The sequence below is a fragment of the Oreochromis aureus genome, linkage group 2 (assembly GCF_013358895.1).
Source record: "Oreochromis aureus strain Israel breed Guangdong linkage group 2, ZZ_aureus, whole genome shotgun sequence".
Classification (NCBI taxonomy): Eukaryota; Metazoa; Chordata; class Actinopteri; order Cichliformes; family Cichlidae; genus Oreochromis; species Oreochromis aureus.
In genome coordinates, this window is record NC_052943.1 from 11,343,923 (window position 1) to 11,486,077 (window position 142,155).

The 142,155-nt window shown below is 37.5% G+C and overlaps 11 protein-coding genes and 1 long non-coding RNA gene across 23 annotated transcripts in view; all 12 read right to left on the reverse strand.

Moving 5' to 3' along the window:
• The window catches only part of LOC120441990, a 5,900-nt gene extending 3,150 nt beyond the window's left edge, over positions 1–2,750 (reverse strand). The window contains exons 1-2 of one of the 3 annotated variants that reach the window (XM_039617686.1): positions 2,658–2,750; positions 2,232–2,421 (exon numbers count right to left, since the gene is read on the reverse strand). In XM_039617686.1, the coding sequence (XP_039473620.1) occupies positions 2,232–2,280 (49 nt within the window). In that variant the 5' untranslated portion in view covers positions 2,281–2,421; positions 2,658–2,750. Of the gene's footprint in view, positions 1–241; positions 271–2,231; positions 2,422–2,657 lie in introns of those variants that run through there. The other 2 variants (XM_039617692.1, XM_039617700.1) reach the window with 2 other exon arrangements.
• Positions 2,751–9,061: 6,311 nt separating this feature from the next.
• LOC120441999 lies at positions 9,062–18,322 on the reverse strand. 5 transcript variants are annotated; one of them, XR_005614445.1, is made up of 7 exons: positions 18,285–18,322; positions 16,084–16,091; positions 14,043–14,123; positions 13,410–13,528; positions 13,184–13,274; positions 11,061–13,100; positions 9,062–10,725 (listed from the first exon to the last, which is right to left on the reverse strand). It is a non-coding gene; the product is annotated as an uncharacterized LOC120441999 (long non-coding RNA). The 5 variants fall into 5 exon arrangements; XR_005614446.1 differs by lacking the exons at positions 16,084–16,091; positions 18,285–18,322 and adding an exon at positions 16,033–16,082; XR_005614449.1 differs by lacking the exons at positions 16,084–16,091; positions 18,285–18,322 and having other exon boundaries at positions 13,414–13,528; positions 14,043–15,277.
• Positions 18,323–47,858: 29,536 nt separating this feature from the next.
• LOC120442004 lies at positions 47,859–51,452 on the reverse strand. The gene is made up of 5 exons (XM_039617711.1): positions 51,381–51,452; positions 50,371–50,628; positions 50,166–50,270; positions 49,936–50,049; positions 47,859–49,502 (listed from the first exon to the last, which is right to left on the reverse strand). Exons 1-5 carry the CDS (start codon positions 51,427–51,429, stop codon positions 49,387–49,389), a joined length of 642 nt encoding a protein of 213 aa, XP_039473645.1. The 5' UTR covers positions 51,430–51,452; the 3' UTR covers positions 47,859–49,386.
• A 3,704-nt stretch (positions 51,453–55,156) lies between these two features.
• LOC120432795 (T-cell surface antigen CD2-like) lies at positions 55,157–57,655 on the reverse strand. Its single transcript, XM_039597996.1, has 4 exons — positions 57,362–57,655; positions 56,952–57,209; positions 56,138–56,260; positions 55,157–55,879 (listed from the first exon to the last, which is right to left on the reverse strand). The coding sequence occupies exons 1-4, from the start codon at positions 57,522–57,524 to the stop codon at positions 55,782–55,784; spliced, it is 642 nt and encodes a 213-aa protein (XP_039453930.1). The 5' UTR covers positions 57,525–57,655; the 3' UTR covers positions 55,157–55,781.
• Positions 57,656–57,958: 303 nt separating this feature from the next.
• LOC120432777 lies at positions 57,959–60,277 on the reverse strand. Its single transcript, XM_039597932.1, has 4 exons — positions 60,159–60,277; positions 59,260–59,726; positions 58,832–59,176; positions 57,959–58,335 (listed from the first exon to the last, which is right to left on the reverse strand). The coding sequence occupies exons 2-4, from the start codon at positions 59,312–59,314 to the stop codon at positions 57,959–57,961; spliced, it is 777 nt and encodes a 258-aa protein (XP_039453866.1). The 5' UTR covers positions 59,315–59,726; positions 60,159–60,277.
• A 2,402-nt stretch (positions 60,278–62,679) lies between these two features.
• LOC116330520 lies at positions 62,680–65,922 on the reverse strand. The gene is made up of 5 exons (XM_031752867.2): positions 65,775–65,922; positions 65,075–65,395; positions 64,453–64,773; positions 63,616–63,936; positions 62,680–63,419 (listed from the first exon to the last, which is right to left on the reverse strand). The coding sequence occupies exons 1-5, from the start codon at positions 65,821–65,823 to the stop codon at positions 63,154–63,156; spliced, it is 1,278 nt and encodes a 425-aa protein (XP_031608727.2). The 5' UTR covers positions 65,824–65,922; the 3' UTR covers positions 62,680–63,153.
• A 2,071-nt stretch (positions 65,923–67,993) lies between these two features.
• Positions 67,994–69,328, reverse strand: LOC120441120 (hepatocyte cell adhesion molecule-like). The gene is made up of 3 exons (XM_039614897.1): positions 69,042–69,328; positions 68,583–68,840; positions 67,994–68,301 (listed from the first exon to the last, which is right to left on the reverse strand). The coding sequence occupies exons 1-3, from the start codon at positions 69,283–69,285 to the stop codon at positions 68,105–68,107; spliced, it is 699 nt and encodes a 232-aa protein (XP_039470831.1). The 5' UTR covers positions 69,286–69,328; the 3' UTR covers positions 67,994–68,104.
• A 3,945-nt stretch (positions 69,329–73,273) lies between these two features.
• On the reverse strand, positions 73,274–76,483 carry LOC120442031 (hepatocyte cell adhesion molecule-like). Its single transcript, XM_039617742.1, has 4 exons — positions 76,167–76,483; positions 75,514–75,771; positions 74,920–75,039; positions 73,274–74,509 (listed from the first exon to the last, which is right to left on the reverse strand). Exons 1-4 carry the CDS (start codon positions 76,405–76,407, stop codon positions 74,349–74,351), a joined length of 780 nt encoding a protein of 259 aa, XP_039473676.1. The 5' UTR covers positions 76,408–76,483; the 3' UTR covers positions 73,274–74,348.
• Positions 76,484–81,979: 5,496 nt separating this feature from the next.
• On the reverse strand, positions 81,980–89,455 carry LOC120442014. 4 transcript variants are annotated; one of them, XM_039617719.1, is made up of 8 exons: positions 89,414–89,455; positions 88,586–88,701; positions 88,135–88,497; positions 86,655–87,017; positions 85,819–86,181; positions 83,901–84,158; positions 83,699–83,824; positions 81,980–83,479 (listed from the first exon to the last, which is right to left on the reverse strand). In XM_039617719.1, the coding sequence occupies exons 2-8, from the start codon at positions 88,638–88,640 to the stop codon at positions 83,298–83,300; spliced, it is 1,710 nt and encodes a 569-aa protein (XP_039473653.1). In that variant the 5' UTR covers positions 88,641–88,701; positions 89,414–89,455; the 3' UTR covers positions 81,980–83,297. The 4 variants fall into 4 exon arrangements, with proteins under 4 accessions (XP_039473653.1, XP_039473659.1, XP_039473656.1 ...); XM_039617725.1 differs by having other exon boundaries at positions 88,586–88,647; positions 89,414–89,450; XM_039617722.1 differs by having other exon boundaries at positions 89,410–89,447.
• A 1,910-nt stretch (positions 89,456–91,365) lies between these two features.
• LOC116330521 lies at positions 91,366–97,746 on the reverse strand. 2 transcript variants are annotated; one of them, XM_039617735.1, is made up of 7 exons: positions 97,733–97,746; positions 97,555–97,631; positions 97,097–97,465; positions 93,981–94,301; positions 93,556–93,813; positions 93,201–93,323; positions 91,366–92,986 (listed from the first exon to the last, which is right to left on the reverse strand). In XM_039617735.1, exons 2-7 carry the CDS (start codon positions 97,607–97,609, stop codon positions 92,742–92,744), a joined length of 1,371 nt encoding a protein of 456 aa, XP_039473669.1. In that variant the 5' UTR covers positions 97,610–97,631; positions 97,733–97,746; the 3' UTR covers positions 91,366–92,741. The 2 variants fall into 2 exon arrangements, with proteins under 2 accessions (XP_039473669.1, XP_031608728.2); XM_031752868.2 differs by having other exon boundaries at positions 97,555–97,737.
• A 6,624-nt stretch (positions 97,747–104,370) lies between these two features.
• LOC120432806 (hepatocyte cell adhesion molecule-like) lies at positions 104,371–109,406 on the reverse strand. The gene is made up of 5 exons (XM_039598015.1): positions 109,342–109,406; positions 106,521–106,841; positions 106,111–106,368; positions 105,738–105,854; positions 104,371–105,447 (listed from the first exon to the last, which is right to left on the reverse strand). The coding sequence occupies exons 1-5, from the start codon at positions 109,388–109,390 to the stop codon at positions 105,248–105,250; spliced, it is 945 nt and encodes a 314-aa protein (XP_039453949.1). The 5' UTR covers positions 109,391–109,406; the 3' UTR covers positions 104,371–105,247.
• Positions 109,407–117,279: 7,873 nt separating this feature from the next.
• On the reverse strand, positions 117,280–128,325 carry LOC116330522 (hepatocyte cell adhesion molecule-like). 2 transcript variants are annotated; one of them, XM_039617754.1, is made up of 9 exons: positions 128,060–128,325; positions 127,684–127,806; positions 127,044–127,235; positions 120,726–120,912; positions 119,388–119,711; positions 118,923–119,180; positions 118,734–118,838; positions 118,466–118,579; positions 117,280–118,084 (listed from the first exon to the last, which is right to left on the reverse strand). In XM_039617754.1, exons 4-9 carry the CDS (start codon positions 120,772–120,774, stop codon positions 117,906–117,908), a joined length of 1,029 nt encoding a protein of 342 aa, XP_039473688.1. In that variant the 5' UTR covers positions 120,775–120,912; positions 127,044–127,235; positions 127,684–127,806; positions 128,060–128,325; the 3' UTR covers positions 117,280–117,905. The 2 variants fall into 2 exon arrangements, with proteins under 2 accessions (XP_039473688.1, XP_031608729.2); XM_031752869.2 differs by having other exon boundaries at positions 128,034–128,107.
• Positions 128,326–142,155: the final 13,830 nt, after the last annotated feature.

Consider the following 142,155-nt stretch of genomic DNA (forward strand, 5'->3'; position numbering starts at 1 on the left):
ATATCTTAACAACTAAATATACCGTATTTTTCAGACCATAAGGCACACTGGATTATAAGGTGCACTGTCCATGAACGGGTCTGTTTTCATTACATAAGGCGCATCAGATAAGCGTCAGATAAGTCAATTTTACTCAACTCATTCTTCTTGCTTCTTCCACTTCCGTACCATTGATTCATGAATGTTGAATCTTCTTGCAGCTGCTCTATTCCTGTGTTGTTGCAGTATATTAATGACTAACCTCGTATTGTGGATGGGTTATATCAGTTGTTCTCCTGACTGAAGTTTGGTCTGTTTATAGCATCCTGCCATGCGATTGCATTTGTCCCTGACCATCGGGAACCCTCACGTTAACTTTTATCGAGTGGAAAAAAGCTAGCATTCATCCTCTAGCTTCACTGTGTTTATGTTACGCTAGCATAGCTGTGTCGCTAGCGATCATGTAGCAAATCATTATATACCAGCTAGCCCAACTTCAGTAACCCTACAAAAGTCACTGCTGTTTAGTTTTCTGTCTTCAGCTATGTTGGAAGTGATAGCAGTCCCTAGTTTTATACTTGAAAGGTTTCACATCATTACTCTTTGTAATAATAGCAGCGACAGGCCTACATCTGTAATTAGAGTCATATGAGACAAACACACTATGAGTTTATAATAGTGTCAAATTAAAGGCTTAAACTTGATAGCTATGTTCATGTTTCGTCTTTTTATTAATGCTATTTGCAATTAATTTTATTTTTTATAAAATTTTTGTCCCTAGTTTTATCCTTTGAATTTTGATTTATTGTATTATTTCATTATTTGATCAATTCATGGAGTCCTTTAGAGCTTTGTATTATTTCACAAATGTTTGTAAAAGTGGGCTGCATGGCTAGGTGCTTGATTTAATATACCTGTGGAAATGTAACTGAAAACACCTGAATTCAAATATTAAGACATGCCTTTGTCTATACATACCGCTTACATAGTGTACATTACAAACGTCACTGCTGTTTAGTTTTCTGTCTTCATTTATGTCAGAAGTGATAGCAGAGCTGTACGTCTTAATTTGATTACGAAATCTGTCAGTCAGAACATGCTATATCAAGTTTAGGTGGAAACTAGCAAGCTAACTCCTCGGTAACTTCTAACTCCATTACATTTAATAAATTCTGTTTTCATGGATGCCTGGATTTTGAACTTAATTGTTACACCTGGTAAAGCAGCAATGCTGATCATTTTATTAAAGATGAAAGAATTTAGAAAGTTTTTAACTCCCAGTGATGCCGCAGTGTTCATTTTACTTTGGGACTTGAAACAGACGGAGTTTTGGACCCAGATAACGCCGTAAGGCTCCTGACTATGTTAGCCATAATGCTCCGACAACAGTGCGGCTTCGTAGCTTACCAAAGTCGTACTAAAAAACTTTTTGACAGATTTTTGAGCATGGATTATCACATAAAATTGGTTCGAGGTCAGTAAGCACAACCAGAATTTATACATAAGGCGCACCGGATTATAAAGCGCACTGCCGATTTTTGAGAAAATGTTACGATTTTAAATGCGCCTTATAGTGCGGAAAATAGAGTACTACTAAAGCAATTTGGTAAGTAAACAGTGTATAATATGTCACCTATGACAACTACAACTACGAAATCATGGCAATAAAATTTTAAATAAACCAAGCTACTTTTTGTACCTTAAGAAATTTTAATTTAAAGTTTTAACATTTAGTTGAAAAAGTAAAGATCCTTAGATGGGGGAAAAAGACAAAAATAGGTATAAAGATTCCATTATGAGGTATTTCCATTTCAACCACAAAAACTAATAAGAGTTTTACAGACAGAAGTTGGTTTTGTGCAGCAAGGATGAAGAAAAACAGCCTAAATTCTACAAAGAAATGCACAGAGTAAACAATTTCTCCATTTATCTGCAGCTATATTTTTTTCCAGTTAAAAAAAAATATGATTCAACACTACTGCATCATACAGCTACTGTAACTGATGAACACATTCATCATGTTGGAAATCTGTATTTGCCAACATGACTACTTTAACTCAGCACTGCTTGTTTTTACCTTAAGTGCATACTATAAATAAGCTGAACTTATAAACAAATAAAAGACAAGCGATCCCTTGGCTGTTTTCAAGTAGTCAAATTTACTAACACATGCTATGGCTTCAAAACACACTGTTGATATATAAGATTTTGACATTATAAAAGTTTTGCATCTAAGAAGCTGAAAAACTCACCATGAGCAACTCCCAGTAGAATAATCATCAATCCAAGCACAGCTTCCATCTTTCCTCACTGTTCAGTGTGTGCTGGTGTAGTTTTTAGCTGTCCGAGTGATTCCTTACATGTGATAAGTGTAAATAGTAATCATCCACAAACATCAGTGGAAATTGTAGCAAAGGAAGCTTTCATTTAATATCCAGGCAACTGTAAATCCAAAGAAAACTTATAATGAATTTTATTTTTGTGTAAATTTATCATAAGTGTAGCTCAACCTTTAAGCTGCAGAACACTAAGGATAATATCAACATCGATTCAGTGACCACACTTCATACCACAGCTGCTGCATATTTCAAACAATTAAATACAGCTCTCCACAGATATAATGCAATAATAGCATCAACAGTAATATAATATAACAATATGATAATAGCATCACCTACACAAACTGTGTTTCTTCTCTTTTCAGCCTATTCAGCAGGCAGCTTTCAGACAAACTCTTCTACTTTACCAAGATGTAAACAGGCACAACCTACACTGACCATGTTTCCTGTTAGTGATCATCTTCATGTAAGAACGTGTAAACACTGACCAGGCAGGATGTGACTAATGTGACTACAATAGAGCTGCAAAGAGAGACAAAAGAAAGAAGTTGCCTATCAATTTAATGAAAAACTGTCAATTCTTCTTACCTGTCAAACCTTGAAACACTTTCACAGGCATTAATGATTGTTGTGTTTTTCAGTGGTTTTGAAATGTACCAAATTTCTGTGTGTCGAGGTCTCATGTTAGGTTTCACCATAAAATGAGACATCACTGTCATTGCACACCAACTGTTACTGTCACTGCACACAGAAAGAAGTGAAACACAAAAAAAGTGTCACCATTCAAACCACAAATATGCATGCAGCTTTTATTACACAGAGCCTGTCAATAACTCCTCTTGGTTATATTCTGCTCCTGCTCAATGTAGACTGATGAGCACATGCTACACAATGCTTTTTGATGTTTTATTTGTTTGCTTTTGATTTTTAATAAAAATAGTTTAGGCAATGTGGGTGTGTTCAAACTAATACTTCTGTATATGATACTGTATGTGGAGGAAAATAGATGCTGAAAGAAGAAAACTAAAGCAGAACATGTGGGTGGAGATTGAAATATAATCTCTGATATTATATATTAGTTGCCTGGGCAGATCAGGAAGACCACAGCTTTTTTTGTCTTCTTTTGTTTGCTCCCTCTAGAGTTCACCATGATAGATTATCTACTTCTACAGGCTTCCTCTTTTCCTCCTGCCTGGCAGCTCGATATTCAGCACCCTCGATTACACCTCTCCAGTATTTAAAAACCTCACCACATGTCTAAACTCTCTCAGACTTGCTTCTCTAACTTTGTCTCCAAAATCCTCAACCTGAGCTGTTCCCTCTGATACTTATTTCGAGTCTTGTACATTCGGGTTACTCCGATCGAAGATCTTAACCTCCAGATCCAAACCGTAAATCATAGCATGTCTCACTACAATCTTGCAGACCTTCACTTTCGCTCTTCTTGCTATCCTTCTGTCACACCTGAAATTCATCTCCACACACTCCACCCTACCTGCACTCAACAAAAACATAGTTAAGCCAAACTTGGTTTGAAATGTAACATTTGATTTTAAAACCTGAACACTGAATTCATAATGGAAACACCATCAGCTCAGTAATTTTTACATAATGGCGCCCTCTAGTGATTACAAATTATACAGCTTTGGACTTCTTTACTGGCCACCTTAATTGCCTTGCTTTATTTTATAAACATGATCCCTGACAAAACATAACAGCTTAACTAAATTGATTTTACATACATATTATCAATTGCATTTGCACAATTCTCACAGCAGAAACATGATTCTCACCACTCTTAATGCAGTTCTGAAATCAGTAACACATTCTCATCATTCTCATCGTTTTCACAAACTACTGTTGTTTCTGCACATACTTCACCACTAAAGATATTTGTTACTGTGTTGATGCATTTCTCACTTGAACATGAGAATGCCTGAAAACTGAAATACATGAAATATTACAGAAAATACATGTAAACCAAAATAAAATCTATTACAGCATTAGAAATGGCCACTTTTGATACTCACTCTCATCTGCCTTAAACCTCCTCCATACATGCTGGTAAAGAACAACACAGATGTGGAACCTTTTGATTTCTGTTTGGTTACCATAGCAGCGAGGTTTGGACTGCTTGAATGACATCCGTGTTAACTGTTTTGCTAAATTTTGTGAAAAATGTTTCAATCCAATGAGAAAGGGTTAAAACATTTCCAAGAGGTGTCTTCTGTACTACTGATATAACGATGATGAAAACTGAGGGATCCCAGCATCTTTAGGCAGGTCAAAGCAATCAAGAAAAACTGCAATAATCAAATTCATTTTTTTTCAAATATGTATGACAGAACAAATACAGAAACACACTGTCAGAGGTCAATCATCTTTCTTCCATATTCTGACGCTTGGTTTGAACTTGACCATTTGTACATGCTAAATGCTTTGACATGCTGTTCATGTAAAGGCTAATTAGATATTTTGATTACTGTAATTAGTACCTAATAAAGAGGTTGCAGAATGTATGTAGTGTAAATTACTGGACTATACAGCAGTTGGTGCTATGTTTTTAGATTAAATATATTTTTGTTGTCTCTTTTCTGATTCATATAGTTTAACAAGTATTATTTTGCTTTTCTTGATTTTGCAACATATCAAAAAAGTGCTTCATGTTTCCTTTTTGTGTCTGAATTGTTTTTACTCTACATTACATCTACATTTTTGCTGTACTCTCTCTAGTCTGTAAGTGTCACGGCTGGAGCAGCAGTCGTGTGGTGTTGTGAGAAAAGGACCCAAAATGCAGGTACTGGCAGGGATGCGAGTGAGCGTTTATTTATAGTGATGGCAAAGTGACAAAAATAGGAAATAAGGAACAGGGAGCTACCAAAACCTAGACTGGGAAAAACTAATGAACAAAACATAAGGACACAGGATGAAACGCAGAAATGACACGAAGAATGTAGAGCAGAGAGACACAGAGATACACCAAGTAACACAGACAAGCCGACAAGGAACACAGGCAGGCACACACTATAAATACACACAAGGTAACGAGGGAATGACACACCAGAGGGGAACACAGCTGAACCTAATTAGACACGACGAGACACAGACCTTCAAAGTAAAACAGGAAATTCACAGACTGTTTTATGGCTTTATGGTTTTTCCTATAATACCTGGTGGGCCGGTCTCTAGTCAAAATGCCTGGGCCGATTTTTTGTCCCAGTCCAGCCCTGCTCCCAGCCCATTGTTCCTTCAGTGGGCTGGTTTCAGTCATTATGCAAATGTACTGTTTATAAGATTGGGGAAACCTGCAGTCAGCTGAGACTGAAGAAGTCACTTGGATGAGTGACGAAACATTTCTCCCTCTGAAAACGCTACGTCCAGATGAACAGAATCAATTTTTGGAGATTTACTTACCAGGATGACTGAGCATACATCAAGACTGTGAGAGATAGCCAGTGATCTCCTGACATGTGCATATTTATGGTAAAGAAAGCTGGTCTTCTAAAAGTATAACTCAGCAATGGCAACTGATCAGGAGGCCAGACACTGAAAAAAAACATCCCCTAAGAGATGATGTAATGGGCTCTCAAACTGATGATTATTCATCTCTCCTCTAGTAACGGTCCACCCCATCCTCTCTTTTGAAATTGTCTCCAGAATGGAATCAATGGCGTGTGCTATCAGCCAGCATGAAAACTGGGATGCACTGTACCAAGATCCACACAACTAACGAGGCTACCACGAAAGTAATTATTAGAATTAGAAACTCAGAAGTTCAAGAAGAAACATGCAGGTAAAAATAAAAAAACAAAACAGAGCAAAAAATATATATATAATGAGTCCTCAAATATGATTATATTTCTGAACTATTTTTAATGTTTTGTTTTTTTAATTTCAAATAAAGCTTAATTTAGCAAAAAAAGAGTTAATTCATGAGTTGAGTTCAGTCTCTCTCTCAAACATGGTGGTAAAAGTTATTTTTCCTCAGTTTTAACACACACGAATTGCTTTCAAATTGCTAAATGTGGAGGCTGTGGTTTGACAAAGTTCATCAAAGAGACCATTCCATTGGTAGGTGGGGTCGTCTTAGCATCATCTTTTTACATTCATTTTAACACTTCCACAAAAATCTTCTTATTCCACTTCATTAAAATAAAACACAGATGGGCTCTAAAACAACTACGTTTTTTAAATTCAAGTTAGACTTAAAGAATGTACTGAACTCATAACGACATAAAAGAAATGTGATGCTTTGTATTGAATTAAGCAACAAAGTTTTACTGAATATAGAGGTCATCTATAAGGAACAGTGACACCTCTGTAAACCAATAGAGGGAAACCTCACACCTCTTCATGCTTTTGTTCACTTCTCAGCCTTCATCAATAAAACAGTTTGTGATCAAAATGGCAGCAAAGGCTTGCTAAAGGTAACTTAGAACTTAAATACAAAACAACAGCAGGCAACTAAATTAAAGCTTCTGCTTTTAATGGTGTGAAAGGTTTCATATCATTAATCTTTGTAATAATAGCAGCGACAGGCCTGCATCTGTAATTAGAGTCATATGAGACAAACACACTCCGAGTTTATGATAGTGTCAAATTAAAGGCTTCAACTTGATAGTTATGTTCATGTTTCATCTTTTTATTACTGCTATTTTGAATTCATTTTATTTTTTATAAAATATTTGTCTTTGTCTAGCCTCCACCTAGTCGCTAGTTTTATACTTTGAATTTTGATTTATTTTATTATTTCATTATTTGATCAATTCATGGAGTCCTTTAGAGCTTTGCGTTATTTCACAAATGTTTGTAAAAGTGGGCTGCATGGCTAGGTGCTTGATTTAATATACCTGTGGCAATGTAACTGATAACACCTGAATTCAAATATTAAGACATGCCTTTGTCTATATATACTCTTTATATAGTGTACATTACCAACGTCACTGCTGTTTACTTTCCTGTCTTCATTTATGTCGGAAGTGATAGCAGAGCTGTACGTCTTAATTTGTTTACGAAATCCTTCAGTCAGAACATGGTATATTATACAGTATTTAGATGGAAACTTGCGAGCTAACTCCTCGGTAATTTCTAACATTAAATTTAATAAATTCCGTTTTCATGGATGCTTGGATGTTAAACTTAATTTTTACACCTGGTAGAGCAGCCACACTGATCATTTTATTACAGATGAAAGAATTTAGACAGTTTTTAACTCTCAGTGATGCCGCAGTGATCGTTTGACTTGGGGACCTGCAGCAGAGTTTGGGCCCAGACACGGCTAATGACGTCAGAATTAAAGACCGGATAGAAACAGTGGGCAGCTATCATAGTGCTTCGTTACAAGTGACATTTAACCTCCTAGGACCTGGCGTACATATATGTGGACATCACATTTTGGGTTGTCTAGACCAAAATACTAAATTTTGCTCTATAAGGGCCTGATATCTACTTACGAGGACATTATACTGCCACTGTTCTATCAAAATTTAAAGCGAATGTCCTCACATGTGGATCTCATTTTTCTCAGAAACAAAAATCAGGTAAAAAAACAAACAAACAAAAAAACATAATTCTTTGTTTTTACATTGATCAGGTCCCAATCAGCCCAAATAGCAAAGAGAATTAAAAATGCATGCCATGAAAGAGTTTGGGTCTTAGGAGGTTAAAGTGTAAATAGTAACTATACCACTATGGAAGAATGTAAACATGATTTATTGAGATAGAGAATTAATAAATCTCTTTGGCGATTAGACTCTGATGACTCATCGTGGCAGAACAGAACCCCAGCAGTGATAGGATTTAGGTCAGGACTGCTCAGAGTCGAGAAGTGGTGGTGGTGAAGATGAAGATGAGGTGTCTGTGAGATGGAGATGGGAAGGAGGTGGCCTGCAAGAATAAGAGTCTGAAAGGGTAAATGATGAAGAGAGCAGATTTAAACTATGCAAAGTGGAGGCTGATTGGCCCAAAGAAGGTGAGCAAGAAGATGATTGGACTAGAGTAAAGACGACAGTATTGAGATCGACAGCGTGGGAAAGCGGCAGTGATGTAGAGAACTGAGAAGCAGGCAGATGAGTCACCTCAGATCTTTCTTAGTGAACTCACTAGACAACTAATAGTATCACCTACACAAACACAGCTTCTGTGTTTCTTCACTATTCAGCCTCTTTTGACGGAGCAGGCAGCTTTTAAGTAAACCTTCTACTTTACTAAGATGCAAACAGGCACAACCTCTGACCATGTTTCTTGTTTTAGTGATCAGCTTCTAAATAAGAATACGTGAACTCAGACCAGGTACGATGTGACTAGAATAAAACTGCAGCATGAGAAGACAGACTGCAGTTATTAATTTAGTAATACTAAAACTCTAAAATTCCTAAACCAATCGTGTAATTTTATTGTCCCACTTATTATGGCTTTTTCAGTGACACTGAATATTTACAGCTAAATTAAATTAACAAGTTAAAGGGGTTTATAAGCACTTTGAAGTTGGTTTAACTCAGACATTACAAAAATAAAGTGTGTAATTAAGCCATAATTGCTTTTAATTTAAGAAATGTAAATGAGTGATTCCTTTAGGCCTTGAAACACCTTCACAGACATTAATGTTTGTTGTGTTGCTCAGTTTTGAAATATTGTCTGACGTTCTGTGTGTTGAGGTTACATGTTAAGCAAAACCGTCATTGTGCACAAGGAAGTGAAGCAATAGTAACTGCCACTATACAAACCACAAGTACACATGCAGGTTTTAAAATAAAGATCCTCACTTTTATTCTTTTATTCAGTTTTGTTATTTTCTTCTGTTTGAGTATATTTAAATCTGGACTGATGAACAGGCTACAGCACATATTTTAATGAATTCATTTTTTTTTTTAATACAAGCAGTTTGTACAATATTTGTCTGTGTTCATGATTACATTTATATACAATACAGCATATAGGAAATAAGACAGTAAAATAAGAGGACAGAAACAGAAGATGAGGTTTAACCCTGAACTCTGATGTTTTATTATAAACTGTCTGGACAGCTCAGGATTACCTCTTCTTCTTCCATCTGATACTTTTAGGGGCCGTCCCAGGTAATCACCACGCTCCATCTTGTGTCTTTCTATCCCTAACATCTTTTCCTATCATATCAGCTCTGTGAACATGTTAGTCCGCAGAGTCTCCAGCCTTACATCATCAACTTGTCCATCAGCACTCCAGACAAGAAGCGGCTCAGAACCAATTACTAAGGAGGAGTAATGGCATATAAATAATGAATTGAGCACTAATGCCAATGCTTAATAGTGTGACATTATTAGAAAGTGCTAATTAAAGGCATCATAAATTAACCATTCAAGCAAGTATCTTTCAGTCATGCATGTCAATCATTGTAAATATGTCTATAATGAGCAAATTCATTGTTTAAATGTTAGTCCATTTTGCAAATATATTGTTACAGTGCAGTAAAGAAGAAGCTCTAACATGCAAATGTAACAAAAAAAAAATCAACTGTGTGATTGTAGAAGCAGAGTTGAACTGCATAACTGTTATTCTGACTTTGAACATTTTCTTGATATTTGTACTGAGGCTGATTGTAAATACACTGGTAACTGTCAAAACATTTAAAGTATGTGTTAAACTATATCCTAGGTTATTGCCAGTGTTGAAAATTTGCCATCCCTAGATCCCAGACTGATGACAATACATTATTAACAATGTTATTACTACTATAACAAGTAGTTTGACAGTATTAAAATCTGTAATACTCTAAGGATTTAATGTGTAATGTTTCTTGAGATGGTCATTTAGTGCTATATAGAAATATTTAACCATATTTTGTATTTAAAAAGGTGAGGAAAGTGTCTTTGTTTACACTGGAAATTATCTGCAACTACAGGAGAAGCTGTTAGCATCTGGATGTTTCATCACTGCCCAAACATTTTTGCATTGAAATTCATGTTATGTTATATTACAGTCATAACCTTTGTTTACAAAAAAACATTCACAGTACTTGCAGTCAAACCTAGCGGTAACCTAATATAGGATACACATATGTCCTGCTGTAATTTGGAAAAACAGTGAAAGTTAGAAAGACAAGATTTTATGAGCTTTGACGATTTGTGTGATGTGACATTACATTATATGAAAGACCTCATCTTGGAGCATCTTGACATCACCTCCTCCCTCGGTGGACCTTCAGTGGTGCAGTCTGTGTAAAAGCATTGATTTCACTGAAATCCCTTGATTTTATGAACCTTGGCAAACAAACAATCATCTCCTGTTGGTTCAGTCTGCCAAGGTCACTTTGAAGAATTGACATGGGCATACTCTGCCTCCACCTCTATCTCCTCTGTTTGCGCAACTTGCCTCCCTTGCTGTTGAGTGAACCTGACATCAGCATACGTTATTGCTTGGTCATGTTCCTCTGCAGAGAAGCAAGAAGAATAAAGTAACATCAGTGAGTTTTTATAAAACTTGATTTCTTAAAGTTTACCATCATTTCTTCTGCAAACTGAAAACGGAAATGGTTTCACTGATTCTGACCAAAATGCACACAAGAAATTGACTTTTAATATTGCTCACTTCGGGCTTTTTATGGCAGAGGTATCAACAAACTCTTGGCAAAGAATCAAAATGGTTTATTTCAAAAACAGCAAAAGCAAAAATTGTTCTATGTAATTATAAAAAGAGCAAAATCCATAAATGAAGAAATGAAAAAATAAAAATTCCAGTTAAGTGAGTAAAAATGATTTTTTTTACCTTCATGTTTTGTAGGTTTGTTGTTTTGTTTTTTTCTCCAAGCAAAGATGACTGCTACACACACAACTAAGAAAATTATCAGTGCTGAGAGAACACCACCCATCAATGGTAAAATTCCTGCTACTGAAATAAATGAAAAAAACAAAAAACAAGTCAACGTGTTGTTATGGCAAAACACATGAGGCAATAGAGACAATGACATCAATCAATCCATCCTGTGTGCCAACACAGCAAGTTTTCATACCTGCAAATAGAAAGTAAATGGAAGCAAAATTGACAATTTTGATTGCTTAGTCCTGACAAGAATGACCGTTTATTTTTTTATTTTATTTTTTAGCATTTTCAGATGTTTAACTAAAACAGGAATTGTGGTTTTCAAGTTACTGTTTGTTGAAGTGCACACTATGCAAACAAGCATTTATTTACTTTTTTTCAAGATGAACATTTAAAAAAATTTGCTGGAAAATCATAAATCTTTCAATCTTTCAAATCTTCACAGAGGACTGTCCATCTCTCTCTCTCTCTCTCTGTCTATACATATCTATCTATCTATCTATCTATCTATCTATATGAAATAATGTCGGAATTTTTGAAAAACTGTTAACTGAATGGAAAGTAGAAAGTATGAAACACATCCTTAGCTGTGCACACCAAGTATCATTTTTTGAGGTGCAGAGTGGTGTGTGGATGCATTTCAATCCAAAACAGATTTTTTGCTAAAATTAACCAAGTAGTTCTAGTACTTAATCCTAACAAAGAAACGTTGAAATGACAACAAAATGTCCAGTGGTCTTTCAGGTTCCTCCTCCTGTAAGATCTAACAACATATATATGTAAAGTTATTCTACACAGAGTTCATTAAAAACACTGTTTTTATAAGCTACTTTCAGCTTTACTGTCACAGTATAAATAATGTTGCAAAAACAATTTGTACTCTCATTGGTACAACTCCTACATTTTTTATTTAACTTTGACTATAATGAAAATTGTACTCTTTGAAAACAATGTAACACAGAAGAGCCTAATGTGAAATGAGCCAATTTATTATGAGCCTGAGGCACCACGTTACAAATAGATAAAATCAGTCAATATCAGTCAGTTGAGATATACACTCTCCATGTTTTTTCAATGATAATCACAGTTAACATTGTGATTGAATTTTAATACTTAACCTCAGTTCAGGTGTCAAAAACTCTTCTTCTTATCATCAAGTCTTTTTCATTCTTTCTGTGAACCACACTGTTAAGAAAAGTGCTATGCAAATACAGTTTATTGTTCCTATTCTTATTATTTGCTAAACCTCTCCATACCACACCACAGCAGATAGAGTTAAAGACCCATGAAAACCACACTTCTGTTAAACCACTGCATATTTCCTATGAAAGAACCATATCTACCACACAGGTTAATGCACTCATTCAGTGCAGCTAATAATAATACTCACTGACCAAGTGGAAAGTTTCAGTGTAGCTTCAAAGTATAAAATTTAAGACTAAATCACTGATAAGAATAATAACCTATTATTGTGATTAACCAGTCATCATCTGCAGGCACAGATCGCGTTTAGCAGAGAGGACCCAAATGCAGAGGCTTAGTGATAGTAACAATAACAAACAAGAAACCATGAACAATTAACTTTAACTTTACAATATAAAATCACGAGTAAGTTTCAAAACATACCTTTAATTTTGCCATCGTCTTTAACATACAGGGTGAAAAGAACGTTTTTCTCGTGGATTCCATTTGAATTAAAAATCTCAACACTGTATTGACCTGAATCATCCCTCCTCAGGTTTGAGATCTTGAGTGTCCCGTTCTTGATTATAAACGTTAGTCTGTTGTTAAATTCCTTGTCTGTCATTGTTATTTTTTCTTTCTTTATATTGAACACAGTTATGTTCCCCTTGGGAAGCACCCTCAAACATTTCAGTTCACGGCCACTAGCATCAGTCATCACTTGGATATACACAGTTCCTTCAAGAAGAGGAGAGCATGCGTTCGTCCTGAGGTCACACGTAGTCTCATCAACTGAAACGTGAGCTGGGAAAAATGCATTCACATGAACATGAGCTGAAGTTATTCACACTACAAATACTAATGCTTCTTTATGAAGACGATCTTACCATGAATTCCCCCTGCCACAAGCACAATGATAAGAAACTGCTCCATGCTCTTCATTAAGCCACGTTGTGATTTTAATCTTTAAAAATGACTCTAGAAAATGATGAACAAAGCTGGGTATAAATCAGTATAAAGAATATACTGTTGTTTACTATTTTAGACAGCATTTTTTAAAAAGTCAGCATACATTTACATACATTTCTTACTTTCCAGTCAGCGTACACTTACATACATTTCTTCCTTTCCTTTCCTTTCCTTGTTTGGTAGAGCTGTATTCCTTAGCACTCTTTACAGGGTGTGCAGGAGGGATGCCTTTTTATGTTTGTAGGTTTGGATGAGTTTCCTTTCTGAAAGAAAAGGAGATAAACAGTATAGAACAAATAAAATGTAAATAACCAAGTAAAAACCAGCTTGTTAAAATTATGCAAATTATTGCCACAACATGGAACTGTGAAGTAATGTTGTCCAGATAATATTAAAACATTGAATCCTCGTATCTATCAAAGCAGGCTGAATTCATTATAAAAATGTAGCTGCACGACTCACAAATAATCAAACTTGCCTACAGTATTTGTGTAAAGAAGACAAATTTAGCTCATCTAAATTTATGCAGCTGTAATGTGCCTTTAATCTTGTATTGTAAATGTAATTAAACTGCCCTCTTCACAAGTTAAAGCAAGCATTACAATTTTGTGATTACTTTTAATTTTTACTTAAAAGTAAGAAGAAGTCTTTTGACTTCATTAAAACATCAAAAACATTTAATTTCTTACTTGCTTCAGTAAACACTTGGAGTGATGCTAAACATTAACAGAAGAAGAATTATCATAAAGGAAATAAAGACATACATGATTCACTTACAATTTAATGGATGCACACAGCAGCACAGGCTGAGGCAGTGACCCACTTACGAGCACTCAACTGGAACTGGGAACAACTCATCTGTGAGAAATGACACCCATGCATGAGTACTTCCTGCATTACAGAGCAGAGATGGAAAATACCACTTTGAGGGAGGTGCAGTGAAACTGTTCAAGTAGTACGGGGCTTTTAAACACACCTTCTTTGAACTAACAGGCCTGTTTTATTTATGTATTTTTTTTTTACATAATTAGTTCAAAATGTATTGAGCTTAGAAATTATGTATACATTTTGTAGGAGCTTCACTATTTTTGTGAAGCTAAGTAAAATTTATTTTCTTACAAGATCACCCTGAATAGGAGTGACAAACATCTAAATGCTCTTTTCTTTTGGCAAGACCCTTTTAATTCTCAAGTCTCTACTTCATAAATGAAATTTTGCCAAGAGGACAATAAAAAAAGTCTCCTGCTAATATTAGGAGGATCAGGAAGCTGAAAATTGTGAAAAAAAATCTTATATTTACACAAACCGAGATCTAGTTCTACAGTTTGAAAATGTGTAAACACAATAGTTAAGAGACAATTTAAATAAGAGAAATTAAGTTTACAATAAATCTCCCATTGAGACATAAATATTCATCATTTACATTAACCTTGTCACTTTTGTCAAGTACACAGAGTGTGATCATGTAAATTAACTGTTTTCTGTGCGATAATAAACACCCATCCTTATAGGCAATCTGGTGCGAGTGTAGTACACCAGTACACCAGTCCCCCAGAAAATTAAAACAAAGTCACACTATTGTAAGGGCAAGAAGTGTGTCATGGACAGAAATAAGTAATGACTAATGTTCTTCGCTAAATACAGAACTTATCTATGCACAGTATCACCTCTGTAAAGCCCTAGCAGGAAACCTCATCTTTCTTCATACTGAAGATATCCCTTGTTCCCTAAAACAATCTGTGATCAAAATGTCAAAAAAGCTTACCAATATAAACTGATAACATTTCAAGGACAATTTACTGAACAACTAAATTAAAGCTCTTGTTTTAATGCTGTCAAAGGTTTCACATCACTGCATGACGCAGGACCTGCTGGCCTACTGCTGGAAATGCAGTAAACAAACACACACACACACACACACATACGTGTTTTCGTGAAATATCAGGACCTATGACAAAAATGTGACAAATGGGAACGTGCCTTTCTGAAGGTCCTAGAGGCATGGGAATCACACAAAGTTTGACCCATGCTTCCAGGAACACGCCCATCTGTTGAGATTTTGGCTAGGGTGAAATTTTGGTCAAACCTGAATTTAATGCTACTTGTGAGGACACTGTCAGGTTTATGTGACTTATGAGTACCATAAGGTCACACACTGATATTTCATGTTTAGGTGAATTGTGAAGCCCATGGAAACACATAATTTTCAAGTATATATGACTTATAAGGACCAGGTAAGGGTAGGTTCTGTATTTTTAAGCTTGGCTCCTTTTGAGATTACAATATAATAGGCATGGATGCACAATAGTAATGCTCACCAGTCGGGTAACTTCTGACAGAAATATCAGACATTTATGTGTTAATAAAACAGTAAATATGAGCTGTGTAGAGACTTAAAAAAGACATAGGTCAAATGTGGTCAGTCTACTTTTTAAGTCTTAATATTGTAATGCATTAATTCATTTTGTAGTGAATGTTCATGTCAATAAAAACGTGGAACATTATCTGCCTTTCTTATCATTTAATTGAAAAAGCACCCAGCATAAACCACAGATTTATGAGTAAGAACAATGCAATACAGAAAACTACAATATTGACATAACTGTGGAAGCAACAAAGTATCTCTCTTGGTTGTTTCTTTTTTTTTTCCTTGCATCTTTCTTTTAATGCAATGATCCTGTTGTGGATGTAGTACTTTATGGCAACCCAGTCTCTGCCTTTACGAGCTGCCGGCTCTGCTTGGAAGCAGCAGTCACATTCCTTTTACCTGGTACTTTGCAGCAACCTTTACTTCATCATTTGTCCACTTGCTTCTCACCTTCCCAGCTGTCATAAATGGAAACAAAAGAAAATATCTTAATGTGAATGCAAGAAAAGATAGAAAATATTCTAGTTTATAGTTTATAATGTGAATACAAAATGTTCTTAAACCTTGCTTTCTACTGGAGCACTTTAAAGGAGCAATGTAACACAAACTAGAGTTGTTGGTTCTACCAATTGAGAAAGGCTACAAAAACACATTCATGTCCTTCACAGCTTAAAACAATATGAGGACAATGTAACACAAAAACACAAAAATATCAAATTTAGTAGGAATAAATATCAAGCTGATGCTTTAAAGGGAAAGTTAGAACTAACAAATGGTACGCCAATTTCTTTCTCCTAAGATCTTCACAAAGAAGTAAAGCTAATGTTGATTTTGGGAAACTTTGACTCAAACTGATTGTTTTAATACAATTAAAGTACATTTCATTTATGCACTAGGCCCATCTGACACATATACTTGATACCAAATACAAAAATATGATGTGTAACCTGTTGGAAGAATGAAGTGGGTAAGTCACTCACCGATTGGTCTGTATGAGGCTGAGACAGGACCTCAGCACTTGGTGTCTGCAACAAAAGACAACAATATAACGTCAGAAACATTCTCTAGTATAAATCCCGACTAGATGATCAACTACAGATCATATTTGTAGCAGTGAACATTATTACAGAAGGATCCGACTTCCTTATACCAGATTCTAAAGAAACTTAACACTGTACAGTTCTGCTACCAACAATATGAGGACAGTGTAACACACACTAGAGTTGTTGGTCCAACCACATGAAGAAGGCAACTGAAACACACTCATGTCCTTCACAGCTTAAAACAATATGAGGACAGTGTAACACACACTACAATCACTGGTCCTACCATATGAGGACTTCTACTTAAACACACTCATGTCCTTCACAGCTTAAAACAATATGAGGACATTGTAACACACACTACAATCACTGGTCCTACCATATGAGGACTTCTTCTTAAACACACTCATGTCCTTCACAGCTTAAAACAATATGAGGACATGACGACTGAACACATGTAGAGTTCATGTTCCTGACTTCTAACTTCTCCTGCTGTTGTCAATAAAAGCTCTAAACCCAACACTGATGTAAAGCCATCTATTTCCCCAGAAATTAAATCATGTAAACTGATCGGCGGGGAGGTTAAATGGACAAAAACGTGTAAAAGGACAAAAATATCAAATGTAGTCAGAATAAAGATCAAGCTGATGCTTTAAGGAAAGTTTGGACTAACAAATGGTATAGACAATTGCTTTCTCCTAATACTAATGTTGATTTTGGGAAACTTTTCCTCAAACTGATTGTATTAAAACAATCAAAGTGCATTTCATTTATGCACTAGGCCCAACTGGCACATATACTTGATACCAAATACAAAAACATGATGTGTAACCTGTTGGAAGAATGAAGTGGGTATGTCACTCACCGATTGGTCTGTATGAGGCTGAGACAGGACCTCAGCACTTGGTGTCTGCAACAAAAGACAACAATATAACGTCAGAAACATTCTCTAGGATAAATCCCGACTAGATAATTAACTACAGATCATATTTGTAGCAGTGAACATTATTACAGAAGGATCTGACTTCCTTATACCAGATTCTAAAGAAACTTAACACTGTACAGTTCTGCTACCAACAATATGAGGACAGTGTAACACACACACTACAATCACTGGTCCTACCATATGAGGACTTCTACTTAAACACACTCATGTCCTTCACAGCTTAAAACAATATGAGGACATGACGACTGAACACATGTAGAGTTCATGTTCCTGACTTCTAACTTCTCCTGCTGTTGTCAATAAAAGCTCTAAACCCAACACTGATGTAAAGCCATCTATTTCCCCAGAAATTAAATCATGTAAACTGATCAGCGGGAGGTTAAATGGACAAAAACGTGTAAAAGGACAAAAATATCAAATGTAGTCAGAATAAAGATCAAGCTGATGCTTAAAGGAAAGTTTGGACTAACAAATGGTATAGACAATTACTTTCTCCTAATGCTAATGTTGATTTTGGTTAACTTTGACTGAAACTGATTGTTTTAATACAATTAAAGTGCATTTCATTTATGCACTAGGCCCATCTGACACATATACTTGATACCAAATACAAAAATATGATGTGTAACCTGTTGGAAGAATGAAGTGGGTAAGTCACTCACCGATTGGTCTGTATGAGGCTGAGACAGGACCTCAGCACTTGGTGTCTGCAACAAAAGACAACAATATAACGTCAGAAACATTCTCTAGTATAAATCCCAACTAGATGATCAACTACAGATCATATTTGTAGCAGTGAACATTATTACAGAAGGATCCGACTTCCTTATACCAGATTCTAAAGAAACTTAACACTGTACAGTTCTGCTACCAACAATATGAGGACAGTGTAACACACACTAAAGTTGTTGGTCCAACCACATGAAGAAGGCAACTGAAACACACTCATGTCCTTCACAGCTTAAAACAATATGAGGACAGTGTAACACACACTACAATCACTGGTCCTACCATATGAGGACTTCTACTTAAACACACTCATGTCCTTCACAGCTTAAAACAATATGAGGACATGACGACTGAACACATGTAGAGTTCATGTTCCTGACTTCTAACTTCTCCTGCTGTTGTCAATAAAAGCTCTAAACCCAACACTGATGTAAAGCCATCTATTTCCCCAGAAATTAAATCATGTAAACTGATCAGCGGGAGGTTAAATGGACAAAAACATGTGTAAAAGGACAAAAATATCAAATGTAGTCAGAATAAAGATCACGCTGATGCTTTAAGGGAAAGTTTGGACTAACAAATGGTATAGACAATTACTTTCTCCTAATGCTAATGTTGATTTTGGTTAACTTTGACTGAAACTGATTGTTTTAATACAATCAAAGTGCATTTCATTTATGCACTAGGCCCAACTGGCACATATACTTGATACCAAATACAAAAACATGATGTGTAACCTGTTGGAAGAATGAAGTGGGTATGTCACTCACCAATTGGTCTGTATGAGGCTGAGACAGGACCTCAGCACTTGGTGTCTGCAACAAAAGACAACAATATAACGTCAGAAACATTCTCTAGGATAAATCCCGACTAGATAATTAACTACAGATCATATTTGTAGCAGTGAACATTATTACAGAAGGATCCGACTTCCTTATACCAGATTCTAAAGAAACTTAACACTGTACAGTTCTGCTACCAACAATATGAGGACAGTGTAACACACACTAGAGTTGTTGGTCCAACCACATGAAGAAGGCAACTGAAACACACTCATGTCCTTCACAGCTTAAAACAATATGAGGACATGACGACTGAACACATGTAGAGTTCATGTTCCTGACTTCTAACTTCTCCTGCTGTTGTCAATAAAAGCTCTAAACCCAACACTGATGTAAAGCCATCTATTTCCCCAGAAATTAAATCATGTAAACTGATCAGCAGGAGGTTAAATGGACAAAAACATGTGTAAAAGGACAAAAATATCAAATGTAGTCAGAATAAAGATCACGCTGATGCTTTAAGGGAAAGTTTGGACTAACAAATGGTATAGACAATTACTTTCTCCTAATGCTAATGTTGATTTTGGTTAACTTTGACTGAAACTGATTGTTTTAATACAATTAAAGTGCATTTCATTTATGCACTAGGCCCATCTGACACATATACTTGATACCAAATACAAAAACATGATGTGTAACCTGTTGGAAGAATGAAGTGGGTAAGTCACTCACCGATTGGTCTGTATGAGGCTGAGACAGGACCTCAGCACTTGGTGTCTGCAACAAAAGACAATATAACGTCAGAAACATTCTCTAGTATAAATCCCGACTAGATGATCAACTACAGATCATATTTGTAGCAGTGAACATTATTCACAGAAGGATCTGACTTCCTTATACCAGATTCTATAGAAACTTAACACTGTACAGTTCTGCTACACACAATATGAGGACAGTGTAACACACACTAGAGTTGTTGGTCCAACCACATGAAGAAGGCAACTGAAACACACTCATGTCCTTCACAGCTTAAAACAATATGAGGACATGACGACTGAACACATGTAGAGTTCATGTTCCTGACTTCTAACTTCTCCTGCTGTTGTCAATAAAAGCTCTAAACCCAACACTGATGTAAAGCCATCTATTTCCCCAGAAATTAAATCATGTAAACTGATCAGCGGGAGGTTAAATGGACAAAAACGTGTAAAGGACAAAAATATCAAATGTAGTCAGAATAAAGATCAAGCTGATGCTTAAAGGAAAGTTTGGACTAACAAATGGTATAGACAATTACTTTCTCCTAATGCTAATGTTGATTTTGGTTAACTTTGACTGAAACTGATTGTTTTAATACAATTAAAGTGCATTTCATTTATGCACTAGGCCCATCTGACACATATACTTGATACCAAATACAAAAATATGATGTGTAACCTGTTGGAAGAATGAAGTGGGTAAGTCACTCACCGATTGGTCTGTATGAGGCTGAGACAGGACCTCAGCACTTGGTGTCTGCAACAAAAGACAACAATATAACGTCAGAAACATTCTCTAGTATAAATCCCAACTAGATGATCAACTACAGATCATATTTGTAGCAGTGAACATTATTACAGAAGGATCCGACTTCCTTATACCAGATTCTAAAGAAACTTAACACTGTACAGTTCTGCTACCAACAATATGAGGACAGTGTAACACACACTAGAGTTGTTGGTCCAACCACATGAAGAAGGCAACTGAAACACACTCATGTCCTTCACAGCTTAAAACAATATGAGGACATGACGACTGAACACATGTAGAGTTCATGTTCCTGACTTCTAACTTCTCCTGCTGTTGTCAATAAAAGCTCTAAACCCAACACTGATGTAAAGCCATCTATTTCCCCAGAAATTAAATCATGTAAACTGATCAGCGGGAGGTTAAATGGACAAAAACATGTGTAAAAGGACAAAAATATCAAATGTAGTCAGAATAAAGATCACGCTGATGCTTTAAGGGAAAGTTTGGACTAACAAATGGTATAGACAATTACTTTCTCCTAATGCTAATGTTGATTTTGGTTAACTTTGACTGAAACTGATTGTTTTAATACAATCAAAGTGCATTTCATTTATGCACTAGGCCCAACTGGCACATATACTTGATACCAAATACAAAAACATGATGTGTAACCTGTTGGAAGAATGAAGTGGGTATGTCACTCACCAATTGGTCTGTATGAGGCTGAGACAGGACCTCAGCACTTGGTGTCTGCAACAAAAGACAACAATATAACGTCAGAAACATTCTCTAGGATAAATCCCGACTAGATAATTAACTACAGATCATATTTGTAGCAGTGAACATTATTACAGAAGGATCCGACTTCCTTATACCAGATTCTAAAGAAACTTAACACTGTACAGTTCTGCTACCAACAATATGAGGACAGTGTAACACACACTAGAGTTGTTGGTCCAACCACATGAAGAAGGCAACTGAAACACACTCATGTCCTTCACAGCTTAAAACAATATGAGGACATGACGACTGAACACATGTAGAGTTCATGTTCCTGACTTCTAACTTCTCCTGCTGTTGTCAATAAAAGCTCTAAACCCAACACTGATGTAAAGCCATCTATTTCCCCAGAAATTAAATCATGTAAACTGATCAGCAGGAGGTTAAATGGACAAAAACATGTGTAAAAGGACAAAAATATCAAATGTAGTCAGAATAAAGATCACGCTGATGCTTAAAGGGAAAGTTTGGACTAACAAATGGTATAGACAATTACTTTCTCCTAATGCTAATGTTGATTTTGGTTAACTTTGACTGAAACTGATTGTTTTAATACAATTAAAGTGCATTTCATTTATGCACTAGGCCCATCTGACACATATACTTGATACCAAATACAAAAACATGATGTGTAACCTGTTGGAAGAATGAAGTGGGTAAGTCACTCACCGATTGGTCTGTATGAGGCTGAGACAGGACCTCAGCACTTGGTGTCTGCAACAAAAGACAACAATATAACGTCAGAAACATTCTCTAGTATAAATCCCGACTAGATGATCAACTACAGATCATATTTGTAGCAGTGAACATTATTACAGAAGGATCCGACTTCCTTATACCAGATTCTAAAGAAACTTAACACTGTACAGTTCTGCTACCAACAATATGAGGACAGTGTAACACACACTAGAGTTGTTGGTCCAACCACATGAGGAAGGCAACTGAAACACACTCATGTCCTTCACAGCTTAAAACAATATGAGGACAGTGTAACACACACTACAATCACTGGTCCTACCATATGAGGACTTCTTCTTAAACACACTCATGTCCTTCACAGCTTAAAACAATATGAGGACATGACGACTGAACACATGTAGAGTTCATGTTCCTGACTTCTAACTTCTTCTGCTGTTGTCAATAAAAGCTCCAAACCCAACACTGATTTAAAGGCATCTATTTCCCCAGAAATTAAATCATGTAAACTGATCAGCGGGAGGTTAAATGGACAAAAACATGTGTAAAAGGACAAAAATATCAAATGTAGTCAGAATAAAGATCACGCTGATGCTTTAAGGGAAAGTTTGGACTAACAAATGGTATAGACAATTACTTTCTCCTAATGCTAATGTTGATTTTGGTTAACTTTGACTGAAACTGATTGTTTTAATACAATTAAAGTGCATTTCATTTATGCACTAGGCCCATCTGACACATATACTTGATACCAAATACAAAAATATGATGTGTAACCTGTTGGAAGAATGAAGTGGGTAAGTCACTCACCGATTGGTCTGTATGAGGCTGAGACAGGACCTCAGCACTTGGTGTCTGCAACAAAAGACAACAATATAACGTCAGAAACATTCTCTAGGATAAATCCCGACTAGATAATTAACTACAGATCATATTTGTAGCAGTGAACATTATTACAGAAGGATCCGACTTCCTTATACCAGATTCTAAAGAAACTTAACACTGTACAGTTCTGCTACCAACAATATGAGGACAGTGTAACACACACTAGAGTTGTTGGTCCAACCACATGAAGAAGGCAACTGAAACACACTCATGTCCTTCACAGCTTAAAACAATATGAGGACATGACGACTGAACACATGTAGAGTTCATGTTCCTGACTTCTAACTTCTCCTGCTGTTGTCAATAAAAGCTCTAAACCCAACACTGATGTAAAGCCATCTATTTCCCAGAAATTAAATCATGTAAACTGATCAGCGGGAGGTTAAATGGACAAAAACATGTGTAAAAGGACAAAAATATCAAATGTAGTCAGAATAAAGATCAAGCTGATGCTTAAAGGGAAAGTTTGGACTAACAAATGGTATAGACAATTACTTTCTCCTAATGCTAATGTTGATTTTGGTTAACTTTGACTGAAACTGATTGTTTTAATACAATTAAAGTGCATTTCATTTATGCACTAGGCCCATCTGACACATATACTTGATACCAAATACAAAAACATGATGTGTAACCTGTTGGAAGAATGAAGTGGGTATGTCACTCACCGATTGGTCTGTATGAGGCTGAGACAGGACCTCAGCACTTGGTGTCTGCAACAAAAGACAACAATATAACGTCAGAAACATTCTCTAGTATAAATCCCGACTAGATGATCAACTACAGATCATATTTGTAGCAGTGAACATTATTACAGAAGGATCCGACTTCCTTATACCAGATTCTAAAGAAACTTAACACTGTACAGTTCTGCTACCAACAATATGAGGACAGTGTAACACACACTAGAGTTGTTGGTCCAACCACATGAGGAAGGCAACTGAAACACACTCATGTCCTTCACAGCTTAAAACAATATGAGGACAGTGTAACACACACTACAATCACTGGTCCTACCATATGAGGACTTCTTCTTAAACACACTCATGTCCTTCACAGCTTAAAACAATATGAGGACATGACGACTGAACACATGTAGAGTTCATGTTCCTGACTTCTAACTTCTCCTGCTGTTGTCAATAAAAGCTCCAAACCCAACACTGATTTAAAGGCATCTATTTCCCCAGAAATTAAATCATGTAAACTGATCAGCGGGAGGTTAAATGGACAAAAACATGTGTAAAAGGACAAAAAATATCAAATGTAGTCAGAATAAAGATCACGCTGATGCTTTACGGGAAAGTTTGGACTAACAAATGGTATAGACAATTACTTTCTCCTAATGCTAATGTTGATTTTGGTTAACTTTGACTGAAACTGATTGTTTTAATACAATTAAAGTGCATTTCATTTATGCACTAGGCCCATCTGACACATATACTTGATACCAAATACAAAAATATGATGTGTAACCTGTTGGAAGAATGAAGTGGGTAAGTATGAGGCTGAGACAGGACCTCAGCACTTGGTGTCTGCAACAAAAGACAACAATATAACGTCAGAAACATTCTCTAGTATAAATCCCGACTAGATAATTAACTACAGATCATATTTGTATCAGTGAACATTATTACAGAAGGATCCGACTTCCTTATACCAGATTCTAAAGAAACTTAACACTGTACAGTTCTGCTACCCACAATATGAGGACAGTGTAACACACACTAGAGTTGTTGATCCAACCACATGAGGAAGGCAACTGAAACACACTCATGTCCTTCACAGCTTAAAACAATATGAGGACAGTGTAACACACACACTACAATCACTGGTCCTACCATATGAGGACTTCTACTTTCCTGTTGGAGGTTGAGACAGGATGGAAGGAGAGCAGGGAAGTAGCTGGCACAAATGATTCTATTGACACAACAGGTCAGTGAGATTAATGAACTGAACACAACAGACTCTTTCAAAATAAAACAGGAAAAATGGCATGAAAATACAAACGTTGTAATATACAACCCTAACATAAACTCCTTAAAACAATGTTAATAACGTTAAGCCAAACTCAACTAACCCGCCACTAAACATAAGAAACTCAAAAACCTTAGAATAACGTCAGAAACGCTGGGCCAGAGACCCAGACCCTATTGGTTTGTGCTAAATACGAAAACATTATTATTAACATTTAAATCCCCAAACATATCTTGTGTTGAAAAAAAAAATGTGTGTTGCAGTTAGCTACACTTAAAAAGAGCTTAGACTGACTGTCTGTGCAGTTGAAGATGCAGAGCACGTGCAAGGCCACAGGTCCCTTTAACTCCAGTGGGAATTTAAAAACAGTTAAATTAAACTTCTAATATCTATTGTTGAAGATAAATCTTAAGTAATTTTTTAGCATTTATCATCATTCATCACACAGTTTGTTCAAATCGATTGTGTATTGTTTTAGTTCCTTTAACTAGCGTTAATTAGCTTGTTAAACATACAACTTTACCTTGCTAAATGTGCGTCGAGTCATGGATATCAAAGGTAAATACATACGTCAAGACAAATCTCTGCTGAGTGCTGAAGGTCCCGGATGTGCAGTTCACTCAGAGCTCCGGCGAGTTTGTATCTTGCCGTGACCAGCAGCTCTTTGGTTGAGGCTTTCGAACAATCAGATGCAGCGTTACTCACTTGTTGTCCAATCACAGACGTCGTTCTATGCTCCACTGACGAAATGCCGCATCCTCTCACCAGCCACGGGCTCTCCTCGTCCATTTAACAACAAAACACAGCAACACTCGCTGTATTTGAGGTAGGAACACTTGAGAAGTGTCACAGTGTTTTGCAAACTGCTGTTACAGTTAATTTCGTTCCGTTAATTTGTTTGGTTCCTATTCTTAAGTAACACTTAAATACACATGTGGTTAGCTTGCTGGTCTAGTTTAAGTTAGCATGGGCATGCTGTTCACTGATGGAGTAATGCCAAAATTGGCCTGATATTGTCAGTGTGTTATCATAAACATGTCCTAATTTGTCATGAAAAGAAGAGCAGTACCCTAGACCCTCAAGTGAAAATACAGATAATAGATAAGCAATTTAAGAAAATAAGTATAATGTGTATAATAAATGATTTTACTGTCACTTTCCTGGGTTTGTTGACCCAGCATTTTAAGTTTTAGTTTGTTTGGATGTCGATGTTTATTTATAAGTTCTTTAGGTTAGCTAAGTTCATTTGTTTATTAGATTACCCTTGTGATGTCTGTTTTATTGTGAAAGTCCTTGTCCTATATGCAGTGAGTCTAGTTTTGTTTCCCTTGTCTTGTTAGGTCTGATTTGTCCCAGCTGTTCCTCATCCCCTCATTGTCTCTCTGTGTACTTACAAGGGCTTGCAAAAGTATTCGTCCCCTTTTCCACATTTTGTCACACATTACTGCCACAAACATGAATCAATTTTAATGGAATCCAATTTCAGCAAAAGGTGGTTCTACAAAGTATTGACTCAGGGGCTGAATAATTACGCACACCCCCCTTTTCAGTTATTTATTTGTAAAAATGTTTGGAATCATGTATGATTTTCATTCCACTTCTCACGTGTAGACCACTTTGTATTGGTCTTTCATGTGCGAGTCCAATAAAATTGATTCATGTTTGTGGCAGTAATGTGACAAAATGTGGAAAAGTTCAAGGGGGCGAATACTTTTGCAAGCCACTGTAAGTCCTGTCCTCATTTGTTCAGTGTCAGGTCATCTGTTGTCTTTGGTGCCACGTTTCCATGTTCCAGGTATGTTTGTATCCATGTCAGGTTTCATGGTTTGTCCCCAGGTTAGGTTATTGTTTAGCTTCACTTCTGCCTTTTGTTTTGTAATCTTTTAATTCAATTAAATTCAATTTTATTTATATAGCACCAAATCACAACAACAATCGCCTCAAGGCGCTTTATATTGTACAGTAGATCGCACAATAATAGATACAGAGGAAAAACCCAACAATCATACGACCACCTATGAGCAAGAACTTTGGCGACAGTGCGAAGGAAAAACTCCCTTTAACAGGAAGAAACCTCCAGCAGAACCAGGCTCAGGGAGGGCGGGGCCATCTGCTGTGATTGGTTGGGGTGAGAGAAGGAAGACAGGATAAAGACATGCTGTGGATTAATAACAAGTATGATTCAGTGCAGAGAGGTCTATTAACACATAGTGAGTGAGAAAGGTGACTGGAAAGGAAAAAACTCAGTGCATCATGGGAATCCCCGCAGCCTCGTTCACTGCAGCACAACTAAGGGAGGATTCAGGGTCACCTGATCCTGCCCTAACTATATGCTTTAGCAAAAAGGAAAGTTTGAAGCCTAATCTTAAAAGTAGAGATAGTGTCTGTCTCCCGAATCCAAACTGGAAGCTGGTTCTGCCTATTTTACCAGCCTTAATAAACAGCTTGCTTTCTGTTAATATTAAAATTTTCTTTCACGTTCCTTTGTGTCTGCATTTTGGGTCCATTCCTCAAATTCATACATGTGTCTAACCGTTTTTCCCCACTCGGCGACACCCGTCGGGGGTCAAACTCTGGTAATTGGTGATTCTGTTCTCAGACATGTGAAGCTAGAGACACCGGCAACCATAGTTAATTGTCTTCCAGGGGCCAGAGCAGGCGACATTGAAGGAAATTTAAAACTGCTGGCTAAGTGTAGTGAAGTAGATTCTGGGGTAGGATTTTACATGATGTCCACAAACGCACCACTAACATCCACACCTTCCCAGTTGACAATTAGCAGGCTTATAAGAAACAGCTGCGCTTCACTACCAGAAGGAGTCATTTGGTAGTCTTGTCCATCCAAGGTGGCTGCGAGCATTAGGCAGTTAAGCGCTGCAGATCTCTCCAGGAAAGTTACTCAGTTTAGTATTGCCCTTTAGAGAGTGGTAAGTGGGACTCTTGTGTTCATCATAACGTGGCATAGTAGGGTGGACTTTGACAACTGTTTCCCTCTTTTGTTGCAGGCTTGCACTATACTACTGCTGTCTTGTCATATGCTGTTTTGTTTGTTACGCAATGCTTTTATAACAAACAGTAATTTGGGGTGTATTTGTTTTATGTAGATCTTTTACTAATCTGTTTAATGTTTTATGCTTTCTTTTATTGCTTTAGTGGAGGTGTGGCTGCTTGTTGAGGGGCTAGGCACGTGAGGTGGAATCCTCCCGATGCATGCGAGTGTACACACCGGGCATAGGTAGATTGCACCGTTTAGTGTGAGTGAGGTCTGCAGTGAAATCACATGGGTGAGTAATTGGTGGCACCCTTGGGCACTCCTCCCTGTAGGTTGCCTCCTCAAGTGGCCGGTCTCCACCATTTTGTTTAGTTGCTCTTTTATCATGTTGTGATTGTTTTAGGGTAGCATCGTGGTAGGGAGTCTGGTCGTTTTAATTAACTATTTTGCCGTCTCAACCCTGCTACCTTAGGTGCCTCTTTGATTTTATAATTCTATGTTTTTAGTAGTTCTTCTTAATAAACCTTGATTTGTAAAATTCACCTGCCTCACCTTTGCCGTTAATAACAAGTCTGTGGGCTTTGGTTGCCAGTGTAACACTTACATTGGCTAGAGATATCTTTCCTGGGTGTAACTCCCTCCCCAGGTGGCGTTGTCAACATCTTAGTTACCGTCCCCGGTTATTCCTCATTCGCGCCACCACATAAGGGTAAACGTAAATTCAGTAAAATCATAATTCACATCGGCAGTAATGACACCCAGTTACGCCAATCGGAGGTCACTGAAATCAATATCGAATCAGTGTGTAACTTTGCCAAAACAATGTTGACTCTGTAGTTTTCTCTGGTCCCCTCCCAATCAGACCAGGAGTGACCTGTTTAGCTGCATTTCTCCTTAAATTGCTGTCTGTGTTGTCCCAGAAATGATGTCGGCTTCATAGATAATTGGCAAAGCTTCTGGAGGAAACCTGGTCTTGTTAGGAGAGACGGCATCCATCCCACTTTGGATGGAGCAGCTCTCATTTCTAGAAATATGGACAAATTTATTAAAGCCCCAAAATATGACTATCCAGAGTTGGGACCAAGAAGCAGAGTTGCAGTCTTACACGCCTCTCTGCAGCTTCTCTCCTCCTACTACCCCCAAAACCCATCTCCACTGAGACCGTGTCAGCTCCCAAACAGACAAAAACAAACTAAAACCAGCAAAAACAATTTAAACATAAAAAAATCAAAAGAAAGAACAATACAGTATCCACATCTGAACCAAAGAGTAAAACATTGTGGATTATTAAATATTAGGGCGCTCTCCTCCAAGTCTGTTAGTACATGACTTAATAATTGATCAACAAATCGATTTACTCTGCCTTACAGAAACCTGGTTGCAGTCGGATGATTATGTTAGTTAAAATGAATCAACACCCCGAGTAATTCTAACTACCAGAAATCGCAAAGCACAGGCGGAGGGGGCGGTGTGGCAGCAATTTTCACACCAGCCTATTAATTAACGAAAGACCAAGACAGACTTTTAATTCATTTGAAAGCCTGATGCTTAGCCTCGTCCACCCCAGCTGTAAAACTCAGAAACCAGTCTTACTTGTTATCATCTATCGTCCACCTGGGCCTTACAGAGTTTCTGTCTGATTTCTCAGACTTTTTATCTGATTTAGTGCTCAGCTCAGATAAAATAATTATTGTGGGTGATTTTAACATCCATGTAGATGCTAAAAATGACAGCCTCAACATGGCATTTAATCTGTTATTAGACTCAATTGGCTTCTCTCAAAATGTAAAAGAACCCACCCACCACTTTTTATCACACTCTAGATCTTGTTTTAACATATGAAATAGAAACTGAACATTTAACAGTGTTTCCTGAAAACCCTCTGCCGTCTGATCATTTCCTGATAACATGTACATTTACAGTAATTGATTACACAGCAGTAAAGGCCCTGGTGTGGTGCCTATGGGTCTAGCTAGGCCCTGGTGCGGTGCAGATGGCCTCAGAAAAGCAGCACAGGCCCTGGTTGAGGCTCAGTTGGTTTATGCTAGCAGCACAGGCCCTGGTGTGGTGCAGACAACTTCTGGTAGTAGCAGAGGAGAAAAACCAAAACAAAAAAAACAACCCAAAATTCAAAGCAGACATTCAACAAGGAGACATGCTGCTGCCCTCTTGGAATTCAGAGTCGAGACTGAGCCTGATGATCATACTGAATCACATGACAGCGGCAGGAATCTCTAAGTTCAACTGCAGATTGCAGATGCAATTATATTAATGCAGATTAATATAAACTCTTCAAGGGTCAAAATCTGCACACACATCATTCTGCTTAGTGAAGGTCAGACAATTTGTGCATTGATTTTGAGAAGTAAGACTCATTAAATAACAGTAATATAATTACACAAATGTTGAAACTTTATATTTTGAGACATTTTGTCAACAACAAAAACCCCAAGATGTGCAGGCACTAATAACTGAATCTAAAGACCTTCATTTTTGTCAAGATTTGCCTGATTTAACTGTTGTTACCCTTGCTTAAGCCCCAAGAAGGGTATAACCTGGGTCAAATGTGTTATTGTGTCTGACACACCTACAAAATGAGGACTCGCAGAGTGACGTCACTATAACCTGGGTCAAATGTGTTATTGTGTCTGACACACCTACAAAATGAGGACTCACAGAGTGACGCCACTGAAAGTGTGTTAAAAGTGTGTTTTGTTCCAAAACTGGCCAGTAGGCGGCGAAACTGAAAGTGAGCAAAAACGCTAAACACACTTAAACACACTTTTTCATAAAATTGTGATATTTCAGGACATTCGAGATTTTTGGTTTGGGAGCATGTTGGGGGCCTCTAGAACACTTTAGAAGGCTCGGAAAAATGAGGACCTCAAAAATGTCCTCATTTTTCCGAGCGTCCTCATTTTGTGAGTGTGTTATCATAAAATTGTCCTCAGATGTCACGAAAACAAGTACACACACACACACACACACACACACACACACACACACACACACACAGATATACCCTCTCTCAATCCATATACCTGTTTCTCTCAAACATACTCATACATCACGTATCCAAAGCCTGGATATTTTGGTTTCAAATGTGTTCATATTTCATATGTTCTGTTGTGTTTTCTTTTGTTGAAGTTTTCAGTGTTGTTGCAGTTTGCATAATAAATGTCCCCATTGATTATCAGATGTTGATTTGAAAATTATTTCACACACAAATTCATACAAATCACTCTTGGGGCTCCCTGGTACTGACACGGCTCCATTAAACTGGCATTTCAAGGGTTAAAATCCTGAAAATAATTGATCATTTGGAAAAGGACTTAAGCTTATTAAGTGATTTATGGAAAAAAGCAAAAGAAATATATTATTATATGAGAATTTCATGGCAGATGTGCATTTTTGTACATGAAGGTGTGCAAAGGGCACAAGGGTAAAAAACTGAACACTGAAGTACTAATAGAATAACGACTAGCTCAGTATTTATTATTATTATTATTTTAATTTTGTATTTAATTATTATTACTTATATGGCACCCTCTAGTGCAGGGGTAGGGAACTCCAGGCCTCGTGAGCCAGTGTCCTGCAGGTTTTAGATCTCATCCTGGGTCAACACACCTGTATCAAATGATTAGTTCACTACCAGGGCTCTGGAGAACTTCAAGACATGTTGAAGAGGTAATTTAGCCATTTGAATCAGCTGTGTTGGATCAAGGACACATCTAAAACTTGCAGGACACCGGCCCTCGAGGCTTGGAGTTCCCTACCCCTGCTCTAGTATTAAAGAATTAAACAGCTTTTTAGACTTTATTAACAGTCAGTTGGATCGTAGTTCCCTTCCTATTATATACTTTCTACACTTTCCACACTTTTCAGACTGAGGTTCAGGCCTCACAGTATTAGAGAAGCCCACCAGTAATGGCTGTCCATGCCAAACTATATTTATATATATTGGACTGATTTTTGTAGTAATATATCATAAAAATAAGAACAATATTTCTTTTATAATCAGAAGGAATTTGGGAAATTACAAATATGAAGCAATTTGTCAGCTTATTTGTTCTGAATTCTTTACAACTTTTCTTCTATGTAACATCTTCACAGTGGTTGGGTAGGTTTGAAATATCTAATCAGTTCATCACTGTCATGTAGTGCTGTGTGGCAGGCAGGATTGGACCCAAACACAGGACTCACAACATGAGTTGGAGCGGTTCTTAGGACTGACTGGTTATTACTGCTGGTTTGTGCCAAACTTTGCAGACCAGCCCCTTAGCTGACCTCTTCCGGGTGCACCAGATCTGCTCTGGTGATGGAGCATTGCAATACAGCATTCAAGCAGGCAAATAAGCCTCTCTCTGGGGAACCCCTGCTCAGGGTTTCCCTCATTTTTCATGCAGACATCAGACAGAGGCCTGGTTGCCATTTTGATCCAGGAGGTAAAGAGATCAACCACACTGTATTCTACATCAGCTGGAAATTGTGAGAGCAAGAGGCCAGGTGCATTACAATAGTAAAGGAGTGCCTGGCCATCTGGTGGGTGGTCAACTCTACCTCTTAGACCGCCCTTTTACCCATTTGTAACACACCGCACTGTATTGGCTCCATCACATGAACGATGACAGCGCCCAAATCACCTATTGGTATTTGGCTCTCTAGTATTTTAAGTTCAATGTGAGCGATAAGCCAGGGGTGCACATGGTCATGACTGATTTCCTCTCTCACTCGCGGGGGGAGGATTAGGGTAGGCTGGATGGCTTATTTACAGAACAAGATCAAAAGTTAATTAAATAATTAACTTATTGACGAAAGCTGAAGGAGTTCACTATTGTGAAAAAGAAGAAGTAAATCATAGTGGGGGGGAAAATGTCTTTGTCCTGCTATCACACTGAATATGGCAAGAAATTAAAATGAGAAAGTGATTTAGGTCCAGTATAACCAAATCCCGTGACTAAACAAACCAACATAAAACATCTTCATCATGTTAGAAGATGTGGCTTCCACAGTAGTATATAGCACATGCAAATAAACAAATGTTTCTTCATGCTCTGCTGAACAACCACTGCATGGACGTGTTTGCATAGATTTGCAGATCTGTTGCACTTGGTCAGAATTCGTCTAGGATAATTTAAAACATTTAAGAAAAGAAAACACATTTAGTACCTAAAAGTAAAACCTAAGAAAGTTCTCTGGAGCAGTCAAAACAGGTGGCCCCAGGAGCCTAAGGCTGGTAATGAAGCACAGTTTATTTCATCTTGAAGCAGATGTGTCATAGTAAGTTAAGAGCACTTGAAGTTCATACAATAGAGGTGCAGTGCCTACATCTGATTTTAGCAAATAAAACAAAAAAAAGCCATAATCAGCGGTTCATATTAAATGCACATCTCTCATGGTCCAGAGTCTGTGGACTCCGTGTTTATGTTTAAGTTTATTAATATTCTGTGGTTTTGTTTATTTTGGGTTGTTTGTTATGATTATCCCTAGTGTTTTGTGCCCTTTGTACTCTCCTGTTCCACGTTTCGCGTTCTTATGTTATGTTTCCCCAGTCTGTGTTAAGTTTGTGTGTGTAGAGTTCAGTCGGTGTGTTTGCTGTTTTATTTTGAAGGTCCGTGTCTCTTGTCAGTGTTTCTAGTTTTGCTTCCCCCGTGTCTCGTTATACCTAATTATTCCCAGCTGTGTCTCCCTCCTGTCTCCGATTCCCTAATTGCCCTGTGTGTATTTAAGCCCTGTGTTTTCTGGTGTGCATTGCTGGTTTGTCTTTGTGGTTCCCCTGCATCTGCCTACGTCTCCCTGCATCGCCGTTTGTGTCTCAAGGTTTCAGGTTTGTTTTATTCTTAGTTTTTCCAGTTTAGGTTTTGTCAGTTCTGTTCTCGCTACCCTCGCCTTTTGTTGTATGTCATCCTCCTCAGTAAAGCTCACTCACATCAGCAGTGCCTGCATCTTAACAATTCCCACATGGCTTGACTCACAAACCGTGACAACATCTGTATCAATATAACCTCCAATATTACAAAGCAGATATTTCTTCAAGGAAATATGCTTAATGTAGCTTGCTGAGAAGACTCGTAGCTCAGCAATACAGCTTCCAGGTACGTGCCTTCATAATAGACCACCAATCCACTCAAATTAATGTTTTGTCACAAATATTTTCAATAAAATGTGTTCTGAATTTGCAAATTGATGTTGATTCATTTCACCAGTCATGACACACTGCTCTCAGCTACATAAGATAAGTTATGTAGTTTATAAGTTAATTTTATCAGTATCAGCAATACTGGACCTGTGTGTACTTGATCCTGGATCATACAAAATGTGGAGGATTGCACAGCACTGCTTAAGACTTAGATTTAGAAAACAGACCTGTGTTAAGCGGTGCATTGTACAACTGTGTACCAACGTAATTTGTATAAAATTAGCAGATCTGCTTCATTTATCATCAGTTCGGCTCCGCTTGTGTATCCCAACAGCAGCTTATTTGATTTGAAATTGTCAGATGCGATTCCAAGAAATAAATGATGGTCAGCAGCTTATCAGTCTTTTTATTTTCATTTTCAAAAACTTAAGAAATCCACTCTCAGTTATACAACGGTTTTACACCTGAAAAGTACACACAAAAAAACAGCACAAAAGAAACACTCAGCATCGTTAAGAGAAGATCAAATCTGTAGTGTCTTTGCGTCAGATATCTTTAGCTAAATGTAGCTTTTTCCCCCTCTCCCTCTTTTTAACCATGGCTGGAAACATGTTATTGATTATAAAAGAACATGACAAAAAAGAAGTTACCATGAGACTCCAGCAACAGTGCAACTACAGCGTCCATGTCTGCACAGTGTTCGGATCAGTCAGCAGCCTTTTCCCTCAAAAACAAAGGTGGGTGTGGTGCTCTGAACGTACTCCAATGTTTTAGTAATCAAGCTCAGGACACTGAGGTTTTCAAGCAGGTTAGAGCTAGACGAGGAGGAGGAACAAGAAAAATAGACATTTGCAAGGATGCCAAGAAAAGGGTATACATTACAGGTAGCAACAGGCCTGTTCTTTCCAGATGGAGGAAACATTCAGGGGCCCTTAAAAGATTTGGACTGTGATCTAAAGGTTTCTCAAGAGATTATACTCAATGATGCATTGACAGTAGGAGTAGCATGTCACAAAACTAAATATCCTTAGGTTCTACCTCACCACAAAGAAAAAAACAAATTGAGAGCCATCAGAGTTGCAGCCCAGGTTTGCATCCATCTTCAGAAAATGAAGAGAGTCCTCAAAACAAAACCACCTCTTTTACTGTCACTACAGTCCAAATATCTGCTCCATTTGAAACAATCAGCCGGGATGTGATATACATTGAAGACACTCCAAACAATAACCTTCCACAATCTTCCATGCAGTCGGTAAGTGCTAACACTTCTCTCAGCAGCATTTTTATATTTATTTTCATATTTTTGTTGTCCCCTTTTCTGAAAGTGAGCCAATAAATCTGGATGACACCCTGATGTTTTTCTCCACAACCGGGTCCATCTACTGAGAGAGTGAGGAGAGTAGTGGTAATGAATGAAAATTGTTGCATGTGAGCCACATGGCCATTTTCTGTTCCTAGATCTAATCTCATTCGATCAGGGCAACCATGTTGAATCATGGCATCCGTGTAGTAGCCAGCAATCCAGCACTGTCCTGAGGTTTCCAATTGTGCTTGTAAAAGCTGCCACCTCTCCCACCTCTGTTTTGTTCTTTCTGCACCAAAGTCTGTTGTTGTCTAAAATCCTTTTGAGAGTACATTTGCTGATAGTAACGCCATGTGATTCAGCTAATAACCCAAGAATTTCCTCATTTGTGAAGGCAGGCTGAAAATACTCAGCAATTTGTGCACTCATGACCGGTATCTGTAATACTGGTAGCTTAGCTGTAGCATTTGTAGCTGAGGGCTTCAGCTTCAGCCACCCTCGATCAGGTACCGACATGGCTCCACTCTGAACTGAAGCTCTGTCAGAGACACATGCCAGACTTTAAAACTTGAGGTAATGGTTTGACGGCTTGTAAAAACTTGCATGAGGTTGTCTTTGAGTAGAAGATGGAGAGGGGGTGACTAGCTGGTTAATTTACATTGGGCAAGGTAGCAATAACGACAGTGACAATTTGTGAAATGAACAGAGGTGACAGTAAGCAGCTTTGGAAGGGTTGATGGATTGAAAGACTGATTAGAGGAAAACCACCTTCTATAATGATAACCCCCAAAACTGGCGGAGAGCATAGTATGATTCCACCCAACCTCATGGAATATGATAAAGCAGTTTGTTTGTTGTCAAAACCGCAAGAGACAGCGGTCTCAAATGACTGTCAAGGAGGGTGGGGTTTCGATTATACTAGTGAAGGCATATGAGAAGTGAAGAGAACCCCTGAAGAATTATGCGCATGGTGCAGTTCAGATTTCTTAAAAGGAGTGATAGAGGACAGAACCTGGCATTCACGAAGGTTCACTGGTGCTTTGCGAAGGCAGGAAAGATGGCAGAGAAACTGCCATCCCGGTCAGATTGTGTTTGGTCTCCCCTGATGGTCACTTCTCAACGCCACAAGCAGCTTGACTTCTTGCCTAGCAGCACGTCCAGCGATTTAGCTGAAAACATCGGAAGATCCGTTTTGTCGGCCATCCAAAGGTTCAGCAGTAGTGGACTCTCAGCAGCTGCAGTCTCCACTTCACAATCGCTGCAGCACATGTCCAGCTAAATCGCTAGACATGCTCGTAGGCAAAAAGTGAAGCAGCTCATGGCAGTGAGAAGTGAGGGGGAGAGCAGACATAATCTGACCCCACTTTTGCATCCCTAACACTAACTCTAACTTTCTCTTCATAATGCTCAACCTGAGCTGTCCTTCTCATATACTCATTTTCAGTTCTTTCCATCCTGGTTACTCCCAGAGGAAATTGAAACATCTTCAGCTCTGAAACCTTTAGCTCTGTGCTTTTTTACAGTGCCACACTCCCTAAACCATACTTCATAGCAGGTCTCACCATCTCATAAAGCTTCCCTTTCAATCTTGCTGCTATCCTTCTGTAACATATCACCCCAGACACTCATCCCCACCCACTTCACCCTGCCACCACTCTTTTCCTCACCTCCTCTCTTCCTAACCTATTTTTTGTCATTTAAATTCATGCACTCTCACTATTCTTGTTGCATTTTTTACCTTTTCATCCATCTCCCTGACATCCACACACATGTATTATGTCTTGTTTCTAATGAATTTCACTCTTATTCTCTCCAGAGCATATCTCCACCACTTCAGACTCTATTCCACTATGTGTTTATACACCAATCTGGATTTAATTATTAGTTATTATTAATCTTTGGCTCTCGTCTACAGTGTCTCTTTGTCCTGTCTTCATCCGCTCCCCCTTGGCTGGTCGCGACAGATGGCCGCCCCTCTCTAGGCCTTGTTCTGTTGGAGGTTTCTTCCTGTTAAAAGGGTCACTCTGTCGCAAAGCACTTGCTCACAGGGGTCATATCATTTCTTTGTATTACTGTAGGGTTTTTACCATACAATATAATGTGGATTGAGGCAACTTTTGTTGTGATGTGGTGCTATATAAATAACACTGAATTGAATTGAATTCCACCTGCTTAATACTCTCACCACAGATTCCAATGTCATCTGCAACCCTCGTAGTCCACAGACATTCTTGCCCGACTTCATCTATCAACCAATCTATCACCACTACAAGCATGGAGGGGTTCAGTCCCCACCTAAAACCCATCTTTCAGTCCTACTGCATACAACAGAACTTCCTTGCTGTCCTCATAAATGTCCCGCACCACCCTTACATATTCTCTGCGACTTTGGACTTTCTCTTTCACTTTCTCTACTTGATAATGAGGGTGAGTAGGCACAATAACACTCACCCCAGGAGCTAGAGGCTGGCCGAGAAAGACCAGAATACCAGGGTCATCTGCAGTGCAAGAGTACTCAAGACCCAAGGCACAGGTCTTGATGACAAATACGTGTCCACCACAGCAGAGGGAAGAGGGATGCCCAGATGAAGCACTCACGGCTAAAGGGTAAGAACATTAGAGAACCAGAGGCAGAGAACCTACCCACCATAAGTTGACCCTCCCGCCATGAGTCAAGAAAAGAGTCCCAACCATACGAGAACTGCCCGACACCTGGCAGCCCCTCCCCCATGCTAAAGGGGTTAGCTACCTCAGACCGCAAACCCCAAAGGAGGAGGTCAACAGAATACCCAGTAGTCACATCCTGGAATCAAGTTCCCACATCCTGGGGAGCAGTAGGGAGGGCTCTCGTTGACCATGTCCCGCAGGGGAGACAAGAGAGAAACTGTTTGGTGAGCAACATCATGTCATCAGTGAGAGTGGTGCATGTGCCCTAAATTCACTGAATTGCCTCAATAGAAACCATCTGTGCTTTCAAGGAAAAAAGAACAGACAGAACAGACCGAAATTTTCATATTCTCTACATTTTTCTACTTTCAATAGATGTATTTTCATCACTTGATCAAGTGTTCCCTTAGTGGCGTTCTGCACCGCAAAGAACTGAAGTAGTCTCCTATTGTAAAAAAAAAAAAAGAAAAAAAAGTACAAAATAACTGTAAAAGCCTATTTTCACAATTGTTGTCAGGAATTCTCACAACAGCTGACTTATAACACTGTTAAAACTAGTGAAAACAAACATGAGAAAGTCATGCAGGTTCAGTATAAGCAAATCCCCAGATAAAACTAAATAAAACATCATGCTCATGTCACAAGATGTGGCTTCCATGGTAGTATATAGTATATGCAAATATCGAAAGTTTCTTCATGCTCTGCTGAACAACCACTGCATGTTTTTGACAAAGAATAATAACAACCATAGAATCATTTATAGAAACACAAGTCATGATCACAGAACATTCCACACAAAACATAACTTGAACAGGCAAATTATCAATAAAGTAAACATTTTTTAACCACTTGTCCTGACAACCCAAGAAAGTGAACATTATTGCCACAAACTGTCACCTTCAAGCATGAGCTGAGAGCTATGTGTCTCTCCTGTGCCTCCACCCAGACCCCCCACACCATTGTTGTCAGGTGTGCTAGGCTATGCAAGAAAGGGTGGAGTTGGCTTAGGTTTCTCATTATTCAGCTTGTTGCTTGTGAAACCTCCAATGGTGAATGTGCTGTGGTTGATAAGTCACTAAATATCTTCCATTACCACGTTCTCTCCATCTTATTCCTGTACAGGTGGTGTGGAGCATCCAATTACGTTGTACATGTACAATGAGAATAAAGGGCTATTCTATTCAATTTTATTGCACTACAAACTTTTGAAAAAACATTTAAAGGAAACAAAGAAAACAAATGAGTACAATACTATTCCTTTCAAAGTAAGTGTCTTAGTAGAGGTTTGCACACTCTGAGTGCTTCTTGTTTCATTTTAAGACCTGAACATTGAAGGCATAACACCAAGACAACTATTGTAAATCTCTCGCCTAATGGCGCCCTCCAGTGATACATATTAATAATGCTGCTGTTACATTTGTTCTTGGCCAGTTAAAGCTTTGTCTGACCATATTCAGTTTAATGTGATTTTATTGACTGCAGTTTTCATTGGACCTCTCAAAGCAATTTATCCACAAAGATCAGGCCCTAAAGGTATTAGAGAAACCCAACAGAAACAGCTATTGATATGAAATTGTGTTTTAGGGTATTTTACACTTGCTGTAATAATAATTAAGATCATCATCCACACTTTCTTGTACTGACCTATTTAACAGGTAACAGTTTTACGGTGGTCATATAAGTTTGAAATCTATTGCAGTTTCTGACCTCATCACAGTATCAGTCCATGTATCCATTTAAAAACAAAGGTTTTGAGATGTTTTGTTTACAAAATTGCTGGTTGAATTTTCAAAACATGGCAAAGCAAGTAGACAGATCTTCTTATAAGCAGAAGCTCTGAAACTGTACAACTTGATAAAATATGGACAGTCACACTGTGCTATTGTTTCACACTCTAAACATCATGCTTCCTGTGTCACAGTGGCCGTATAGCAGGCAGGTTAAGACCCAAAGATAGAAGTTGAACTCAGCTTTATTATTAAACAAACAAAAACTAAAATACATAATACAAAATAATCCAATCAATGTGGAAACTGGAATTAATGAACTAGGCTCACATGGTGGGATACATGGATCGCAGGGCACACAGCATGAGGGACACTGCCTAGAGCAGGGCTGGCCAACTCCAGGCTTCAAGGGCCAGTGTCCTGCAGGTTTTAGATGTGTCCTTGATCCAACACAGCTGACTTAAATGGCTAAATTACCTCCTCAGTATGTCTTGAAGTTCTCCAGGGGCCTGAATTAACTAATCATTTGATTCATGTGTGTTCACACAGGGTGATATCTAAAACCTGCAGGACACCAGCCCTGAGGCCTGGGGTTGGACAACCCTGGCCAAGAGGAAGAACACAACAAAAAACAAAATGAGACTCAGACCATATATGAACATACATTTAGCATAATAAACTTTATTTACAACACAATATTTTGATATAGGATTTTTACACTATTTTGTATACTCTATTTACACATTTATTTATTGTCAATAGCCTGGCAAACTTTAGAGACTCCAGCCATGTTTTTTAAACTTCCTTTTCGTTAGCTTGAAGTACAAATAAGCTGTGAAGGTGGTGAATACATGTTGTCCCAGATGATCGATGCAGGACAGAATATTATCAGTGCTGTTAATTCCAAGCACTTGTAAACAGTCTGACAGTCCTTGAATATACAGGGAGTGCAGAATTATTAGGCAAGTTGTATTTTTGAGGAATAATTTTATTATTGAACAACAACCATGTTCTCAGTGAACCCAAAAAACTCATTAATATCAAAGCTGAATGTTTTTGAAAGTAGTTTTTAGTTTGAGCTATTTTAGGGGGATATCTGTGTGTGCAGGTGACTATTACTGTGCATAATTATTAGGCAACTTAACAAAAACAAATATATACCCATTTCAATTATTTATTTTACCAGTGAAACCAATATAACATCTCCACATTCACAAATATACATTTCTGACATTCAAAAACAAAACAAAAACAAATCAGCGACCAATATAGCCACCTTTCTTTTGCAAGGACACTCAAAAGCCTGCCATCCATGGATTCTGTCAGTGTTTTGATCTGTTCACCATCAACATTGCGTGCAGCAGCAACCACAGCCTCCCAGACACTGTTCAGAGAGGTGTACTGTTTTCCTCCTTGTAAATCTCACATTTGATGATGGACCACAGGTTCTCAATGGGGTTCAGATCAGGTGAACAAGGAGGCCATGTCATTAGTTTTCTTCTTTTATACCCTTTCTTGCCAGCCACGCTGTGGAGTACTTGGACGCGTGTGATGGAGCATTGTCCTGCATGAAAATCATGTTTTTCTTGAAGGATGCAGACTTCTTCCTGTACCACTGCTTGAAGAAGGTGTCTTCCAGAAACTGGCAGTAGGACTGGGAGTTGAGCTTGACTCCATCCTCAACCCGAAAAGGCCCCACAAGCTCATCTTTGATGATACCAGCCCAAACCAGTACTCCACCTCCACCTTCCTGGCGTCTGAGTCGGACTGGAGCTCTCTGCCCTTTACCAATCCAGCCACGGGCCCATCCATCTGGCCCATCAAGACTCACTCTCATTTCATCAGTCCATAAAACCTTAGAAAAATCAGTCTTGAGATATTTCTTGGCCCAGTCTTGACGTTTCAGCTTGTGTGTCTTGTTCAGTGGTGGTCGTCTTTCAGCCTTTCTTACCTTGGCCATGTCTCTGAGTATTGCACACCTTGTGCTTTTGGGCACTCCAGTGATGTTGCAGCTCTGAAATATGGCCAAACTGGTGGCAAGTGGCATCTTGGCAGCTGCACGCTTGACTTTTCTCAGTTCATGGGCAGTTATTTTGCGCCTTGGTTTTTCCACACGCTTCTTGCGACCCTGTTGACTATTTTGAATGAAACGCTTGATTGTTCGATGATCACGCTTCAGAAGCTTTGCAATTTTAAGACTGCTGCATCCCTCTGCAAGATATCTCACTATTTTTGACTTTTCTGAGCCTGTCAAGTCCTTCTTTTGACCCATTTTGCCAAAGGAAAGGAAGTTGCCTAATAATTATGCACACCTGATATAGGGTGTTGATGTCATTAGACCACACCCCTTCTCATTACAGAGATGCACATCACCTAATATGCTTAATTGGTAGTAGGCTTTCGAGCCTATACAGCTTGGAGTAAGACAACATGCATGAAGAGGATGATGTGGACAAAATACTCATTTGCCTAATAATTCTGCACTCCCTGTAATTTAGTACAAACAGCAGTTTCTGGTCGGTTGAGTATTTTTTTTAGTATGTATTATGTGAAAATGAATGTGAGAAATGAAAAGACTACTTACAATCACAACATTTGTTATATCAGTTTCCACAGAAAAAAATGCAGAAAAAACTCAGAGCTTCCCATAGGAATACAGTTTAAGTTGCTAAAAATTAAACCGTGATTAGTGAATAAAAACAATAGCATTTAGAATGACATTTATCTATTTTCACAACCACAGAAAGATGAAAGGTAGCACTATGCACTGCAAGAAGTAGAACTCATTTCAGCCATCAGAGCAGAGTTTCTGGATATTCCTTCATTTGTGGGACAGCAGGGGCTTCCACTTTTTCAATTTTCTTTTTCTTCCAAGCAAAGTAGATGAAAATCCCAATTAAGAAGAAAATTGCCAAGACTGCTCTCGAACCAAATATAAGCAAGGAGTTATCTGTCCAAAGACACAAAAATCTCATTAGGGTTCACTTGTTCTTCGGTGTACAGGGAGTCATTTTATAGAGTAAGTGATATTACTGGCGGATTGAATCCTTACCCAGAGCAGTGTCAGAGACTGTTATAGGGCCTCTGGTTGTGTGCACCCCCACCCCCCTTAATTACTTTAGTAATCCGGGTCACAAGTGACCAGTCGGTTTTAATAGCTCTTAAATAAACATAAGAAACATTTTTCACCACGAAATTCAGTTCAGTCGGTGGGTTTATGGGTCGTTCAGTGGTCATTCAGTGGGCCATTCAGTAGGTCATAAAAGTGGATCTTTCATATTGTCATTTATTGGACAATTCAGGGGGTCAGAGGACAAACGGGGGGGGGGGGGTAAATTCCCATTCATTTCACTTATGATCGGGAACACCACAGATGTAACAAAGTTGATTAAAACACTCAAAATTCAACAAAAGAGGTGGTCATCACTTTTATATGTTCAAGTGCATAGTGTGGAGGATGTCATAAGGACTTGAGGCAATCGGATGTAAAACACAATAATTATGAGTTTTTAAATTTGTAAATTGGTCAGATTTGACCCAAAAACGACAGGAAGGTTTACATAGGGTATTTTTGGCTTCAAGCAGCCACTTTGTCATGTATGTCCCATCAGATAATGTGCAGTTAATGAAAATGAATCCTGAAGAAACAAACAATTTATGACAAATGTAAAGATCATAACTCTTAAGATATTTTTATATCATGTTCTTACTCACCACAGGTAGATATCCTCTCTTCTTTGGAGAGATTGCTGACGTTGTTTTTGACTGAGCAGATCAGATTTCCTGAGACGTGCTGTTTCAGAGTGATGATGTTGCTCTCATTGCTTCCAGGAAGGAGCTCAGCATCTGTCAGTGTGCGTCCATGCAGAGTCCAGCTGTACTGAGGACTGTCCCCTCCCTCAGAGGAGCAGGACACCCTCATCTCTCCCTGGGACAGACACTCAGAGACCAGCAGGACAGAGGACACAGGAGCTGAGAGAAACACACACAGATGAGTTTAGATTTTAAATCAGAATCTCTGTCATTTTTATAGTCTCTAAAAAGAAACAGGGAAAGAACAAAATACATGTACTTGATATTTTGTGATATATTATTTAGTTTGCCAACAGAACAGTTCAGTCCTGTTCATTCTTAATAGAATCTAAGGAAGAGCAAAGTAGCCACAAAATACTTCCATCTCTCCTCACTGTTCAGTGTGTGCTGATACAGTCTTCAGCTATCTGAGTGACTCCTTACACGTGATAAGTGTAAACAGTAATTATCCACAAACAACAGTCTAAATTATACCCCCCAAAAATTTACCCTTAATATCAAAATTCAGGCAATTGTACGTCAAAGTAAAACTTATAATGACTTATATTATTTTTATTTATTTTAAGTATAGCTCAATCTTTAAGCTGCAGAGCGTAACACTAAGGGTGACATCAAAATCGATTCAGTGACCACACTTGATACCACAACTGCTGCACGTTTCAAACAATTAAATACAGCTCTCCTCAAGAGACTCCTAATAGCATCACCTACACCAACATAGCTTCTGTTTGTTTTGTTTTTTTCTCTATTCATCCTCTGTCAACTCAGCAGGCAGCTTTCAGACAAACTCTTCTACTCTACCAAGATGTAAACAGGCACAACCTACACTGACCATGTTTCCTGTAAGTGCTCAGAACGTGTGAACACTGACCAGGCAGCATGTGACTACAATAGAGCTGTGGTGCATTTGACACAGTGGATCATGATTTGTTGATCTCCCGCTTACAGCACTGTGGGGGAATTTCTGGTTTGGCACTTTTGTGGTTAAAGTCGTATCTCTTAAATAGGACCTTTTGTGTTAAGTTGGGGTCGGCTTCATCCTCTGTGGCCCCTCTGCTTTGGGGTGTGCCACAGGGATCTATTCTTGGGCCGTTATTGTTTTCATTGTACCTTTTGCCTCTTGGCGCGATTTTCCGGAAACATGGAGTGCCATTCCATCTATACACAGATGACTGCCAGCTCTACTTACCCTTTAGTCTTTCTGATAGTCTCCCAACTCGACCTCTGCTTGACTGCCTTACTGATGTCAAAGCATGGATGGCAAAAAACTTTTTAAATTTTAATGATCGGAAGACAGAAGCAATTTTATTTGGCCCAAATCGTTCTTCTCATACTCCGGATGTTGATCTTGCCTTTCTTTCCAAGCGTGACTTGCAAAGTGTTATTCATGCCTTTATTACCTCACGTTTAGATTATTGTAATTCTCTTTTAATAGGGGTTGGGCAGGGCACTTTGTCACGCTTGCAATTAGTGCAAAATGCTGCGGCACGATTTTTAACTGGCAGAAGAAAATTTGATCACATCACTCCGATATTGGCCTCTCTACACTGGCTTCCAATTGAATTTAGGATCCGTTTTAAAGTCCTTTTATTGGTTTTTAAATCTCTAAATGGTCTGGCACCTGTTTATTTGGCTGACTTGTTGAAGCCCCACGTCCCCACTCGTTCCCTTCGGTCAGCTGAGCAGTCGCTGCTTTCTGTCCCAAAGTCACGGCGGAAACTTAGAAGAGACAGAGCGTTCTCTGTTGCAGCGCCGATGCTTTGGAATAACCTTCCTCTCCATATTAGACAGGCTACATCAGTGCCAGTTTTTAAGTCTTTATTAAAAACCTATTTTTATTCCTTGGCTTTTAACTCTGTGGGTAACTGATTTTTTATTTTTATTTTTTATTCTTTTATTTTTTATTTATTTTATTTTTTTATTACAATGTGCATATTAGTATTGTACAGCACTTTGCTCTACCAGGTGTGTTTTTAAAGTGCTATATAAATAAATGATGATGATGATGATGATGATGATGATGATGATAGAGCTGCAAAGAGAGACAAAAGAAACAAGTTGCCTATCAATTTAATGATAATAAAACTTTCAAACCAATTCTGTAATTTTACTTTTTGAAATGTGTTCGGTAGCTGTGAGTAAAGGTGTCATGTTATGTTTCACCATAAAAAGAGAGATCACTGTCACTGCACACAGAAAGAAGTGAAACACAAAAAGGGTCACCATTCAAACCACAAGTATGCATGCAGCTTTTATCACACAGAGTCTCTCAATAATTCTTGGTTTTCTGCTCCTGCTTTATGTTTAAAATGTAGACTGATGAGCACAGGCCGTAGAACACTTTTTTAATGTTTTATTTGTTTGCTTTTCATTTTTAATAAAAATAGTTTAGGCAATGTGGGCGTGTTTAAACTATTACATTGAAAAGAAATGGTGAATTAAGAAAACCAAAACAGAATATGTGGTTGGAGATTGAAATATAATCTCTGATATCATAGATTAGTTGCCTGTGCAGATCAGGAAAACCACAACTTTTTCATCTTCTTTTGTTTGCTTCTTCGCCATCTTCATTCTCTGCAGAGCTTTTTAAAACCTGAACACTGAATTCATAATGTAAACACTATCAGTTCAGTAGTTTTTACATAATGGCGCCCTGTAGTGATTAAGAATTATACAGCTTCCAAGCATTTTTGCATTGATGTTTACAGGGATATCATAAAAATAATGCTTTCCTATATTCTGTCATCTATCTAATAGAAACGTTATTATTCTGTTACAGGTTGCTGTAAACACGGCCCCTGACACAAGTGATCTGTGTTTGACATATTACCATGTTTGACAATGTAAAGATTTTACACCTTCATGATGCAACGTTCACCATTTATCCAGGTTTATGACTGGCACCAGCCACCCCAACCCTAACCTGCCTGTGGGATGTGTGTGTGAACTTCCCCATCAAGCAAACAGAAACTAAACAAAGGCAGGTCACAGAGTAAGTCAGGTCATGTCCGCAGTTCTTATCACTTACTTTTTCCTTTCCCTCACATCATCTTAAGTAACAAATACAATGCATCGCATTATTACATTAAGCTAGTCAGGTAAGTTCAGTTAAACTAATATTTAGATGTTCTTTAGTGTTGTTGTCAGATCTGTGTTTTACTCACAGACTTATAAAAACTTTTGCATATAATTTATTTACTTTGACTGATGCAAACAGATCCAGAAAAAATATGTTTGTTTTAAATAAATATTTAAATTCTTTTTGTTTTTGTTTTGCTTTGTTCTGAAGCAACTGTGGACCACCAACTGATGGGCAGCAGCTCAGAAATATTTAGATACCAGATGTTAAAGGATCAATTGAAAGTATTCACTGGGAGAAACAATACAGTTCTTCTTAATATGATAAAAACTGAGCACTCTTTATTCCCAACAATACAAATTTAGGATCAACTGAAAATACCACGTTGGAATATTAACAGTCATGATTCGCTGTGTGGCAGCAGAATAAACACCCAAAAGCAGGACTCGAAAGACGGAGGAATGAACTGAAAGAGGCAGCTTTATTGTGCTGTACAAACTCGGATGTCAAAACGCAGGGAAACAGAACATAAAACTGGAAATGGGAGACAGAAGGGAAACACAGCTGGTACTAATTACACAGACGAGACGGGGAACAGAGGTTGAACATAGAGCAGAATTGTCAAAATAAAACAGGAAGTACACAACAGACATAGAGACCCACACTAGATACTGAACAGAGAGAACACTGAGTACAGGGACAGGAGTGACATGAGACTCGACTGACTGGGGAACAAGACAAACACGAGGACAGAACTAAACCTACACTAAACATGGGGGCACCAGAACAAAACCTAAAAACTAGAATTAACAGAGCAAAGAAGGACTAGAGTGCTTAAACAGAAACCAAAACACTAGTAATCATAAACCATGAAGTCACAGATTAATAACATTAATAATAAAACAAATCCAAACTCTGGGTCACAGTCATGGTTTGGCCTCCCCAAAACTTGCAAGTCACCATTATTGAAGCAGCGTGAGATCATCTTGACAGAACAGCAGAAATCACAGCCAACATCCAAAGAAGAGCGTCAAATGTCCTTGAAGAACCCTGGAGAACTATTCCTGAAAGCTACTTAAAGAAATTACAAGAAAGTTTACCTAACAGAGTTCAGACTGTGTTGAAGAATAAAGGTGGTCATATCTGATATTAAGCTGCTAGAATTGTACAAAAAAAGAGACAGAGAGAACGGGGGAGGGATTCAATAAAGATTTTTCAATCCAGAGTATATTATTTGATATATTCTACAAATGCACAAATGTTACAGTGTAGCTGTACATAAGGAAAAATATATCAAAGCCTGTATTTTCACATAACAGAAGAAGCTTTATTTACTTTGTGATATTTTTGTAAAGTTCTCTTTAAGAACACTATTTACACATTAATTCCTAAAATCTATATGCTCTATATCAGGTTAACAGTTTAATTTTTATCCAATATATAAATATGCCACAGATGTTTTCTGATGACAAGCAGAAAAAAGGAGAGACTACACCACTCTAACCATGCTGACTTTCTTTATGTCTAGTTTTTCATCTTCAGCTTCAACATGACTGTAGAAGCAGAGTTAAGCTGTGTAAATTTTATTTTGAGTTTATGTATTTTGTTGATATTTGAATTGAGACTGAGCTTGTAATACAGTGTCAAAGATCTTCTTACCTAAAGGGTTATGTGGTAAACTGGCTCTGAGCTAATTGAAAATACAATTAAGTTGACAAGATGCTGATCATGTAACTTTCCTAAGTGACAGAATATAATCAATATTGTTATTATTATCTCTATAATAAACAGTCAAATCTGACAGTCTGACATTCAAATATATAATACTGTCAGGTTTTATTGTGTAATGTTTCTTGAGATGACATACGTTATGAATTAATGTTACATAAATTTGAACTAAACTGTTGTAAACATACCACAGCAGATTTGATGATTCATACATGAACATGCTTTTCAGCATACTTTATTGACACTTTTACTCTCTCACGGTTGCTGTCACAAACACACGGCTGCAGCTCTACAGCTGCCAGCCACACACATCACCACCAACAGCAATGACAACAGTTAGAACACAGACTTTAAGCTGGTGAAGGGTGATTGCGGATGCTGTTCAGGTGCTCCCTCCCCTGCAGTGACACCGCTTACCACGGCCCACCACAACCGTACTTAAATAAGTTAGGAAATTACTTTTGTTTTGACTGTAAAATTTATTGTGCAGATATCAAAGAAAAAATACAACCACAAACCTTTAATATAATGTGTTCTCTTCTTCTGTGGCTGAAAAGTCAGCTGTGGGCATTCGGATCTTTCATCAATGACCAAAAGTTTTTCTGCACTGAACTTTTTACAAAATGTAATGATTTAAATTATTTTAAATGTAATTATTTAAAAATAGTGTGGAAAACAGTCACAGTAGTAGTGTAACAGTAAATGTAGAGGTTCCCTAACAACAGAACCATTTTGTACAATACAGTGAAAATAAGATAAATTAATAAATCAATAAGTGTGATCCTTGATGGTTTATATTTGTCTGATGGGAAATCACATTAACTGAAAGACCTCTAGGCATCTTGGCATCACCTCCTCCCTCCATGGACCTTGAGTGATGCAGTCTATGTAAAAGTAGTGACCGCTTAAATTACCGTACGTTTTTTGGATGTTAGCATACACAAAACCATCTCCTATTGTTTCAGTCTGGCAAGTTCATTTTGAAGACTTGATTAACTCCAGCTCTGCTATTTTCTCCCTTTGCTTCACCTGCCACAACACCAACATCAGCATAGACTTCTTGGCCATCTCCATTTTCTGCAGAGCAGCAAATAGAGTCAGTGAATGATTAAAGGAATATTTTCATGTTCTATGAAACTTAACGCTGTTTGCTAAGAGTCAAAAAAATGTCACTGTCAGAAAAAGTTAGTTTTACCACAAAGATGCCGATAATGCAAAATGATTCACATTTTACATAAATAAATAAATAAAACATGACTTTTAACGTTCTTTTGTGAGCTTTAAGCTTTACAAAGCTGGGTAAAATTGCTTTCCAAGACTTTGTGTTAAAGGTAGCTGGTTAACAATACTTGCATATTTAACTAACACATATCAGATATCAATAAACTCTTAGCAAGAATTAAAAAAAAACATTTTAAAAGTGCTCAATTATTCTGTATATCTTCTTAAAAAAATGCAAAAAAGGAGCGATCTGAGTAATGGGAAAAAGAAAAAAAAAGATGTTTGTTACCGTTTTGTTTTAAGCGTTTGTCGTTTTGCTTTTTCTCTGAGCAGATGATCGCTGCACTCACAGCTATGAAAATTACCAGAGCTGAGAGACCACCACCAATCAATGACATATTGCCTGTTTCAAAGATAAAAGACAACGAAAGATGAAAAAACTGATTTCATTAGATCTAGTTAGTTTTCACTTACTAATCCACCATGATTCATCACTGATGGCAGTTTCTTTTTCCTTACCCACAGAACTTTGCGCTGGTTCAGTACACACAGTGTTATTAGTTTTATGCACACACTCTGATATCTGTGTCCCGCTGACTGAAGTGCAGTTAATGAAAATAAAGCCTATGAGCAAAAAAACCCACATAATTTGTTAAAGATGTACAAAGTGAGCATATCAATTGCTGAGTGATTATCAGATATTATTTACAAAGACCTCACTCACCACAAGTAGATATCCTCTCTTTATTGAAGACATTACTGATGTTGTTGCTGACTGAGCAGGCCAGATATCCTGACACGTGCTGTTTCAGTGTGATGATGTTACTCTCATTATTTCCAGAAAGGATCTCAGCATCTGTCAGTGTGCGTCCATCCAGAGTCCAGCTGTAGTGAGGACTGTCCCCTCCCTCAGAGGAGCAGGACACCCTCATCTCTCCCTGGGACAGACACTCAGAGACCAGCAGGACAGAGGACACAGAAGCTGAGAGAAACACACAGATCAATTCTCATACTATGACAGGATTTTGGTCAGTCTTTATAGTCTCCAATGAATAACTGGGAAAGCAAAACAATATATGTATCTGAAAATTGTCCACAGGAACTTGTGGATTTTAGTTTGTAGTCCCTGCAGGAAGGACTGTGGTTACATTTTCTGATGATTGTCTGTTTAAGTCCAAACAATGTAAAGCTTTTATTTGTGAACAGATACGTATTATACAGGTCTGTGACTGAAACATAGTTTGGGGTAAGTTAGCAGCTCTAGTTTCCTTGTGCAGATATTTATCAAGATGAAAATTTACAAAACATAGCTGGAAAATTGCAATTTTTCAAATGACAATACGAATGTCTGAATTGTATTTAGCTGCTGTTGCTTTTAGACTCTGCAGCTGTGCATGTTGCCTTACTGTCACACCATCATCAAATGTTTTAAGTAGCCTGTACTTTTCTATAAGAAAAAAAGTAAAAATATTTGGTGTGAAATAGAACAGTTGTTTAATGAGGTAATCTGTCACAGTTGTATTTACTTATATGTGTTTACTGGATATTCAATGATCTCAGAATGGCACGTTAATGTTTAAAGAAAAGCAGGCCAAGTAAGCTGGAAAAATTTGTCTTTTGTTGTTGTTGTTGTTTTTGTTCCAAACTTATTTTATGGACTGTACTAGATTCCGTGGCTGCAAAACATCTTATTGTTATAAGATTAAGTATTAATGAAGAAGTTTTGTAGCTCACCACGAGAAACTCCGAACAACATCAACAACAGTCCAGCTACAGCTTCCATGTCTGCTCAGTGTTCAGCCTGTGTTGATCCAGTCTGCAGCTTTCAAAGTTTTTTCCTCGAAAACAGGCGTGTGTGTGCTGGTCTGAACAGGCTCCAGTGTGCCCTGTTAGCGATTAGCCTCAGAGGAGAATTCGTGAAAACTTTGGTGTCAGGTTTCATTGATGTTGTACTTAACAACTTCTTTTCTTTTTTTTTCCTTTTTATTTGCCCCGCAAATTACAAATAAATATGGACATATGGGGGGAAAAGATTGCTGAATTATTTATAAAGGTTTTATTTTCACTTCATATCACTGGTTGCACTGGATTACTTTTTGATAATCAACACATTTTTAAATAGTGTGACTTTATTTCTGCACTGAGGCAACATGGTTACGCAACTTATTTATAACTGACTGCATTCATGTTATGTTTTCGCTTTCTGTTCATGACATTGAAAATACTTGTTTGAAACCAAAAGTATTTTATGTTCAATATCAGAAGTACTTTTATTAGTATTATTATTATCATTATTATTATTAGGAGTAGTAGTAGTACTAGTAGTATCCATGTTTTGCTTCTAAGTTACAAAAAAGAAAGGTTCAAACTCCATAGCAGTTGGTGGCAGTAATGTACAATGGGGCATATGTGGGTAGCATGGTGCCTGGGTGGGCAGGTCCCATGCTGTACATTAGTGTGAAATGTGGGGCACATCTGAGGGCCTCATGTAGGGCAGCCCACACTTAGGCCATGTCCACCCTAATACGTTTTCGTTTGAAAATGCATCTTTTTCTCTCCGTTTTGGCCTTCCGTCCAAACTGAGACGGCGTTTTCGGTCAAGGAAAACAGAGCGTTTTGAAAACGCTCTCCAAAGCGGATACATTTTAAAACGCCGTTTTCGCGTCACAGTGTTGACAGCAAACCCGGAGCCTTTTCGAAAACACACATTTTAGTCATGTGATCTAGTCATGTGACCAGCAGTTGTTTTGTTTGCGCTCAATTTTGATAGCCCTACTGTCATACTACTATAGGCCCACAATTGGCCCCACTGTGGAACCCTCTCTGCTTAGTATGGGCAGCCCACACTATGTGCTGCCCAACTGGGGCCCATGTTTCTTCATAATTCAGGAAAAAAATGCTGAATTAGTTCAAGTTTTGCTTCTGTCTGTGACAGATACTGTAAGACCCATAGCAACCCTACAGACTCCATCACAAACACAGTTTTCCTCTTTACATGCACTGCACATGCAAACAGTGTCTCATTATTCCTTCTGTTTTCTGAGCACTGCAGACCTGCAGAGAGAGACAGAGCAGCCTCTCCTGACTCTGATAACTTCTCCAGCTGGGTGTCAAAGAAACCCTTTATAAATCATCCAACAAGTCAAAAGAAAGCAGCAGGACTCCTACCATGTCTGAGGACCAAGGTGAACCCAAATGCAGCGCTCTCAGTAGAAGTTCAGCAGCTTTGTTTAGAGGTATTGAGTTCACAGGAATAAAACAGATTATTTCTCCATCAGAAACCAGGCAAACAGGTAAGCCCACAGATTTTCCTTTCCACATCATTCAAACAGTCTCTCCAACCTTTCCACACCAGGATCTCTTTCCAAAGGTGGAAACTGTGAGTAACCAAGCACAGGTGGCAAACACAAAACAAGTAAACTAAGCATGAGGAGCTGAACTACACTATAACATGGTTAGTGCAACAATATGGGTTGCTATGGCCAGCAGACAACAAAAAATTGAGGAGTGAGGAGTTGGTCAGCAAACTGGATTTGGTTTCTAAATACTTCTGAGGTGCTGTCCATAATTTGAATGTCTACAGTGCCTCCCAAAGCTCTATGATACTGACCTCCCTCCTGTCTGCCATCACAATTTTAACAACTTGAAATTGTTTCCATTTGTCCTTTTTCCTCCGATTTTTTTAAGGACGCACTGCACAATGGTGACAGAGTGGTGCAGTGAATAGCACCTTTGCTTCACAGTAAGAAGGTCCTGAGAGCCCAGTCCGGTCCAAAGACATGAACAGGGTTAAGTTACTTGGTGATTCTAAATTGCCCACAACTAAATACCCAAAAGCACTTGGAGTCAGCACGGTGTAATTTGTCAGCAAATGCATCTGCAACTCTGGCACTATATCCATAGAAAAGTGTTGGAAAGAAACCACGCTGCTAATTTCTGTACCTTAAGAAAATGTATAGTTAGTGGGGATATTTTAAAGATGTTTAAAGCAGATTTTTAGTTGAAAAGTTAAATCTTTACATGAAAAAATGGAAATAGGTGTAAAGAAGGAATTGAAACAAAGATCATTGTGCAGGCAGGAAGTTGGTTTTCTGTAGTAAGATTGAACTGAAATAGCCTAAACCATTGAAAAACAATGCACAAACTAGAAATCTCTCCTTTTTCATATCACAAAAAAACAGAAAGTAACAAACATGTTCAAATTTTCAGCTGACTTTATTTAAAGAAAAAAAAATAGATCCCATGACTGTTTTCAAGTAGTCAAATTAACTCTCTGAAAAAAAAGACCATAACACAGACTGCTGATATATAACATGTAAATATATATTAATGATATGCCACGTGTAAAAAGCCGAAAAAAGCATGAATGAAAGTCTGAAAAGGAGAATGATGAAGTGTGCAATGTACACTGATTAGCCCAAAGAAGTTGAGTAAGAGGATGATTGGACTAAGTAAAGATGACAGTATTGAGACTGACAGCGTGGAAAAGTGGCGGCGATGTAGAGAACAGAAAAGCAGGCAGATGTGTGACTACAGATCTTCCCCAGTGAACTCACACATAAGCTTCATTAAAATCTATTTAGTGTATCTATTTAGTATCACGGTTTCTACGGGTTTCAAATAATTAAACCCAGTTCACCACAAAAGACAACTAATAGTATCACCTACACAAACACGGCTTCTGTGTTTCTTCACTATTCAGCCTCTTTTGATTGAGCAGGCAGCTTTTAAGCAAACCTTCTACTTCACTAAGATGCAAACAGGCACAACCTCTGACCATGTTTCCTGTTTTAGTGATCAGCTTCTAAATAAGAATACGTGAACTCAGACCAGGTACGATGTGACTAGAATACAACTGCAGAGACTGAGAAGACAGACTGAAGTTATTAATTTAGTAATACTAAAACTCTAAAACTCCTAAACCAATTATGTAATTTTATTCAAGATTCAATTCAGGATTCAAGATCATTTTATTTGTCACGTACATAGTTATACAAGTATAATACGTAATGAAATGTGACCTGATACGCTCCTCGACTGTGCAAAATAGAGAGAGAAAAACATTATATACCGTAAGTAAATAGATATATACAAAGAGGATATTATGTGCAATATTGTCCAACTTATTACACTTTTTCATTGACACTTAATATTTACAACTAAGTTAAATTAACAAGTTAAAGGAGTTTTTAAGCACTTTGAAGTTGGTTTGCACAAACATTACAAAAATAAAGTGTATAAATAACAGATTCCTTCAAACCTTGAAACACCTTCACAGACATAATGCTTGTTGTTTTGCTCAGTTTTGAAGTGTTGTCTGAAGTTCTGTTCATTGATGTTATATGTCAGGTAAAACCGTCATTGTGCACAGAAGGAAGTGAAGCAATAGTAACTGCTGCTACACAAACCACAAGTACACATGCAGGTTTGAAAATGAAGAGCCTCATTTTTATTCTTTTATTCATTTTTGTTATATTCTACTGTGTCACTATATTTAAATCTGGACTGATGAACACAGACTGCAGCACATTTTTTAGTGAATTCAATTTTAATAAAAGCAGTTTGTACAATGTTTGTAACCTGTGTTCATGATTACAATTATATACAATACAGTATATGGAGAAAATGAGACACTAAAATCAGGAGGCAGATTTAGAGGTTTAACCTCTGATGTTTTATTATGAACTGTCTGGACAGGTCAGGAATACCTCTTCGTCTTCCATCTGATATTTTTAGGGGCCGTCCCAGCAGTCCGTCTTCCTATCCCTAGTATCCTCTCCTATCATATCAGCTCTCTGCATGTCCAACATGACAACCATTTTGTCTCCAAACTGCTCAACCTGAGCTGTGCCTCTAATATACTAATTTCTACTCTTGTCCATCCTGGTTACTCCCAATGAAAGGGAACTAACATTATAAAAGAAACCATGAACTAAAAATATAGATATATAGATGACACTCAAAGGTAAACAGAAGGTAGAATATGAACAAAAGATTATTGAGCTTGAACACCAAACTCACCATTACCCACAATGAACCTAAAGCCCCATTGAACAAAATTAATTTAAAAATGAGTAAAACCCCAAAACATCATCAAACTCACAACCCTGGGTAAATGATGTGGGTGACTTGGGATTACTCTGGCTCCACCTCCATCTCCCCTCTTTGGACAACTTGCTTTCCTTGCTGTTGTGTGAGACTGACATCAGTAAACATTATTGCCTGGTCATCTTCTTCCTCGGCAGAGAAGCAAGAAGAATAAATTAACATTAGTGAGTCATTAAAATAATCGTTTGAGGTCTAAACAGAAGTTTACCATCATTTCTTCAGCAGACTGAAAATTGTGAAATGATTTCACTGATTCTGACCAAAATGCACACAAGAATATCACTTCTGGCTTTTCGGGCAAATAATCAAAATTGTTTATTTAAAAAACAGCAAACAGAAAAATTGTTCTGTGTAATTATAAAAAGACCAAAGATTTTTTTTACCTTCCTGTTTTGTAGGTTTGTTTTTTTGTTTTTTTCTCCGAGAACAGATGACTGCTACAGCCACAACTAAGAAAATTATCAGTGCTGAGAGAACACCTCCCATCAGTGGTAAAATTCCTGCTCCTGAAATAAATGAAATTAAAAAACAAAAAAACCAAGTCAACATCTGTTTTTATGGCAAAACACAAGGAGACAATAGAGACAATTACATCAATAAATTCACTTCATTAAAGTTTTAATTTATTAATGTGCCATCAGTCATTATTAGTGTCCAACTGATTAATGTGCAATCAATGAAAATGAAGCTTATAGCCAACAGATAGATGATTTATGAAAGGTGTACAAAGTGTCCATTATGTTCACTAACCTCCCAAGGGCAAGTCAGAGCAGAGACATATTCACACTACACTTTGCTCAGTGCATTGATCAACAATGTATAGCTGTTAGGTTGCAGAGTAAATATACAGAGTCATATATGATAGCATTTGCTCGGTGACATTATTGTTATACTTTTCATTTAGATAATTTATGGAATACTTTAATAATTTAGGATTAATAAAAAACATGAAAAAAGATTATTTATTTCTGCAGAGATCACTACTAAATGACAGGAATGTGTCCTTGTTTAGATCTTTCAGTAGGTCGACTTCAGCTCTGGGTACCTTGTATAGCAGAGTGCAGTACAAATATCTAAAAAAGACCAGTTTCTGTCTTTTGTTAAGCTCTCGAGACTACTACCAGCTGGATGACTGGGAACCTACACTGACTTAATTGCTGATTCAGATTAGATATTATTTACAAAGACCTCACTCACCACAGGTAGATATCCTCTCTTCTTTGGAGACATCACTGACGTTGTTCCTGACAGAGCAGACCAGACGTCCTGAGATGTGCTGTTTCAGAGTGATGATGTTAGTCTCATTATTTACAGAAAGGAGCTCAGCATCTGTCAGTTTGCGTCCATCCAGAGTCCAGCTGTACTGAGGACTGTCCCCTCCCTCAGAGGAGCAGGACACCCTCATCTCTCCCTGGGACAGACACTCAGAGACCAGCAGGACAGAGGACACAGGAGCTGAGAGAAACACACACAGATGAGCTTAGATTTTAAATCAGAATCTCTGGCATTTTTTATAGTCTCTAAAAAGAAACAGGGAAAGAACAAAATACATGTCCTTGATATTTTGTGATATATTATTTAGTTTGCCAACAGAACAGAAAAAATACCTTGAATAAACAACTGTAAAATACGCTCGTCTGATCTTCTTCCATCTGAATCAAAGGTTTGAAGGGTATAATTATCACTGTCACTCCTGCTCAAGTTATTGATCCTAAATGTCCCATTACTGAGAAAAAGATATCTATGTTCTGTGGTTTTAAAACTGATCATATTCTTTTTCACATTAAATATTTTTAATGAATCCTTCAACAATTGGTATTCAAGTATTTCTGAGATGCTGCCCAGATGGATGTCCAAAGTTCCTCCCAAAGCTCTGTAGCACTTAGTTCCATCCTTGCTGCCATCACAGTAAGTTCCCATACCTGCCAATGCAAAGTAAACGGAAGCAAAATTGACACAATTTTGAGTCTTTAGTCCCTACAAGAACTACAGTTTTTGTTTTCCATTAGCATTTGCACATATTTAACAAAAACAGAAATTGTGGTTTTCTGGTTACTGTTTGCTGAAGTGCACACTATGCAATCAAACATTTATGAGAGGACCCAAGTGCAGAGGCTTGGCGATAGCAACAATAACAAACAAGAAATCATGAACAATTAACTTTAACTTTACAATAACTTCAAAAATATACAATAAAGAATAAGTTACAATAACTTGCCTTCAACTTTTCCATTGTCTTTAACATCAAGGGTGAAATGAATGTTTTTCTCTTGGACTCCATTTGAATTAAAGACCTCAATGCTGTATCGACCTGAATCATTCCTCCTCACGTTTGTGATCTTGAGTGTCCCATTCTTGATTATAAATGTTAGTCTGTTGTTAAATTCCTTGTCTGTCATTATTTTTTCTTTCTTTATATTAAACACAGTTGTGTTCCCCTTGGGAAGCACCTTCAAACACTTCATTTCACGGCCACTAGCATCAGTCATCACTTGGATATACACAGTTCCTTCAAGAAAAGGAGAGCATGGGCATGTGTTCGTCCTGAGGTCACATGTAGTCTCATCAACTGGAACCAGAGCTGGAAAAGATGCATTTAATAGAACATGAGATGAAATTATTCAGACAACAAATGGAAATGATTGGCTTCGTTCCTGGCAAATTTTCTACTATAATAGTTCTTCTTCACTGCCTAAAGTACTCATTTAGTGCAGCTAACACTAATCAGTGACCACGTTTAAAATGTCAGTGTCCCTGTAAACTTTAAAGTTAAAGATTAAATAATGAATATGGATACCAGCCCATGTGTGGTGAAAAGAACTGGAAATACCAATAGATAGACAAATTCTATATCAAGAAATATCCCATTTGTTCTCTTCAAGAACTTGGAAAAATTAAGCAACATGAAACATTTGCATCTGTCTGTGTAGTTTTTTTTTGTTTTCATCTTATACCCTTTGTTGCACAGGCGTTGTGTACTGTGTTTTTCAGTTTTACTCCAACATGATGGTTATATTTCTGATTAACTTTATAATAACTTCAAAAATATACAATAAAGAATAAGTTATAAAACTTGCCTTTAACATCCAGGGTGAAATGAATGTTTTTCTCTTGGACTCCATTTGAATTAAAGACCTCAATGCTGTATTGACCTGAATCATTCCTCCTCACGTTTGTGATCTTGAGTGTCCCGTTCTTGATTAGAAACTGTAGTCTGTTGTTAAATTCCTTGTCTGTTGTTATTTTTTCTTTCTTTATATTGAACACAGTTATGTTCCCCTTGGGAAGCACCTTCAAACACTTCATTTCACGGCCACTAGCATCAGTCATCACTTGGATATACACAGTTCCTTTAAGAAGAGGAGCGCATGGGCATGTGTTCTTGGTAAGATCACATGTAGTCTCATCAACTGAAAAGTGAGCTGGGAAAGATGCATTCACATGAACATGAGCTGAAATTATTCACACTACAAATACTAATACTTCTTTATGAAGACGATCTTACCATGAATTCCCCCCGCCACAAGCACAATGATAAGAAACTGCTCCATGCTCTTCATTAAGCCACGTTGTGATTTTATTCTTTAAAAATGACTCTAGAAAATGATGAACAAAGCTGAGTGTAAATCAGTATAACATATATACTGTTTACTGTTTTAGACAGTATTTTTCAGCATACATTTACATACATATCTTACTTTTCTATCTCTGCTCTAATTACATCAGCAAAACTGAGTCTCTAGACAACGCTGTAGGGTGACACTTTCACAGCATATCAATGCAAGTATAAAAGTATTTGTCACGTATTCTTGACATATCCTTTTGAGAACAAACAGGCAACATGTGCGGTGACAAGTTAATTCACAAATAGTTCAGAACTTCCTGTGGGGAGAGCTGTACTGCTTAGCACTCTTTACAGGGTGTGCAGGAGGGATGCCTTTTTATGTTTGTAGGTTTGGATGAGTTTTCTTTCTGAAAGGAAAGGAGATAAACAGTATAGAACAAATAAAATGTAAATAACCAAGGAAAAAACAGCTTGTTAAAATGCTGCAAATCATTGCCACAACATGAAACTTTGAAGTAATGTTTTCCAGAAAATATTAAAACATAGAATCCTCATATCTGTTAAAGCAGGCTGAATTCAATATGAAAATGTAGCTGCACGACTCACAAGTAACCAAACTTGCCTACAGTATTTGTGTAAGAAGACAAATGTAGGTAATCTAAATGTATGCATCTGTAATATGCCTTGAATCTTGTATTGTAAATGTAATTAAATTAAAAATTGCAGACAAGTTAAAGCAAACATTACAATTTTGTAATTACTTTTAATTTTTAATTGAAAAATAGGTAGAATATTTTGTGCTTTATTAAAAAAATAAAAGCATTTAATTTCTTACTTACGTCAGTAAACAGCATGAGTGATGGTGAAACATTAACAGTAGAAGAATTACCATCAAGGAAATAAGGATAAACATGATTCACTTCCAAATTAATGAATGCCCACATCAGCACAGGCTGAAGCAGTAACCCACTTACGAGCACTCAACTGGAACCGGGCACAACTCATCTGTGAGAAAAGACACCCATGCATGGGTACTTCCTGCATTACAGAGCAGAGATGGAAGCTAGCACTGTGAGAGAGGTGCAGTGAAACTGTTCGAGTGGTACAGGGCTACTTTGAACTAACAGACCAGTCATATATATATATACATATATACATATATATATTCAGGCTGTGGCATCAGGGGGGCTGCCAAAAACAGTTTATCTCCCCTATTTTAGTAGGATGCTGTGACCCAGTGAGAGAGCTGTGTGGTGTACTGAGCTACAAGAGGCAGGTGGCAAGCTGTTTGTAAATAAACATTTACGAATATTTCAATGGAAAGTGCTGCAATTAAAATTTACCAGAGAATAGGTGAGGGAGAAAGGTGGCAACAAAGTTAGAAAAAGACCATGGGCAACTATCCCAAAGGAATGAATGAAAAAGAGAGAAAAGACCCATCCAAGAAGGAGAGAGCTGTAAGCAGTGGAGGTTGTTGAACTTCATGTTCTTAAATTCAGTCTGACATTCAAACACTTTGCTCATTTACAGGTAAACTAGTTGACATGGTGAAACTGCTATATATATGATGACATTGCTGCTTATACTGCACCTTAGAGCATATATAACTTGTATACAACTGTATATATCTGTGTAACTTTAAAATAAAAGATAAAAGTAATTTTAATGTAAAAATCTACATACTGCTAATGGAGAGATGCCAAACTGTCCTTCATTGTTCTTGTAGTTGTTCATGCTAGTAATAGCAGCTTCCTGTGACTGCGAAGGTTTGCTGGCACTGCTGGTGCAGCAGCAGCTGTAGCCATGATAGCTAGCATGTCGGTTAATTTGACACCTTTTGATGCATTTATTTCTAGTTTTTTTTACTCTAACTTTCTTAGCTTTTCAGCTCGACTTTTTCACTTTTGTTTATCCATCTTTATTCACTACTCCTACCACACTGAACTGTGTTCAGCATAGTGCATGAATGTACACGGAAGGGACTGGTTACATTAGGATATTTGATTGGGTATTGCATTTGCTCATGAAAATAATGCAAAGCAGCCCTTAATGACAGCTGTAGCCTGTATAATTACATCAACGCAGAGAAAAAATTATTGACCCATCAGCCCATAAGTGCATCGGCCCACCTGGAAAATGCCTGATATGCCTGTCATGGTCCTGGATCTTTGACCCAGGGTTTGAGGTTTGTTTGACGTTATTCATTAATGGAACTATGAGATACGTATGTTTAGTTTTTGAGGGACTTCGAGTTTTGCATACTTATGTTTCAGGTTTTCAGTTTGCTTTTATGTCTGTTCTCTTTCTCATGTCCAGTCTGTCTTTGTCTCGTCTGTGTTATATCTTCAGCGTCTCCTGTTTGTTTGATCTCCCTGTGTTTTGTCTACTTGTCTCCATGTTTGTTTATTCCCTTGACTAATGGGTGGGGACATGGGACAAAAAATCCTTCTTTGCCTTATTTGGCAAATAACAAACTGATGTCTCAGATTTATATCCAAATTTGTCAGATACGGATCAAGCATAACATTCAATTTCTGTTCAGAAAAGTAAATAAGGGCAATTTGCATCTGAAAACAGCAAGCAAATAATTTTTTCTTTAACTCTGTTTATGTATGAGTGTTTGTGCAAGTGTGTCTAAGTAGTGAAAGCCACATTTTCAGTGGGTTTCCAGGTAGATGGTCGGGTATTTCCACTGGACAAAAATGGAATATAATGGTTTGACACAAATGACACAGAAACATTCAAGATTATTTACTATCATCATCTCAGTTCAGCAAATCAGACTGAGTGCAGTAAAACACAGATTCCTGTTGCATGTGGAAATGCTTTTTAAAATTTCCATATGAAAAAGAATTGGCATCAGCAAACTTAAAATATGGAACTGTAATTTGGTAGTTGCTATATGTTATCACATAACAACCTGTTAAACTTGTTATAGAAAATACAAAAAATGATTAAAACCTAATATAACACAATAACAAGCTTAAAGCGTGTAGCTGCATGTGGTGCAGAGGATGTTGAGCATCCATGTATTATCCACAGCCGCAATCCTCTGACGGAGGAATCAAAACAGTGTGCTGATTCAAACTGAAACCAAAAAGTTTGAGTACATTGAAAAGTAGGTACTGCCCAAAGATCTCCTTCCAGTGATGTGAGGTCTAGCAGGCATGTGCTCAAAAAATATAGTTAAGAGGTATTTTTATCTTTAAAGAAGCAGCAGTGCTGCCTAATGTTTTCTGTGGCTAATCGACTCATATAAAGTCCCAGGTGTGAGAAATGCTACATGTGAAAGATATGTTGAAATGCTGGTGTATAATCTGGCCTAAATCTACTGTCAGAAAGACTGAAGCAATCCAGGAGTTCAATTAACTGTCTTTAATAAATTCATACAGAAAAAAAAGAATAGCATTGTGTCTCTGTTGCTTGCCAGCCTTAATTCGAATTTTGTGCAGATAGGAGTGAACGTATGTATGTGATAATTTGCGTGTGATTTTCTGAGACACAAACAGATAATTCTGTAATTAGTAAAGTTATAAATACTGGCATGAATAATGACAATACCACCTTCTGCTGGGGTAGGACACTCGGCACAAGGCACAAGCAATATCTCACAATGTCTACAAGAGGTCTTACACGTGAGGTCAAAATTAGCAACAGTTTTGGAGCAGAACAGTCCTTTTACTTATTCTTAATACAGGCTGTAGCACTTGGGCACCTTGTGTAGCAGAGTGAAGTACAAGTATCTCTAGCTCTCAAGACTACGATGACCTGGATTGCTGTGAAACTTCAGTGACTGAATTGCTGATTCATTATTAGACACTGCTTACAATGTTCTCACTCAGCACAGGCAGGTATCTCCTGTTCTTTGGAGACACTATTGACGTTGTTCTTGACTGAGCAGACCAGACGTCCGGAGACGTGCTGTTTCAGAGTGATGATGTTAGTCTCATTGTTTCCAGGAAGGAGCTCAGCATCTGTCAGTGTGCGTCCATCCAGAGTCCAGCTGTACTGAGGACTGTCCCCTCTCTCAGAGGAGCAGGACACCCTCCTCTCTCCCTGGGACAGACACTCAGAGACCAGCAGGACAGAGGACACAGGAGCTGAGAGAAACACACACAGATGAGTTTAGATTTAAAACCAGAATTGTGAAAATTCTTTACAGTCTCAAATGAAGAACAGGGAAAGCACAAAATACATGTATCTGAACATTTTTTATATTTATTGTATAGATCAGCAAAACATTGTTAAATTTATATCTATTAATAGCTTAATTGAGAAGAAAAGGAAAGAAATTACCTTGAATAAACAACTGTAAACTCTGCTCGCCTGATGATCTGCCATCTGAATCAAAGGTTATAAGGCTATAATTACCACTGTCTGTCCTGCTTAGATCACTGATTCTAAATGTTCCATTACTGGGTAAGATTAGAGATTTGTGTGCTATGGTATTATAAATAGCCTTATTCCCTCTCACATCTAGTATTTTTAATGAATCCTTTAACAAGTAGTATCTAGCTATTTCAGAGGTGCTGTTCAGTAGCTGGATGTTCACAGTTCCTCCCAAAGCTCCATAACACTGAGCTCCATCCTGTCTGCCATCACAGTGAGTTTCCACACCTGCAAAGAAAAAAATAGACAAACGCAAAACTGTCAAACTTTTGAGTATTAAGTTACTACCAGAAAGACTGCAGTAGCATATGCAAATGTTTACAATGAACAGAAATTTGTAAGCTTCATGATTATTTTAATATGGTTCCCACAGGTGGGCACAAATTAGTCACTGAATTCCATCAAGAGAAATAGTGGTTTTGTGGCTACTGTCGTTTTGTTTTAGTAGTGGTTTGTTGTTTACTCAGGCCTGCTGGAAATGAAAAACAGAATATTTATCTAACTGTTATGCAAAACCTCAATTTTATGCTGTTCTTAGGGTCTAAAAAACTGACTTTCGCAAGCTACTCTCATGTGGTAGTTATTCATTGAAAATGAATGCAGGAAGTGAAAATGGAGGAAATTTTAACCCACAAAGAAAAGGTTTGAGTAGTCCTGAAACAGGGAACAGTTGAGCAAAAATGCTGCAAATCTTATCAACGTATGTAAATTGGCAGCATCATTTCCCAACAGGGAAAATTTTACCTTGAATAAACAAATGTAGAGTCCAAGCATCTGATGTCCTTCCATCTGAATCAAAGGTTTGAAGGGTATATTTACCAATGTCTGTCCTACTCAGGCCATTGATCCTAAATGTCCCATTGCTGGGAAAAATGAGATATCTATGTGCAATGGTATTAGAAATAACCTTATCCCCTTTCACATCTAGTATTTTTAATGAATTCTTTAACAGTTGGTATCGAGGTATTTCTGAGGTGTTGTCCATCAGCTTGATGTCCACAGTTTCCCCCAAAGCTCCATAACACTGAGCTCCATCCTGTCTGCCATCACAGTAAGTTTCCACACCTACAAAGAAAAACAAAAAAAGTAAACAATATATTCATTTTTTTTTAAAATTTAACATATCATTTAACGAGTTCACCTCTCATAGCTGTATTTTTTCAGCCCCATATTAGTTAAATGGTTAAGAAAATAAAATATAAACTAAGATAAAATGCATTTGCTATTATTGTATTCAAATTCATTTTTATAGTCTCTAAAGAAGAACAGAGAAAGCAGAAAATGCCAGATTTATATGGATATAAACATTACCAAAAAAATCTTACATTTATATAAAGTAGCAGCTTTATTTACCAAAAAAAATTACCTTGAGTAAACAAATATAGAGTCCGCTCGCCTGATTTTCTTCCATCTGAATCAAAGGTTTCCAGGGTATATTTACCAATGTCATTCCTACTCAGGTCATTGATCCTAAATGTTCCATTACTGGGAAAAATGAGAGACCTACTCTCTATGGCATTAGAAAAAACTGTATTATTTCTCGCTGCTAGTATTTTTAATGAATCCTTTAACAACTGGTATCTAGGTATTTCAGAAGTGCTATTCATCAGCTGAATGTCCACAGTTCCTCCCAAAGGTACATAACACTGAGCTCCATCCTGTCTGCCATCACAGTGAGTTTCCACACCTGCGAAAAAAAAGTGAACAAATAAACAAAGGCAAAATCAAACCCAGATGGTAAAATGAGTGACTGAATTTAATTTAGTCAAAATGTAAATGACGACAGGGTACATATTTAATGAGTTCATATGTCATAGCTATATTTACGCATTTTCATGTCAAAATGATCTCAGAATGTGTCATTAATCTTCAAGGAAATATAAGCAATGGAAGTAAAAATCATTTAAAATAAAATCTTAAATGTTAAAATAAAACTCTTAAACTGCAGTTCAACAAATCCTTTGATGAATTCAGCTTAATTTTATTGACCGTGCTAGGCAGCAAAACCTACTTTTTATTATAAAATTAAGCATTAATGAAGAAGAACAAAAAGTTTAGTAGCTCACCATAAGAGACTCCGAGTAACATAAATAACAGTCCAATGACAGTTTCCATGTCTGCTCACTGCACAGCCCCTTATGATCAGTCAGCAACTTTTCCCTCAATAACAGACGTGTGTGCTGCTCTACACGCTGCTGTCAGCTTGTACTTCACTTTTCATACGCTGAGAGGATGAAAGGAAGTGACATCATATTTTATCCCCGTTTTGCTATCAAGAAAAGAAAAAAAAAACATTGTCAATATAAGGTCTTCAAAAGCGACATCTAGTGGTCGAATAAATGTGTGAGCAGTGAAATTAACCCTTTTTTGGTATTCAGGTCTGACCTGTTTCAAATTTTTTAAGTATAATTTTTTTCTTCCTAAAAATCTTATTGGTAATGTTTATTTTTGCAACATTGTGTATATTACCAAAAGTAGTCACTCACTCATCCAAATCATTGAATCCATGTATTCCGATCACTTCCATGGTTACAGGCTTGTAAAATCAAGCACTGCGGCATGCAGGAGGCCGTGATAGGACGCCACCTGTGGAACAAGTCCAGTCATGAAATTTCCTTGCAGCTAATTATTCCACAGTCAGCTGTTACTGTTCAGCCTCTGGTGATCCACTCAGCAGCTTTAAAACTTTTTCCAAAAAAAACATGTGTGTGTGTCCTGCTTTGAACAGACTGGGGTGTGTTGTGTTGGCAATTAGAGGAGAATGTGTCAACATGCTGTGCAGTTTATTTGAGGATGTATTTATATTTTCATATGCTGAGAGGAAGAAAGGAAGTGACATCAGTTTTTCTTCATCTTTTACCCTTTAAGACAGAAACATTAATCATTTAAATGTTAAGTCTAAAAAAGGAAAATACATTTTCAGATTATGCCAAACCAAACAGGTCTTGTCAGATAGCATGTTGGACATTAACTATCCATGCACAGCATTGTAAACAATATTCACTAATTGATAGGGGGTCATTTCAGATGTCTAATACTCAAGGTTTAAACATTCAAATCTCAAAAATCTGTTTTTTGCAATAAAGGCTTATAATCCACGAAAACAATTCATGCAAATTAATAAATACAGTTCTTATTATTTCATTTTATAACTTGAACATTAAAGGAATAACACAATAACCATCAACCATAGAAGGGCTCCCTCTAGTGGTACAAAATAATAATACTGCTTCAAATTTTTCATTGACGGGTTACACTGGCCATATTCAGTTCAATTTGTTTTTATTCAGTAATTATTATTATTTTAATTTCATCACACCACCTAAAATTACTTTAGACATCAAGGTCAAATCCTCACAGTATTAGAGAAAGTATTAGAGAAATAATACTTATAATATTCTGTTATTAATTCTATCTGGTGATGACACATGTTAACAGTTTGTCAGCTGTCTCCTTGTCTCTTCTCAACTTCTTGTACTGACCTGTTTATTGCTGATGGCTTCACTGAGGTCAGACGTATTTGAAGTGTGTTTTTAATCGTATTCAGATGTCATCAGCGTCAATTCATGCATCAGTTCCTCTTAAAGAAATAATTTCTTTAAATGGTAATTGAATGCAAGACACCTAATAGTTGAGTAGAACTGAAAAAAACCTTTCTGAAATAAACTTGCAAAAAGCAGCTGGATGCTCCAGTACTTATGACTGATGTTTTTCTAAATGTACCCCTCTTTCCCCTCATCGTTCAATGCTGTTCCTTTTGAATCAAAAGTTTGAAGGTTATATTTACCATTGAACAGTGGTAAATATAACAGCAGCACAGTGCAGCAAACATGCATAATATCAAACGAGTCCACAACTGCTCATGTACCCTGGGTTGCTCAGACCCAGGTCCCTGACAAGCTATTGTATGAATATCTACTAAATTTAAAACAACATACTTTATTAACATAAACTTTACAACATTGTATTTTGATATAGGATTTTTACACCAGTAATATGACACCATTCACACATTTATGTATTGTCAATGTACTTGCACAAAATTCTCCAGACATGTGTCCTCAATGGAGGACAGAATATTATCATAGTTAATATCATTAATACAAGCTGTTTAAAAGCGCTCATACACAATTTACTAACAGCAGTGAGTTACTTATTTTTAATTCCCACTTTTGCCTTTACAAAACACAGTGAAAAGCGAATGAACCAGGCTGCTCCACTTAAAATCACCATCAGAATTTCCACACAATACAAAATGCATAAAACATCCAAAGCTTCTAATGGGAATCCAGTATAAGCTGTGTAAATGTAAAATATGATTAATGAATAAAAACATATGCTATATGTTATTTTCACACCCACAGAGATGTGAAATTTCAGCAGATGAAAGATGACACTATGTGTTGGTGCAAGAAGTAGAGTTTCTCCTTTCAACCATCAAAACAGAGTTTTCTGGATATTCCGTCGTTTGCGAGAGAGCAGAGGCTTCATCTTTTTCAGTTCTCTTTTTCTTCCAAGCAAAGTAAATGGAAATCCCAGTTAATAAGAGAATTACCGCGACTGCTCGCAAACCACATATAAGCAAGAAGTTATCTGTTCAAAGACACAAAAATTACAAGTTAAGATAGAGCTGTGACAGTTTTTCATGAATTTACCATTCTGGGGTAAAGGGAGAATTTTAGTTTTAGTGACTCTAGTAGGGTCTATTGTTGGTTTAATTTACATTTTGATATTCATGTCCCTGATAAGGGACACATAATAGATAAGATAAGGATCAGTTATTAATAAAATGTAGCATGTGAGCAAGCAGATGATTTACGACAAATTTAAAGAATGATCAGTTCAGACACTTTTTACATCATCTTCTCACTCACCACAGGTAGATATTTTCTCTTCTTTGAAGGCATTACTGACGTTGTTCCTGACTGAGCAGACCAGACGTCCTGAGACGTGCTGTTTCAGTGTGATGATGTTACTCTCATTATTTCCAGAAAGGAGCTCAGCATCTGTCAGTGTGCGTCCATCCAGAGTCCAGCTGTACTGAGGACTGTCCCCTCCCTCAGAGGAGCAGGACACCCTCATCTCTCCCTGGGACAGACACTCAGAGACCAGCAGGACGGAGGACACAGGAGCTGAGAGAAACACACACAGATGAGTTTAGATTTTAAGATCTTGGTCATTGTTTAAAATCTCTGATCAAGAACAGGAAAAGTATAAAATACATCAAATTGTGTAAGATATAGATATAAAATACCAAAATAATATTACATTTATATCTATGTCATAACTTCCCAATAGGGGAAAATAACAATGATAATAATAAAGATATTTACCATGAATTAACAGCCGTAAGGTCCGCTCGTTTGATGCCGTTCCTTTTGAATCAAAGGTTTGAAGGCTGTAATTACCACTGTCATTCCTGCTCATATCACTGATCCTAAATGTCCCATTGCTGGGAAAAATGAGAGATCTGTGTTCTATGGTATTAGAAAAAAACTTAAATGTCCTTCTCACGTCTAGTATTTTTAATGAATCCTTTAACAAGAAGTATCTGGGTATTTCTGAGGTGTTTTCCATAAATTGTATGTCCACAGTTCCTCCCAAAGCTCCATAACACTGAGCTCCATCCTGTTGGCCATCACAGTAAGTTTCCACACCTGCAAAGTTTTAAATGTAAAAGAAAAAAATTTAAAAGCTTTTACGATATAAATATTTACAAATATTGTAGAAAGAGCAAATTAATGATAAGAGCACTTTTACGTTTATTTTGTTATTCAGCCTCACCATGAGAAACGCCCAGCATCACCATCAATCCAAGCACAGCCTCCATCTCTCCTCACTGTTCACTGTGGCTGCAGCTGTCAGAGTGATTCATGACATGTGAAAAATAGTGGAAAGGTCTTCATCAGGGATGCCAAACTTGTTCTGTTCCGGCACATACCACTTTGATCTTAAGTGGGCCAGACCAGTAAAACTTCCCTGTCAGTGTCTAAGGAGCTTGGAAAGAAAGACAAAAATAAAGAGTCTGGACTTCTTTAAGTTGCTTGAAGACGTTTTACCTCTCATCCGAGAAGCTTCTTCAGTCACTTCTTGAGTCGATAGGGTGGGACTTGCTTCTTCTAGCTCCACCCTATCATGTGATTTCCTGAGGTCAGATGGCCCAGAATGTGAGTGGGCGTTAAGGGGCCTGGGAAGCGATCTCAAAAAATGCCCACTCACATCCTGGGCCATCTGGCCTCAGGAAATAACATGATAGGGTGGGGCTAGGTTTCACAATGAACTCACCCAAAACCTTGGCTGATTGCGACCCACACCCACTTTTACACCTTGGATCGTGTGATTAGGTAGAGGATCATTAGGGGGTCCATTGTCCCTCTTGGGGGGACACTCCCACAGGGCTTAAATTACTGTGTAAAATTAGCGAAAATGTTCTAATTTCACAGACTGTCCTGTAACTATAAAAAGATGAATTTATTGAAGGATCCACTTTAAAAAGAAAAACAAACCAACCCCAAAATCGATAAATTTCTACCGTAAATACTGAAAAGCACGAATGTGTCTGTCATTTATCTCTTACTTAACTACTTTGATGTAGTTTGAATGGCCATAAGGACAGGTCTTTTCCTGTAAAACTTAGAAAATACAGTTTAAAGTCCAAAATCGGACTCACATTTACCAAAGCTGTTCAGTCGGCGATATTGAAGCCTGTGCTAGTCCAGTACCCATGATCTACAGGTTTTGAGAAGTGGCTGTCTGGACATTACTTTTAGTGTTGTTGCATGACAGGACATGTGCAGAACAAAAACCGCATTATACTGCCAACACAACTTTGACTCTTTCCAGAAAACTGCACTAACAGCATCCTAATGCAAAGCTAGAAAAGAACCTTCATCAGGTAACAGTAATGAGCAGTTGGATTTGAAGCACTGGTTCACCAGCTAACCCTGTTCATGTTTCTACAGTCAAGTCACCGAGGTGATCACTTTAAAGTCTCTTTGAGTTCGTTTTCAACGTTTTTCTCAGCTTTTTTTTCTCAGCTTTTTTTTCTCAGCTTTGTGTTTATGTATGAAACACCAGGTATCGAAATGTATTCAGTAACTGTTCTTAATGCCACACCTGCTGCAGGTTTTAAAAAAGTAAACACAGCTCACCTTAAGAGTTTCCTATAGCATCACCTACTGAAACTGCTTCTATGTTTCTTTATTATTCAGCTTCTCTCGACTCAGCAGGCAACTTTCAGACAAGCTTACTTTACTTTACCAAGATGCAAGCAGGCCCAGCCTACACTGACCACGTTTCCTGTGGTAAATACAGACCATCCAGGATGCAACTGCTTCACAGTTTTTCAATCTTAACTACTGAACACAGTTGTCATTGGTTTCCATTGATCACAACAGGCAGGATGTTGCTATAATAGAACTGCAGAGAGAGAAGAGAGAGAAGTTGTGTATCAGTTTAGTGACACTAAAACTCCCAAACCAGTCATTTTATTGTCCAACTAATTAGTTGACTTTAATATTTACATTTAAATAAAATTAACAAAAAAAAGAGGTTTACGAACACTTTGATGCCAGTTTAATACAGACATGACAGTCATTATAATGTATAATTAAGCTATAAATATTTTATTTGATTCATTAAAATAACATATTACTTGCTCAAAACACATTCACAGACATTCATGATTGTTGTGTTGCTCAGTGAGTTTTAAAAGTTCTATGTGTCAAGCTCACATGTTAGGCTTCAACATAAAAGGAAAGATTGTCACTGTAACTACAAGGAAATGACGCGGCAGTAAGGGTCATTACACAAACCACAAGTGCTGATGCAGCTTTTAGCATGAAGAGTGTCTCTGTTGTTTTTCTTGGTTATATTTTGACCCTTCCCTATTATTAGCAGTCCACAGTATGTTGTATTCATGCCCATGACAGTCTTACTGCTCTAGAAACCATTACAGCAGTATAACAGGGGTATATTCTCTCACATGTACTCACCTGTTACTTTTCCTTCTCCATAACCAACACTGGTACCAAAAAGAAAAGAAAAAAACAACTTCATGATCTCCCTGCCATGGCTCCCAGGTATCATTGATCTCCATTTTGCAGTTTCTTCCTTGCTCTGTTGCATCTATCCTGCTGTGCTGAACCCATTGTGTTGGCCTCCTGTATCCATTTTTTCATGATAGGATAATGAGACTGTCTGCTTTACTATCAATATCAATAGTAGGCTTAGAGAATATATTCACCACTGTCTATCATGCTCACTTTACTAATCCTAAATGCTCAACACAGAGTAGTTATTAGCCTGTGGAGCCAAAGATTATTGAAAGAGATGTATGATTTGCAATTATAAGGATAGCTCATGGAAACCTTTGGGTTTTTTTTATTTAAACAATGACACAACAAGTCAAATGAAATGAAAAAAATATTGCGTAATTCATCATCTTAAAAGATACATTTTCTGTTACAAACCATCTTGGCTAGCACGTGTGACGTACATGAGTTAATGTGCACAGTGAAGAAACTTTTAATAACTACTTCATCTAATTCGCAAAGACTGCTTTGATGATGAAGAGAGGAACTTTTGTCTGACTTAATAAAACAGGCAAGTTAAACAGGTGCAGACTCCACCAGCATTTTCAGATTAGCATCTATGAGAAATCACTTGGTTCACTGACTCCACTAAATTTAACTGCATTTTTGCGAACCACCGCCTTAATGTTTCATTAATATTTTATTTAATATTTTCTTCACCTGTGCTTGCCTTTCTCTAAAAGTAACTGCTTGCTACTGCATAGAGACGACTGAGAAGCACAGTCCAGGGTATTACTGAAAATCTTCCATTTATTTGACCTGTGTCTGCTATCAATTACTTGTTAATTTTACCATTAAAAAAAATACAGACAGTTTAAAACCTTACTCAAAAACTCATCAAATATGTTTGCAAAGAGAAATGTTGTTAAATGAAGAAAATCAATTCACCAAGCTCCCCACGGTGTATAATGTTGTTTCTGTGGCAGTGATGGTTCTAACAGTCCCAGGTTGGCTGTGTTCACACTGGCAGGTCGTTCATTTGTGTGTTTTTGGCACACAAAGTCAACCCAAATCAGCTGCAGATTTTCTGTGGCACAACGCTGAGTATCAGCTAGCATCATCAAAGGTTCATTTGCATCTGCTGAAAGGCTTTTTGCGCTGCAGTCGACTGCCTCAGTTAAAGGCAGTTTGTCTGGGACAGGATCAGACATTTCACAAAGTGAATGAGGCATCCCCAAAAGTCAAGGACAAATTAGCAGCTCAAGTACATACAAATACAAATCTTGCACAATTAATAACAAATAAATATTTTCCAATATGAAACTACCAATAAATTACCAGGAGCACATTTAGAAGTAATCCTGAAAATGTATAATTATATGCATGCATATAAATGCTTTTCATAAACACTAAAGAAAGAAAAGAAAAAAAAGAAGAAAAAAAAGAAAAAAAAGAAGAAAAAAAAGACACAACAAGTCAAAGAGATTAAAGTATAAAATATTTAATAACTTTAAAGCTTTGTTCGTCAGTAACGCTGATACAATGAGGAGAAGAAACAGATTCCAAAGAGATGAATAACAAAATTATTAACGACATCATTCAGTCATCTCAAAGTTTCTCTTAGACATGCATGCCAGTATTTGTAAATATTTCTGTAAATTACCAAATGCATAAAAATACATTTTACACATATATAAATATATTTTCAAAATCTATGATAGCCAAATCTATGAAAATCTGGTAATCTTAAACAAAAAAAGAATAATCTCACTGTCTCCAAATTTATGTCTAAATGTGCATTTTGTTGTTTATCTAATATTTACATTGAATAAAAAAACAAGAACATAATTATAGAAGCAGATTTGAGCTAATTAAATGTTATCTTGACTCTGAAGATCTTCTTGATATTTGCGCTGAAGCTTATTGTCAATTTCCTGGCAAGTATAAACATATTCAAAGCATTTATAGTTTGTTGTAAGTAAAAATAAGCTGCCACTGTGTTGAACATGTGCCCATAGATCCATAGATCCAAAACTGATGCTTCTTATTATCACTATAAAAAGTAGTTAGCAGTGCACAAATCTATAATACTCTAAGGTTTTACTGTGGGATGTTTCATGAGATGTTATGATTGATTGTTATGATGTTATGAGTACTGCTCAGTAGTGATGAAACCAAATAACACAATGTTTTTGATTATTCTATAAAAATAATAATTCTATAACAGAAGCTGGCATCTGGATGTTATATCACTGCCCAGAGTACTGGTTGCACTGCAGTCATGCAAAAGTTTAATCTGATAATTGAATTCCACAATTACAAAGTCAAAAACTAGTCAATTTCAAATTAAAAGAAAGTTCCCATTACAATCATAATCTTTGTTCCATTAGAGCTTCAACAAAATAAGTTGTGTAATTAAACACAAAGGGAATCTAAGACTGGAGGCATTGATGCCCTGTGGTAATTTGGAACTCGAAGTAATGAAAATCAATATTCATGAGCTCTGATGATTAGTCTGATGTGAAATCACATTAAATGAAAAACCTTTAGGTATCTTTCCATCACCTTCTCCCTCCATGGACTTACAGTGTTGCAGCCCACCTAAACTCAGCAATCACTTAAATCACCTTTATGGACTGTTGCATACAAACAGTCACCTCCTGTTGGTTTGCTGTGCCTAGATCGCTTTTTAGTCTTGACTTGGGCGTGTTGTACCGCCACCTCCACCTTCACTACAGCTCTTCGCTCCACTTGGTTGTCTTCTTCCTCTGCAGAGTAACAAGAAGATAAAATAAAACTCAGTAAGCCATTAATACAATAGTTTGACTTATGAAGATTGACAGGAGTTAAAAAGAAACAGAAAATGATAAACATTTTTAATGTCATTTCAGATTCTGAGCAAAATTCACACACAAGCTGACTTAAAATTGTTTTGTTTTTTTGTGAGTTCAGATGACTTTGCTATCAACATGATCAGAATCAACCTTTTGGGATTTACTTACCTGAATAACTGAGCATGCATCAAGACATTCGTTATCAACATTTAAGAAAGTAAAAGAGTTTTGTTTTTTTTAAAGCAAGAGAAATTATCATTCTTTATATATTTAAATGTATTATCAGTTTATAAAAAGAGCAAAAAAACAATCTGAGTGCAGTGAGCACAACAAAAGTTTTGTACCTTTTTGTTTTACAGATTTGTTGTTTTGTTTTTTCTTCTGGAAACAGATGACTGCTATACCCACAACTAAGAAAATCACCAGTACTGAGAGGACACCAACCATCAATAGTAAAATTACTGCTGCAAAAATAAATGACATAAAAACAAATAAGTCAATAAACACATATTTTTTTCTGAAAAAGACAAAAAAGAAAATAAGCATCAATGAATCCACCTCAAAAAAGTCCATTTTTATTTGCTAAAGTACCAGTCATCATTGCTGACATTTCGATTTCATGATATTAGTTTGGTTAAGATAACTAGTTATTGTAAATTGCCCATAGGTGTGAGTGGGAATGGTTGTTTGTCTCTCTGTGTTAGCCCTACGTCAGGCTGGGGACCTGTCAAAGGTGTAGCCTGCCTCTTGCCCTAAGATAGCTGAGATAGACTCCAGCCCTCTCCACGACCCTGATAAGCGGAAGAGAATGGATCGATATGATATTTGTGCCCCGTTGACTGATGTGCAAACAATGAAAATAAGCAAACAATCGAAAGATTTATGAAAAACATACAGTGCCCATAATAAACACAAATTGCTATTCAGCTTTTACTCACCACAGATATATATTCTCTGTTCTTTGGAGACATTACTGACGTTGTTCTTGACTGAGCAGACCAGACGTCCTGAGACGTGCTGTTTCAGAGTGATGTTGTTAGTCTCATCATCTCCAGAAAGGAGCTCAGCATCTGTCAGTGTGCGTCCATCCAGAGTCCAGCTGTACTGAGGACTGTCCCCTCTCTCAGAGGAGCAGGACACCCACCTCTCTCCCAGGGACAGACACTCAGAGACCAGCAGGACAGAGGACACAGGAGCTGAGAGAAACACACACAGATGAGTTTTGATTTTCATTTGTGTCTTCTTATTTATAGTGTCCAATGAAGAACAGGGAAAGTACAAAATACATGAAATTTTTATACATGAGATATATAAATTATTAAATGCTATTATATTTATATCTATTAATTGTTGTCAATTTCCCATAGAGGATAATCATTATTATTATTATTGTTTTTATTATTAAAGTATTTTAACATTTAATATTTACTATTAATGTTTATCTTGAATAAAAAAAAAAATTAGTTTAGATTTTACATCAAAATCTATTTCTTTATAGTCACAAATAAAAAATTAATTTCCCAATGTTAAATTTCTATTTACTAATTGTCATCATTTCCCAATAGGAGAAAATTTTACTCTCATTATTTACCTTGAATAAACAACTGAAAAGTCTGCTCGCCTGTTGATCTTCCATCTGAATCAAAGGTTTGAAGGGTATAATTACCACTTTCATTCCTGCTCAAGTTATTGATCCTAAATGTTCCATTACAGGAAAAAATGACTGATCTATATTCTGTGATATTAGGAAGAGCTATATTATCTTTGACATCTAGTATTTTTAATGAATTCTTTAACAAATGGTATCGAGGTATTTTTGAGGTGCTGTCCATCAGCTTGATCTCCACACTTCCTCCCAAAGCTCCATAACACTGAGCTCCATCCTGTCTGCCATCACAGTAAGTTTCCACACCTGCAAATAAAAATAAAATAAAATAAACAAAATCAAAATATTTACAATTGTCATTGTTCAATGTCCTTCCAGAAAGTAGTAGTTGCTGTAGGTTACAGTCACTCCATCATAAAATATAATTCTAAATGTTGTACGTAGCCTGTGCCTGTAGCCTTTTCTACAAAAAAGAATTTGTACAAAAAAAAAACAGTGGTTCCCAAACCTTTTTATGCTAGGCCCCCTTTTGTTTTACAAGAAAATCTTGGGAGCATATTTGACTATCCTTCATCTTCTGTTTTGCACTTTTTTCTTCCTGTGCAGAACCTTCTTAAGCATTGTGTTGTGTAAATAAAGTACATTGATTTATTGTTAGACCTCACCAAACTGAGCTGATATGTGTTAGACACCCAACAAAAGCTGCATGGAAAACTTGTGTGAAAGCAGCACAACCACAATCACATCTACTATAATACTTGTGCTTGACACCTTAATTTGCTCATTTAGTGCAGGTAATAATGGTCGGTGACCAAGTGGAAAGCTTCAGTATGAAGGCAAAGTATAAAGTTTAATATTAAATCAGTAATATTAATAGCAGCCCATGTGTAACTACAATAACTGGTAATACTAATAGATACACAGATGTTATATCACATGTTCTGTTCATTCACTTCAAGAATCTGAAAACCTTAAGCAACATGTTAAAGTTGTGTCTGTGTTTGGATATATGTTTTTGAAATTCTTTGAAATTCTGTTATTTGTTGCACAAGTCATATGTACTGTGCTATGCAGTTCTACTCAAATGACGCGTATATGATTTGTGATAAACTTTACAATTACTTCAAAACTATAAATTCATGAGTAAGTTACATAACTTGCCTTCAACTTTGCCTTTGTCTTTAACATCCAGGGTGAAATGAATGTTTTCATCTTGGACTCCATTTGAATTCAAGACCTCAATGCTGTATTGACCTGAATCATTCCTCCTCACGTTTGTGATCTTGAGCGTCCCGTTCTCGAATATAAACTGTAGTCTGTTGTTAAATTCCTTGTCTGTCATTGTTATTTTTTCTTTCTTCAGACTCAACACAGTTATGTTCCCGTTGGGAAGCACCTTCAAAAACTTCAGTTCACGGCCACTAGCATTAGTCATCACTTGGATATACACAGTTCCCTCAGTCAGAGGAGTGCATGGGCATGTGTTGTGAGTGAGATTACATGTAGTCTCACCAACTGGAAAGAAAGCTGGAAAAGATGCATTCAAAAGATTGTGAGCTTAAACTATTCACACTTCAAATGTAAATCTTTGGGATCTTTGTGAGGACGAACTTACCATGAGTTCCTGCTACTACTAGCAAAAGGATGAGAAACTGCTTCATGACCCTTATTCGTCCACGCTGTGGTTTTAATCTTGAAAACATAATCTTAAAAAAAAAAGCACTTTAAAAGTGAAATGAAATTCTGAGCAAATCTGGTTATAAATCTGCTGGGACCCTTAGTTCACACTGAAACAGTAAATGGGTGATGCTGTATTTTTGTAAAAAGAATAAAATAAGCTAAACTGTCTCACTTCTCATTTTCCCCTCCCTGTTGTAATTGTGCTTGCAAAACTGAGTCTAGACAACACTGTGTCACTAAAGTGACACTTTTAAAGTGCGACTATCATACAAAATCTTTTGTTTACAATGGTCTTGAGTTTTCATCTGAGAAAGAACAGGCAACAATTTACAAATAGTCTAGAAGTGTCCTGGGGGGAGAGCGCTTTTGCTTAGCAGTCTTTACGCTGGGGTAAGAGGGGGCAATGCCCCCTTAAACAAACGTCCTGCCCCCTTAAGTCAAACTTTAATAATAGATAACCCACAAACTGAATATGAACAGGATTTACTGCAGTAGCTGAAAAATCAGCTGGAAAAGGCACAAATGAGATTATAGGTTTCACTTCTCGTTCGCTCTTTGCCTCCCTGCACTGTTTGTGCAAAGGCTCACACAGCACAGGCAGCGAACTTCCACTCCCCCTCCCCCCAGCTAAACATCGAAGCCATGCATCTTGCCACCGCCTTCAACTTGGACTCGAGTTTATAAAGAACCCATCTCAGAGTATTGTAGTTAAGTTAAATCCAATTTATTAACCTACCCCTAAAATGAAGTGCAGCTGCTTTCTCCCATTTGGCTAGGCAGTGAGGTGCATTTTATGGCTCTCTGTTAATTTGAGTGTCCATGAAACCGCAATAAACAGGTATTTATGTTGTTTTTTTTATTAATATGCCAGTCCGTTTTAGTTTTGTAAGTATTGGCTATGTTCGGAGGTCTTATTTTATTCTTTATATTTATTTGAATTAGGGCATCCAATTAAACTAGATTTTATTTTGTTGGTTGTAAAGATCTGGATGGATATTTTATTTTATTCTTTATTTCTATTTTTCAGTTCTATTTTTCCAGACTTTGTGAGTTCTCCTTTTTTTTAATAACTGGGCCTACCCTTTTTAGTTTTGTTAATATTGGCAATAGTGAGAAGTGTTATTGTTGGTTTTGAATATATTCGATAAAGGCAATCCAATTAAGGTAAATGTCATGTTTTTAGTTGTTAGAATCTGATGAGCAATATTTTTATGAAGGATGCCAGCTGCTGTTAAACGAAAAAGAAGAAGAAGAAGCAGTCCCTGGCATCGTAGCTGTGTCCAAATTTAGGAGCCGCATCCTTTGCATCTGCATCTGCATTTGAAGGCCGATTACGTTACAGTGATGTGACGAAGGGTGTCCAAATTTGAAGACTCTCCAAATGCGGCCGACCAATGCGTCCTCTTTTTCCCCAAATTTGAAGGATGGGTCGGGTGTGTCCTTCGTGGCCCACCTATCCCAGAATTCATAGCGCAGCCCAGCCAATTCTAGTTTCCAACAATGGCGGCAGCTACTTAGTTTTAACATTACTCTTTCAGGGTCACAAAATAAACTTTTAAAATATTTTCAGGCGAGAATGTAGCTGTGTAAACTTCAAATATCTGCTCGATTTATCAAGACATCACGTATTTGCAAAAGTGCTCCGAGGTTTTCGGAGACGTCTGTTACCCACCAGCTCGATAGCTGACTGGCTCACTAGAGCCGGGGAGACCAGCGAACTCCTGGCATCTCATTTTCAGACCCCCTGTGGTCTATCGCTACTCAGGTTAAACATAATATATAAGTCATTTAGATAACTTAAAAAAGTTATTGTTTGGCTTTTTTCATTTTTTTTTTGTTTGTGAGTAAATCGGTTTGTCTGAGAGTAAAGTTACAGTTTTCACACAGCTGAATAAACGTCAAACAGAAAACTGATTAAACAGAAGTGAGAGATGGTCGAGAATTCACTCCAGTGTACTGTTATATTTTAGATAGCAAGGAGCAGATGGCTGAGTTTATTAAACTCCACCGAGACAATCTGCAAATTTCATTAAAAGTTTGATAAACTATCATTTTGTCTTTATTTTTAGTTAGCACATACCTTAATCACTTCAAGCTATAAGCTAATGATAGTTATATAAGAGCAGATGCACGCTGGTGCAACAAGCTGTATGTTTTTCGTCCAACGGATGCATGATCTGATTACTCCACTAATTGCAAAAATTATCAGTGACTAGTCGACTATCAAAATAATCATTTGTGGCACCTCTAATCCAGAGCACCCCACCCACCCCCCACACCTTTCCCGCCTCCATTGCCACCATGTGCCCCCTTTATTTCTGTATGCCCCCTCACATATGTCTGTCTAGAACCGGCCCAATTTTACATGCTGTGGAGGACAGATGCCTTTTTAAGTGCATAGGTTTGCATGAAAGGAAAGGAAATAAACAATATAGTACGAAAAAAAGGTTGATAAAGAGATGCAAAGCATTGCAACAGCATGACACTGTGAAGCAATATTGTTCAACTTTTGGAATGGCCGGCTGGTTCACCAGCTAACCCTGTTCATGTTTCTACAGTCGAATCACTGAGGTGATCACTTTAAAGTCTCTTTGAGTTCTTTTCAACTTTGATTTTTTTTCTCAGCTTTGTGTTTATGTATAAAACACAGGATATCAAAATGTATTCAGTAACTGTTCTTAATGCCACACCTGCTGCAGGTTTTAAAAAATTAAACACAGCTCACCTTAAGAGTCTCCTATAGCATCACCTATTGAAACTGCTTCTATGTTTCTTTATTATTCAGCTTCTGTCGACTCAGCAGGCAACTTTCAGACAAGCTTACTTTACCAAGATGCAAACAGGCCCAGCCTACACTGACCACATTTCCTGTGGTAAATACAGACCATCCAGGATGCAACTGCTTCACAGTTTTTCAATCTTAACTACTGAACACAGTTGTCATTGGTTTCCATTGATCACAACAGGCAGGATGTTGCTATAATAGAAATGCAGAGAGAGAAGAGAGAGAAGTTGTGTATCAATTTAGTGACACTAAAACTCCCAAACCAGTCATTTTATTGTCCAACTAATTAGTTGGCTTAAATATTTGCATTTAAATAAAGTTAACCAATAATAAAGAGGTTTACGAACACTTTGATGCCAGTTTAACACAGACATCACAGTCATTATAATGTATAATTAAGCTATAAATATTTTATTTGATTCATTTAAACATATTACTTGCTCAAAACACATTCACAGACATTCATGATTGTCGTGTTGCTCAGTGAGTTTTAAAAGTTCTATGTGTCGAGCTCACATGTTAGGCTTCAACATAAAAGGAAAGATTGTCACTGTAACCACAAGGAAATGACGCGGCAGTAAGGGTCATTACACAAACCACAGATGCAGATGCAGCTTTTAGCATGAAGAGTTTCTCTGTTGTTTATCTTGGTTATATTTTGACCCTTCCCTATTATTAGCAGTCCACAGTATGTTGTATTCATGCCCATAACAGTCTTACTGCTCTAGAAACCATTACAGCAGTATAATAGGGGTATAGTCTCTCACATGTACTCACCTGTTAATTTTCCTTCTCCATAACAAACACTGGTACCAAAAAAACAACTTCATGATCTCCCTGCTATGGCTTCCGGGTCCCAGGTATCACTGATCTCCATTTTGCAGTTTCTCCCTTGCTCTGTTGCATCTATCCTGCTGTGCTGAACCCATTATTCTTTATGCCACACCTGCTGCAGGTTTTAAATAATTAAACACAGCTCACCTTAAGAGTCTCCTATAGCATCACCTACAATCCAAACATAGCTTCTATGCTTCTTTACTATTCAGCCTCTGTGGACTCAGCAAGCAACTTTCAGACAAGCTCCTTAATTTTACCAAGATGCAAACAGGCCCAGTTTACAATGACCATGTTTCCTGCAAGTGATCAGCTTCAAATAAACTGTACTCAGTTTTCAATGGTTTCATTGGGTGGTATTACTGATCAGATTCAGATAAAAATGCATGAACTCACACCAGGTAGGATGTAACTATAATAGAACTGCAGCGAGAGAAGAGAGAGAAGTTGTGTATCAAATTAGTGACACTAAAACTCACAAACCAGTGGTGTCATTTTATTCTCCAACTAATTATGCAGTTTCACTGAGACTGTAATATTTTCTTTTAAATGAATGTAACCCAAAAGAGAAGTTTACAAACAAATTGATGCCAGTTTAACACAGACATGACAGTCATTATAATGTATAATTAAGCTATAAATATTTTATTTGATACATCTGAGCCTTCGTGCTCAAAACACATGTACAGACATTAGTGATTGTTGTGTTGCTCAGTGACTTTTAAAGTTCTATTTGTTGAGGTTAGATGTTAGGTTTCAACAAAAAAGAGAAGATTGTCATTGTAACCACAAAGAAATGAAACAGCAGTAAGGGTCACTACACAAACCACAAGCTCAGATGCAGCTTTTACCACGAGCCTCTGTATTTTTCTTCTTGCTTATATTCTGACCCTTCCCTATAGTACACTTTCACACACATCTGTAGTTTAGAATGATCTTCACATATACTTTTGAGAAAGAACAAAATGTGGTCGACCACGTCCGACTACATTTGTTTATATCTTTAGCTTCTTTAAAGTTGGCTCTGAGGCTCTTCACTATCCTCTGACACTGTGGCCACGCTGGCCTGTGCCCTCGTTCAACCATTTCTTTGGCAATGCACCCGAACACAGCCCAGTTACGATACGACCCTACAAATTTAGCTTGAACAGAATTGTCTCCCCATACGCTAATCAAGTCCAAAACCTCAGTTTCTGTCCATTGACTCCCTCCATCTCCAGTTTCCGCCGCCATGCTTTCTCGTTTGTCTTCTCTGGTGCTGATAATCAGTGTCTGTCTTGTGTTAGTGACGTAAAAGACGGATTTAATGCGACATGACCATTCAAACAGCAGTCGCTTTCTAAAACATCAGATATGTATCGGACTCAGTACCACATACAAAAGTGACCCAGGTCGGATTTGAAAATATCAGATTTGTGCTGTTCATACTGTCATACCATGATCGGATATAGGTTGCATAGGGTCAAAAAAGTCGGATTTGTGTCCAATCTCTGCCACCCACACAGCCACTGTGACAAAAAATACTAACATATGTGCTTAATGTCTTTTTGGAATATATTTCAAGTAGACAGATGAAATACAATTGCAAAAATAAACAATACATGAAAGAAGGAGACAAAGATCTTTCTCTGATTTTCCACTTCTATTATATTTTGCTGGATTGCTGTTCTTGAATAATAAAAACACAAAAAACATATTGACATATACTAAAAATATACTAAGCTGTGAATAAAATGTGGAATGAAAAAACGACCACTAATCCTTATTTACAAGCCTATAAGGACACATGAGAAATGTACAACAGGTGAAAGGTGGCACTATGTGTTGGAGTGAGAACTCAATGCAATCATCAAAACAGAGTTATCTGGAGATTCCATCCTTTGTGAGACAGCAGAGCCTTCCAATATTGTTTTTTTCTTCCAAGCGAAATAGAGCGAAATCCCACTTAATGATATAATTACCACAGTGGCTTTCAAACCAAACATGAACCAGGAAGTACCTGTGCAGAGAAACAAAATGTTTATAACAAGTTAGAGCTGTGAAAGAAGTCATTGTAGAATCTTTGCTTATATACCATACTTTATAAACCACAGGGAAAAAAATACATGAATGAATCCCCTTTATCAGAGTTAATCTTCCCTCTTTGATAATACCTTGGGTCATCACTGATGGCAGTTTAATTAAAGAGGATTATTTGACACTATGTTATTCTCCTTACCTACTGCAGTCTGTGTGGCTGTGGTAGGGTCTCCTGTTGGTTCTGGACAAAGGGTATTACTGGACTTATGCACCCACCCTGACATCTGTGTCCCATTAAATAATGAGCAGCTGATGAAAACAAAGCCTATGAGCAGATAAAGAGATAACTTAAAAAAAAATTACACTAAGAATCAGCTTTTATCAGTATTGTTCTCACTCACCACAGGTAGATATCATCTCTTCTTTGAAGGCATCACTGACGTTGTTCCTGACTGAGCAGACCAGATGTCCTGAGACGTGCTGTTTCAGAGTGATGATGTTACTCTCATTATTTCCAGGAAGGAGCTCAGCATCTGTCAGTGTGCGTCCATCCAGAGTCCAGCTGTACTGAGGACTGTCCCCTCCCTCAGAGGAGCAGGACACCCTCATCTCTCCCTGGGACTGACACTCAGAGACCAGCAGGACAGAGGACACAGGAGCTGAGAGAAACACAGATGAGTTTTGATACTATACAGAGTTGGAAAGTAACAAAGTATTTGTACTTTGTTATTGTACTAAAGTAGAATTCTCAGGTATTTTTACTTGAATAGTTTTTGGGGGTTTTTCTGAAAATTTTTTATTCTACTCCTTACATTTTCAACACAGGCTTTTTACTATTGGTTTAACGCATTTGAGAGGAGTTATTATTTCTCATCAGTGCATGCCTTAAAAACATCAAACCAATTTGAGCCTAAACAGTAACGCATGAAATACAATTCTGTTTGTCTTTTAATCACCAGAGGATGCCGCATAAAAAGAGATGAAAGAGGAAAAACTGTGTGCCATAGTCAGGGGTTAAAGTGGAAGAGGAAGAGGAAGAAGAGAGGTTAGATACACACCCCTGTGTCACTTCTGTGAGCCTGTGGTCTTATCTGTCTCTTTGTTTCTTCCCCCTCTCTTCTCCACGTTTCTATGTCAAGCTCACGTGTTCGTGTACTTCCTGTTTCATTTTGAGTTTTTCGTCCCGAGTTCAGTGCGTTTGGTTTTGCTTCCCATGTGTTTCTTCGTCCCTAATCAACCTTGTGTATATGGAAGCTCTTTTAATGTAGTTTTTTTTTTTTTGTCTTACATACTATTTAATGAGTTTAATGAGAATTATATTTACTTTACTTTACGTGCATATTTGTGTTGGAATGATTGCAGATTGAGACATTAATGTTTACAGTAAAGCAACTGATATGAGCAGAACGTGTGCAACACATCCTGGCTTGAAGCAAACCCCTACCTATTAGGAACCCTTAAGTGTTGTTTTGTTGGGTGCTGAGTGAATGCTTTTTAACCAAAAGTAGGAATTTTTTTTTTTTTAACTCTGTAGCTTTAGTCCTTAGAGAAAGCAAAACTAAAAGTATCGTGATCCTTCTCCACCCTCCTCTCTCCTTTTAAAGTTACTAGCTATTTAGAGTGATAGTTTAGATGATGTTGTTAAAAACAATTATTGATGTATTTATAAAGATCTTTATCAATTTTTTGAAACATAAAATAAGTAAATTTATTTATCTATGAATTTACTATTTGTTAACCAATTTACTATAAAGCATTACCTACATTTTTTGGAATTACAAAGGTGCCCATCAAAAATGATGTCACTGAGTTTGCAACACGATATGAAACAAGACACTTTTTTTAAGGCTGAAACATCAGGTTACAAGTGCAAAAAATAATGCATCTGGCACTTTTTTCAGCTACCATTGCACAGTTAACATTGTGGCTCAATACTTGATTAACCATTTCAGTTGTCAGGAAATCCACATTGATACACTCCAAGTTGGTTTCTTCAGTGAGCTTTGCTTTTTTATGGTTTCTGATTTATTATTGTTCTTATCTGTTATTCTTTCCAACCCTTTCTGTGAATAACCTTGTTGATAAATGTGCTATCTAAATAAAGTTTATTGTTCTTATATAGATTAAACCTCAGCACATCACCATAGCTGGTAGTGTCAGACACCAATCAAAAAGCCACACTGAAAACGTCTGTCAAACAAGCACAAATTTTCTGTACCAAAACCACATCAAATGACCCTCAAATGATACTTATATATTTCTGTTTAACTTCATAATAACTTCAAAAATATACAATAAAGAGTAAGTTACATAACTTGCCTTCAACTTTGCCATTGTCCTTAACATCCAGGGTGAAATGAATGTTTTTCTCTTGAACTCCATTTGAATTAAAGACCTCAATGCTGTATTGACCTGAATCATTCCTCCTCACGTTTGTGATCTTGAGTGTCCCGTTCTTGATTATAAATGTTAGTCTGTTGTTAAATTCCTTGTCTATCATTATTTTTCCTTTCTTCAGATTGAACACAGTTATGTTCCCCTTGGGAAGCACCTTCAAACACTTCATTTCACGGCCACTAGCATCATTCATCACTTGGATATACACAGTTCCTTCAAAAATAGGAGAGCATGGACATGTGTTTGTCCTGAGGTCACAAGTGGTCTCATCATCTGTAACGAGAGCTGGAGAAGACGCATTCAAATGAACATGAGCTTAAATTATTCACACTTCAAATGGAAATGATTGGCTTCTTTCCTGGCATATTTTCTACTATAATACTTCTTCTTCACTGCCTAAAGTACTCATTTAGTGCAGCTAACACTAATCAATGACCACGTTTAACAGTTCAATGTCTCTTTAAAGTTTAAAGTTAAAGATTAAATTGTGAATATGGATACCAGCCCATACGTGTGGTGAAAATAACTGGAAATACCAATAGATAGACAAATACTATATCATGAAATTTTCCATTTATTCTTTTCAAGAATTTGAAAACATTAAGCAACATGAAACATTTGCATCTGTCTTTGTAGTTTTTTCCTCAGATCTTCTATCATTTGTTGCACACGTGATGTGTACTGCTTTGCAGTTTTACTGCAACATGATGCTTATATTTCTGATTAACTTCATAATAACTTCAAAATATAAAACTTGCCTTCAACGTTGCCATTGTCTTTAACATCCAGGGTGAAATGAATATTTTTCTCTAGGACTCCATTGGAATTAAAGACCTCAATGCTGTATCGACCTGAATCATTCCTCCTCAGGTTTGTGATCTTGAGTGTCCCGTTCTTGATTAGAAACTGTAGTCTGTTGTTAAATTCCTTGTCTGTCGTTATTTTTCCTTTCTTCAGATTGAAAACAGTTGTGTTTCCCTTGGGAAGCACCTTCAAACACTTCATTTCATGGCCACTGGCATCAGTCATCACTTGGATATACACAGTTCCTTTAAGAAGAGGAAAGCACGGGCATGTGTTCGTCCTGAGGTCACAAGTAGTCTCATCAACTGGAACCAGAGCTGGAAAAAAGGCATTCAAATGAACATGAGCTTAAATTATTCACACTTCAAATGGAAATGATTGGCTTCTTTCCTGGTAAATTTTCTACTATGATAGTTCTTCTTCACTGCCTAAAGTACTCATTTAGTGCAGCTAACACTAATCAGTGATCACGTTTAAAAATTCAGTGTCTCTTTAAAGTTTAAAGTTAAAGATTAAATTGTGAATATGGATACCAGCCCATGTGTGGTGAAAATAACTGGAAATACCAATAGATAGACAAATACTATATCATGAAATTTTCCATTTATTCTTTTCAAGAATTTGAAAACATTAAGCAGCATGAAACATTTGCATCTGTCTTTGTAGTTTTTTCAGTAGATCTTCTATCATTTGTTGCACAAGTGATGTGTACTGTTTTCCAGTTTTACTCCAACATGATGCTGTCAGGGTCCCTGTGTCTACCCGGTCGGCTCAGTGTGGCTACATGTGTTTTTGTTTTGATTTTTTGCTCCTGCTCTCTCTCTCCCTCCCTCTCTGTCCCTCCTTCCTCTCACTGCCTGGGCGGAGCTCACCTCTGGGCTCCCGCCCTTGGCCCACGCACCTGTTCGTAATCTCACACCTGTGACTCATCACCCGACAGTGTTCCAGTCACTCTATAAGATGGCAGCTCTTTGTTTCTCGTCGCTGGACTGTTGCTGACTCTCGTCAGTGTTAACCCCGGCCTTGTTTAATCTCCTATCTCTAGTGATCTTCCTGTAGTAATCTTCTCGTATCTTTGTGAATAGATTTCCCTGGACCTGTCCCTGTGTTACCTGTGCGACTGAGTGTGTTAGAATTGGAGCGAGCTTTGTGTTTCTTGTGGATTGGTGGAGAGTGAAGAGAAGCGTGTGGCGTGGAGCGTGGACGGAGTGTGGACCTAGGAGCGTGTGTTGGTGCAAGCGTCTTTCCCTGTTTGTGTGGATTCCCGGGGCCCGTCTTTTCCCCACTTTCTAAATAGCTCACCTTATGTCTCTGTAAATAAAGACTCTTTATTGTTCCCGACCCAGAGCCTGCGCGTGAGTCTGTTCAGTCCCATTGTGACAGATGCTTATATTTCTGATCAATTTTATAATAACTTCAAAATATATAACTTGCCTTCAACTTCGCCATTGTCTTTAACATCCAGGGTGAAAAGAATGTTTTTCTCTTGAACTCCATCTGAATTAAAGACCTCAATGCTGTATTGACCTGAATCATTCCTCCTCAGGTTTGTGATCTTGAGTGTCCCGTTCTTGATTAGAAACTGTAGTCTGTTGCTAAATTCCTTGTCTATCGTTATTTTTCCTTTCTTCAGATTGAACACAGTTATGTTCACACTGGGGAGCACCTTCAAACACTTCATTTCACGGCCACTAGCATCATTCATCACTTGGATATACACAGTTCCTTCAAGAATAGGAGAGCATGGAAATGTGTTTGTCCTGAGGTCGCAAGTAGTCTCATCAACTGGAACGAGAGCTGGAAAAAAATGCATTCAAAAGACACAAGTTTAAATTATTCATCCTACAAATGTGAATGTTTGTCATCTTTTTGAGGAAGACCTTACCGAGTGTTCCTCCTGCTAATAGAACAATGATAAGGAACTGCTCCATGCTCTTCATTTATCGTCTGGAAAATTATGAACAAATCCAGGTATAAATCTGCAACAAACCTAAACCCAAACTGACAGGAAAAAGTAAATGGGTGACAAAACATGATGTTTTCACAAAAGCAGAAAAGAAACTGATACAGGCTGCTGTAGCAAACTGAAAGAAATATCTACCACATGTGAACAAATCATTTTCCTCCACTATTTAAACATGCATAACTAAGTTTAAACAACACTGAATTGGTCTTCACATAATGCATACTTTTGAAAACGACACACAAAAGCTAAAGTGACAAGTTCATTCGTAAGTATTTCAAAAGTTCCTGTGAGGAGAGCTATACTGCTTAGTAGGCTTTATGGGGTGTGCTGAGTAGACATGTTTATTCAGAAAGGATGGGAAATAAACAATATAGAAAGAATAAAATGTAGACAACCTGGTAAAAAGCAGCTTGTTAAAAGGATGCAAATCTTTGCCCCAACATGAATCTGTGAAGCAATGCTGTCCAGATAATATTAAAACACAGATATCCAAGCAGGCTGACTGACTGTAAAAATAATATTTGCCTATGAGTAAAGGAAATTAAAATGTATGTTTTAAGCTTTACATCACTTGAAATGTGCTTAGAATAGTCATGTAATAACACAATACATTGTCAGACCTAAATCTCAGACAGTCTGTAGGAATGTAGTGTAATCAAATACTCCAGACTCTGTACAGTTACACACAGTAAACATAAAACGTGATGGTGAACATCAGCAAAAGAAGGATGTATATAACTTACTTACATTTGAATAGATGAATGGCTAAGGCAGTAACACGCATGCAACCACTTAACTGGAACTGAGAAAAACTCATCCGTGAGAAAAAAAACAACCTACTTGGGTACTTCCCATATTACAGAGCAAGGATGGAACTTTCTATTCTGAAAGCGATAATAAAAGTTACAACTATACAACTATGTCTATGCACATGTCAGGCAGCATACTTGTGTACAGCTGGGCATCTCATCAGTTTTTACCCTGGGACAATCTGGCAAAAATACCATTTTTTTCCAAATAATCAGGCCAAAATATATTGAGCATAGAAATTAGGGTTTAAATTTTGGAGGAGATGTAAACAGAACATATATATATATATATATATATATATATATATATACATACATACATACATACATACATACATACATCACAGGGTTACTGTGGATTAATTTTGATTAATCACGATTAAATATAATTCATTTTCATTCTATATTAATTGCATTTCATTTTGCATGAGCAAACAGACTTGAGAAAAAAGGGAAAATATACACACTTAACATGTTTATTGAACATCTTGAACATTCATGTTAACAAAAAACTCTCACTCTTGGGGAGGCACTTCAAGTCCTTAAAATGAGGAACGAAAGCTATGTAAAGCGCATGTTCTCAACGATATTAATAGGTCTGCAGTTTGTTGCAATCCACTTGGCAGTTGTGTCAGTCAATATGTCCGAAGTAGACTTACTGAGTCCCTGATGCTTTTGAATGGTTTGTCGCAAGCTGGGTGACGCGTTTGCCAAAGTGCTAGCAGCATCCCCGACTAACATATGCTTTGCATCAATGTGATATTTTAAGCTGGAAGTGCTTCGGTGAAAAGAAAATTTCTTCTTGCACAATGTGCATAATACTTTCATCGGTCGACTGTTTCGTCTTGTTATTTTTTTAATACTCAAATTTCCCATCGAGAGGGCCAATGTGCGTTTATCATCTTCCAAACTGAGTTGATTGGTTCAGCTGCCCGTCACTACCAGATCTATTGCCCATTTGTGCATGTGCAAAGGTAACTCTGCTTGGACAGACTGTCCCAAATGCGGTGACAGAAACATTTTGAGTCATTCTGCACTCCAGATGCATTAATAGCATTAAATTTTTTTTATTGCGTTAATCGTGATGACGCCTTTAATCTGCGTTAACGCATTGATTTTGACAACACTAAGATATATATATATATATATATATATATATATATATATATATATATATATATATATGTATACATTAATGAATGATGAAGTTTGTAATGTGACATTATAATCACAGAGGTATATTTGCATGAATCAAAACTGCATATTCCCTTCTGCGATTTCAACTTGTCATCCTTGTCAAGTAAACATATTTTGATTTTGTGAAATAATCCTTACCTGTTGATAATAAACACACTAGTTTCCACACACTCACAGCTATAGCTTACAAAACGGAACCAGACAATATTTTTGAATTATAATGTTCATTTTGGTGACACATTATAAGCAGTATTTTATTCAAGCAGATCCAAAAAAACAAATAATAATGAAAGCATCACTGGAGCCAGTCAGTTCTTCTTTGAGACACCAAACATTCACCTGGAGATCAATCTTTTACAAACTTGACTCCTTGAGTGAAAACACATCTTCATAAGTTCCCATGACAATTTATTTATATGAATTTGTTTATAGTGGATTAAAGCTTAAACAAGATCAACACTTGCAACGTCCTGGTCTCACAGTACACAGGAGTATGCTGGGACCAGGGTGTGTGTGGCAGGGAAGATAAGCTAACAGTAAGGAGCTGGTGCCCTACACCAGCTGAGTTGAGTGGACAACATCGGAAGCATTGTTCATAGTTTGTAATAAAGAGTTACTCTGAGCTGGAAATGCTGCATCCTTTGCAGGTATGTTGAGGGACCAGATCAAGAAGTACATCACACATCACAGATTACATTTTTGTTAGCACTTTATTCTTAAAACAAATTTACAGTTTACTTTTTTACATTCTAAATCTACTTTTCTTGCCCCGCTGATATAATTACTTCTAATCTTGTGCATGCTGGTCACTCAACTGTAAATCTTGATATTGTCAACTCTGCCACCTCCAGCTTTGTCTCTTGTTTCTGTCTCCAAATCAGCACTCCATCCATCACAGGAGGTCTTACTACCATCTTGCAAACTGTCCCTTTCATTCTAACTCCTATCTTTCTGTCAGAAATCACCCTGACACTCGTCTTCACCCTCTCCACCCTGCCTGAACTTTCTCCTACACCTCTGTTGTGCATTGTCCATTGTTTTGAATGGCTGATTCAAAGATTTAAATGAGTCAAAGATACTTTATTGTCATTATGCAGTCACATAACGAAATTGTGTGTGGTCAGCTTAACACCAACTAGTATACAAAGCACAGAAAGATACTTAATATATAAATATACAGAACAGGAAAATACGGTAGCATTGTAGTTACATGTTCCAAAGTGCAGTTGTCCAGTGTGTGTGTGTGTGTGTGTGTGTGTGTGTGTGTGTATGCACGGGGGTGATAGAGTTCATTGTTCTAGGGGGAAAAGTGTGCTTCAGTCTAATGCTTCTTGCTTAAATGGTCCTAAACCTTCTTCAAGAAGGCAGAAGGACAAACAGTCATTTACTCAAGTGCGTGGGATCTGCACCAAAGCAGCTGGCCTTCTTCTGGACACAGCAAGCATACACAGAGTCCAGATCTGGGAGAAGATTTCCCACAGTGCCCTGTGCTGTACTCACTACCTTGGCCATGTCATTTCTGTCCTGTGCCGTGCAGCTGCCATGCCAACCTGTCATACTATGACAGATGATGCTTTCTGTTGCGTTTCTATAGAAGTTTGCCAGCAGTCTAAAGGGGAGCCCAGCCTGTTTGTCTCCTGAGAAAGAAAGCCTTTGCTGGGCCTTATTTACATTGATGGTTTATCACTGTTTCAAGTTTTTGCTGCACAGAAATTCATAGAAATGTTCACCACACTTTTTACTTTAATTATTTTCATTTGAAGGATGATTGAATTCCACATTTACAAGATCAAAAAGTAGTCAAGTTGAAATTAAAAGACAGACTTCTCCACTACAATCATGACCTTTATTCTATCAGAGCTTCAACAGAATGCAAATGCAGAGAACGCACATACTGCTTGTAATTAAACATGGAAGGAACCTAAAACTGGATGCATTGATGCTCTGTTTTAATCAGCTGAGCTTTGTGCATTTGCCTGATAATTAAAAGTGTCTTTAGGTGTCTTGATGTCACCTCCTCATGTGGACCTTCAGTAGTGCAGTCTGTGTAAAGACACCGACCATTTAAATCACCTCATTTTACGGACCGTTGCATATAAATAATTATTTCCTGTTGGTTGAGTGTGTCGAGGTTGCTTTGGAAACTTGACCTGGGCATACTCCACTTCCACCTTTTTCTCTGCCTCTGCCTCTGCCTCACCCACACCCTCACCCTCATCTTCATCCTCGCTCTCAATCTCGACCGCGAACTCCAGCTCAACCTCGGCCTCCAACTTCACTGCTGCTCTTAGCTCCACTTGGTCATCCTCTTCGTCTGCAGAGTAGTAAGATCAAATTAAAACATTAGTTTGACTTCTGATTTTCACTGTCATTTCTGATTCTGACTAAAAATCACAAACACACGGACTTTATTATCCATTTGTAAATTTACATGACAGCGGCATCAACATAATCTTGGCAAGAATATGAAAAGAGCAAAAAATTATAATAATAATCTGAGTGAAGTAGGTAAAAAGGAGGTTTTGTACCTTTTTCTTTTGTAGGTTTGTAGTTTTGTTTTTTCCTCTGATTAAAGATGATTGCTATACCCACAACTAATAAAATGACCAGTGCTAAGAGAACACCACCGATCACTTGCAAAATACCTGCTTCTGAAATAAAGTGACATAAAAAAACAAACAAGTAAACAAATGCATGTTTTTACTAATTTACTAATATACCATAATCAATTACTGCTGACCACTTGATTTATTGATGTGATATCACTGTTTTACTGATTGGTCATTTTAATTTAATGTACCTCAAACAGTCTGAGGGTTTATGAAAGTACCCATAATCAACAAAAACTAATTATCAACCTTTTTTCATCACGTTCTCACTCACTGCAGGTAGATATCCTCTCCTCTTTGAACACATTACTGACGTTGTTCCTCACTGAGCAGACCAGATGTCCTGAGACGTGCTGTTTCAGGGTAATAATGTTAGTTTCATTGTTTCCAGGAAGGAGCTCAGCATCTGTCAGTGTGCGTCCATCCAGAGTCCAGCTGTACTGAGGACTGTCCCCTCCCTCAGAGGAGCAGGAAACTCTCATCTCTCTCTGGGACAGACACTGAGAGACCAGCAGGACAGAGGACACAGGAGCTGAGAGAAACACACAAAGATGAGTTAAGTCTTTAAGTTGGCCTTTAATGAAAAACAGCGAAAGCAGAAAATGTCTGAAATGTTGTGAGATATATTATAAAGCTTACCAAAGCAATATTAAATTTCTATCAATTTCCCTTCAGTGAAACCATTATAAAAGGAATTACCTTGAATGAACAACTGTAAAGTCCACTCGCCTGATGCTCTTCCTTCTGAATCAAAGGTTTGAAGGGTATAATTACCACTGTCATTCCTGCTCATGTTAGGGATCCTAAATGTTCCATTACTGGGAAAAAAGACAAATCTTTGTCCTTCAGCATTAGGAAGAACTTTATTATTTCTGACATTTAGTATTTTCAATGAATTTTTCATCAATTGGTATTTTGATGTCTTTGATATAATGTCCATCAGCTGGATGTCCACATTTCCACCTAAAGATCCATAACACTGAGCTCCATGGTGTTTAATGTCACAGCAAGTTTCCAAACCTGCAAATAAAAAAAAAAGTAAACAAAAGCAAAACTGTAAAATTTTGGAGTATTCAGTTCATACCAGAAGGATTGCGGCAGCTTTTGCAAATGTTTGCCTAAAACAATCGTCAATGTTTTGTGCCTACTGTCTGTCTCACTTCACACTATGTGAAGAAATATTTAGTGGCATGCCGATGAGCACTACACAGGTTTATGACTCAAACACAGCAAGGGTTCAGCGCTATTTTACTTGTGCTGATCTTTTTCAAAATGAAAATTTGGAAAATCTAACTTGAAAATCACAAATGAAAATTAAAAAAAAATGACTGAATTTAATTTAGCTGCTGTAGCTTCAGAGTTCTGCTGATATGCATGTTGACTTACTGTCACACCATGATGATAATGATGATGTGACACTAGGCCCATGCTTTTCTACAAGCATTTTAAAATACCTGCTGTAAAAAAAAGACTATTTTTTAAATTTTCTCTTGAAAATTACATTTTAATGTTTTAATCCGTTATTAAGTGATTTTTTCAAAATGGAAACTGAGAAAAGCAAAGCTCTTCTAATCTTTTTTATTTTGACCTTTTACAGATTATTTAATGAGTTAATTTCTCAAAGCTGTTTTTTACTTAAACTGCATATTCATTTTGAAAGGATCTCAGAAAGAGGCATCAATATTTAAAGAAAAGCAAGCAAGTAAGTAGAAAGGTGCAACACATCCTTAGCTGACATAGCACTTGGGCACTGAGCATACAGTGTTGTGAAGGTTACTTTTACAATGTATTCCACTACAGATTACAGAATACATGCCCCAAAATGTATTTTGTAATGCATTCCCTTACGTTACTCAATGAGAGTAACGTATTCTGAATACTTTGGATTACTTAATATATTATCATTCTTTTTACAACTACATGGATGTACTATTGCTGTATGATTTATTACTATTACTGAAGGCTACTCGCCAAACCAATACCAACTAGATTTTTAAATCTTAATATAAAATGAGTAACAGTAGGGTGGACATTAGGTAAGGCTGAAGTTTTTGCAGTGATCTCGTATAGAAAACTATTCTGCGCGTATATAAGACAGGTCCGTGGCTCCAAACCGTAGTAAAGGGACCTCTGGCTAATACGTCGGGTTCTGTGTGGGGCTTGTAGCTGAAAAAACTAGCTTTACTTTGTTGTCTGGGTCAACTTTGCCAGCAAGAGACAGAGAGATGCGTTGAAAGGCTGCTCCAATGGAACTTATTGTTTCGGAGAAAAACACGAACACAGTGTACAGTCGAGTCTTAGCAGCTTACTTACAACTGGGCTACACTGCCCATGAGGCTACATTCTTTAGGGCTATGCCTGTAACACTCTGCCTATTGCCTTCATATTGAATAATTTTTGAACAATAATTTTTAAAAATATTTCATCACGTCATTATGCGGGCCGTAGGTAGATGTGACATGGGCCACGAGATTGAGACACAGGTATTAGAGCCTCTTAATGCGTGTTTTGTTTGGGTTTCCACCAACGTGGAATTACCAAAAATAGAGAGAGCATAGCCTAACATATGAAACAGGAAAAGACCACCGTGTAATCCATTTATTTCAACAAAGTAAGTGTATTCTGAATACCCACTTTTTAAACAGTAACTGTAACGGAATACAGTTACTCATATTTTGTATTTTAAATACGAGTACATGTATTCCGTTACTCCCCAACACTGTGAGCATAATACCTGCCCACTGGGTGCTCTTATACTATGGTTTTAAGGTGCAGAGTTGTGGGTGGATGCATTTTAGCCCAAACCAGGATCTTTTCCTAAAATGAATCAAGTGGTTTTAGTGCTTGAAGCAAACAAAGAGCTGGTGAATACAGAGCTAAATGAACCACCCTACACAGAGTTTACTAAAACCATCATTGTCTTTTACAGCTATGTGCAGCTTAATAGTAACAGTTCGGTTCAGTTAAAAAGAAATATTAGCCTGTATGTGAAGATGATTAGACTTTTATTCAAACACAAACTAAGTCTATGTGTTTGCAACATAGAAGTTTGAAATGTGAAACGAGCCACTTGGTTTTGAGGCTGCAGAATTAGGTTAAAAATACAACAATCATAATGCCCGTGTGGTTTTCTGAGCTACCATTACGCAGTTGACATTGTGGTTGAATACTTTATTAACTGACCCCAAACCAGGCGTCAGGAAATCCACGTTGATACACTCCAACTACGTCTTTTTCAATGAGCTTTGCTTTTTAATGGTTTCTGACTTATTATTGTTCTCATCTGTTATTCTTTCCAACCCTATTTTGTGAACCCAGTTATTGAGAACTTCAGCTTTGTTTCTTCTTTGCTTTTTAATGGTTTCTGATTTACTCGTGTTCTTATCTTCTGCGGAGCTCCTTGTTAAGAAGGCTGCTATGTTAGTAAAGATTATTGTTCTTATTGTAATTATTTGCTAAACCTCACAATACCACACCATAGCAGACACAGCTCTGTTAGACACTGAAAAGATGATTAATTTATGAATATGAGTAGCGGTCCACATTTGACAAAAATAACTGGAAACATCAATAGATAGACTATATCAATATATCTATATCTAATACTATATCAGCAAATGTTCTGTTCTGTTCTGTTCACTGTACATCTCTGCTCTGTGCATATGCTTATTTTTTTCATTTCATCATCTATCATTTTGTTGCACAAGTGATGTGTACCGTGTTTAACAGTTCTACTGCCACAGAATGCTTACATGTCTGTTTATCTTTATAATAACATCAAAACTATGCAATAAAGAATAAGTTATATAACTTGCCTTCAACTTTGCCATTGTCTTTAACATCCAGGGTGAAAAGAATGTTTTTCTCTTGGACTCCATTTGAATTAAAGACGTCAATGCTGTATTGACCTGAATCATTCCTCCTCAAGTTTGTGATCTTGAATGTCCCATTCTTGATTAGAAACTGTAGTCTGTTGTTAAATTCCTTGTCTATCGTTATGTTTTCTTTCTTTAGACTGAACACAGTTATGTTCACCTTGGGAAGCACTTTCAAACACTTCACTTCATGGCCACTAGCATTAGCCATCACATCACACTGGATATACACCGTTCCTTTAAGATGAGGAGAGCATGGGCATCTGTTTGCATTGAGATCACATGTAGTCTCATCAACTGGAAAGAAAGCTGGAAAAGATGCATTCAAAAGAACATGAGCTGAAATGATTCACACTACAAATGTGAATGTTTGGCTTGTTATATGAAGACAATCTTACCACGGGTTCCTCCTGCTAATAACACAACAATAAGAAACTGTTCCATCCTCTTCATACATCAACGCTGTGGATTTAATCTTTAAAAAATGAAGAATATAGAAAAATATTAACAAATGCTGAACCTCCTGTGAACCTCAGGCAAACTGACAACAAATAGTAGATCGGATATGATACAGACAGGGTGTTTTCACAAGAGCAGGAAATAAAGTGACTCACTTCTACTTGCCCACACAAATAGAAGTGACAGACAAGAGAGAGAGAGAGAGAAGTGAGGCAGGCTTTTGCCTGTGTGCTGTAATGAACTGATCTCAAGAAATATCCTCAAATGTTAATGAATCTTTTTCCCTCAACTGGTGTAATTTTGGGGAATTACCTATGCAACCTATAGACAATCTAGGCAATACTCTTTACTGGGGTAAAACTTTCAAGTGTCAATAAAGCGTTCACATTCACAAGCATTCATCTTAACATATATATTTTAAGAAAAAAAAACAGGAAGCAATTCAAAATAGTCCAGAGGTCTCTGTGGGGAGAGCTATGTTGTTTCATGGTCTTTACAGAGTGCGCAGGAGAGACGTCTTTTTATGTTTGTAGGTTTGCATAAGTTTGCTTTTTGAAAGAAAGAGAAATAAACAATAAAGAAAGAGTGTAAAGAGTAAATACTGAATGGATGCAAATCACTGCCACAACATGAAACTGTGAAACAATGTCCTCTAGACAAAAACAAAAAAAAAAAAGATTTTTTACCCACCAAAGCAAACAGACTCAAAAATAATAGACCTTGCTTACAGTATTTGAGTAAAGAAAACAAATGAAAACAATGCAAATTTAAATCTCTCTCTGTAAATGGCTTGTAATGTGTTTAGAATAAATTTGTAATAACACAAGTTTTCAGTGGTAAATAGCAGAATGTCACTGAATGTATTTAAATTAAACACTGCAGACTCTGCATACTGCAAGCTTTGCAATTTTTCACTTACTTTTGATTACTCTCAGTAAGCACGAGGAGTGATGGTGAACATGGATGGAAGAAGAATCATGATCAAGAAACATATGATGTACATTATATGCTTATGTTGCAATGGATGCACAAATCAGCAAAGCCTAAGGAAGCAACATATATATAAGCACTCTACTGGAAATGAGAAAAATCATCTAAGTACTTCCTGCATTATAAAACAAAGCTGGAACCTTCAACTCTGAGCAGGTTGCAATGAAACTGTCCAAATGTTATGGCAGGACTATTATTTTACATACTTCCTCTTACTCTGCCCTAAAAATGGAAGTGAGAGCTATGTTTATGCACACGTGTTGACAAAACGTCCTGTTTTCCCAAATAAGAAGTTGAAAATATATTGAGCATAGAAGATATAGAATTGAGATATGAGATATACAATTTATACATTTCATACTCTTCAGTTTGAAAAGAATGTAAACAGAATAGTTAAGAGGACAATCCCAATAAAGGAAATTAAGTTTGGTATATGTCATTACAATTGATGTCATGCTGACACAACCGCAGAGAAAAGACTGGAGGAACAGAAAGGAATCTCAAAAGGGAACCACTGAACCCAAAATAATCCAAAACTCAGCACGAAACTAAAGAAACAAAAAACAAAGAAACCCAAAAGGTATCAGTGAATATAAATGAACAGAAGACCATAACCAACACAGAGTTAGAACAAATACCTTGTCACAACCACAAGAAATCATAAACACACAAAAACTCAAAGCATGACGTTCTAAACTCAAGTCTTTAGTTTCCTGGCTGTATTCCAAATCCCATATCATTTCTGCAGGAAGCCAGTGCGTGCATAGTTATACAAAGGTTTGATGTACAAGATCTCCAGCCTGGGTGATTCTTTTCCTTCACTGATGGCTTCCAACACATTATCCCCATCAAGCCTCTCAGTGAGGGACTCATCACAACCTGATAATCCCATTAGTGTGGGATACCAGTCAGTAATGCGTACTGCTTTGCTCACCCTCCTTTTAGAGCTTAACGTGATCAGGCAGTTGGGCTGGAGAGGTCAGATCATGGATGGATAGTCAGATGAGTGTTGGAGTCCACTGTGCATTTTGTCATGTTTGTTTGGATTGAAGGCAGTGTATGGGGGAACTCTATGGCACTGCAGACTGACACACAGGAGCTCTGTTAGAGGGGAATGAAGCGATTAAATGGCGTCCAAAAGGTCGATGTAATTAATTTCAAAAAGCCAGTGGGTGGTTAACAGTCTTACTTGAGTTAGGACTGAATGGAGCATTGGAGGTAGTCTAAGGGCAGCTAGATTAGCAAGGTTTCTGTGGAAGTGCAAAGGATGTAACTAAGAGAACTGAGAAAAAACTGGGTTAACCCAAAACAGGCATTTGCAGGCAAGGTAACAGAAATGACTTAATGTTCCCTATTATGGCAACTATTGAGAGAAATATGTCTCAAACCTGAATAAATACCAATCATTACCCAGAATTTATTAAGTTAAAGTACTTTAAATAGATCTGCTCCTGGTATTTATTCAGGTTTGGATGTATGCATTTGTAAAATACTTCTACATGTGGTCAAATTGCTTCAGATTTGTGTGTGGATTGAAGCACGCACATGTGAGTCCTCAAACGTTACACACGAATCATTGTACACATTTGTAAAGCCTAGTTTACGCTTGTGGGTCATATCGTACACATTTACAATGCTTATGAGACATATTTCTCTTAATAGACAATGATCTATGATCTATAATGAGAACTGCTGCAAGCTTCAATCTAAAATACTCCACAGCTGATTACAATATGCAAGGCAGGTGTGGAAAGCGCTGCTTGTGTGAGACAACACAGGAAGTCTGCACTTGTTACCAGACATGTTTAATTTCCACGCTGATGTCAGCTTTAACTGACACCTTATTTGTTGCTGTGCCATCATCATTACTGGAACAACAGTTTAAACCCCCGCACAAGGCCAAGGCATCCTCTCCCTTTCTGAAACTGTGTTGTGTAAGCGTGTAGAAATTTCACCAAAACACTCAACTTTCTTACCTGTTAGTTAACCCTTCACACCGTGGGGTGCTTGTACCCTTCTAATGAGGAGTGTATTAACTCTATTATGAGCACACATTGCAATTAATTTAAAAAAGAAACTTAATCAAAGTTATTTCTAACAAATCCCTCCTTTCACACTGTCAGGTGTGAATTCCAATCATGCTTATCGTTTAACTCATCCCTCCAGGATTCCCAGCCAGGTGTGATACTCAGCCTGAGGCCTTTCTCTCCTTAACCTGTACTGTGTCTCCCTTTCAGACAGGAGAGTTACCCTAAGAAGTTCAAAAATGTTGTTTAAGCATACTCAATGATTAAATCACTCACTGCCGTCTGGTCCCTAAATGATGTCTCTACTGTTCTCTGGATCCTACCCACTCTTCTTCATCTGAATCTCCAGCCCTTTGGTTATTACTGAGGCTTTTTCTCTCTTAAGCCTGTACTGCCTCTCCCTTTCAGACAGGAGAAATCTGTCTGATATAACAGCATCAATAACATTATGATATTTAAAACATCCTAAAGGTATTTACAATGCAGTTTTGAAAGAAGGTTTAATCTGGTGGTTCAAAGCAAAATCACTTGTGAAATGAACACAAAATTCTGTTTAAGAGTTTTAAATGTCAGAATTCAGTAGATATCACAAAGAGACTTACAGCTGTAGTTGTTATATTTACTAGGGAAATAAGGATGATGCTCAAGTTTCTGAGGTATCAGGAACTGGCATCACTTATGACGCAGTCTAGCTGCTATACAGAAGTGCAGGAGTCCAAAAGAATTTGTCAGTCAAGTAGCTGTGAAATTTGCATCACTCAATCACTGTTGATAATAGAGCCTCTCGCACAACATTTTTCGGTATCCTCTGTCGGCAATATGATTTTATGTCCAAAGATGTCTTTGTGATTTTGGAATGGACCGAATCACTGCAGTCCTTTTTAGACAGAGGGACTTACCATCTGATGTGATCACATGTCCCAAATAGGTGAATTACTCCAAAGCCCACTGTAATTTGGAGAGGCTCACTTTGTGACTGCTCTCAGTGAGGTGTTTTACAGCGCTTTAGCAGGCCTGCTTATAAGGAAAAAAGATTATTAAATGATTGACATATGCAAAAATGTTTACCCCTCTGGAAGGATGAAACCTGACAGGTTTTCTTTAAGTGCACTATTAAAAAATGTGTGCTCTGGTTAAGGACATGTCATGGACATCCTGTTGAAGGACAGGAGATCTGCCAATAAAAGTTGGATTTTTTTCCACCTGGTTAGGGATCATCAGATCCCAGGTCAGGCACACAAGGCTAAGCAGGCTCATGATGGAGGAACCGATCAGAGCTGTAATGCCATGGTTCCTGTGACGCTTTAAACCACTTAAACTTGGTTGTATTTAGTATACTGTCTCTAAATCAGTGTGCAGTGAGACTCAGAGTGGTAAATCCCCTCATAAGATGTTGCAAATGGCCCCTTATGCACTTGAATGGCAGGTTAAGGAACCTAAAAAACTAAAACAAAAAAGCTAAACCTCCATCCTCACTGAGGCTCCAAACTGTCTGCCTCATTTGTGCTGTTGTATTGTAGATCAGATTTGTTTTAGCTTTAAACCTTGAATCTTTTGAGTAATTCAATGCCATTAAGGCAGTGGTTCTTAACCTGGGTTCGATCGAACCCTAGGGGTTCGGTGAGTCGGTCTCAGGGGTTCAGCAGAGCCTCCGCCATGACATGCACGGCTCATTTTGTGCACCAGTAAAAAACATATCTATGTCTTGAATTTGAAAAAAAAAATCATATTTTATTTTTCACTAAAGAGGGGTTCAGTGAAAGCGCATATGAAACTGGTGGGGTTCGGTACCTCCAACAAGGTTAAGAACCACTGCATTAAGGTAAAACATGGCTAGATGGCAAAAAGCGAACAACAAAATGTCACAGTTTTGAGTGTTCAGTTTTTACCAGGACTGTGGTAACAGATGCAAATGCTGACCTAAAACAGAAATAGTGGTTTTGTGGCTCCCATCTGTCTCAGTTTAGACCATACAAACAAGTATTTATTGCCATACAGATGAGCATTACACAGGTCTGTGACTGAAACATAGTTAGGGTTCAGCCAACAGTAGTATTTTCTCAATAAGAAAGAATATTTATTATAAACAGTATTTAAAAATTATTGGATGGAAGTCTAAAAAATACAATGATATGATTTTGATTAAAAACTTTCTCTCTGCTTCTCGCCGTCTATTTTGGTAATAAAGGCTTCTAATCATCTAAAACACTCTAAGAAATGCAGTGAAGCTCAATTGAAATGTATTACCATCACTTCCACACTTGTCACAGTGTTAAGCCATGTCCTTATTTAAACATTGTTTTTGAGATGTTTTGTTTGTTTGGAGTTGTGGATTCCCTTCCTCCCGGGATCCCTCCCTGGAGCACTGTTTCACATGCTACTTTGTTATGGCTGAATGTATATTACTCCAGTGTAAATAAAATGCACTGAAGTGATCTCCTGAGTGCCTCTTCCCATTAGCCTTGACAGATCATATGAGCAGAAGTACACATACAAAATAAAAGTAAATACTGTGATGGCCCACCAGAGGGCTCCACTCACAACCAGGTCGGGAGGAGGGGTTTTGCTGGGTTTTGCCACAATGTGTTCAGTTCATGTTTGGTGGTGAATAAAGTCAGTCAGAGGGAAAGGCTAGAGCACCTGTGTCGTCTGTACCTTCACCCCACAATACAGCCACACTGTGGAGCCATTTCACACTAGTCTAAATGTCATGCTTTGTCTCTGTAATGTTCCTGTTGTGAAGCTCCCCTCACTTGCTCTCCTCTGGTTAAAGCATCCAATACTATTTATATGATTTAGAGAAACGTGATGCTTTGCATGTAGGTTTTGTGTAGCTTTGCCCTGCAAGCATTATCTTAATAAAAATACGTACATGTTCTTTGTTTTTTTGTTGGTTTTTTTTAAGGAAAGAAAAGAGAAAGTAAGAGTTTCACTGAACTTATTTGTAAGCAAATGCAACACCTCTGTAAACCAGTAGAGGGAAACCTGACACCAAACAGTCTTACTGGGCAAACAGTACTAATGACACATTAAAGGACAATTTTCTGAAAGGTTTCTAAATACAAAAACAACAGGAAACAACAAAATTAAAGCTCCTGTTTTTAATTCTGTCAATGCAGAGATACAGATATAATTAGAGCTTTATATGAGACAAAGAACAATCTAAGGAGCTTAGAAAGAAAAGCGTCTGGACGTCTTTAAGTTGCTTGAAGATGTGCAATTAAAGGACTCCTAATAGCATCACCTACAGTCCAAACACAGCTTCCATGTTCTTTATTCAACCTCTGTCAACTAAGTAGGCAACTTTGAGACAAACTCTCCTTTACACAAACGCAAACAGGCACCTGCTCCACTGACCACGTTTCCTGTTCTTGACCAGTTTCAGATCAAAACATGTAAATTTAGACTCAGCAGGATGTGACTACTTTCACAGTATTTCAGTACTAACTGAAAGCAGTTGTCATTGCAATTTCTTGTTATTACTGATCATCTTCAGATAAGAATGTGTGAACTCAGACCAGGCATGATGTGACTAGAATAGAAATGCAGAGAAAGAAACAGTAAATGTTTAATTATTTTTTTAAAAATCTATATCAATAATGATGATAAAATATTGAATTGAAAACAACTCCAAAGACATCCAGTTTTATTTATAAAGCACTTTAAAAGAGAAACAACTAATTAATGGCATCATTCAACCGTTGCAAAGTCATCAGTATTCATAAATATATGTCTGTGCAAAAGCAAAGTGTATAGTAAATTAAAATTCAGCAAATGTAAAACAAAAGCTTTATTTATAATGTCATAAAGAGATTTTAACACCAGAATAATGACACTGTCTCTACATTTATGCTTAAATGTGTCTTCGGTTGTTTATCTAACATATGAATTGAACAAAGAAAAATCTGCAACATGATTACAGACACCGGACTGGGCTCCATAAATGTTGTTCTGACTTCGAACATTTCCTTGATATTTGTACTGATGCTAATTTTAAAAACACTGGCACCGCTGAACAACAACAAAACTCCAGATATGTGTGTTAAACTTGCCCCAGGGGTATTGGAAGTACAAATAAACTACGACCATGTTGAACCTGTGCTGCCCCTGTGATCCCAGACTGATGACCAAATATCATAAATGCTGTTGTTATTATGATTATAACAGGTAGTTTGACAGTGCTCAAATTTAATATACTCTAATGTTTTACTGTGTGATATTACTTGAGATGCTATGATTTGGTGCTACATAGTGACATCTGACCTGAACTGTATTTAAATTATGAAGCAAAAAGTGTTATGCAGCAATGAAACCAAATAACATGAAACAAAATGCACTTTGTCACGTTGAGTTCAAAATAAAAGAGAATCTGCCATTACAATCATAAACTTTGTTGTATCAGAGGTTCACAGCAGGAACATAAGACTGGATGCATTAAAGCGCTTTCAAAATTTGGAAGAACAGTGAAATGTATGAAAATCAATATTTATGAGCTTTGATGATTTGTCTGATAGGAAGTTCCATTAAATAAAAGACCTTTCGGTATTTCGACACCACCTCCTCCCTCTGTGGACCTTCAGTGGTGTAGTCTGTGTAAAAATGCTGATCACTTTAATCACCTGATTTTATGGATGTTGACATACAAACAATCATCTCCTGCTTGTTCAGTGCGCCGAGATCGCCTTGAGGACTTGACTAAAACTTGGCCGTACTCCACCTCTGCCTCCACCTCCACTCTTTTCTCCATTTTCTTCTGTTCTTTCTTTTTCTTCACTCTAACATCGGAGTACATTATTTGCTGTCCATCTTCTTCATCTGCAGAGTACAAAGAAGATCAAATTAAAATTCATGAGCCCTTTTGTAATTTAATCATGTCATGACATTTTTTTCCTAAGTAGTGTTAGCCCAACAACTGGCAACAGTGTACAGTGGTTTGTTTGATTCTTATCAAAATCCATTCAAAAACTGCTATCTAAAATATTTTTGTTTGTTTGTTTTTTCTTTATTGAAAAAAAAGCAAAACCAAAATTTATTTTTTATATTTGCAAAAAACAAAGCAAAGAAAGACCAATCTGAATGAACTGAATAAAAAGGAAGATTTGTACCTTTTGTAGGTGTGTTTTTTTGTTTCTTCCTCTGCGCACAGATGACTGCTGCAGCCACAGTTAGGAAAATTACCAAAGCCGAGAGAACACCACAGATCACTGGCAAAATACCTGCTTCTACAATAAAACACACAAAACAAGCAAGTCCACAAACACGTTTTTATGAAGAGAAAAAATGACATCAATTAACTTAAAGGTCGATATTTACTAATGTACCATCAGTCATCACTGTTGGGAGTTTAATTTAAGAATGATTATTAAGATGTTTGTGTCTTATTGTTTGAGGTGCAGGTAATGAAAATACACAGATGATTTACAAAAGATGTTTAATCCACTTATTAACAAAACTTTTATTAATAATGTTCTCACTCACCACAGATAGATATCTTCTCTTCTTTGAAGACATTACTGACGTTGTTCCTGACTGAGCAGACCAGACGTCCTGAGACGTGCTGTTTCAGAGTGATGATGTTAGTCTCCTTATTTCCAGAAAGGAGCTCAGCATCTGTCAGTGTGCGTCCATCCAGAGTCCAGCTGTACTGAGGACTGTCCCCTCCCTCAGAGGAGCAGGACACCCTCATCTCTCCCTGGGACAGACACTCAGAGACCAGCAGGACAGAGGACACAGGAGCTGAGAGAAACACACAAAACCACACAGTAGATTTTACATCAGAATCTCCATAATTCTTTATAGTATAGTGGAGATATATAGATTACCAAAACAATGCTAAGTTTCAGCCTACTAATTGTTGTCATTTCCCAACAGAGGAACAAAAAATTTACCTTGAACAAATATACATAAAGTCCGCTCGCCTGATGCTCTTCCATCTGAATCAAAGGTTTGAAGGGTATAATTACCATGGTCCTTCCTGTTTAGGCTACTGATCCTAAATTTTCCATTACTAGGAAAAAATAAAAATTTGTTCTCTGTGGTATCATGAAGACTCTTATTGTGTTTCACATCCAATATTTTTGATGAATCCTTTAACAAGTGGTATCTAGGTATTTCTGAGGTGCTGTCCATCAGCTGGATGTCCACAGTTCCTCCCAAAGCTCCATAACACTGAACTCCATCCTGTCTGCCATCACAGTGAGTTTCCACATCTGCAAATAAACATAAATAAACAACAGCAAATTTTGAGAGACCAGTCCCTGGATTGTGGCACCATTTGCAAATGTTTATTTGAAAAGAAGTTTTTGTGGCTTCAGTCTTTCCCAATTCACATTAACTGAAGAAGCGTTGATTAGCATCCATTATAGAGGTCAGTGAGTGAAACACAGGGTTCAGCTAACAGCACTATTTCCCAATTAGAGTGAGTTGTTTTCATAAAGAACATTTTAAAATTATGGGTAAGATGTCTAAATGACACTAGCAAAAACCAACAGTACACCGTAGATATAAGTTTTGGTAACCAGTTAGTTATGTACAGGCAATGTATAAGGAATGTGTAACAAATACACGTTCAGTATTTGCAGGGTGATCATTAATACAAAAATCAAAGGAACTGGGATCAATAACAGATCTTTCTTTAAACATAAATGTTAATAATTAATGTATGGATGAAACTGTTTTGGCAAACATTCGTTTAGATTGGAGCACCCATTACATACAGACATACATACATACATAGGTTATGATCTTTACAGGGAGTGCAGAATTATTAGGCAAATGAGTATTTTGTCCACATCATCCTCTTCATGCATGTTGTCTTACTCCAAGCTGTATAGGCTCGAAAGCCCTCTACCAATTAAGCATATTAGGTGATGTGCATCTCTGTAATGAGAAGGGGTGTGGTCTAATGACATCAACACCCTATATCAGGTGTGCATAATTATTAGGCAACTTCCTTTCCTTTGGCAAAATGGGTCAAAAGAAGGACTTGACAGGCTCAGAAAAGTCAAAAATAGTGAGATATCTTGCAGAGGGATGCAGCAGTCTTAAAATTGCAAAGCTTCTGAAGCGTGATCATCGAACAATCAAGCGTTTCATTCAAAATAGTCAACAGGGTCGCAAGAAGCGTGTGGAAAAACCAAGGCGCAAAATAACTGCCCATGAACTGAGAAAAGTCAAGCGTGCAGCTGCCAAGATGCCACTTGCCACCAGTTTGGCCATATTTCAGAGCTGCAACATCACTGGAGTGCCCAAAAGCACAAGGTGTGCAATACTCAGAGACATGGCCAAGGTAAGAAAGGCTGAAAGACGACCACCACTGAACAAGACACACAAGCTGAAATGTCAAGACTGGGCCAAGAAATATCTCAAGACTGATTTTTCTAAGGTTTTATGGACTGATGAAATGAGAGTGAGTCTTGATGGGCCAGATGGATGGGCCCGTGGCTGGATTGGTAAAGGGCAGAGAGCTCCAGTCCGACTCAGACGCCAGCAAGGTGGAGGTGGAGTACTGGTTTGGGCTGGTATCATCAAAGATGAGCTTGTGGGGCCTTTTTCGGGTTGAGGATGGAGTCAAGCTCAACTCCCAGTCCTACTGCCAGTTTCTGGAAGACACCTTCTTCAAGCAGTGGTACAGGAAGAAGTCTGCATCCTTCAAGAAAAACATGATTTTCATGCAGGACAATGCTCCATCACATGCGTCCAAGTACTCCACAGCGTGGCTGGCAAGAAAGGGTATAAAAGAAGAAAAACTAATGACATGGCCTCCTTGTTCACCTGATCTGAACCCCATTGAGAACCTGTGGTCCATCATCAAATGTGAGATTTACAAGGAGGAAAACAGTACACCTCTCTGAACAGTGTCTGGGAGGCTGTGGTTGCTGCTGCACGCAATGTTGATGGTGAACAGATCAAAACACTGACAGAATCCATGGATGGCAGGCTTTTGAGTGTCCTTGCAAAGAAAGGTGGCTATATTGGTCGCTGATTTGTTTTTGTTTTGTTTTTGAATGTCAGAAATGTATATTTGTGAATGTGGAGATGTTATATTGGTTTCACTGGTAAAAATAAATAATTGAAATGGGTATATATTTGTTTTTGTTAAGTTGCCTAATAATTATGCACAGTAATAGTCACCTGCACACACAGATATCCCCTAAAATAGCTAAAACTAAAACAAACTAAAACTACTTCCAAAAACATTCAGCTTTGATATTAATGTGTTTTTTGAGTTCATTGAGAACATGGTTGTTGTTCAATAATAAAATTATTCCTCAAAAATACAACTTGCCCAATAATTCTGCACTCCCTGTATAGTAAGCTGACTGAAGTGCTTTTTCCAAAATCCAAAGGGATTAAATAAATATTTGAAAAAGGGGTAGATCTTCCATTCTATTTTATTATCAATATTATTACTTATATATCATTAAATCTGATATTTTTTCACAAGTATTTATTTTAAATTCACGTAAATGTTAAAACAAATCAAATATTGCAATTAAACAGTTAAAGGGTTCAGATTATTTTAACAAACTGCCACTGTGTTCATCCGATCTCTATCTGAATTTTTCTTATTTTTATTGGTTCAATGTTTGAGCATCTCATAATGTCAAATGTATTTAATTGACGGGATCCTGTAGCTGTAAAATGTGTTATTTATAATAAAATTAAGTATTAATAAAGGGCTTCATGTGAAAAAAATGAACAGCTCACCACGAGGCACTCCACACAACAGCAATAACAGTCCAACTACAGCTTCCATGTCTGCTCACAGTTCGGCTTTCCCTCAAAAACAAACGTGTGTGTGTGCTGCTCTGAACTAACTGCAGTGTGCTCTAAGAGGAATCAGCCTCAGAGGAAAATATGTGAAAGCGTTGATGTCAGGTTTTATTAGTTCTATTTATATTTTCATGTGCTGTGAAGATAAAAGGAAATCACATAAGCTGTTCTTTCCCTTTGTAGCCTTTAAGAAAATAGTTTCATTTGTGACCAACTGCAAGGAAGAGAACAAAACATGTGTCATTTATTCATAGAGGTTTTGAGACTGATGATATTATCTAATGCCTAAGAAATCCATTTTCCCATATTTAAAAGAAATAATCTATTACAGAAATATGTATTTAAACATGTGTAAATAATAATAATAATAATAATAATAATAATAATAATAATAATACATTTTCAACCTCTGCCAATCTAGAAAAGACCAGTCTGCGTATTAAACAATAACTATAACTATTATGATTAATTTCATATGTAAAAACTTAGATTTCAGAAGAATATATATAAAATATATGTAGTACTACCACAAAAAAATATATGTTTCATTTTTAAAGCTTGACAAGGGATCATTTTACATATTTATCATTAAAAGTATAGTAATAGTACAAATCTTGAAAGCCTAAAAAGTCTGATAAAATACAGTATATAATAGATAATAGTATATAATCCAATAATAGCATGCTACATAATAGCACCCTCTTTTGGTAAAGAATGAGAATACTGCTTCAGACTGATTTGTTGGCTAGTTTCAGATTTGTTGCCTTTCTTAGACTTTAGTTTTACTGTTTTAATTCATTTCAATTTTATTCAGATTTATTTATATAGCCCCAAAACACAAAATATACCACCTCAAAGAACTTCACACTGTATGGCCCCACAATATAAGAAAACACCCACCAGTAACAACTCTCCTTACTAAATAGTGACTGAGAAAGAAGAGCATTTTTTTTATTACTTTAAATGGAAACAGTGCAAATCATGATGTATGTACAAAGGAAAGTATAGCAGTAAAACCAATTTATATAAACACTTTAAAAAGACAGAAAAAAAGACCTTTTTTCAGATTGAGCAACAAAAGAAACTAAACAGAGGGAAATCCTTTTGACAGACCTAGTTACTAGCATCCTGGTAACTCATATAGTGGATAAGAGGTGGAAAGTAACAGAGTAAAAATACTTTGTTACTGTACTTACATTTTCATGTATCTGTACTTGACTTGAGTATTTATTTTTTCTGAGAACTTTTACTTTAACTCTCTACATATTTTAACATATATCTGTACCTTCTACTCCTTACATTTGAGGGGAGTATTTATTTTAAGTCACTTCTTTTTTTTTTTAACAAGTGCAGGAGTTCATAAGTTGTGTTTGCAGCACTTCAGCATCTAGCTAGCCCTACAGAAGAGAAGCTTTTACAAATGCAGTAACAATTTTTAAGTCACACGTAATTTCAAATGTAAATGTATACATCAGCTCCACAAACTTCAGTAAATGCACAAACTGTTTGTATGCAGTTTGTTGCATAGTGTGTCTGCTTGATTAAAGTCTAGCTGCTGTATTTCACAGGGAGAGAAATGAGTGTGGGATATGTTTTGTAGTTGTAGTTTTTTTCATGACTCATGTCAGAGCTTCAACATTAGCTAAAGTGTTTTCACTCTTTTTTGGTCATCATAGCTGTTTAATCAGCCAACAAATTACCTTAAGACTACAGTCAGATATTCAAATAATATATTCAGCCCACTGAAACATATTAAATGAAAGCCACTGAGAGAGTGGGAGGTTTTTGTGACCACTTTAATGTACCTCAGAATCCCTTTATCCTCTGTGAATAACCCTGAAGCCTGCAAACAAGATACATTTCCTACAGTAAAAAAGGAGCAGCTTGGATAATATCGTGTGGAAAGCAAAATAATGGATGGGGTCTACTACGGAGCCCCACAAGGGACATTGGAGAAAAAAAATGGAGATGACCTTTTGCGAGACCTCGCAAAACTTTTGCAAGATGTGCCGGGAGTGCAGTGTTCCCCCCAGCTCTAGTGGGCCTCGACCTCCTGATCAGCTTCGAGCTGGTGAGTAACAGACGTCACCCAAAACGTCGGAGCACTTTTGAAAATATGTGATGTCTTGATAAACCAAGCAGTAATATTAAAACTAAGTAGCATCCGCCATTGTTGGAAACTGGAATTGGCTGAGCCACGCTATGAATTCTGGGATAGGTTGGGCCACAAAGATACACCGACTCGGTCTTCAAATGCAACCTGTGAAGGATTGCATCTATTTTGCAAGATGATTGACTAAAGACTAGATTGCATTAATAATTTTAAAAAAAAGAAACAAAAACACACACACTGCTGCAGAAAGAGAAACACATAACTTTAGCTATCCTCTGTACTGAAACACAAAGACACACTGGTGTAGCTGTCCATAGCACTAAAACCCATGGTGTAGCTGTCTATGGTGCTGAAATACATGGCCACATTGGTGTAGCTGTCCATCGTGCCAAATCATGCAGATCTACATCAGATCTAGATCAATCAACATGGCTATCCATGGTGAAAACAAAACACTCACTGTTGCTTTAAATAGATAACTCTATCCACTACAAACCACCTACCTTGGGATAGCCAACCAGTCTGTAAGGGTCATCTCTAAAGCATCAAATCCACAGCAACAGTGGGTAGCTCTTGCCAACAGTTTGGTGCCGAATGATTTTAATGTACAGAAAGGTTTTTTTTGTTTTTTTTTTAATATATGGCTGTTTTGAAATCACAAGGGTTCTGAGATGAGCGATTGGAGTGGAAAACAAAGCTCATTCTTGGGTGGAAGTCATCATGTTTAGTTTTATGAAGTTCATGAAGTTTTTCACTCTTGTTAGACTCAAAGAACACACTGAACTCGTAATTATAAAAAGAAACGTGGGGGTGAAATGTGATGTTTTATATTTAACTAATAATAATGAACTTCACTCAATACAGACGTTATCGACAAGCAACAGTAACGCATCTGTAAACTAGTAGAGGGAAACCTCACACCTTTTCATACTTATCTGTTCACTTCTTACCTTTTCTTAAACAGCTGTTTATCAAAATGGCAGCAAAAGCTTAAAAAAATTAATTTGTGGAGGACATCAGAAGGACAGTTAACTGAAATGTTTTAAATACAGAACAACAAGAAAAAACTCAATTAAAGTTCCTACTTTAATTCTGTCAAATGTTTCATGTCATTACTGATTAAAATAATGATACTGAAAGGCCTACATCTGTAATTAGAATCATATGAGACAAATACATGAGTATATAATTGTGTAAAATTGAGAGGTGGTTTCAACTAGTTTAAAATGGATAGTTACATATTTTCTATGGCTATGCTTATATTCAAGTATTAAAAATAACTACAAATAATATTCTTGTTAGGACTTTGAGTAAAGTAAAGTAAAACTTTATTTATATAGAACCTTTCAAGACAAAAGATCACAAAATGCTTCACACAGAAAAACCAAGGCATAAAACAAAAACAGATAGAAAGTTAACCAAAAGCAATTCTAAAAAGATGAGTTTTTAGTTGTTTTTTAAAAGAGACTACTGAGTCCACAGATCTTAAGCTCATAGGGAGAGAGTTCCATAGTCTGGGGGCCACAGGGTTTCTCAGGGTGGAGTTTTCCCTTGTCTCCCTTAGTTCTCTGCCTTGTATGCTGTGTGTGCAGTGTTTTGAACAACCTGCAGACATTCCAGGGAGTTTTTGCTTAGACATATAAACAGTGAATTACTATAGTCTAAACGTGATGAAATGAATGCATGTGTAACAATCTCCAGTTTGGTGTGAGATACAATAGGGCTTAATTTAGCAATGTTTCTTAGATGATGAAAGCAAAACCGAAGCAGAAATTTGACATGAACATCCAAAGTGAGAGCCAAGTTAAAAGTTTACCTCTAGGTTGCTGATAGACGATTTCACAAATGTCAAAAGGGGACCAAGAGCTTTCGTTGTCTTAGGTACAAATCTGTCAGGAGCACATTCAAGGACTTTAGTTTTTCCTTCATTAAGTTGAAGGAAGTTGTCAGCCATCCAACCTTTAATGGATTCTAAGCACTGATTTAGAATCTACATCTTGGGGCTTAAAAGAAATGTACAACTGAATGTCATTTGCATAGCAGTGATAGCAAATGTCCTTAAAGGGGTCAAAGTATGCTGAAGAGGAAGTAGATATATTAGAAACAATAAAGGCCCCAATACAGAACCACGTGGCACACCATCGGTAAGGGAAGTGGAAGATGACCTGTGCTTAGAAACCGCCACAGAAAAGCATCGTTCATACAAATATGAGGAGAACCACTCCAAGGCAGATTCAGATACACCGACCCAATATTCAGCCTTTCAAGCAGAATGTGGTGGTCAGCCGTATCAAAGGCCAACGTGAGGTCCTTTACTCATTAAACTAATTTGCATTCTACTTTTTACACTACTATCATTGTTTCTATTAAAAGGATCACACCTTTACCAAATAATGTGTCTCAAATGTTACAAATGAATCAAATCAAACAAATGCAGAAAGCATGCACAGAGCTTTATATGGCATTGCATACTGACCTAATAAGATGTAATACAGATTTGTGCAGAAGGAAACAAATAAACAGTTGACAGTAAGTTTAGCAAAAGCACTTCTTATTTTAAACAAGAGGAAAGTCCTGTGGTTGTTCAGCATTTCTCTTCTTTTTTTTTCTTCCACGTGCAGAGTTTTTACTTTTGGCCTGTGGAAATTCCTCAGTGTAGGCTGTATACAGTAGTGGCAGACTAATTCACCTGATTCTCTACATCTTGTTGAAGGGAAGTTGGTATACTGTTTTTCTTTTTAAATCCATTTCTCTTTCCCTAGCAAGCACAGCTCTTAAAGTTTTCTTCATTGCATTATTTTATCATTTCACTGAGTTTTGTAGAATGAGCCATTCTTTCAGAAATGTTTGAAAAGGCAGACTGCATGGCTAGGTGCTTGATTTACTATACCTGTGGCAATGCAATTAAAAACACTTGCTGGTTATCTTCTTCATCATGTTTGGATTTCATGCTTTACCTTAACTGTTTGCCTCATGAATTCTACCTTTTTTTACCTGTAGGTTTTTGAGCTTTATTTGCCTCCTTCCCATTCTAGGGTTGTTGCTTTATTTTTGTTGTGTTTTTACTGTTTTATTTTTTACTTTCCAATACACTGGTGCCTCAAATCAAATGTTATTGAATGTCCCATTAAACCTTGGTGAGCTTTGTTTAAAGCTTGATAGAGGAAAATTAAATAATAATACGGTCCATCTTATTTATTTCAAATTGAAGGACTACAATGGACTAAAACACAGTTCAGACTGTTTATTGAGTGCATATGGGCAAAATCTTGGAGAAGTTCACGGGTCTGCAATGGGAATTGAGAGACCTGGTGACCAGTGATGGACATTAGACCAACTGTAAAATTGGATGCAGTTTGTTCGCACTAACCAAAACAACTACCATCTTCAACTCATGCGGCCCCCCTGGCGCCAGCTGGTTGCTCAAGGAAGAAGCTGGCAGAAATAACAAAATTCTCCCTTAGATAACAAGACTGTTGTTGTGACTCTCTTTCCCCCTCCCTTAAGGCCACCCTGCGTCGACCGAAGATTGTTGACTTTTGCCTAAGTGGGTGAAGGGCCACTTTCTCTCAGCTGAACAGGGAACACACACACACACACACACATACGCATGTATACTGGCGCAGACCCAATTTCCTTCAGGGCCAACCTTGGATTTGGAACCTGGATTAATACAATTTTATTGAACTGAATTGAGTTCAGCCAGAATTAAAAAACTGAACTCTGAAATAAAAGTAGAAAGGTCGCTTTCTATTTTGAAACATCCAATTTTATTACTCCCTGTGACCATTTTATACTTTCTATGCAGGTAAATCACAGCAAAAAATCCTGGCACAACTTCACCTGCTTCTGCTTTTTTAATACTTTCTATGCAGTAAATCATAAACAGCACTTCCTGCGACCTTCTATTGTTGGTGCACTGTTTCTGTTGCTTTACCGGGGAAACAAACACACACACATCCAAGGTAAACACAAATTTTAGAGTTATCGAAAAGAAGAAGCATGAATTTTCCCTTCCTGTTTTATGGGAAGTTTCCTTTCCTATTTCACAGGGTAATGATTGTAGATTGAAGTTATTGACGTATTAAGTGTGGTCCTTGTTAAAAATGTGCAAGTACACCATTTTAAGGAAAATAATGGGATAAAAAGGGTTGCAGGAGTAAACCAATGCAAAACAAGTAAAGCATAAACCGTTAAGGTATAAGTGGTGGGCAACATCAGAGGAGTGCAAACAAGAGGAGTGTAGTGTGAAAAATTGAGCTTGGTGTCATAACAGGAATAGAGAAAAAAAACACGAGTTTGTGAACAACCTTCTTTTTCTAAGATGTGCGTAAACCCAGGTAGTTGTGATAATGATGACTAATAATGAATAATAATGAGGGTTTTTTTGTCTTTAAATGGCCACCCATCTCATGGTAGACTGAAGTCATACAGCTCAATCACCACTACTGTTACAACTTTCAAAACGAGCTAAACAAATTTCTGATGTATTTTTTGATAACAACCATCTTATAAAAAGTGCACAACAGCAGACCAGCAGATTAACAATCCCCCTGTTCCGAGGCTGAAAACTCCTCGAAGTGTGCCTCTGTTTACTAATATCAGTGGCCAAATCCAAGTAAAATCCAACTTGCAGCAATTTGAAACATGGTTAGATGAAAAAGTGACTCACACCGATCCTTTATGTTATTTGAACATCAGTGTCTTTAATGAGGACATTTGCCAACTAAAGGTGAATTGTTGATATCTGGATGTCTTATAAACATCCGAATGTTCAGCCTTTTTACTTTATTTATTTCTATTTTAAGGATTCTAGTATTATTGTACTCTTTACCATATGATATAAAGCTCCTTGAGGCAACATGTTGTAATTTGATGCTATATAAATAAAACTGAATTGAATTGGATAATCTGGTCCAACTTCTACCAAGTCAAAAACAAGTCAAATTCAAATGGAAAGAGAAAAATACAATACAATACAATACAATTTTATTTATATAGCATGTTTAAATTCAGGGGGTACACCAAAGTGCTTCACAGTAAGGAATAAACAGTAAAATTATTACACTGAACAGTAAGTCATTAAAACAAGGTTAAAATAGAGAAACAAACAAAGGCATTAGTAAGTAGGGATAGGGAGAATTCATGATAATCCAGAGAAATGAGTAACGATACAGCAGTTAGTGAGCGGTGAGAATTAGCAAGTCAGAAAAGCCAGGTTGAATAGGTAAGTTTTCAAGCGTGCTTTAAAGGATTGAATAGCGTCAGAAGCACGAATGGTAGCAGGAAGACTATTCCAGAGGTTTGGTGCTACAGAGGCAATAGCACGATCACCCCTAGTCTTCAGACGGTGCCTGGGCTGGGCCAGAAGTAACTGACCAGATGATCATAAAGAACGGCTGGGAGTATAAAGACTGAGGAGGTTGGTGAGATAGTCAGGCGCAAGGTTATTTAGGCATTTGAAAGTAAGCAGCAGAACTTTAAAATCAATACGAAATTTAATAGGCAGCCAATGTAAGTCAGAGAGCACTGGAGTAATGGAGGCAAACTTTCTAGTTCCGGTTAGAAGACGAGCCGCAGCATTCTGAACAAGCTGTAACCGTTGGGGGTGAGCGAGTTGGAGTCCAGAGTAGAGAGAGTTACAATAATCTAATCTGGAGGTCACAAAGGCATGTATAAGTTTTTCAAGATCTTTGAACGGTATTAGACCTTGGAAATTTGGCACAATTGGAAGAAGCCAGATTTAACCACAAAGGAAACATGTTTATCCAGTTTAAATGAACTATCCAGGAAAACACCTAGATTACTTACAGTATCGGTAAGAAGCAAGCAAAGAGACCAAATCGGGCAGCTAGCTGATCTCGTGGAGTGTGACTATCAAACACCATAATCTCAGTTTTCTTCTCATTTAAAATGAGAGAATTGGCTGACAGCCACTCTGTGAACTCTCTCAGGCAGTCAGACAAATGATTCAATGAAGCTGGCAGGTCATCAGACAACTGGAAATGGATTTGAATGTTGTCAGCATAACAGTGGTAGGAGATCTGATACTCCAAACAGTAGAGGGCCCAGGAGGACGGTGTGCCAAGCACACCGGCGCCATCTTGGATCAACCCTCCTAAATAACAATGTTCTATGAGAGCTTCCACAGAATATATGCAGAAAACACTCACAGTATTTGTGCAACATACTAAATCAAGAGATTGGAAGTGCAATGAAAGTAAAATAAACTTTTATATCAGTTAGCATTACCTTTGATAGTATATATTATATTTTTCTGATGGGAAATCACATTTAACGAAAAACAGTTAGACATCTTGACAGCAGCTCCTCACTCCATCAGCTTTCAGCTGTGCAGTCTGTGTGTAAGCACTGACCACTTAAATTACATGGCTTTATGGACGTTGGCATACAAACAAGCATTTCCTGTTGGTTCCGTCTGCCGAGGTCGCTTTGAATACTTGACTTTGCCAAACTCTAGCTCAGCTCTTCTCTCCAGTTGTTTCGCCTGCCGTTTCACAACCCTGATATCAGCAAAGATTTCTTCCTCGTCATCTTCTTCCTCTGAGGAATAGCAAGTAGAGGGGTGGTTTAATTACAATGAAGGCTCAGTTTTTGTTAAGAGTAAAGAAAATTGCACTGTCATGTCTGCAGCAGAAAAAGTTGGTTAGTTTTATCACAAAGACTGGAAATAATGTAAAATGATTCACACAAAATACGACTTTTAAAACGGGTTCATCAGCGAGCTTTAGACTTTATGGTAGGACAGATCTGTCTTCTGTGATAAAGGTAGCTGGTTAAACACCATCCACGTATTTAACTGACATATCTTGCTAAGTCATCAAAAAAGTTTGATTTAAAAAATTCCAATAATTTTTTATTTTTATAAAAAGAGTGAATAGCAATCTGAGCATTGTGAGTGAGGAAAAAGATGAAGTTTTGTACCTTTTTGTTTTTTAGGTTTGCTGTTTTTCTTTTTCCGCTGAGCACAGATGACTGCTATACCCACAAGTAAGAAAATGATGAGCGTCGTGAGAACACCAATTAGTGGCAAATTTCCTGTTTAAAAAAGAGCTGTTGTTTGAGTCAGAAAACGTGATTTTATGAAAAAATTAAATGGGGATAAATAAGAAAATTACACCAGTGGATGTAGTTAGTTTTCAATTTCTAATGCACCATATGTCATCACTTATGGCAGCTCCGTTCTCCTTACCCTTAAAAATCTGTGCTGGTTCAACACACAGGGTGTTACTGGCTTTATGCACCCACCCCGATATCATTGTCCCATTGACTGCGGTGCAGTTAATAAAAATGAACCCTATGAGCAAAAGAGATAATTCATGACCATTATAAAAAGTGACATTAATTGTCAAAGTTGTGATTATCGCCTACTATCACTCACCACAGGTAGATATTCTCTCTTCTTTGGAGACATTATTGACGTTGTTCCTGACTGAGCAGACCAGATGTCCTGAGACGTGCTGTTTCAGAGTCATGATGTTACTCTCATTATTTCCAGAAAGGAGCTCAGCATCTGTCAGTGTGCGTCCATCCAGAGTCCAGCTATACTGAGGACTGTCCCCTCCCTCAGAGGAGCAGGACACCCTCATCTCTCCCTGGGACAGACACTCAGAGACCAGCAGGACAGAGGACACAGGAGCTGAGAGAAACACACAGATGATCTTTATTTTAAAAAAATCAGGATCTTTGTCATTCGTTGTAGTCTCTAATGAAAACCAAGTATAAAGCATAAAACACAAATATCTAAAATGTGAGATATGTGAGATTTGTGAGATATATAAATGACCAAAACAAGGTTAAATTCAGATCATTTAATGGCTTAATTTCCCAACAGGGAAGCATTTACCTTGAATAAACAACTGTAAAGTCCGCTCGCCTGATGATCTTCCATCTGAATCAAAGGTTTGAAGGGTATAATTACCACTGTCTGACCTACTCAGGTTATTGATCCTAAATGTTCCATTACTGGGAAAAAGATATCTATGTTCTATGGTATTAGAAATAACCTTATTCTTTCTCACATCTAGTATTTTTAATGAATTATTTAACACTTGATATCTAGATATTTCTGAGGTGTTGTCCATCAGCTGGATGTCCACAGTTCCTCCCAAAGCTCCATAACACTGAGCTCCATCCTGTCTGCCATCACAGTAAGTTTCCACACCTGGAACTTTTGAAACATTAATAAAGAAAAACATTTGTAATTCGTTAGTTTCTGTAAAATAGTTTTACGTGTTACAAATATTTCTGAACTACCACATTGAAACGTAATACCAAACTGCATATCGAATAATCCATTATTTTGATTGAGTGTGTATAAAATGATGAGCATTGTACTACTGCCATAAATATATGATCTCAGACTACTTTGCAGAAGTAGTTTTCCAAGGTGCAAGTAATCACCACAGTAATGTTTCCAAGAGTGCAGTCATGTTAATAACCAAGAAAAACAGTTAAACAGATTCTCCACAGTTTTGGCCAAAGCGAACACCATAAAATTTGTTGGGCAATTAAAACTAAAACATGGATACCATGTCTATAAAAGAACTTTTCAGACAGCAGAGTTAGCACTCTTTTCACCTACAGATAGTTATGGAGAGCTCAGTAGGTCAGTTGAAATGCTAATATTTTCATGAAAAAATACAAATAGATACAAAAATGGCACAATAACATAAAGTGCTTATATGAGCAAAGTAACATTTAACAGAAACAACAAAAAGAAGAAAGAAACAGAAACAAACAACAGTCTTAAATTTTTAAATATCTCATTATTATGTTTACCTTGCCACTGCTACTATCCATCCATCCATTTCCTTCCACCTATGCAATTATTGCTCACATTTACACTGCAGGTAGAGTAGTGTCACCAATGAACCTAATGCCTATTCATCCATTTTCTTCAATTTATCCAATTCAGGGCCACTGCTACTAAAATTCGAGACATGACTATAAAGAAACTAAAGCTCTGCTCAAATGGTTACAAACTGTAGATTTTGCCAAAAAGAATATAACCTGATTTTTTTTAAAGCAAATAAAAGCACAAATCTCTTTTTTTTTCATGTATTAGTAGAGCTGCTTTAACAGCCCTTATTTTAAAAAATGGTATTGCTTCAAAACACATTGCTTATATATAACATATTATTAATAATTATTTATATTTAAAAAAAAACCTTGATCAGCTCACCATGAGGCACTCCCAGTAGAATCACCATCAAGCCAAGCACAGCTTCCATGTCTCCTCACTGTTCAATGTGTGTTGACATAGTTGGAAGCTGTCAGAGTGCTTTATTAAATGGCATGCACATATCTCCAGTGTTTAATGGTCATAAATGGCTCCTTGGAAAACCTGTTCTCACTGCATATGTAGAAATCTAGAAAAGGAAGTGAAAACAACATGTACCTTATTTGGCAGAAATAAAAGGAAGCTCATAGAGCTTCCACAGGCGTTTTCAGTCATTATTTACATTGTCACTGGACTATTTTTAGATCTTTTACCATCACATAGTGTCTATTACATTCAGCCACTGGCTTAATCCAATTCAACAAAAATCTCATCTGAAGTTCATATTTTAGTGACTTACATGTAGTTTACATCCCTCATGCAGGTAAATGCATCTACATCCACAGTAGAAGCAGAAACTCCTTAAAGCATTTTAAAAAATTACCATCACCATTTTAAGGATTGTAGTTTATAGGGTGATTGACGGTTTTCATGACTGTTGTTGCCAATATTCATTTAATACAGCCCTGTATTCCGTGAGAGAAACATTTCATCGCTCATCCAAGTGACTTCTTCATTCTCAGCTGTAAACACTACAGCTACATGATGACTGAAACTAGCACCACTGCCTGCCACAAGCTCAGTTTCATGATCATTAATATGTAAAATGTAACAACCCTGTCATTATTTTATTAAGTTCAGCTCATCTATCAAAAACCTTTCTGTGTGTACAAATAGTTAACATTGCTCTCACTTAAAAAACACTAAATATGTGTGGACGAATAGCTTGAGACACACATCACATTGCATGCCCAGTTGGGGTTTTGAGTAACATTTAATGCTGCCAGCTTCCCACAGATCCACAAATGTAAGCTGCTTTCATGTTGCAGTGTAAACCTGGGACATCTGGGCTTCCACTATATACCTGCTGTCTTTTTCTCTTTTTTCAAGAGTGTAGTGTCTGCAGTTGGTTAATCTATGTTTTTGAAGTAAAGGTCTATGAGCTGTTGTGTTTGTTTAGAAAAGGAAACGTCCATTTTATTTAAAAAACAAACAAACAAACAACATTTGGATTATTGGATGCTTGTATTCCTCTTCCTTCCTCCCTGGAGCAGGATTTCCCCTCTTTGCACTGTGTTTAACATTATCGACTTCATTGTGAATAAACACACTGAACTTTTACTTTGAGACATATGTTTGAGTCGAGCCTGCCTCATTGGCCATGAAATTTTGTTTAATTTTGGTGATTAAGTGTTAAAGCCTGACTATATCTACATCCGTAGTTGTTGAAAATAAATTAAATGAGAGAAATACAAATAAAAGATGTTGGATTTTGGGTTTATCATTTAGTTTTTTTCTTTGGAGCACAGGTGACTGCATAACTAGAGAGTACACCCGTCATCACTTTTTCGTTATGCAATACCAAATCTAATAAGCATGTGACAGTAACAAAGCTCACTGGTCATGGTTGCCCTAGCTTAAATGCATTCTTATTAAAAATATATCTTTGCCTTCTCGCTGTTCAGTGTGTGTTGACACAGTCAGCAACAGCCTCCAACAGCATCCTGTTAGTGAGCAGCCTCACAGGAGGATGTGTGAAAATTCTGACCAAGAAGAGCATTGTTATATTCGGCGTATTGTTTGAAAAGGGGTAAAAGAGCAGTTGTCACATTACTTCCTCTTTAAACTTACAAGAATTGGAGATTTCTGAGACACCCATCTGGACTGACATGAAGAGAGGGAAATGATCTTCATGGTAGAGAAACCAAGAGCTGGCATTTTTAAAAGATCACATCTGCATCTCTTTAAGTGTGCAGTTACATTTCTTTAGCATATTGGCAGAAAGTCAGATGCGACTCCTGTTACTGTTGTCTAGGGCACCCGTTTAGCTCACAGGGTGAGGAAGTAACTATAAAAAAAAAACTCTCACCCTTTGCTGAGTGTCCTCTGCACACTCCCTGCTTGCCTTTCTACTCTCCAATAAAGGCAAAAAGACCTGATTTTGTTTGTTTGTTTTGTTGTTGTTTTATTTAAGGCTTATGTGTTACGTCAGTTATGAGACTGTTCACTTTGAATGAGTGTGACTGCAGAACCTCAATGAACCAACAGGGGGAAACATTACACCTACTACTGTTACAGGAATTTTACTCCAATCTAATGCTCAACATACAATTAAGCTACAATTTGTGATTGTAAAAGTAGCTCATGAAAGCTAAAAACACCTGACAGGTCTCTACTCTTTTTTTTAACATTTGCTTTGAGAAAAGGAAAATAGAATTACACAATGGTAAGGGAGCATACTTTAAATATATAGATTTTTTTTACATTAAAAATGACAACTCTTATTTATAACAGTGAACAGTGAGCTATAGTTGTTCACTGTTGTAAATTAGACCTAAACTCAAAAAGCTAAAGTTTTAGTCGATTTTACACAAGTCTGTGGTTATTTTTAAAAAAAAATGAAAGAAAAGCCCCGGGACATCTCAAGCATGACCTAACTTCATACTGCTGACCCTTTTCATTTAGCTTTTTTATTTTTATTTTAACTTTGCACGGTCCTGGTTGAATTAATGTGTAAAGCTCCTTAGCCACTCCTAATGTATTCATATATTGCGCAGGATAATGAGAAACAGGTGCAGTGACTTGTTGAAATATGTGCAAACATGCACAGAGAAAGCAAAAACTGTTTGCACAATTCTAAAGCACTTAAAAGTCAATTTGTTGGTATCACCACCTATTTGGTATAAAGAAATGAGGGATAGTTCAAGACCTTTATATAGTACTGTATTTCAGCTCATCAACAAAGATCGGATTGCAGAAAAACAAATTACTAATGCATGATTTGACATTATGAGAGTTATTATAGGAGTTAAATAGTCACCAAAGTTTGCTACTGGATGCAGCAATAGATGTATGTCAATAAACATTCTAGTGCTTTTTAATGGATCCTGTGTCCCTGAATCACATGTTCACAGCCATATCACCAGGCTTCAGCGCTGATGTACTTAAATTCTTGATTTTGTATCAAGTGAATAACCTAAGATTGGTGGGAATCATGAACTAAATTGCAGAGCAACAAAGAGTGTCCCCCTGTAACAATATTTATTTATCCTCGCATGGTAATGTATGTACATGTACATGAGAACACAAAAGGATAGCGACCATGCTATTGTTTAACCGATACAAGCACGGTGTTATGTTTTCATAGTGATAGACATCTGGTTGTTTCTTGCTATTTCTTTCTTGCTAATATAAAAAAATATATATATAAAAAAAAGTTTGTGTTTCAGTTGCATGAAAAAAAAGACGTGAAAAAACATGAGAAGTGTGTGAATCTTTAGCTCAATGTGTGACTTCTATCAAGAAACATTTTAGAAGCACCGAGAGCCTCAGTGTCACGAAGTGATCTGCCAACACCTAACGACACGCCTGGTTTCACCATACAAGGAGAAATCTTTATTGTACTCAGAGACTATATAAAGGAAGTGAAAAACACTCACAAAGGTCAACATAAAAACTGCATTCACACATGCAGTTTTTTCTGTTATGTCTCGAAATTTTATCTTGACCATTTCCCGACAGTTAAAACCAGACTGATTAACATACAGTCCTGATAGTTATAATTAAAGCAGCTGTACTATCTACGCAAACTATTTTACAGTGTTATGCAAAAGTTTGGGCCCCTGATAATTTTCATGATTTTCCTTCATAAAACATTGTTTGGATGAACAATTTCATTTAAATATATCAAATAGCAGACGAACGCAGTGATATTTGAGAAGTGAAATTACGTTTACAGGATTTACAGAAAGTGTGCAATAGTTACTTAAACTAAATTAGGCTGGTGCATAAATTTGGGCACCCCAACAGAAAAATCACATCAATATTTAGTAGATCCTCCTTTTGCAGAAATAACAGAATCTAAACACTTCCTATAGCTTCCAATAGGAGTCTGGATTCTGGGTGAAGGTATTTTGGACCATTCTTCTTTTCAAAACGTCTCCAGTTCAGTCAGGTTTGATGGTTTCATGGAGCATGGACAGCCCGCTTTAAGTCATAACAGAGATTTTCAGTAATATTCAGGTCTGGGGACTGAGATGGTCATTCCAGGATGTTGTACTTGTTCCTCTGCATGAATGCCTTAGTAGATTTTGAGCAGTGTTTAGGATCGTTGTCTTGTTGAAATATCCAGCCCCGGCGCAACTTCAACTTTGTGGCTGATTCTTGAACATTGTTCCTCTTCCTCACAGTGGAAACTGACAGCTGAAATCTCTGAGATAGTTTTTGTTTCCTTCCCCTAAACTATGATGTTGAACAATCTTTGTTTTCAGGTCATTCGAGAGTTGTTTTAAGGCTGCCACTCAGAGAAGATGCAAAGAGGAGAAAAACTTGCAATTGGCTACCTTAAATACCCTTTCTTATAAGTGGATTCACCTGTGTATGTAGGTCAAGGGTCAATGAGTTTACCAAACAAATTTTGTGTTCCAATAATTAGTGCTAAAGGTATTCAAATCAATAAAACGTCACGGATGCCCAAATTTACACACCAGCCTAATTTTGTTTAAGTAACTATTGCACACTTTCTGTAAATCCTATAAACGTCATTTGACTTCCCAAATATCATTGTGTTTGTCTACTATATGATATATTTAAATGAAATTGCTGATCCAAAAAAACAATGATTTATGAAGAAAAATCGTGAAAATTATCAGGGGTGCCCAAACATTTGCAAACCACTGGATTTGGTTTCCTCACTGAATTTATTGTTACTTAGAAAATTAAATAGAGGGAAAAGTTTCCTGACTGAAAGGGAAAACACTGAGTGAAATACATTTTGATTAATTTATCAAAAGAAAGTTTCACCTAAAAAGATCTATTCATAATGTCTGTTTTGTTAATGTTTTTTTTTAATTCTTTTTATTCTTTCTTTGAACCATCCTGTAAAGTAAAAAAAGTGCTCAGTGAATTAAGTTCATGCCTTCTTTGTTGTAATTTGCTAAACCTCACCATACTGCACCCCAGCTGGTTAGACACCCATGAAACGAGCACAAATTTCCTGTGACAGAACCACACCAGCTATAATACATCATTTTCACAGCTTGTTGCACACATTTAGTGCTGCTAATAATAATCAGTGAGTGGAAAGTTTCAGTATGTTTCAAATATATATGTCAAACAGTCATTTTGAATGTAGTAAAATTAAAAACTGCAGATTCTGCACTGATAGAAGCAAACTCTTACTCCTAATGAGGCTCACTGAGCATTATGAGTGATACATTAACAGAATCCTCATAAAATATAGAAGGATATACACGACTTGCATGCATTTTCATGGACACACAAAAACAGACTAAGACAGTAATACACAAATAACAGCTGGAACAGAGAAAAACTCATCTGTTAGACAAAACAACTCCTGCATCACAGAACAGAGATGGAACTTAACACCTCTAAGAGGCATGCAGTGAAACTGTCTGAATAGCGCAAGGCTGTAAAATACCCCACAGCCACGCTGACTTTATTTTGCATACTTTTTCTTCCCCTGCTCTGAAAATGGAGGCAAAAACTGGTTGTGTGTCCCCGAGTGGCCTCTCCCTACTTTCTTTTTGTTAAAGTTAAGTTGAGCTGCTGGTTTTGGAAATGGAGGTTTTGGATTTTGGCCTTTTAAAAATTTGTGACATTAATGAATTAATATTTCATTCCATCAATGATATTACTAATTTCTTTGTTTGTTTTGTTTTTGTTTGTTTTCTTTTGTGTGTTTTTTTAATCTGTTTTCCTTTGTCTCATCATTTGATTTACTTCAAGAATAAATAAACTATTGGAATATTTATTTCACATCTACTGTCTGCTTTGCTATAAATATAAAGGCTTGGGCTTGATAGGCTTGAAACAAATAGTCATCACTGTCTGACCTGCTTAGTTTATTGATACGTAATGTTCCACACCCAGTAACATTTCTTTTAAGTAATGACCCAACAAGTCAACTAAAAGTATTTAATGTTTAATAATTATAAAGATGTATACATCAATAATGATCATAAAACATGGAAGTGAAACAAATGATGAACAAAGTTAAATTGAAAAGAGAAACTGCTCCATTGCAACCATATAACATTTGTTCAGAGCTTCAACAGAATAAAAATGCAGAAAACACAGATACTGGTAGTATTTAAACACAGAGGAAACTTAAGACTTGATGCATTTTCTCAAAATATTCATCAGATTTAATAGTTTGTATTCCTCTGATAGGAAATCACCTTTAGCTATATTGACTTGGACCTTTTGTGCTCGTGGAATAGATACAATCAATTCCTGTTGGTTCAGTGTGTCGAAGTCGCTTTGAAAACTTGACTTGGCCGTACTCCACCTCTGGCTTTGCCTCCACCCTTTGCTCTACTTGCTTCCCCTGCTGCTGCAGCATAACCCTGACATCAGCATACGTGACTTCCTGGTCATCATCTTTCTCTGCCTCTGCAGAGAAAATAAATTGAGCAAATAAAGTCAATGAGTCATCAAAACAATAGTTTGACATTTCATGAAACTTGATTTCTTAACAAGAGTTAAATAAATTAGACACACACATATATTACTGATCACTTTGAGAATGAAGTCGAAATGTGCAAATTACATTTCTTGTTTCAAAACAATTGCCACAGCTGCTACACCCTAGACAAAATACCTGGTTTAGATGAGTTAGTGAAACAAACTAATCAGCCGTCTTCTGATACAACAAACATGCACTTTATTGCACAAGGGTGTAACCATCGCTATCCTTGCATCTGGCCATTGCCAACCATTTAAACCCAGTTAAAGACAGCGGGTATCAAAACGATCAAAAAGAATCGCAACTTTCTTGGTAATATTAAATAAAGGAAAATATTTTTTGTCAGACTGAAGTAAGTTAAAGGAAGTTTTGTACCTTTTTGTTTTGTAGAGAGTTTGTTCTGTTTTTTCCTCTGAGCACAGATGACAGCTACACCCACAAATAAGAGAAATACCAGTGCTGAGAGAACACCGCCGATCAATGGCAAAGCTGCTACTCCTAAAATGAAAGACATACGAAAACAAAACAAAAAAAACTCAGTAAACACGTTTTTTGTTAGTGTTTGTTTTGTTTGCTGGTTTTACAAATGTATTTGGAAATACAGAAAAAAAGAGCCATTCACATTAATGTCCCAGGTGCAAACAATGTGAAAAAATGCAGCAAACAATTAGATGAGTTATGACATTTGTACAAAGTGGTCATAATCAATACAAACCAAATATTACCTTTTGTTTAAAATGTTGTCACTCACCACAGGTAGATATCTTCTCTTCTTTGAAAACATTACTGACTTTGTTCCTGACTGAGCAGACCAGACGTCCTGAGACGTGCTGTTTCAGAGTGATCATGTTACTCTCATTATTTCCAGGAAGGAGCTCAGCATCTGTCAGTGTGCGTCCATCCAGAGTCCAGCTGTACTGAGGACTGTCCCCTCCCTCAGAGGAGCAGGACACCCTCCTCTCTCCCTGGGACAGACACTCAGAGACCAGCAGGACAGAGGACACAGGAGCTGAGAGAAACACACACGCAAATGACTTATGTTACTATTATAGGATCTTGATAATAATTTTCCGATCACCTGCTAAATTTGCAAGTTTGCTCACTTACGGACACTCAAAGACCTGCAGGACATGATTAGTCTCTAATTCTTATGGTAGATTTATTATAATGAAGAGAGAACAAATCATCCAGAAAAAAAAACACATTACATAAATGTTAGAATTTGATTTGAATTGATTGAATGTCATTCATAAGTATTTGATCTTCAAGCAAAGCATGACTTAGCAAGCACAACAGTAATTCATTTCTTACAGTTGGTCATCAGGTTTGCACACATCTCACGAGGGGTTTTGGCCAACTCCACTTTACAGAAACTCTCTAAATCTTTTACGTTTGTTGGCTGCCACTTGGAAACTGAAAGCTTCCTGTCATTCCACAGAAATTTTATAGTAGTGAGGTCTGGATACTAGACAGGCCACTTCATGACCTTAACATTCTTCTTTAGCCACTACTTTGCTGCCTTGGTTGTATGTTTTGGGGCATTGTTTTGCTGACAGACCTATCTCCTCCAACACTTTATACGTTTTATTCATGTGCTTTTTTCTGAAATGTTTTTGGTTCAAAAATTCACACAAAATGTGTGTGAACAGTGAATAGTCTCTGGGCCAATAAGCACATGTTGAAATGTAACAAGTTGTGAGTTGTATTAAACATATCTGTTCTCAGAGTGTATCAACTACATAAAATTGTCTGTCTTTGAAATTCACTGTTCACTAACCACAAATGAGAATATCAGTGCATAATTTAGTATTTGTAATTTAAGATTCTGCTTTTTCATTAATTGATCAATATCATTCTTAATCCAATGTTAAAAAAGGTTATTTTCCACCCATAAAGGTATTTATAAATGTCTTTATTATATTCAACAATACCCTTACAGTACTCATTTAAACCATGTGTTTGACCTGAATTCCAATTTTTGTTTCAAACTCAAACCAATTATGCTGTGTGCATTAATTTTTTATTTGCATAAAAACTTCTGCAAGCATTTCTTTGTGTGTATCTTGTAGGACCTTTAATCATGTTCTACAATTTTTATTTTGATGTAATAATTTTAAGTTTCTGCCTATTTGCTTTGTTTAGTCAAATTGTATTCATTTAAATTGTATATAGTTTCATTACAACAAGAGTATATATTACATTCTCAAATTAAGAACAGGGAAAGTCCAAAATGCATGTATCTGAAATTTATTGGGATATATTATATATATAGTAAATAAAAATTCAAATTCGTGCTTCGTTTCCCAACAAGGAAAACTTACCTTGAAGAAACAACTGTAGAGTCCGCTCACCTGAGGATTTTCCATCTGAATGAAAGGTTTGAAGGGTATAATTACCACTGTCATTCCTGCTGAGGTCATTGATCCTAAATGTTCCATTACTGGGAAAAAAGAGATATCTATGTTCTATGCTATTTGAAGAAAACGTATTATTTCTGACAGTTAGTATTTTTGATGAATTCTTTGACAGATCATATCTAGGTATTTCTGCAGTGTTGTCCATCAGTTGAATGTCCACAGTTCCTCCCAAAGCTCCATAACACTGAGTTCCATCCTGTCTGCCATCACAGGAAGTTTCCATACCTGAAAATTTTGAAACATTAATAAATATTTGTCTCAGTTCACACTATGTGAAGAAGCATTTATTGGCATGCAGATTAACATTAACGTTACACAGGTCTGTGAGTGAAGCACATTGTGTTAAGGCTCAGCTAGCAGCACTATTTTAGAATTAGTGTCACATTTTGACATTTTTGTCTGGAAGTCCAAACAGTAAAATGATTTTAATTTAGCTGCAGCTTGTACATGTTGGCTTATCATCACTACTGAATCGTCTACTGTGATACTTCAGATAGTACAACAGAGTATTATAGCTACATTAAGAAAAAATATATATTAGTGATCAATTATAGTTGTTGCTACGGTTGCGAGACTCTCTACAAAATGCCTGGTGTAGATGAGTTAGTGAAACAAACTAATCAGCCGTCTTACATCACATAGCATACATCCTCTTTATTGCACAAGGGTGTAACCATTGATAGCCTTGCATCTGTCCATTACCAGCCATTTCCTTTCCAGCCAACTCCAGCAAGTTGGATTGTTTTTCCATACAACTTTCTGCACCATCTTTTCAAAGTCCTTATACTGATCACCACACTGTGTTTATGAAATAAGAGAGGAATCATTTCCTTCCTTGATCCTAAGGTACGATTTCACTAACTCAGTGAGTATAGCTACTCAAGCGGTTTGTCTTAAAGCAAGTGTACTCTCCTCATTTGGACTTGAAATAGATTTTCCACTTTAATCTCACAATTTGGACATTATTCTTGAAATGATCAGTAATATTTTTTTCTTAATGTGGCTCTAAGCACTCCATCATAATACCGGTACAGCCATTTTAAATGGTTGTAGCCTTTCTGCAACATGTAAAGGTGCCTGCTGTGACAAAAATGAACAATTCTGACACTTTGATGTTTCAGTTAACTTGTCCCCATAATTATGACAAGTTGTTGTTAATGTGAAATCTGTTTACATATACCATAGTTGTAGTAGATAGATACCCAAAATAAAAAATATGATATATTCCAATAAACAGTGTTTGCACTGATATTACACTGATAGTGTCTGAAAACTGCATTTAAAATACTTTTATTTTATTTATATTGTAGATAACTGAGTGCTTTTCCAAAATCTAAATAGATTAAATAAATAAAAAGAATTTGATATTATTATTACAAGGAACCAAACAGTGTAATTTAAAAACAGTTAAAGCATTCTGTAATTGTAATTATATTCAACAGATCTATTGTTGATTTTTTCTGTGTTTGAGATTCTTCATCCATAAGAAAAAAGTCAAACTTTTTCACTGACTTTACTGGATCCCATCGCTGTAAAATATGATATTCTATTTTGAAATGTAGAATTAAGTATTAATTTTAAAATGTTACATGGCTCACCATGAGACACTCGAAAGAACATCAACAACAATACAACAGCTTCCATGTCTGCTTAAGGTTCAGCTTCTGTTGATCCAGAAAGCGGCTTTCAAGCTTCGGCTCAGCGTATGCTGCTCTGAACAGACTGCCGTGTGTTCTTTTAGTGAACAGCTTCAGAACAATGTGTGAAACCCTTTGTGTTGGGTTTTATTGATGAGGGGATGGAAGGAGGTGGCATCAGTTTTTCTTCCGTTTTAGCTTTCAAAGAAGAGAGGGAAACATCTCATTGATACTAAAAGAGGTTTTGAGAATAATTTCTTAAATTCCTAAGAAATCAGTTCACCTGTATTACAGAATTTATGTTTTAGTTATAATAATTTAGCTTTTATTAATAATAAATTTTCTCTCTCTTTCAAAAAAAGTCACTCTGGATGACCACTAACTTTTTACACACTATGCAATGAATTGATATTGATATTTTATACTTCTAGAAATAATTACAGGTCATCTTTAAAGCTTGATAAATCTCAAGTTTTAATAGCACAAATCTTAAAGACCTCTGTTTTGCATTAAAGTCCAATAAACCACTAAAACACAGTTAATCCAGTAATAGCATGCTGCAAAATAGCACCATCTCTTGGTAAAGAATAATGTCAAGGCCGATGAGGCCAAAAGGCAGAATGGCCCCAATATACACATGCAAACACTGAGACTCAAAAAAATGGCATGAATAACATTTATTTACAAAGATGTAATTTTTAAACATAAATGACAAGTACTAGTGCACGAGAGCAGGGAACTGTGTACAGCAGCATGCGTGAAAAAGCTATGTATATCAGTGAAGGCAACAATAGATCCTTAGCACTACAGTGGTATACAAATGTTTGGGCACCCCTGATAATTTTCATGATTTTCCTTCATAAAACATTGTTTGGATGAACAATTTCATTTAAATATATCAAATACCAGACGAACACAGTGATATTTGAGAAGTGAAATGACGTTTATAGGATTTACAGAAAGTGTGCAATAGTTACTTAAACTAAATTAGGCTGGTGCGTGAATTTGGGCATCCCAACAGAAAAATCACATCAATATTTAGTAGATCCTCCTTTTGCAGAAATAACAGAATCTAAACACTTCCTATAGTTTCCAATAGGAATCTGGATTCTGGTTGAAGGTATTTTGGACCATTCGTCTTTTCAAAACATCTCCAGTTCAGTCAGCTTTGATGGTTTTCGAGCATGGACAGCCCACTTTAAGTCACATCATCGATTTTCAATAATATTCAGGTCTGGGGGCTGAGACAGTCATTCCAGGATGTTGTACTTGTTCCTCTGCATGAATGCCTTAGTAGATTTTGAGCAGTGTTTAGGGTCTTTGTCTTGTTAAAATATCCAGCCCCGGAGCAACTTCAACTTTGTGGCTGATTCTTGAACACTGCTCTCAAAAATCTGCTGATTTTGACCAGAATCCATGGGACTCTCAACTTTAACAAGGTCCCAGGACCTGCACTGGCCAAACAGCCCCACAGCATGATGGAACCGCCACCAAATTTTACTGTGGGTAGCAGGTGTTTCTCTTGGAATGCTGTGTTCTGTTTCCACCATGCATACTAACTTTTGTTATGTCCAAATAAGTCCATTTTTGTTTCATCGGTCCACTGCACCTTATTTCAAAATCAAGCTGGCTTGTCCAAATGTGCGTGAAACATACCTCAAGTGACTCTGTTTGTGGCATGTGTGCAGAAAAGGTTTCTTCTGCATACAGCAGACAGCATCTCCTTGTGCAAAGTGGACTGAATGGTTGAACAATACACAGTGACACCATCTGGAGCTGCTCTGTGGGTTGACTATGACTGTTCTCACCATCCTTCGCCTCTGCTTATCTGAGATTTTTCTTGACCTGCCACTTCGGGCCTTAACTAGAACTGTGCCTGTGGTCTTCCATTTCCTCACCATCTTCCTCACATTGGAAACTGACAGCTGAAATCTCTGAGATAGCTTTTTGTATCCTTCCCATAAACCATGATGTTGAACAATCTTTGTTTTCAGGTCATTCGTGAGTTGTTTTAAGGCTGCCACTCTTCAGAAAAGATGCAAAGAGGAGAAAAACTTGCAACTGGCCACCTTAAATACCCTTTCTTATAAGTAGATTTAGCTGTGTATGTAGGTCAAGGGTCAATGAGTTTACCAAACAAATTTTGTGTTCCAATAATTAGTGCTAAAGGTATTCAAATCAATAAAACGTCATGGGTGCCAAAATTATGCACCAGCTTAATTTTGTTTAAATAACTATTGAAACATCATTTGACTTCTCAAATATCATTGTGTTTGTCTGCTGTATGGTATATTTAAATGAAATTGCTGATCCAAACAACCAATGATTTATGAAGAAAAATCATGAAAATTATCAGGGGTACCCAAAAATTTGAACACCACTGTATATAAATACAAGAGCTAAGTGCTGAGGATGTAAATCACGAAGAAAGCTATATACATGAACGTGAGCTAAATGCTGAGTCTATGAAACATTTTTTATATGGACATGGGGGAATGCTATGAACATGAACATGACTATGGTACAGGGGTACCAGGGTTTGGACATAGCACTGAGGGGGAACCGAGAGTAAACAGTAAACAGGCCGGAGATCTGACACTCTGCAACAAAGGAGAAGCATGAATTACCTACCTTGTTTAAGAATTTGATTGGGCAATTCAACGTCATTCACACATTCTCACATTGTCACAGCACAGGAATTATGTCTTAATGAAGAAGAACTGACACTCACTCATTAGCACTTGACAGGATGGCGACTTCAAGTGTTGCTAAAACAAAGTTAAATTCAGTTGTTCAGTTTGTATAAAATGGCTACAGGAATAAAGCAATGCATGATAAACATGTGAAGCAAAATACAGCATTAAATCAAAAGTGCTGAGCAACATCAGAGGAGCGCAAACAAGAGTAGCATAGTGTGAAAAATGTAGGTAGGTTAGTGTCATAATAGGAACAGCGAAAGAAAACCGTTTTAGACCTTTGTAAAAAGTAGAGTTGGATGTCTCGAGACCACTTTTACGTGGTCTTGGTCTTGTCTTGGTCTCGACGGACTTCGGTCTTGGTCTTGCCTTGGTCTCGACGGACTTTGGTCTTGGTCTTGCCTTGGTCTCGGATCCCTCGGTCTTGCTGTCTCAGATCAACATAGTGGTCGGGAGATTAGGAGTCAACAGTATCCATGACACACGACGTAATGTTCGATAATGTGTCATGCGCAAAAGCATTAGCTCTAAGAGCCGTGCTTAGAGAGTGCTTTGTAGTGAATCAGAAGAGTCGACTCCCAATGAGCAAGAGCCGGCTCCTCACTTAATTTCCTTTTGCTGCCCAGCTCTCACACAGTGGCTCAGCTGTGCTCCAATCCCTCCATATTGTGGCCAATCACATGCGAGGATATAGGATAATATCATTATCATTAAATCATTATCATTAAAACAGAGAGGGTGAGAGACGCAACAGTCAAGTGGAGCGTGCGTCTGTCCTCTCAGTAAGTGAGTGATACAGTAGACAGTGGTGAGGAGGGCTGTGCAAGTGCATCGCAAAAACACATAAATATCCCTGACACCCGTAAACGAAGCAGCATCTGGCTGCAGTTTAAAGACTTTTTTTGTCTCGGTCTTGGTCTTGTCTTGGTCTCGATACCCTCTGGTCTTTGTCTTGGTTTAGGCGGTCTTGACTACAAGTCTAGTAAAAAGTGATCAGTCTACTTCTTTTGACTCTGCTGTGGGTGCTGCAGCACTCCCTGACAAATGCAAGAAAAGTAAAAAATAAATAAATAAAATAAAGATGTTAGAGTGTTGTCTGAGAAATGCGTAATCTGGGTAGTTGTGATAATGAAGTAACATTACTAATAATAATATGAATCAAGATTTTTCTTTAAATAGCCAAGCACCATGGTCAACTAATGTCTGCGCTTCAGTCTTAGCTGGATCATTGGACAACTACAGTCAGTGTAATCCCGGCTCTTGTGCTGGTTTGTTGTGCTTCTCGTTATCTTGTCTATGAAGGTTCTCAGTCATCCAGGTCATCGTGGTCTAAGGAGCTTGGAGAGAAAAGCATCAGGACTTCTTTAAGTTTCCTTGAAAATGTTTCACCTTTCATCTGAGAAGTTTCTTCAGTTCTAAGAGGAATTGGTGGAGAGTCCCAGATTTTAAGCCCCGTGAGAGTGTCCCCAAGAGGGTCCATGACTTCTTTGGTTCTAAGAGCCGAAGAAGTCCATGACCATTGATCTTCTACCTAATCACACAAATAAAGGTGTGAAAACAGGTGTGGGTCACAATCAGCCAAGGATTCAGGTGAACCCATTGTGAAACCTAGCCCCACCCTATTGTAATTTACTGAGGTCAAATGGCCCAGGATGTGAGTGGGCCAATCTGGGACTCTCCACCAATTGCTCTTAGAACCAAAGAAACTTCTCAGATGAGAGGTGAAATGTCTTCAAGAAAAGCTTTAAGAAGTTCAGAAGATTTTCTTTCCAAGGTGTTTAGACTTCTGGTTATCTTGTGTAGAAACTTACCTGTCTCATCTTGTGCACAGAAACCTGTGGAGAGCAGCCTTTTAAAGAGAATCACTGGCATTTTGGAATCTGGATCATCACAACTGTGAGAATCGAGTTTTTGGATTGTATGTTGCACATTCTGACGCTTGTAAATAAATAAATTTTTCATTAAGGAGTCTTGCATTTGAGTCCTGCTTTGTCGTACAGCAAACCTCACAGCCTCATCCAAGTGATTCTCCAACTTGCAGCAAATACAAAGATGGTTGCATCCACCATATTGCAATAATGACACACACACCTGTACCTCATGAATGTCCTTTGAACATCAATATCTCTTGTGAGGAATCTGTGAGGAAATGCATTGACTATAGGTGAAATTTTTGATATCTGGATGTTTTATGACTGTCCAAAGGTTTTGCTGCCATTTACTTTATTTATGGATCATCTGGTTGAACTTCTACCAAGTCAAAAACTAGTGAAGTTCCCATGAAAAAAGAAAAGCTCCTACATAAAAATGCTCTATCAGAGCATCTGCAGAATGGAAATGCAGAAAACACTCACAGTATTTGTGTAACTTACTACATTTAAATCAAGAAATCATGAAAGAATAGATGTATTTTCCACTGGTATAATACAAATCAATGTAAAATAAATCAGCAAGTATTAGCTTTTTTACATTTTTCTGATGGGAAATCACATTGAATGAAAGATCTTTAGACATCTTGACACCAGCTTCTCTCTCCATGGATCTTTAGTGATGCAGTCTGTGTAGAAGCACTGACCACATAAATCCCCTGAATTTATGTACGTCAACATACAAACAATCATCTCCTGTTGGTTCAGTCTGCCGAGGACGCTTTGAATACTTGACTTGGCCAAACTCTAGTTCCGCTCTTTTCTCCAGTTGTTTCGCTTGCTGTTTCATGACCCTGAGATCAGCAAAGATTTCTTCCTGATCATTTTCTTCCTCTGCAGAGTAGGAAGAAGGAGGGGTTGCTTTAAAAAGAATCAATGAGTGATTAAAGGAATAGTTGCACTTTGTATGAAACTTCATTTTAAAGCTTTAGGCTTTATGGTGGATTTTTTTTTACAGTTATTGTGTTAACTGTGGCTACTTAACAATATCTGGAGATATGACGGAGATATCAATAAAGTCTTGTTTTTTGATATCTAAATCTAGCATTAATTAATTATGTATATTTACAAAGAGTAAAAAAGCAATTTGAGAAAAGTGAGTAAGGGAAAATGAAGTTTTGTACCTTTTGTTTTGCTAATATTTGTAAGATATATAGATTACCACAACAATTAAACAGTTAAATTTGAATCTATTATTCACTTACTTTCCCAACATTTATTTTTGTTTTTAATTGTTTACAAAAGGTTTAAGATGTGGAATAAACTGCAATGGAAGGCCCAGCAAAAAAAAAGTTTGGGAACCACTGTACTATACAATGGAGCCACAGAGAAAAACAGTAAACTTTCTCCAGTCTGGAGTCATTTTGATCTCATAATGTCAAATAAGGTACATATTTTTCCTCTCCTGTGTTTATGTATTCCTGTGTGGAAGAGTAGTTTTACAAAGCAAGAGAACTGATCTCAAAAGACAACAAAAACTTCTGATTTCTTTTTCCCCTTACACACACAAGTACACGAGCACTCCCACAGTCAAAAGCACTTATATTTCCTAAATAAAACTTTATACCTCTCTGTGAATCGCTACCTTATCGTGGTGGAGGGGTTTGTGTGTCCCAGGGATCCCAGGGGCTATGTTGTCTGGGGGCTTTTGCCAGACTTTTGAGGGACAAGATAAAGAGCGATTCAGAAGACCCTTATCAGAAAAACATTGAGGGAACAGTTTACCCTCCCCCGGGATAGGGTTACCGGGGCCCCGCCCTCGAGCCAGGCCCGGGGAGGCTGCATTGTGTGCCGGGCGGCGGCCAGGAGCGGAGGCCCTGGCGGACTGATCCCCGGCTACCAAGACTGGCACTTGGGACATGGAATGTCACCTCTCTGGTGGGGAAGGAGCCTGAGTTAGTGCGTGAGGTTGAAAGGTACCGGCTAGATATAGTCGGGTTCACCTCTACGCATGGCTTGGGCTCTGGAACCAGTCTCCTGGAGAGGGGCTGGACTCTGTCCCAGTCTGGAGTTGCCCCTGGTGAGAGGCGGCGGGGTGGGGTGGGCATTCTAATATCCCCTCGGCTTCCTGCCGGTACGTTGGGGTTCTTCCAGGTGGATGAGAGGGTTTGTTCCCTGCGCCTTAGGGTTGGGGAACGGGTCCTGACTGTCATCTGCGCTTATGCGCCGAGTGGCAGTTCAGAGCACCCAGCCTTCTTAGAGTCCCTGGGTGGGGTGCTGGAAGGTGCTCCACCTGGAGACTCTGTTGTCCTACTGGGAGACTTCAATGCTCACGTAGGTAACGACAGCGAGACCTGGAGGGGCGTGATTGGGAGAACGGCCTCCCTGATCTGAACCCGAATGGTGTTTTGTTATTGGACTTATTGGACTGTGCAAATCACAGTTTGGCCATAACGAACACCTTGTTCGAACATAAGAGTGTCCATAAGTACACGTGGCACCAGGACGCTCTAGGTCGCAGGTCGATGATCGATTTTGTAATCGTATCACCAGACCTGCGACCATATGTTCTGGACACTTGGGTAAAGAGAGGGGCTGAGCTGTCAACTGATCACCACCTGGTGGTGAGTTGGATCAGGTGGCGGGACCCGGTGCACCTAAACATGTAGTGAGGGTGTGCTGGGAATGCCTAGCAGAGGCCCCAGTCCGTGAGATCTTCAACGCAGAGCTTCAACAGCATTCCGAGGGAGACTGGGGACATTGAGTCAGAATGGACCATGTTCAGCATCTCCATTGCCGAAGGAGAGTTCGTCCGCTAGTCGAACCTCAGATACAGGAGGAACAATGCGGTTTTCGTCCTCGTCGCGGAACACTGGACCAGTTTTTTATTGGTCCAGTGTTATTTAGTTTTTTATTCTCTCAAGGATACTTGATGGCGCATGGGAGTTTGCCCAACCAGACTACATGTGTTTTGTGGACTTGGAGAAGGCATTCGACCGTGTCCCTCGGGGTGTCCTGTGGGAGGTGCTGCGGGAGTATGGAGTGTCTGGCCCATTGCTACGGACCATTCGATCCCTATACAACCGTTGCAAGAGCTCGGTTTGCATTGCCGGCAGTAAGTCGGACTCGTTCCCGGTGGGTGATGGGCTCCGCCAGGGCTGCCCTTTGTCACCGATTCTGTTCATAATTTTTATGGACAGGATTTCTAGGCGCAGCCAAGTGGCGGAGGGCTTTCACTTCGGTGGCCTCAGAATCTCATCTCTGCTTTTCGCGGATGATGTGGTTCTGTTGGCTTCATCAGGTGATGGCATCCAGCTCGCACTGGAATGATTCGCAGCCAAGTGTGAAGCAGCGGGAATGAGGATCAGCACCTCCAAATCTGAGGCCAGGAAAAGGGTGGAGTGCCCACTCTGGGTCGGGGATGAGTTCGTGCCCCAAGTGGAGGAGTTCAAGTATCTCGAGATCTTGTTCACAAGTGATGGGAGAAGGGAGCCGGAGATCGACAGACGGATTGGTGCTGTGCTGCGACCGCAGTGATGCGGCCGCTGCACCAGTCCGTCGTGGTGAAGAGGAACCTGAGTGTAAAAGCGAAGCTCTCAATTTACCAGTCAATCTACATCCCTACCCTCACCTATGGCCACGAGCTGTGGGTAGTGACCGAAAGAACGAGATCACGGATACAAGCAGCAGAAATTAGCTTCCTCCGAAGGGTGACTGGCCTCTCCCTTAGAGATAGGTTAAGAAGTTCAGCCATCCGGGAGGGGCTCAGAGTAGAGCCGCTGCTCCTCCACATTGAAAGGAGCCAGCTGAGGTGGTTCAGGCATCTGACAAGGATGCCTCCTGCGCGCCTCCTGGGTGAGGTGTTCCGGGCATGTCCCACCGGGAGGAAGCCCCGGGGCAGACCCAGGACACGCTGGAGAGATTATATGTCTTGGCTGGCCTTGGAATGCCTTGGTATTCCCCTGGATAAGCTGGAGGAGGTGGCTGGGGAGAGGGAGGTCTGGGCTTCTCTGCTTAGGCTGCTGCCCCCACAACCCAGCCCCGGATAAAGCGGAAGAAGATGGATGGATGGAACTTTATACTTCCTTGCATAACAACATCAAGTATTATCAGGTATTTTTTTTCTGTTCTAAACATTACATACACTATTAGTCAGTTATATTATTTTTTGTTATATTGAAATTAATTGGAATATACAGATTTCTCTTTCATTTAGATTAGCACTTTATCAGCTGGTTATGTTAACAGGAACATATATCACTCACTTGGTGTGCAGATGTCAGAATAAATGTACCAAGTTCAGCCTCTCTGCACAAGCTTTATCCACTTTACCTGTAATAATTCTTTTGTCCAGCAGATGTCGGTATTGAGTGATACACTCCACTAGAAATAATCTACTCATCACTACTCTCCGCCATATGTTTAAATAACTAAGATAGCTCACTAAATGTAAAGGTAGAACAGTGTTCTACCTTTACATTTAGGATGACTGAATGTAGTGTTAAAACAACTAAATAAAAAAATTAAAGATTAATTATTTTAATAAGGACTTGGGCCCCCGATCGGCACTGGGCAAAACGGTCTGGCGCGGACCTTATGACTCTCTTAAGGTAGCCAAATGCCTTGTCATCTAATTAGTGAAGAGCATGAATGGATGAAAGAGATTCCCACTGTCCCTAGCTGCTATCTAGCGAAACCGCTGCCAAAGAAACGGGCTTGGCAAAATCAGTGGGGGAAGAAGACACGGTTGAGCTTGACTGTAGTCTGACACTTGAGACATGAGAGGTGTAGAATAAGTGGGATGCTTCGGTCGCCGGTGAAATTCCACTACTCTTATCATTTTTTCACTTACCCGATGAGGTGGGGAGGCAAGCCCCATGCTGAAATAAAATTTAGCATTACCAGCATAACTGGGTTATTTTTGTTTATAACGTGATCTAATTTCACATTTAGCTAGAAAAAAACTGACAAATGAAAAGATCCGGACTACTTTTCTTACATCTTTTTTTTCTATTAGTTTCCACAGAATCCAAATGTTAAAAACACTCAAAGCTTCATCAGATGAAATTTGTAACTTGGTGTTGGGCCTAAGTTGCAGAACTTCTCATTTTAACCATCAAAACAGAGTTTTCTGGGAATTCTGTTTATGGTACAACAGAGGCTTAGTAAAGTAAAGTAGATGGAAATCCCAATTAATAAGACAATTACCACAACTGCTCTCAAACCACATATAGGCAAGGAAATATCTGTTCAGAGACACAAAAACCACAGGTAAATTTAAAGATGTGACAGGAGAGTTATCTGTTATGTACTGTGGTTCATATCAGGTTATATCTACTTTTTTCTGACTCCTTATTTACAAAGACTCACCACACCAGGAAGTGTATTTGATTTGTAAGATTTTCTTTTTTTATATATGTCATTCCAGATGCCCTTCCTAAAACAACTCAAAGGGATTTTTGTTTCCTCCCAAGAGACAAAGATCTCTTGGTCATTAGGCAAATGTACAAACCACTACACTATCCAGCAACTACCATGGTTCACATTAGTTAAATCCTTTTCTACCACATCAGTCATCAAAGGCTGATAGGTTATTCTCATCATCCCGCCAGGTGGGCGGTCAGGGAATAATCACATTCACAAATTAATGTGATTATTCGAGAACGGTGAAATAGATAACATAGGTGTGGCTACTAGGAGGATGAGGGGTATCACTGGTGATTGCCAATATTTTTTGGTTGTTTGTGACCGTGATGGCAAGCCACACATGGTAAGCTCCACACCTCACCAGTTGATTCACTTTATTTTGCAGTCACTTTTTTTCCATTATACCTTCCAATGTTTATATGGTGTGCACACATATTAACACTGCAAGGTCAAAGATCTGTTTTATGTTATATTAATACATCTTTCTTTGTTTGAGTTACCTGGGTTTTGGCGTCTCCTTCCTGGCTGGCAAAAGGTGTGGCAAAGGGCTGGGAGAGCTGAAGTATTGCTCACAGCCTAATTGTGCTTCAGCACTACAGATGAAATATAAATGCAAAATGAAAACTATGAAGGACAGAGAGTTCTTTCCACTTTGATTATATTTAGGAGGACCTAAGTGTAAAATTACAGAAATTGCAGAAAGAACCAAATTTTTATGGAAATTTACACACAGTTGTTACCTTCTAAACAAAATGTGGAATGAATGGAAAGGGGAAAAAATAATCTAATCCTTATTCCCACA

What these genes read in the sequence shown, in the direction of transcription:
- LOC120442004 (XM_039617711.1), bottom strand. Translation starts at nt 51,429, where the DNA reads ATGGAAGCTGTAGCTGGACTGTTGTTGATGTTGTTCGGAGTTTCTCGT. An exon ending in AGAGAGGATATCTACTTGTG is followed by an intron (nt 50,271 to 50,370) that starts GTGAGTGAGGTC and finishes TTTTGCTCATAG; the next exon opens with GCTTTATTTTCATTAACTGC. An exon ending in ACCAGCGCAAAGTTCTGTGG is followed by an intron (nt 50,050 to 50,165) that starts GTAAGGAAAAAG and finishes TCTTTGAAACAG; the next exon opens with GCAATATGTCATTGATTGGT.
- LOC120432795 (XM_039597996.1), bottom strand. Translation starts at nt 57,524, where the DNA reads ATGATCAGTTTTAAAACCACAGAACATAGATATCTTTTTCTCAGTAAT. An exon ending in TTTACAGTTGTTTATTCAAG is followed by an intron (nt 57,210 to 57,361) that starts GTATTTTTTCTG and finishes TGTTTCTCTCAG; the next exon opens with CTCCTGTGTCCTCTGTCCTG. An exon ending in AGAGAGGATATCTACCTGTG is followed by an intron (nt 56,261 to 56,951) that starts GTGAGTGAGGTC and finishes CATTTATTTCAG; the next exon opens with GAGCAGGAATTTTACCACTG.
- LOC120432777 (XM_039597932.1), bottom strand. Translation starts at nt 59,314, where the DNA reads ATGAAGAGCATGGAGCAGTTTCTTATCATTGTGCTTGTGGCGGGGGGA. An exon ending in TGTGGCGGGGGGAATTCATG is followed by an intron (nt 59,177 to 59,259) that starts GTAAGATCGTCT and finishes CATCTTTCCCAG; the next exon opens with CTCACTTTTCAGTTGATGAG. An exon ending in TTTCACCCTGGATGTTAAAG is followed by an intron (nt 58,336 to 58,831) that starts GCAAGTTTTATA and finishes CATCTTTTCCAG; the next exon opens with CTCTGGTTCCAGTTGATGAG.
- LOC116330520 (XM_031752867.2), bottom strand. Translation starts at nt 65,823, where the DNA reads ATGGAAACTGTCATTGGACTGTTATTTATGTTACTCGGAGTCTCTTAT. An exon ending in TCTACATTTGTTTATTCAAG is followed by an intron (nt 63,937 to 64,452) that starts GTAAAATTTTCC and finishes TTTTCTTTGCAG; the next exon opens with GTGTGGAAACTCACTGTGAT. An exon ending in TTTACAGTTGTTTATTCAAG is followed by an intron (nt 63,420 to 63,615) that starts GTAATTTCTTTC and finishes TGTTTCTCTCAG; the next exon opens with CTCCTGTGTCCTCTGTCCTG.
- LOC120441120 (XM_039614897.1), bottom strand. Translation starts at nt 69,285, where the DNA reads ATGGAAAACACCTCAGAAATACCCAGATACTTCTTGTTAAAGGATTCA. An exon ending in CTTACGGCTGTTAATTCATG is followed by an intron (nt 68,841 to 69,041) that starts GTAAATATCTTT and finishes TGTTTCTCTCAG; the next exon opens with CTCCTGTGTCCTCCGTCCTG. An exon ending in AGAGAAAATATCTACCTGTG is followed by an intron (nt 68,302 to 68,582) that starts GTGAGTGAGAAG and finishes GTCTTTGAACAG; the next exon opens with ATAACTTCTTGCTTATATGT.
- LOC120442031 (XM_039617742.1), bottom strand. Translation starts at nt 76,407, where the DNA reads ATGGACAGCACCTCAAAAATACCTCGATACCATTTGTTAAAGAATTCA. An exon ending in ACAGAGAATATATATCTGTG is followed by an intron (nt 75,040 to 75,513) that starts GTGAGTAAAAGC and finishes TTATTTTTGCAG; the next exon opens with CAGTAATTTTACTATTGATG. An exon ending in CAAATCTGTAAAACAAAAAG is followed by an intron (nt 74,510 to 74,919) that starts GTACAAAACTTT and finishes GTTACTCTGCAG; the next exon opens with AGGAAGAAGACAACCAAGTG.
- LOC120442014 (XM_039617719.1), bottom strand. Translation starts at nt 88,640, where the DNA reads ATGAAGAGCATGGAGCAGTTCCTTATCATTGTTCTATTAGCAGGAGGA. An exon ending in GGACAATGGCAAAGTTGAAG is followed by an intron (nt 84,159 to 85,818) that starts GCAAGTTATGTA and finishes TGTTTCTCTCAG; the next exon opens with CTCCTGTGTCCTCTGTCCTG. An exon ending in AGAGATGATATCTACCTGTG is followed by an intron (nt 83,825 to 83,900) that starts GTGAGTGAGAAC and finishes ATCTGCTCATAG; the next exon opens with GCTTTGTTTTCATCAGCTGC.
- LOC116330521 (XM_039617735.1), bottom strand. Translation starts at nt 97,609, where the DNA reads ATGAAGAGGATGGAACAGTTTCTTATTGTTGTGTTATTAGCAGGAGGA. An exon ending in AGACAATGGCAAAGTTGAAG is followed by an intron (nt 94,302 to 97,096) that starts GCAAGTTATATA and finishes TTTTATTTGCAG; the next exon opens with GTTTGGAAACTTGCTGTGAC. An exon ending in TTTACAGTTGTTCATTCAAG is followed by an intron (nt 93,814 to 93,980) that starts GTAATTCCTTTT and finishes TGTTTCTCTCAG; the next exon opens with CTCCTGTGTCCTCTGTCCTG.
- LOC120432806 (XM_039598015.1), bottom strand. Translation starts at nt 109,390, where the DNA reads ATGGAAGCTGTAGTTGGACTGTTATTGCTGTTGTGTGGAGTGCCTCGT. An exon ending in TTTATGTATATTTGTTCAAG is followed by an intron (nt 106,369 to 106,520) that starts GTAAATTTTTTG and finishes TGTTTCTCTCAG; the next exon opens with CTCCTGTGTCCTCTGTCCTG. An exon ending in AGAGAAGATATCTATCTGTG is followed by an intron (nt 105,855 to 106,110) that starts GTGAGTGAGAAC and finishes GTTTTATTGTAG; the next exon opens with AAGCAGGTATTTTGCCAGTG.
- LOC116330522 (XM_039617754.1), bottom strand. Translation starts at nt 120,774, where the DNA reads ATGGAAGCTGTGCTTGGCTTGATGGTGATTCTACTGGGAGTGCCTCAT. An exon ending in TCTACTGGGAGTGCCTCATG is followed by an intron (nt 119,712 to 120,725) that starts GTGAGCTGATCA and finishes ATGTTTCAAAAG; the next exon opens with TTCCAGGTGTGGAAACTTAC. An exon ending in ACCAGCACAGATTTTTAAGG is followed by an intron (nt 118,580 to 118,733) that starts GTAAGGAGAACG and finishes TTTTTTAAACAG; the next exon opens with GAAATTTGCCACTAATTGGT.